The 144,179-nt window shown below is 36.7% G+C and overlaps 1 protein-coding gene across 1 annotated transcript; it reads right to left on the bottom strand.

The window, feature by feature from the left end:
- Positions 1-60,331: 60,331 nt before the first annotated feature.
- Positions 60,332-132,543, bottom strand: LOC140159689 (solute carrier family 12 member 1-like). Its single transcript, XM_072183184.1, has 25 exons — positions 132,434-132,543; positions 131,708-131,712; positions 130,897-131,528; positions 98,310-98,417; positions 96,886-96,961; positions 95,909-96,004; positions 93,148-93,287; positions 92,240-92,350; positions 91,644-91,755; positions 84,551-84,675; positions 83,274-83,471; positions 82,345-82,452; positions 81,531-81,654; positions 80,721-80,822; positions 80,203-80,358; positions 78,732-78,943; positions 74,872-75,006; positions 74,435-74,541; positions 73,011-73,108; positions 71,824-71,997; positions 71,289-71,400; positions 67,897-67,983; positions 66,992-67,109; positions 62,769-62,836; positions 60,332-61,277 (listed from the first exon to the last, which is right to left on the bottom strand). The coding sequence occupies exons 1-25, from the start codon at positions 132,541-132,543 to the stop codon at positions 61,142-61,144; spliced, it is 3,450 nt and encodes a 1,149-aa protein (XP_072039285.1). The 3' UTR covers positions 60,332-61,141.
- Positions 132,544-144,179: the final 11,636 nt, after the last annotated feature.

Genomic DNA, 144,179 nt, shown 5'->3' with positions numbered 1-144,179 from the left:
GTCAGTGGTCTGGTTACTGCACTCACTATGGTTATTACACGAGTTAATCAATTCATATTGATACTGACTGTGTGGCAGTGGATCACTCAGCATTAGTCAGTGGTCTGGTTACTGCACTCACTATGGTCATTACACGAGTTAATCAATTCATATTGATACTGACTGTGTGGCAGTGGATCACTCAGCATTAGTCAGTGGTCTGGTTACTGCACTCGCTATGGTCATTACGAGTTAATCAATTCATATTGATACTGACTGTGTGGCAGTGGATCACTCAGCATTAGTCAGTGGTCTGGTTACTGCACTCACTATGGTCATTACACAAGTTAAGCAATTCATATTGATACTGACTGTGTGGCAGTGGATCACTCAGCATTAGTCAGTGGTCTGGTTACTGCACTCACTATGGTTATTACACGAGTTAATCAATTCATATTGATACTGACTGTGTGGCAGTGGATCACTCAGCATTAGTCAGTGGTCTGGTTACTGCACTCACTATGGTCATTACACGAGTTAATCAATTCATATTGATACTGACTGTGTGGCAGTGGATCACTCAGCATTAGTCAGTGGTCTGGTTACTGCACTCACTATGGTCATTACACGAGTTAATCAATTCATATTGATACTGACTGTGTGGCAGTGGATCACTCAGCATTAGTCAGTGGTCTGGTTACTGCACTCACTATGGTCATTACACGAGTTAATCAATTCATATTGATACTGACTGTGTGGCAGTGGATCACTCAGCATTAGTCAGTGGTCTGGTTACTGCACTCACTATGGTCATTACATGAGTTAATCAATTCATATTGATACTGACTGTGTGGCAGTGGATCACTCAGCATTAGTCAGTGGTCTGGTTACTGCACTCACTATGGTCATTACACGAGTTAATCAATTCATATTGATACTGACTGTGTGGCAGTGGATCACTCAGCATTAGTCAGTGGTCTGGTTACTGCACTCACTATGGTCATTACACGAGTTAATCAATTCATATTGATACTGACTGTGTGGCAGTGGATCACTCAGCATTAGTCAGTGGTCTGGTTACTGCACTCACTATGGTCATTACGAGTTAATCAATTCATATTGATACTGACTGTGTGGCAGTGGATCACTCAGCATTAGTCAGTGGTCTGGTTACTGCACTCACTATGGTCATTACACGAGTTAATCAATTCATATTGATACTGACTGTGTGGCAGTGGATCACTCAGCATTAGTCAGTGGTCTGGTTACTGCACTCACTATGGTCATTACGAGTTAATCAATTCATATTGATACTGACTGTGTGGCAGTGGATCACTCAGCATTAGTCAGTGGTCTGGTTACTGCACTCACTATGGTTATTACACGAGTTAATCAATTCATATTGATACTGACTGTGTGGCAGTGGATCACTCAGCATTAGTCAGTGGTCTGGTTACTGCACTCACTATGGTCATTACGAGTTAATCAATTCATCTTGATAAATTCTGTTTGATTGCCTGTTAAATACTCACATGTCAAACCCAAGTAGCATATTGTTGGTCGCAATAAAAATGGCATACGTGCAAGAAACATGCACCTTTGAAGGATATGCTATTAATAACATAGAGAGTACTTCTCAGCTATTGGGCTAATACATTTAAAATCCACACTACCCCTGTGGAAGATTTTGGAAATATGTTTCACAGGGGGAGTATGAAACTCACCCTTCCTCTGTGGAAGGTTGAATCTTTATCAGAGGGTGTATGAAATTCAAATGGAGCTGCCTAGTGTGCTAATTCCATTTGAAATTCACACTCCCCCTGTATATTTCCAAAATCTTCTATTAGTATTCGGGGTAGTGTGGATTTTAAATGGAATAGCCCAATAGCTGAGAAGTACTGTCTATGTTATTAATAGCATATCCTTCAAATGCGTATGCGCCCTGCACGTACGCCAATATATATTTATTTTTCAATAGACCGATTCCATTTGAAATTGCAAGTTTAAGGCTTAAACCATTAAACTGTAATGTTAATAGTTAAAATGGAATAAACATTAGGATATATCTACTTCTAAACCTCTACCTCAGTATGTGAAAAGATTTTGGGGTTTTGGCATGTTTTTGAAGCTTATGTAGCACATACATACTACTGTATAAGTGGTAATTTTCGCGATTTGCAGTGGAGACACATTTTCGCTAATGTTATTTTCGCGATTGCCCAGTCCTTCCCTATACTTGTAATACGTTATTGCATATATTCGTGAGGTGTTAATTTCGCGGTTGAAGCTCTAATAGCGAAATTCACGAAAATAAAATCTGTGCGAAAATTACCACTTATACAGTATTTGAAGTGGAGCATATCGGACTTCCAGTGTATTTTGTACCATACCCCACTTCATCCGTCAGGACATAGGCGTAGATCCTGGGGGGATGGGGGGGATAAATCCCCCAATATTTTGCCAGGGGGATGGTCCATACAATCATTCCCCAATGTTGACACCTGTATGTGGGTTTCTGACCAAATTAACTTCATATTTGGCCATTTTAGCCCCCAAAGTGCTTTTTTTTTGCACCATATTTCAACGTTTTAGCTTCAAAACGGCAAAAAAATTTCACTTGCTTCGCGCGCATTTGTACCATAGACTTATTATGTTGCCAAAAGGTGCTGAATTCACTATACTTCAAGATTTTTTCATAGCCCCATCCCCCCCAATGTGAAAAAGAAATCTACGCCACTGCGTCAGGATGTGAAATGGAAGATTTTGAGTTTTCTACCATTTCATTGACGGATGATGCTGATCTTGTGCCTAAAGAATCGCTAAGATTCAACCCAATAGTATAAAGTTAGACAGTTGAATACATACACCACATGACCAAGAGCAGACTTGGGTTGCTAGAGAAGCAAGGAGGGGGGCACAGAATCGATCACTTTATGTATGGCCAAACTTAAAGCAATCAATTCAGTGGCTAGCGTTGTGAGTAGGGTTTAATTCCAATGGTAGTGTCAGCGATTCTAAAATTGCTCCAAACACCTCAGCTTAAATGGATACTGTGTGGAATAAGCGCCATAATTAAATGGGTAGAGTAACAAAATGCAATTAATGATGCCACTACAAGACAAGGAAACAACTTGTGCTCCAAGGGAACTGGTTGCTGACAGAATGTCAATTATGCGTGATGACATCATCTACTGTAGGTACCCGGTTATTTTCGCATACAGAATTTTTTGCAATTTTGGGATTTTTGGAAATTGTGTGATTTATTCATTTACCGGAATTTATATAAGTGTAGAGTAACTTTAAATAACAACTGTATTTTCGCATGTTGTTGTTTTAGTGCCAGCACATCCACTTGCAAAATTAAAACCCTCACAAAAATAACAGTGTGTAGAGTATTTACATTTACTTGTTACTATTACCTGACAGGTATTTTCATCTCGGCATACAGCAATGCCGTGAAGGTCAAGGCCTCCCTAGAGGGTAATCCTTACCTTGCCCTTGCTCAAATATTGCATATTTATAACATTGTTATTCCTATCAATTCACAAGACTTATAATTATGAGTCTTGATACAGTACACTGTAATTCCTTCACTCATCGTTGTATTATGCTTTTGTTGTTTATTGATAAGTAATATTTGTTGTATCATGAAATGAGTAGAACTAGAGTTACGTGGTTCGTAATTAAGGTGGCCCCCACAAAACTATACACCACATGAGGCCACCATATACTATCACAATACCAAGTTTGAAGTTGATCGGTGATGATTGCGTTTATGCTGGAGAGTGGATTAATGGAAATGAAGGCAAAATATGCAAATGAGCTCATTAATATTCATAAATATGCAAATAAAATGACACAAAACTATTCAGCACATCAGGCCACCATATCCTATCACTGTGCCAAGTTTGAAGTTGATCGGTGATTGCGTTTAAGCTGGCAAAAATTAAAATATAGCAACTTTTTTTTAGTTCAGCCTTGGTCTAAATTATAATATTTTCTGAGTTGTTCCCCAAAAATTATCAAATCTCATGATCAATCATGCAACAAGCTGTTAGAAAAACAGCCAAATAAAATCTAGGACATGACAGTAATTGGTACTTGAGGTACAGATAGATGGCAGTCAGGTGTTTGTTTTTTGTGTGTGTTTGTTTGTTTGCGTGGGTGTCTACCATAATAAGTTTATCATCAACATCAAAATGAATAGCAGGTAACCTCAACATCAATATCAGCAGGAAATGACTGCTTCTTAAGGGATCTAGAATGAGCGTTTATTGCATTTCGACAGTATTTTTTGTGGGACATGAGAGCACCTCAGACCTATCGAATCGCATTCTGAATACGAAGCATGTCTTTCTGATATCAAATAATTTTCATTTTTGAAAATCACAATATAATACAAATTTTATGACAAATTATAAAAATTTGATATTTTTCAAATTTTTGATATATAACAGTCCTCGAAGTAAATTATATATATCTAATGATATATTTTAAAGTGTATGTAGCTGGGAGGAAAAGCCGACGGTCAAATGAAAATTTTGACATTTCATATTGAAGATATGGATTTTTTCCCAAAAAGACCTAATTTTTTTGGTGTTTTTGGAAAAAAATCCATATGTTCAATACTTAAAGGTCAAAATTTTCAATTGATCGTCGGCTTTTCATCCCACCTACATACACTTTAAGTATAAATCATCAGATTTATAAAGTTTACTTGAGTACTGTTAAATATCAAAATATCAATTTTAATGATTTGCCATAAAATGTGTATTAAATTGCGAATTTCAAAAATCAAAATTATTTGATATCAGAAGGACATTCTTCGTATTCAGAATGCAATTCGATGTCTGATGTGCTCTAATGTCCCAAAATAAATACTGTCCAAACGTTCATACCCCACCCCTTAAATATACCTTTATTCAGAGAAGATCTATAGCTACTTTATCAATACAAATACCAGCAGGAGTACTTCAGCCATGGCAATATCAGAAGTGACTACTTCATCAATACCAATATCAGTAGTAGATAGCAACTTCAGCAATGCCAATGTCAACAGAAGATAGCTACTCCACCAGTGCCAATATCAGCATAAATACCATAGAATTCCATATACTAGCATAAAATACAGTAGATAGCTAGATCTACAGTAGATGGCAACTTCATCGATGCCAATATCAGCAGTAGATAGAAACTCCATCAATATCAATATTTGTACTAGATAGCTACATCATCAATGCCAATATATCAGCAGTAGATAGAAATGCCATCAATGCCAATATCAGCAGTACAGTAGATAGCTACTTCATCAATGCCAATATCAGCAGTAGATGGCAACTTCATCGATGCCAATATCAGCTGTAGATAGAAACTCCATCAATACCAATATCAGCAGTAGATAGCAAGTTCATCAATGCCAATATCAGCAGTAGATAGCTACTTCATCAATGCCAATATCAGCAGTAGATAGAAACGCCATCAATGCCAATATCAGCAGTAGATAGAAACTCCATCAATGCCAATATCAGCAGTAGATTATAGCAACTTCATCAATGCCAATATCAGCAGTAGATAGCTACTCCATCAATGCCAATATCAGCAGTAGATTATAGCAACTTCATCAATGCCAATATCAGCAGTAGAAGGCAACTTCAGCAATGCCAATATCAACAATACACAGCAACTTCATCAATGCCAATATCAGCAGTAGATTATAGCAACTTCATCAATGCCAATATCAGCAGGAGATAGCTACTTCATCAATGCCAATATCAGCAGTAGATGGCAACTTCATCAATATCAATATCAGTAGTAGATAGCTACTTCATCAATGCCAATATCAGCTGTAGATAGAAACTCCATCAATGCCAATATCAGCAGTAGATAGCAACTTCATCGATGCCAATATCAGCAGTAGATGGCAACTTCGTCAATGCCAATATCAACAGTAGATAGAAACATCATCAATACCAATATCAGCAGTAGATAGCTACTTCATCAATACCAATATCAGCAGTAGATAGCTACTTCATCAATGCCAATATTAGCAGTATATAGCTACTTCATCAATGCCAATATCAGCAGTATATAGCTACTTCATCAATGCCAATATCAGCAGTAGATAGCTACTTCATCAATGCCAATATCAGCAGTAGATAGCTACTTCATCAATGCCAATATTAGCAGTATATAACTACTTCATCAATGCCAATATCAGCAGTACATGGCAACTTCATCAATGCCAATATCAGCAGTAGATAGCTACTTCATCAATGCCAATATCAGCTGTAGATAGCTACTTCATCAATGCCAATATTAGCAGTATATAGCTACTTCATCAATGCCAATATCAGCAGTATATAGCTACTTCATCAATGCCAATATCAGCAGTAGATAGCTACTTCATCAATGCCAATTATCAGCAGTAGATAGCTACTTCATCAATGCCAATATCAGCAGTAGATAGAAATTTCATCAATACCAATATCAGTAGTAGATAGCTACTTCATCAATGCCAATATCAGCAGTAGATAGAAACGCCATCAATGCCAATATCAGCAGTCACTTCATCAATGCCAATATCAGCAGTAGATAGCTACATCATCAATGCCAATATATCAGCAGTAGATAGAAACGCCATCAATGCCAATATCAGCAGTAGATTATAGCAACTTGATCAATGCCAATATCAGCAGTAGATAGAAATTTCATCAATACCAATATCAGTAGTAGATAGCTACTTCATCAATGCCAATATCAGCAGTAGATAGAAACGCCATCAATGCCAATATCAGCAGTAGATAGCTACTTCATCAATGCCAATATCAGCAGTAGATAGAAACGCCATCAATGCCAATATATCAGCAGTAGATAGAAACGCCATCAATGCCAATATCAGCAGTAGATTATAGCAACTTGATCAATGCCATTATTATGTCTTCAGAATCTTGCATCCTATACCTTTGTACATAACCCAGCTGTCTGATAAATTTGTGTATCGGTCACCTGGAGCTACAGGGTTTTTTCATATCTGTAGCCTCTTCATAGAGTGCATAGTTCATATACTTTATGTGTAAAAGTCTCTGTTGGTGTGATTTTGTTGTTGTTAATGTGACAAGCCATGACCAAAAATCACATTTTTGACCAAAAAACAAATTTTGACCAAAAATCACTTTTTGACCAAAAATCACATTTTTGACCAAAAATCACATTTTTGACCAAAAATCACATTTTGACCAAAAATCACGTTTTTGACGAAAAAATAAATTTTTGACCAAAAATCACATTTTTGACAAAAAATAACATTTTGACCAAAAAATACATTTTTGACCTAAAATCACATTTTTAACCAAAAATCATGTCAAAAATCATTTTTGACCAAGAGTCGCATTTTTGACCAAAAATCATGTTTTTGACCAAAAAAAGATTCTGAAGACATAATAATGATAAAATTGACGGATAATTTAAGATGATACCTGAATTTATCAGTCTAGCTAGAGTTTTCAAATATCACGCTCGACTTCGTCTCGCATGATATTTGAAAACTCTAGCTCGACCGATAAATTCAGGTATCTTACTATAAATAGGGGAATGTTGTATCTATGTATGTATCTATGTATCTATGTATCATGGAAAGGCTCCGTCAGTTTCGATCCAAATGTCGCCAAATTCATACGGAGATCGATGAATATACGGGAACGTGTTTAAACTTTATTTGGTTGAAAACGGTCAAGAATTGGCCTCAAAATCAGTGAAAATGTGGTACGTTGCTATGCTGGGTAAACAAAAAGGGAGTCAGTTGTCAAGCTAGCCCGTGCGCGTGCCGTCGGGCGTATCTAATGCCAAGCAGCTCAGTAAAGCACAGCGATAAGCCAGCTGGTAACGCAAGCACTACACGCCATGTCGCACGTAAACGACGCACAGTCGCTGAATGAATGATAATACGGGTGAACGACCGACCGTAGGCGTAATAAATACGGGAAAAGATGTGTGTTAAAAAGTACAAACAACATGAAGAGGTAGGCCTACTGTAATTAAAAAAGAAAACAAAATGAGGACAAACAGGTAGGCCTACGAGTATGTGGGTTAGCCTATAGTTAGTCACAGTAAGAAAATGAAAACGGAAACAAAATAGGCTAAAGAAGGAAAGAATAATAAAATCTAATAAAATTAGATGATTTAAATAAAAAAAGCTATTAAACTGAGGACAGAACTAAATAAATAACATGAAAACGGGAAATCACAAGCTAAGCAGCAAATAAAAAATGAAATCAACAGGGAAATGTAAGAAAGGAAAGATTTAGAAAATAATGGGAACGGGATTGAGTAAATAAAAAACATGGTAACGGAAATTTGCAAGCTTAGCAGCAAAATGTTTTTAAAAAATGGAACAAAATTGGCCCATGTAGAAGAAACTAAAAAGAAAGAAAGAAGCTAAAATGGAAACTTAGGCTTAACGAGGGTCAGACTCAGATAAATGAAATTTACCTTTTCAATGATTATACCTGTTCAGTAATTCCTCCCGCTTTAGCGAACGCTCCCATTTACTCACCTAGCGGGGACCCGCCCAATCCGTCCAATTTTATATCAATATCAGCAGTACATGGCAACTTCATCAATGCCAATATCAGCTGTAGATAGAAACTCCATCAATGCCAATATCAGCAGTAGATAGCTACTCCATCAATGCCAATATCAGCAGTAGATAGCTACTTCATCAATGCCAATATCAGCAGTAGATGGCAACTTCAGTAATGCCAATATCAGCTGTAGATAGAAACTCCATCAATGCCAATATCAGCAGTAGATAGCTACTTCATCAATGCCAATATCAACAGTAGATAGAAACTTCATCAATACCAATATCAGCAGTAGATAGCTACTTCATCAATGCCAATATCAGCAGTAGATAGCTACTTCATCAATACCAATATCAACAGTAGATAAAACTTCATCAATACCAATAGCAACAGTTGATAACTACTTCATCAGTGCCAACATCAACCATCAGCAGTTACATAGCTACTTCATCAATGCCAATAGCAACAGTTGATAGCTACTTCAAGCTACTTGATGGCTAACACGCAGAGCATTAAAGGTCTATGACTTGCAAGGAAATTTAAATTAAGATATTAAAATATTTATTTTAGGTTTCATTATGGCCAGAAATCATTAATGTCCTATTTTACCTACATAATCAGAGGAAGCAAGCTTCGGAAATATTTCGGAAGTCCATTTACTCCATCAACAGTTTAATTACCAGACTTATTTGATTTATTGACAAATGATTCAACTGATGTGTAGTGACAGTGGAAGGATGCTCACTCATATTATGTGATGTGAGTCGTTTGTACAGGCAATAACAGAATTCAACATCCTTTGTATTTTATTGTTATGAGCAATACTAAACACTATATCTCTGGAACCGCAAGTCCAATGGTGATGGGGTTTTCCTCTAAATAAGCATATGGCACATATATTGAACTGAAATGTGAATTTTGATTCTGCCTGACAAATGACAATTTTGATTGATCACATCACATATAATATATGAGACACTCAATGCTCATGTTGCTACACAATTCCAACTATTCCTCTATTTTGGGCAAAAATTGCCAAATTGTTGGGGGCAAGGCAACTTTCAAGGGGGAAAACTAAAATGTACAAAAAAAGGCTTCATCCCACAGGGTGGGGGTGGGTGGGGCAAGACATTTCACTGCCCCCTTGCCACCCCACCCCTACGCCACTGCACTGTACAGGAAGTCATCTCATCTCCAAAACCAGCTCCACATCATTACTTGCCAAAGGTTTTTGACTTACATGGAAATTTGATTTCATTTTAAGTTTCATTATGGCAGGAAATCAGTAGGGTTTAATTTGGATGTCCATTAATAGTTAATACTCTGCATGCTAGCCATAGGCTTCAACGTAAAAAGTCCTAGTTTTGAGATATTTTCTCAAAATATCAAGAGCTATCTTAAGAACCACTGCACCAATACTAGGCTTGTTTGTACTCATTTTAATGCATTTTTCATGCTGATCCAAAATATGGTCATGAAAATGTACAATTCTGAGATTTTTGAATTTTTTTAAAAATTGTCTTCTGCAGTTGACACCCACCGGTGGGGTACATTCTAGCGGTACCTCTTTTCTTATCATAAAAAACGCACCACTTGTCTTGAGCCACTGAAATTCCAGTGTAGTAACTGATTCCTTGCCCCTATACATAACTTTTGTTAGCAGTGTGTAGTTATTTTTGGAGAAAAATGCAAACTTAGTCACAAATTTATCAAGGGGTGTAGTACCACCTTAAACTTATTCCGCAATGCTTCCTTTAATATACTATCCCATAATTTTTAGAACAGGATGTTAAATAGTTCTGGGTCATCTCCAGGATGCTGTATTAATGGATCTGATACTACGTTATCTTTTTTCTGTTTCAGATTCCTAACTTTGTTATGAATTACTCGGATGCATTCATTGATCAGTTCCTTTTCTGCTCAGTGGATTATATTTTTGCCCTCTTCCATGTTAATCGGACATCTTAACTGTAGACTCGACTGTGTTATCTCTTTGTCTTTATATCGGTGGGTAAACGTCAAGTGTTGTTGGTAACAGACTACACTGTAAAAAAAATCTTGTAAATTTTACAGTAAAAGTGTGTGCAGCCAATCTGCCAACAAAACCCTGTAAAATTTACATTATCCTGTAAAAATGAATACACTCAAAATGCTGTAAAATAGGTATATTTGGCGAGTTATTTTAGAGCTTGAGAATGTGTTTAGGATAAAAAATGCTGACTGACTTCAAAAGTCCACCCTTCCCATAGAACAGTGTTTTTACATCGCCTAACTGTAAAATTTAGTTTCCTGTCAGAAAATACAGTTGAAACCTGTAAAATTCATCTTTTTTACAGGATACTGTAAATTTTACAGGTTTTGGTTGGCAGATTGGCTGCACACATTTTTACTGTAAAATTTAGTCACGTGATATTTAGTACTTAATTGTATAAGTGACCATTCTTACAGTGTAGTGATGATATTGATATTGCTTAAACGTTGAATTATAACTCCAATTTTAATTTCAGCTTTGATAGGCCTAGACAATTTAAACTAAAAAATACAGTATTTGCCTGTTTTTATCAATTACAGCCAAATACTGTAAATAATTAGCCTTTTTTACAGTATTTTACTGTAAATTTCACTGTTATTTTTTACAGTGTATTTTATGGTCGGTACACTCTAGATCATGTATACCTGTCACTGCGTGTTGACCGTAATGACTTTTTAACTCATGAAATACAGTGGCAACTCGTTAACACAAACCCTCTTAACATGAAGTTCCTGATAACAAGAAGTATGTTTTACATACCCAAGCATACATTTCACATGTTAGAACTGGAACACGAACTCCTGATAACAAGAAGTAAAATTTGAATTCCGCACAACTCCGCCGTGTTAATGAGTTTCCACTGTAGATGCATTTGTAGGATTGTAGAAATTAAACTTGATTCGATTTTTTGATTGTCAAATCCAAAATACTCACTAGTTTTAGACTTTCGCCATCTTGGCTTCTTCAGAATGACCATTGGGATCCACTTTTCCCACGGGATTGGCCGCTGCATCTGGCGATTTTCGCATCCCTCAATGGCTTAGTCTTATTAGTGGATCGTATACATGGTCTAGAGTTACTCTTATTTAAACTTATTCACCTATGCTTCCTTTAATATACCATCCCATAATCAGAACAGGATGTTAAGTAGTTCTGGGTCATCTCCAGGATGTTGTATAAATGGATCTGATACTACGACATTTTGAAAAAGCCCTAGGGTATTGGCATTATGTTATCTGTCACATTGAAGATGAACAATGAGAAATACAAATGACGAGATCAGGTACAAAACATGTGCTGCCTTGTTACATTCAGTGAATGAAATTATGAAATGAAAGTAATATGACGGGGAATCAACACATACTTGTACATTCATAATGGGCTATTCCGGTTGAAATCCATACACCCTATGACAGACACAATCTTAAGGGTAGACGAGGTATAGTTGGTCGAAGCAGCAAAAAAAAAAATTGATTTTCATTATCTAAATCAATATATTATTGAACAATAACACTTTGATGTTTTGTAAAAGTTTATTCTACAAATCATATACTTTGAAAACTTGCTTGATTTATTGTTGTGAAAGAGTTATTTATGTTTTACAAAAGTGTTGTTGTTTCCAGCCCTCTTTACAACATAACTCAAGAACCACAAGACCTATAAAAGTATATCTGTGATATTTGGTTTCTTCTACACACTCTATATAAAATGATTTCATTTCATTTCATTTCAATTTTATTTATACACGGAAAAGCCCAATTCAGCCCTTGAGCTGGTCTTCCCTGGGGCCGTGTTGCTACATAAATTTACATGTTACATGACATCATTAATCAAGGATATTAAAAGTAAATGGAAATACAAAACAAGTATAAAAACTATATATGACAAAGTGAGAAAATATAAATTAAACATACAAAGCAAGTACAATTGACAAAATAATACGGTAACCAAAAGCAAACATTTAGGCAAAGTTCAATTCATAATTACAGTAAAGCAATCTCCTGAACGCAGCAGATCTATCGCACAACTGTGCTTCAGCTGAGAGATCGTTCCATAGATGAGCACCCCTGTACGAAAGACTGTGTTTCTTAAAGTTATTTGAAGGAAAAGGAACATCCGGGGGAACATCAACATTATTTGGATTACGCCTGAGATTATAATTATATTCCTTTTTTCAAATAACATGCAAATATTATCAGGAAGTATGTTGTTTGTAACCCTGAACATGAACTCTGCCAAATGGATGTTTCTTATTTCAGCAAGTGTCAACCAGCTGAGTTGATTAAGAACTTCAGACCCTGATGTGTCCCAAGGAACATTGCAAATATATCTAGCAGCTCTTGCCTGCATTCGTTGCAACTTAATTGAATCTGTTTTGGTACAATTACCCCAAATTATGATAAGGATAATGAACTGAGTGCAATGCATTCGTCAAGATAATCGCACGCGCCGTGGAGTTATTGCATTTAGCTCAAGAGCCGATAGGCTCAAGAGCTAAATGCAATAACTCCATGGCAAGTGCAATTATCTTGACGAATGTATTTGCACGATACATTATCCGTCATACACTTTGAGTGTAGGCCTATTAAAACAATAGGCAATATTAATTGCTGCATTCATTATATTAGTTTTAATATTAGGAAAATATCTTACATTTTAAAAACACCGTCAGGACATTGACCAGCTACGTAGCATTTAACTGGTAAAGAAAATCAATCCCGTATAAGTTAGCTATCAATGGTATCGATTGCGCCATACGTCATACTTTTATAGTAACTTATTCACGCATGGTTTGTAAACCAATTGACTTTATGTTGTGATCATTTAATATCGTGGTTTCGAACACAGAGAGCACTGAACCAGTTGGAAACGATCGATTTAGATGTCCGACTAGTACTACGGTGAATATCAACTGGACTTTATAGCTCTATAATTTGAACTTTAAAATCTAATTATATTAAAACACACGACATTGGGATTTAACAATTTGTTCAGTATTATCATAGGCCTTCAAACACATGTGTTTGAAGGCCTATGGTATTATAAAGCATGATCATGATATTATGCGCTAGTGTGTGTTTCCCGGGCCCGGCTATGTTATTTTAGATATAGGCCTACACGTATTTCATTTGTAAAATGCTGAATATTTTGCAATGGTGTCATCTATAATTATGATCCACCTGTTTTTGGCCCTTTTAATTAATAGAAGCTCGATTATTCTCATTTGATGTTTGATTTATTTGAGGTCATTAATCATAATTTATGACAATGATCTGCCCTTTGCACGAGCGATTGCCAAATAGGGTGCAACTCTACTAGTCTTATTACAAGACTGCCCTACCCCAACCCTAAACCCTAACCCTAAACTCCGTAAACGAGGACTGGACTCAAGTCTAACGAGTTGCACCCTATTCGGTAATTGTACCCTATTATAGAACACCGTTTGTAACTATACCATTTTAACACCACAGAATGTATATTCGTACTTTTTTGTTGTTATATATATCGAACAGACAATTATATAGTTATGTGACCTCTGTGTCGAAAGCGTCACCTAACTCTACTATATGGTTATGTGAAAGTAGTATTTCTAGTATTTGAGCGTGCACGTATTATCTAGAATCTATTGTTTAGCGTGCAGGTTTTAGATAATGCATTGTTTAGCGTGCAGGTTTATATAATTTGGGCTGTGAAGGGTAGTTCGCGAAAATAATGCACGGGAGAAGAATACATAACGATGAATAGAAACGGGCACTAGAAGTGTATATCACAATAATTGAAATGTGGTGCAACAATAGAGTTGTATATAAGCTTGAGAGCACTCATGGGAACTAATGACTTAGCCCTCCTAATCATAGAAATACTCCTGGCAGACTTCTTCAACAAATAATCAATATGATCATGCCAATTTAAATTACTATCAATTATTATACCCAAGTGGGTGCAAGAGAAAACTCTTTCAATAATATCACCATTAATATGAACATTCAAAACATCATCATTAATTTTAGCCAATCTTTGTGGTGTTCCAAGCATAATAAATTTAGTCTTATTTACATTCAAACTTAGCTTATTATTGTCAAGCCACTGTTTCATTGAAGAAAGGTCATTATTAAGGTTATGTACAATATCAGCTGGGTTTTTGCCAGCACAGTAAATAATGGTATCATCAGCATACATGCTGATCTTAGTAAATTTAAGACAGTTTGGTAAATCATTAATGAAAACAATAAAAAGGAGATAGGTCCAAGTATTGAACCTTGAGGCACTCCGTAACTAATAAGATCAAAATCAGAAAGAGAACCATTAACAGATGTAGCTTGGGTTCTGTTTGAAAGATAACTACTGAACCAATCAATACTGTATTTGCTGATTCCATAACACTGCAATTTGTTGATCAAAATGGCATGGTTTACAGTATCAAATGCCTTTTTTAAATCAATCATTGATACACCAATAACATTACCATCATTTATATTGTCAAACCAATCTTCAGTTATTAAGGCAAGCGAAGTTGAAGTAGAATGTGAAGGCGAAAACCAGATTGGTAAGGAGAGATCAAATTGTTAGAGTCTAAATAACTATAGAGTTGATCAAAAATAGCCCTTTCAATAATTTTCGATATAACTGGTAAAATAGAGATAGGCCTGTGATCAATGCAATTTTGCCAAAGCTCACTACCATCCGCAAGATGCTGTAAACTACCAAATCGCAACAGTTTAAAATAGTTGCTTGACCTTAATTTCATACACAGGGAGTGTGAATTTCAAATGTGGATACCTGCATATGGGTGACTCCATTTGAAATCTACACTCCCTGTGTGTATGAAATTAAGGTCATGTCTTCCATTGGGGTGTATGGATTTCAACTGAATAGCCAAATATAGTGTACACATTTTGTGTATGCAGTTGAAATTATCATAATCCTTTAAAACTGGAAGGTTTAGAAAAAATGACATTTTAATTCAATTGATCTAGTTTAGTTGTACATGTGCATTGAAAAGGGGTCACTTAGGGGTCACTTAGAGAGTAATCACTGTAGAAGGTGGGGTTGCTTATTAGGGAGGGCACCCTTTAAGGGGTACTACACCTGTGGTAAATTTGTGACTATTTTTGCATTTTTCTCAAAAATAATAACACACTGGTAACAAAAGTTATGTATATTATTGGGGCAAGAAACCAATTACTACACTGGAATTTCAGTGACCCAAGACAAGCGGTTTGTTATTTATGATCAGAAATAAGGTACCGCTAGGATGTACCTCGTTTCCTATCATATATACTGAACCGCTTGTCTCGAGTCACTGAAATTTAAGTGTGAAGTAATTGGATTCCTTGCCCCAATAATATATGTAACTTTTGTTACCAGTGTGTAATTATTTTTTGTGAAAAATGCAAAACAGTCACAAATTTACCACATGGGTGTAGTACCCCCTTAATAATAAGGTTGAATACCATAGATGAATAAATAAACAGATAGGAATTTTCCATGCCTGTGCCCCCTAGGCGTATTAGAATTCAGCTGACGCCGGTACAGCGTTCAGACTGGGCGACATCGCTTATCTTACACGCGAAATTTCTATTGTGTACGCTCATGCTGTTTGCGCTGTTTTTGAGTTTGCTCATGCGGTACTTGGCTTAGTGTCGATCCCCACGGGCAACATGTCATGTTTCTGCGGTATGTTGAATACAGTAGTGTCAATCCCCACGGGCAACATGTCATGTTTTAGCGGTATGTTGAATACAGTACAAAGGTTCCAGGAGTAATCACCATACAGACAGGCGCGTAGCAACCATTGTCAGTCCGGGGGAGGGGGATACGTTAGTATCATCCCTATTTCCCTCTCCTTCCCTTTCTTGCTCTCTTTTCTCCCCTTCTTCTCGTCACCATTCTCCACTTCACCATCACCATTTTAGGTGTCCGTGGGCAGTCTCCCCCCTGGCTACGCTACTGCATACAGAGATGTGCCGTAAACGTTGCCACATACGCAATAATGGCTGCATTTTCGGCCATTTGGTATATATATCAATGACCCTGTTTTCTACTATGCCAATTTTGGTTCATGGATGGGTCATTTTGTCAACATTTTCTCCTCCCCATAACAAACATTTGGCTAATTGTAGCCATAACTTTCAAACCTATGCAACAAATTGTGGGTAAAGGTAAAGACTTAAACAATTTGCATTAAATTTGGGCAAAGATTTCGACTTTTTGTATAATGATGGTCAAAATTTATTGGAAAATTTGAATTATGGATGGGTCCAATTTCAAATTCTCAACAACACAAATCCCCCTACCACCCCCACCCCCATACGGACATAAAGGTAGATAAGACCAAAGGCCAAAAAGGTCCACTTTGTGAGCGTTGCGGGTGAAAATGCAGATGTGTAAATTTTTATGCTTTTTCAGTCAATAAAGATCAGAAATTTGCCCGTTATAATAATAAAATACTAGGCAGCCATTGGATATTAGAAATAGCATCTGAACCTTCAAATATTGACGCAACTAAATGAAAGTTTGTACAGATAGGAAATACAAGCAGGCCTGTAATCAAACTAACGCCTCAAATTACAACAGATTCACCTTCTTTATTTATTTGTACAGATAGCCCTGTAACCAAACTACCATCTCAAATTACTACAAAATCAACTTTTTCATTTTTATTTTCTGAAAAACAAAACAACGAAACCCGACATAATAACATATAAGTGTCATCCTAGATCATTTTTGTACGTAAGTAGAAATGCAAAAATACGGAAAGTGGTCTCAAATTATACAAAAATGTAGAACATTCGATGTTACAAGTAGTGAACACAAGTTAAAACAACACATTTGTGCAGCTATTATGACCAAATTTAGTTGCAATTGGATTGCAAAAATCACGGACCTTATGTATAAACTAGAATTACACGGTTCGTAATTAAGGTGGCCCCCACACAAAGGTGTGTAAATAACAAAGGTTTGTAAATATACAAATAATATGCAACATGCAAATAAGCTCATTAATATTCATAAATATGCAAATAACATGACACAAAACTATACAGCACATCAGGCCACCATATACTATCACCATACCAAGTTTGAAGTTGATTGGTTATTGTGTTTAGGCTGCAGAGTGGATTAATGAAAATGTAGGCAAAATATGCAAATAAGCTATGGTAATTTTGGGCTTTTTTGTTTTTGTACACTATCCAGAAAGGTTGCATCAGTAACCAACCTTAAGGTGGTTATGGAGGCATTATAAAAGTGCTCTAAGCATGTTTTAAACAGATTAATTTAGTAGAGCAAAGTACACTGATCAATATGCCTTTTGTTTGGAGTCAATCGGACATACGGTTTTCAAAATATATCAATTTATATTTTCTTTGTATCTTATTGTTTTTATCAATAATCAATAAAGTTAATGAGCTAAAATGACTGGAGAAGCTCATTAACATAGAATTTTTGCTAATATTTTGCTAAAAATCCATGCATAAATGTTCAGGGTACTTTTATTTTGCATACTTTTGCCCTGAAACTTGGTCAAAGTGTTTCTAATATGTTCTAATGTATTATATAGTGAAGCCGCCCCTAATTTGCATATTTGCATAATTAATTAGCATATATGCAAATTTTACCCTACTCAATTAATCTGTTTAAAACATGCTCAAGGCATTTTCTAATTTCTAGAAAATGCATCCAATACCACCTTAATAGTATATACTATCCAAGAGAGGTTGCATTATAGCTCAACCAATAAATATGGGCTCAATCGATCCAATTTTATATCAATGTTGGGAAGGTAACGTATAACAGACTCACTGTGGAGGAGGTGTAGCAATCCCCTCACAGCAACATTATATGGAGGAGTTTAGCTCAATTGTCCCTTATACCTTTACCTATTTAGGCCATATAATACAATAGGAGAAATGTCAAAAACATAGATCCTGGATCATGGAAAGGACATGCCAAAATTGATGGACTTGCAGGAAGTGACATGTCAAGAGGGATGTCAATATCATCATGATTTACAGGAAGTGTAATAAAAAGTCATGAAGTCAAAGTTCACATTAATAATAGTAATGTTGCATGGCTGGCAAAGATGATCCCAACAAAATACAAACTCAATTACTGTATACGTGGTAATTTTCGCGAGGGTTTTATTTTTGCGAATTTCGCGATTAGAGCTCCAACCGCCAAAATAACACCTCGCGAATGTATGCAATAATGTATTACAAGTATAGGGAAGGACTGGGCAATCACGAAAATAACATTCGCGAAAATGTGTCTCTCACTCCAAATCGCGAAAATAACTGTACGCGAAAATTACCACTTATACAGTAGTCAAATGATGTAGGAGAAAACAATAAGTAGGAGAAAACATCAAAATCAGAATGGACAAAAAACAAACAAACTGATGGCATGGTACATGGAAGCAGCCCGGGGTACTCAAGTTTGGTTTTGGTAGGGACGTGCATTGAGATTTTGGAAGTAGACCCATAAATATACCAATTTTTCAAGAAATTTGGACCCATTGATATACCAAAAGTCAAAATTTTCGGCCGAATTTACCCAAAATTTTCTTAGTTTTTACGAATTTTCCCAAAATTTTGGGAAAATTTTGAAAATTTCGGCTAGATTAAGGAAAAATTGGGCTGTTTTCCGAAAAAATTGAGAAAATTTTGAAAAAAGGACCCATTCATATACCAAAATAGGCTTTGAAAAAGGGGTCATTGATATACCAGAAGGCTGAAAATGCTACCCATGTTTGCGGCACGTCCCTGTATGGTCATTTGTACTGAGTTCCCCCCCCCCCCCCGGGGAAGCAGCTTGGTTGCAAGCAAATGAGCTAAAAAACACTCAATGCACACAAATGTATTTGTGACATGATCAAGAGGAATAAATCAGATGGATGTCGGCAATATTGATTTTGAGTTACAGGCTTAGAGAGGTGACAAATTCTTATGTTTTACGTTGTTTTGAACTTCCACAAATTGCTCATATCTCCGCAGCCAGATGTCCGATTGAGATGGGAATTGATTCAAAATATAGCATTTTAAATGGACAAATGATTTATATTGAAAAACCAAAATTTAATATTGCCAACATGTGAATTATTCCCCTTGATCACATTTATGCACAAGTTCAGTGCTGTACGGTGCAAAACCTGATAGAGGAGCCAATGGCTCCTAACTTTATAAATTTAGGCGCCCACATTTTGCTCCCAGGTAAAAAATCTGAGGTGCCAACTGAACAGCCATGTGCGTTGAATGTTCATAGCTGCTGTACTCAATCTACATATTCCCATTGAACGCTACATACTCCATACAGCATGTAGCCTACAGTGTAGGCCTATATGTTTTCCAGGAAGTCCCCATTGAGACATGATAAATGCATATATTCATACTTCATAGCATACATTCATACTCTTGAATGCTACATTACATACATGTTTTGTATTTGCTGGTGATTAAAAGCTTCAATAGTTAGTTGCCATTGGCGCCAGGGATTGAATATTTAGTCGCCATTAGAAAAAATCTAGTCGCCAATGCGCCTAAAATGGTCGCACCGTACAGCACAAAGTTGCTTTAGTTATTAAAACAAAATTGGGTGTAAATTGCTTAAAAGCGAAGGATAAGTTAGAGTCCAAAGTTTACCATTTTCTAAAATCCATTTTCCGTGTTGTAATCCGTGTTGTAAAATTTGTAAATCCATGTTTTATGAATAAAGCTTAAAATGTATAAACAATGATTATGAATGATATTAATGTCACAATAAAGTGTTCAATATCGCGATCAATATGCTCTGATTGGAATATTCTCACTATAAAAAAGCCGACTGTTACGATGTTTGGATGGATAGGGGGTTCATGCCTTGGTAATATACCTTTATTTCGGCATTATTAAACAGTGTTTTTATCATAAAAATTGACACACCCAACTCAAGATTGTTTTTAACAATTTATTTCTCTTATCTTTTAACAATTTTGTCACGTTATAAAAATGTTATTTTCCGTGTTGTATCAAATTATATCAAATTAAAATTGTGATGTTCGAGAGTATGGTTTGTAGATTAATTAAAATGTTAATTTTATTGCTTGTAGGTTTTATATCATGAAATTTGAATTACGTCACTCGCAAATCAAAATATATTTGATATGCATTATATTCTACATTGTCAGCATTATAAATAACCATCATAATGATTGGCCGGAGCACCAACATATGGATATCCACCTCCAATTCAAAATGTACATGACTGAAAAGGCAAGTGATTGGATGGAAATCTAGTTTTCGGACACCAGCAACCAATGAAATCATGTGTTACATCAAAACGCATCGCCATACCATGTGTAGGATATTCCATAGCGAATTTCTGATTTGAAGATTAACAAAGCCATTGAAGTTAGCAATCGATTTTCGCTTCGTTTGCATAGCTTTTCCTGAAGTATGGTTTTTCACTCTTTTCCTTGCATGGCTATAAGATTTTATGATATAGATTTAAAATTCTGCTATCATTGGGATAAATGGTCTAGTGGTAAGATACGCGGGAGCTACCGTGTTCAAAAACTGGTGTAGGAACACTTTTTCTCCTATACGTTTTAACCGAAAGTTGGTTATTTTGATGAGAATTTTTACATATTGCACTGGGAAACACATAATGTGTATTTATTTTCTGGATTATAGTGTGCTATTTAATCGCATGGGAGCAAATAAGAGCTCAAAATGCACCTTGTGGGAAAACAATTGCATTTTCCCTCAAATGTACCAGCTCTGGCAGATTTTTTCATAGTTCCTGGAGTGTTCCCTAATACAACTACATTCCCAGTGGAGGTGCCACGTGGGCATGGGCAAATTCCCTCAGTAAGAAGTCTTGCCCTGCCAGAAAAAACAAAAATTATAAAATTTTCACTTATTACAGCAATTTTGCCCCCCCTCTGAAATTCACTTTGTCCCACATGCCCCTGAAAAAAATGCATGGCGCTGCCACTGTGCATTCCACTTGTGCCAGTTTGGCCAGGGTTTTTTTGCAGACCTTGTTTTGCTATTTATTTATAGGTGATTTCATGTATCCAACAGCTTTATATCTTTTCATTTTTTACACATTGTTTTATTTCCATTTTAACCAAAATATTCAAAATGTCAAACTGGATATAGTGTTTGTTTTCATGCAATGTTTATGTTCAATATCACAGGATGAAATTCAACCCTGGGTGCTACAATCTGTCAACATAATACATGTTATACATACAAAATACATATATAGCCTTGTTATATCAAGATCAAAACACAGGTACGGATTCAGGTTTTTGAAAGGTGAGGGCTGCTCAAAATATTTTTGGCACACCTCGCTTGCTCAAATTGATCAACCCAATACTACTTTTTCATGGTACATGTAGGCCACTCTGAGAGGAGCTAAGGGTGGTGGGGATGGGGATTGGCCCCTTGTTGAAAATGTTGCGTATAAGGAGGTCAAAATTGCCTGTTTTCATTGTATCTGAACAGGCTTCCTGTGTGCATAACCCCCCCTTTTAAAGGGGGGGCTAAGTCCCTTGCCTCCCCTGCATCCACCCCTGCACCAAAATTAGAACATGCCAAGTTCTGAAAGGTTTTATTCTTGTCATGGAGACATATTCTACATGTTTTGGTCAAATTAAAATCAAACAAACCAAAAATCATGGATCATAATAAAGGTGGGGGATATAAGTTGGTTGTATTTTTAACGCAAATTGAGGTCAATCGCCCAAACATTCTCATTCCACATTTTGAGTTAAATTGCTCCAGCGGTAGCAGTTTGGTAATAACAATGGCCCATACATGTAGCACATGGCTTTTGGGCATGATACATGACTAGTGGCGGCACCAGGGGGGAATTCCCCAGTCAGAACTCTTGCCCCCCTGTTGCCCCCCAGAAAGAACCCAAAATTACGAAAATTTCTGCTTTTTATGGTAATTTTGGGCAAAATTTGATTTTGCCCCCTGAAATTCACTTTGCCCCCTAATTCCCCGAAAAAAAATATTTCTGGCGCCACCACTGTACATGACCAACCAAACTACCATGTTGAAGTAAAATTAAACTGTTACTCAAACTACCATGTGTTTGCTCATTAAAATGAAACATATTTAGGGCTTGAATTTCATTGGGATTATGAGAAAAATATTGGCTTCCAATCTAATACAAAATGTGTATTTTGATAGGGCAAAGTGAGGGGGGGGGGTGATTGGAGGAGGTTGTCATTATAGAAGGAAGAAAGAATGTGGCAGGCAAGATAGAGAGAGCTGCAGAAATGAAGATCAATTTTGTTGGCTCCAAAGCTTTTGCTGATAAAAATTCCCTTTAAAAGGGAAAGCCAGCCTCAATGTAGAAGAGGTCTTGTAATTAGTTTTGGTCAATGTGAAAGGCATTTTTAGGATCACGGCTTACTACATGACAGTCCACCAAACCATCAACGGTGAGAACATGTACACTGAAACTGCAGAAAACATTAACTCCTAATCTCATGTCAACTCTTTAATTCATTATTGTTCATTATTATTAATTCATTATTGTTCTCTAAATTGTTCTGTTCTTTTTCTTTTTTTTTTGTCTTTTCAGCTTTTTACCCACGATATCTCAATTTCCAATTTTTAATACCATAACTTACGAACTCAATATCTTCGCTTAGGAATGTCCGATTTTATTGGGGAAAACGGCGTTGTGGAGCAAAATAGCTCTTTATGTGAAAGCCTCCAAATTTATATAAGCTGTCAAAAGATGTCTGTTTTTGACATGATACGCCACATTTCTTAAAGACCCATTCAGTGATCCCAGCGCAAGAGTACAAAAATTAAAATTGCTTAAAAGAGAAGGATAGGCCTAAGTCATTCAAATTGTCATTTGGTATTTTTGAAATGCCAAATTTGGCAAAAAACGAAGAAAACAGCAGTACTGACGAAGTTCAAGCCCGCCATTCAAATACATGTAGCTAATTTTAGATACTGTCAGTATCTAAAAATACAGATTCGTGTATAATCCCTTATTTTGTCTTAAATAGGCCTACACGGCTTTCGGCTGAACCATTTGCAGACTTAGCACATCTATGTAATAACAAAGGTACGGTACCAAAATTTTGTTGATTTTTACGATCGTCCGGATGAGCAAATCACTGAATGGGCCTTTAATATTAATAATAGATAAGCTGCCTTTAAAAATATTATTGACAATGTTGAGAGTAGGAATTACCTTGAAAAATGTCTCAAAAATACAAGATGCCAGTTTTATTCCGGTCTGAAACGATCAGACAATATTTTAAACATTAATAACATCATAAACCCAAATTGTGAAAAAATCACCCCGGGTAGATTTTTGGCTATTTCTCCATTTACGATCCTGCCCAAAAGTGTCTGCTTTCGATATACCACGTCACAAATACTACACTGCACTGACTGCAGGTTTTAGTTAAAAGGGCATTTCGTGATCCACAGCATCATCCCCCAACTTTTCTCAAAAAAAGTTGAGATTTTTATATCACTGGAAACCTCTGGCTACATAATGTTTATGTACAAAATATTTCTTGCAGATTAATTCGTTTAGCAAAGGAATCGTGAAATTTGAATTTCGTTCTGGTATACCAGAACGAAATTACAACACATTGTCTACACATAATCATGCATAACTCGTAAAGGCAAAATCGGAATCAACTGAAATTTTTTAGAATAAGCTTTTTTTGTGGATATCTACTGAAAAATGTCATAAAAAGAGGATGCTAGGATCACGAAATACTCCTTTAATTCGCCATATAACATAATATAAACTCACCTTACATGTACATTTTATTTTAAAATAATTTGATATTATTTCGCAATGTATAGTTTACTATATGATAGATGGTGGCAAGCACATTTATAAAGGACTGATTACTCACTGCAATCTTCACTCTTGTGTGTTTTGACTGTAAGTTTATGAATCAAATAAAAAAGATAGAAAGTAGCTTCACTTACGTTATGTGTCATTTTATTTATAACATAGAAGTTATTAAATTAATAAAGTAAGACAATTTATTTATCTATAAGTGCATGTCAAATGGGTACATTGTTCAATACTATAGGCCTACATGCATAAATTATGCCCACATGCATAAATTATGCCCATATTATAGCTAGGCCCTAAAAACTTTATTTTGCATCGGATTTTCCCGTTGAAAAGACAAAACTGATGTTTATGATAGCAACTATTTCATCAATATCATTTTGAGTTATTTTTATCCATAAAACGACACAGGATAGGATAGATAATTACTTTGACATCAATATGGTCCATATGATGAAGATTTTGATTCTTAGATCTGTTATCAACATGATATCACGCTGTTCAGTGGTCAAGGACCCTGGATCATAGGTGATGTAATTTTCTTCTGCTGACCATATGATGCTGTATATTAACTTTTATTGTTACATTTTAGGCCTATACCTAAAACTTTTAAAGTCATATTAATTCAAACATAACTTTGGTAATACTCACTCCTTTTCATTCGTTGAAACGGCAAAACATACTTACTTTTCCTGACAAATCGAATTACAATAATTTTTAAAAATTCCACCGCAAAAAAAAAAAAAAAAAGTCATTCCAATACCAATAAAAGTTAATCTCTTGAGCAAACAGACCCGATCCCAGAAATATATACCAGCCCGCGAATGGGCTGGCGAAAAGTCCGTAATATAACAAAAACATAAAATATGTGATCTGTTCATGTACTGATGTGAACAGTGAAAGTTCTGATTTTTGCATCATGATTATAATTTTTATTCAGCTTGTAAGTGTGGGCATACTCCCACATAGTGGTTAGCGACAACCTGTAAAGTGTGCTGAGGCTTGTGGATCAATGTCTAGACACTGTGCATGTACGTAGCACACTATAAATCACTGCACTTTTTTATGTGAAAGCCACATAATACAGGAACATAAGGATTTGAAAGGTAAAAATCTCGATTTCAACAACTTTGATGATATTGCCTTTAGAGGCAAAAATTGCACCACCGCTATTTCAAAACAGGCTATACCTGAACCAAAAGTACAAGAACATAAGAACCTACAGTACATGTACCTTGAATAACCTTTCACATACATCGAGGGTTGAGAGCCAGAAAGCCTCAACTCACAAAGGATTCTCTTGTGAGTTAAGGCTTTCTGGTTCTCAGCCTTCGACAGTTACATTCAAGCTCATTCAGTTAGAAAAAGAAAACAGTCATGCTAGTGATGATACATAGTTAAAGTTAAGGTTCATTAACCAGCATGCATGACCTTTCACCTCAACTATTATGCCAAACACAATCAATTATACAAAGAAAACAAGATTGAACTGTCACACAAAACTAGACCTAAGTGCAATGTCATGATTTCTTTTTACATATAATAATAGGCAGAACAGGTAATGTATGTTGTTGTGGTTATCGTGGTTGTTATATAAGACATGATCAAGGGAATGAGTCGCATGTCGGCAATTTTCAATTAGCATTTTTTTGCATCATTTTCTGGCAGTTTATGAATGCTACATTTTGATGCAAACCCCATCAAAATCTGATATCTGCTTACCGAGTTATGAGCAATTTATCAATGGCTGAAACAAAATAAAACAAAGGAATTTGAACACTGTTTTTGCCAATCTCAGAAACAGAGCAACATCCGACTCAATCCCCTTGATCATGTCTATGGTTGGGATATTTATACACAAGAGATTATTATTGGCATTCCCGGATATGCGTAACCAAGAATTTTTAATGGGTGCGGAATTTGCAACTTAAATGTGGACATTTTTCCAAAATAATTCACTTGCATCCAAAAAGTGGACGATCACTCAGGTTTTCTTTTTTTTTTTTTTGAAGTTGGATCTTCTTGGGTACATTTGTTACCTGAAACTGGACTTTGTGTTGATTTTGGGGGATATGCATTAAGTCTTTGTAGATTAATTCAAATAAATGTTTGCAATAAATTGGAAAGTGTCATATTTGGCTCATGCTATTAAGGGGGAATAATACCCTGATTTTCATCAGTACCCCTCTTCTTTTTTTTCTTGCAAATTTATAAAGTACATAAATATGTTCATCACCTCATGTCATGAACTTATAAAATACATCTACATACAAAGTGTTTTTAAACCATTTTAGTAAGTCATTTTAGCCCTATATATTTTTTGTTTACTGTATCCTAGTAACTGAGATGTGTGTTTCATAACAAACCATAATTTATTCTATTGAACATTCCCAAGTAGAATACATGAATAGAATACATTAAATCCTTTGTTATACTATCTATAGAAATGTACTCACTGATTATAACACTGAATAAATTAAATACGCCTAATCTCTTCCACATAGGCAATTTAATACTACACCATGTATGTATCTTCTATAATTTGTTGTTAGGAAAAGAGATTAAAAAAGGCTATAAGGTCATCAAAGGTCAGGTTATAGGTCAATTGGTTCAGGTCAAATTCAGGCATCAATTTTGAATACATGTGATAGTCTGTGATATCATACATGTCATAATGAGGCATCCATTTTGATATTTTGTCTGTTACTGGATATATAATGGAAATGTGTGAGGTGGATATACTAAAATACCTTGGGATGTAAATGGTGAGTACAATTTATATTGCCTAGTTGAGATGGATTGGGCAAATAAATATAAAATAGTTACCAAAATCACAAAAATGAAGCTTACGGAAAACTACCTAATATGGTGGTATAGGTGACAAAAATACAATCTTTTTCAACATTGCTGTAGTGTGGTTGTGGTAACCTGTTATCTATGGCTTAATTAAGTTTCAGTGAAATAGTGTCGCAAGTTCAAAATACAAAATATAGCTCAACATTGAAAATAGAAGCATTTTAACTGGTTCGTTTTTTGATAGTTGTGGAGCACCAAGTTCATGAAGTCATAAAAGAAATCAGGGACACTAATTCCCATTTTACATATCAACATTATTTCCCTAATGTGTTAGCAACACATATCCAAAATTTTAACGAAATCCGTTGATAGTAAGCTTTCCAAAATGAAGTGAATTTAAAACATCAGTGATGTACCACTTTTGGCTTATACCATTAGAAGTATGTACGCGTCATTGATACTGATGCCACCAATTGAACGAGAAGATTTGCCCCTTCATTTTGCATACCACTTTGTCCAATTTCTTTTTCTAATTTCTTCACAAAATGCAAAAAAATGCAAAAAAAAAAATGCAATGGGTGTAGTACCCCCTTAAAGAAAAGAAGAAATAAAAAAGTCCCAAAAGGTGTACCCAAAAATGATGTATGATTTGGCACACATAATGTATGTCATGACATCATCACCCAGCATCATCATTGTTCCCTACCCCTGCCCCAAACCCCTCTTCAAGGGCACCACATCCACTATATACTGTCATACCAATTACCAAATGATACTGATCACAGACTAATTATTGCTGATGACACACAAGTGCACTTTTTAAAAAACAATTCTGATGTAGGAATACATCTTTTGTTTGATCAAAAGTTTTAACTGACATCATTGTCCAATGTAGGACTTCCAAGTCTTCCATTCAAATGCTTATGTCAGGTTGACGCTGACCCTGCTTATGGCAAAAGCCCAGGCCATATCAGTGTACAATTAAGGGACAAAGTTTATGCTATCTACAGTAGATAGCAATGCATCAAATTTCTTCCATGGAGAAACAGAACCATTTTTATAGGCCCTTAGTTCTTAAATGTGACAAAACTCGGAACAAAACTACAGAGGAATGGTGATTTTTAAAATCAAATTGTGCCCTCTTTGCTCCCCCCTATGCTCCGGGCCTATGCTAGGAGTTGTGCAACCATATAACCCCCCGCCCAGTATTATGCCAATCATTTTTTGTTAATATGCAAAATTTGCACTTACACCACCACATGGCCGGCCAGACAATTTAAGGTTTATAGTTTCCCAGAATCTGGCATGTCACGCATGGATTTATATTGTGCCAAATGGGGGGTAGTTCACTACGTAAACTTGTATGGCTCAAAATTTGGACCGCTCGCCATTAAGTTTACTGACATAGTGTATTTCCAGGCGGTTGATGTTTTTTTCATACTCACATACAGTCCACAGGTGTTCCAGAGAAAGTCATTAATATATCCTGCTACTTCACAAAATAAAACGAATTCTCATTACGGAGAAATTTCAGTGAAAAATACGTGCCCATATGACTCTACGGCACTAGACCAATCACCATTCTAACTTCCGAGCAGTTTTGGGACACTTTGACCTCTGACATATCGGAAAAATTGACGTAATTATTATTAATTTTCTTAATATTGTCATAATGTTGATCATTAAAAATACTAAATAATTCATTTATACAATACTATTGTAAACCATTTTAGATTATATTTTGTACGTACAAAAACCCAATATTTCTGAATTCAGGTCATCTACGTCCATGACGTCATTGATTGAAAGTGCAACGCTTTTGATGTTTTGATGTTTTGGGAGACTGGGAGGGATCATAATACAAAAATGACGGTGCCTATTCTTGACTGTGTAATATTCCTTCAACCAGCTGCCGTGCGGTAACAGTCTTATACGATGGACAAATAGTATCAGTTTGTGAATGAGGACATCGTATAAGTTCCTTGTACTAGGGGGGGGGAACCAGCAATTTGGTAGAATTTACACATGCCCCACCCCATAAATTTTTACACAGATCCTGGCATTCCCCTGCCCTAACCATGGCTACAACTATATTATAGAATTAGAATATCATTGCGGCATTTAAGTTAGTAAGCTTACCTGCTCACACTACTACTGCATGCAGAGTACACATGACATGTCACTGTCAGGGAAGTGAGACTCCGTCAGCTCGAATCCTGCAAGCTCCTGCAGCTCGAATCTCTTGTGTTCAAAATCCGTCAGGTGTCCGTACGTACAGTTACAATGCTCTGAACTTGCTAACTAATATCTAAACTGAGTTAACAATATAATTCTTTATAGTCATGCGACGTGACACACAGATAGCTGCACTGACAGTTCACGCATATAAAATATCACGCAGCTTGGCAGAATCTTTGGCAGCAATGCACCACATGAATGTGTTGTTGATGTTTTGTCGATCGCTCAATCATATTTACCCACGTGTCAGTTTTAATAGACTTTCCCAAGTCTCGGCTGGCTGCTGTTGGGTCTTAGCTGGTCTTGTGCATGGTGTACATCATAGGCTTAAGAACAGGGGGGGGGGGAGCTCAGCCCCCTCAATAATTTTGGTGCGGGGCTGGAATACCTTTCAGAACCCCCCGCGGGCACCCCCACCAGGGTGGCCCACCAATTAGTTTCAGCCCCCCATGTTGAAAATCTTCCAAAGCCAATGTACATTTTTGCACTTTCCTGAAAGTTAAAAACTAGGGGACTGTTCACAAACACTTGTAACGGGGGGAGGGGGGGGGGGGAGCTAAAGCAAAAAAGGGGCCCTGAAATTTTTATCCCTCTGAAGGGGGGGGCTTTAAAAATATCACCTTTATTTTTCTCGTAGAACATAATTTCTATGGGGTTGACGTTCATTTTTATGGCCAAAAAGAGGGAGTGGGGCCTGAAAATAATTTTAGGTCCGAACGGGAGGCCCTGAAAAAAATATGTGTTTCGTATTGTATCAGTGTTTGTGAACGGTGCCTAGATGTAGGGCGGGGGAGAGGGGACTGGGGCAAGCAATTGGTAGAAACTCATGCCGAGTGGCCGGGGGCAAGGAATTTTGGCGGGTCGAAAAAGGGGGGGAGATATTTTAGCAGATCAAAAGGGGACAAGGGATTAATTTTTGGCACACATTCATGGGGTACTTTTTAAAAACTTCTCATACTTATGCAAACGTTCTTGCTCGCATCATCTCAGTCGGGGGGGCAAAGATTTTTAGCAATGCTGAATGTATGGGGTTGGCATATGGGGGGGTGGCACACCGAGGCAAGCATAATGGCATGATTTATACAGGGATTTATGAATTTGGCCTCTCCCACCCGGCAGATAGCACATGATACAGTCATAGGATTCCGCTTTAAGGAGCCTGGGGTATAGGCGAACTTGAAGTACAGGTATCTGGAGAGGGGAAGCAGTCAAATCCGCACAAATTCACCTGAAATTCACTTCAATATTGTATAGCACTGACTGGCACGGTAAGCGCGTGGGTTGATCCCGAGGCTTAGCTATTTATGTATAGTTCCTGGTTGCGTCACTGATTACGTCACAATCTGTAATTACTTTTTCTAAACGATTTCTATACAATTTTAATTTGGTTAGTCCTTGCAGCAACTGTCAGGAAAGGTTTCCTCATTTTTGTGTTAAAATAGTCCTAGGTGGCATGATAATATAAGCTAAGGTAGGCCTAGTGTGAAATGAAGTAATGGTCATATAGGCGTAGACCCCCAATATTTTGCCAGGCGAGGCGGCGATGGTCCATACAATCCTCCTACCCCCACACCCACCCCCAATGATGCCGTCTGTGTGTGTGTTTCTCACCAAATTAACCTCATATTTGGCCATTTTAGCCAAAGTGCTAATTTTTTCGCGCGAATTTATTTTGCACCATCACCAGTTTAGCTTCAAAGAATTTTCGCGCGCTTCGCGCGCATTTGTATCAAAAACTAATTTGGTCGCCAAAATGTGCTGGATTCACTATAATTTTCCAACCTCATCCACCCCCCCCCCCATGTCAAAAAGAAATCTACGCCACTGGCAATGATGAAAAAAGAAAACTCACTACTATTATATACCGATTGGATCGTGCGACAAGGACTGGAACTCAGGCCACAGTGAATTGTCCGCAGCAATACGGGGTTTTCCCAATGAAAACACAAGGTGTGTCGTGAGGTAAAAGTCGTGAGGAGTGTCGTTGGTCGCAAGGAGGTTAGAGATAGAAAGGAGCGGCAATAGATTACGTAATGCTTTGTTCCTTTTGATGCCGATTTGATTTTCCGACAGGCTATACATAAAGGTGGTACCATAGAAATAGCGGCGTTCCCAAAGGGGGTTGGGGAGGGTTTAAGATTCACCCCTGTGAGAGCTCTTGAAAGAAAGAAAGAAAGAAAGAAAGAAAGAAAGAAAGAAAGAAAGAAAGAAAGAAAGAAAGAAAGAAAGAAAGAAAGAAAGAAAGAAAGAAAGAAAGAAAGAAAGAAAGAAAGAAAGAAAGAAAGAAAGAAAGAAAGAAAGAAAGAAAGAAAGAAAGAAAGAAAGAAAGAAAAAGAAAGAAAGAAAGAAAGAAAGAAAGAAAGAAAGAAAGAAAGAAAGAAAAAGAAAGAAAGAAAGAAAGAAAGAAAGAAAAAAGAAAGAAAAAAGAAAGAAAAAAGAAAGAAAGAAAGAAAAGAAAGAAAGAAAGAAAGAAAGAAAGAGGGAAGAAGGGAAGAGAGGAGAGCGAGGGAGTAATACAGTTAGTGTAGGCCTAGGAACGAATAAGTACAGAGAAAGAAAAGAAAGTAAAATAAATGTAATAATAATTATTATAGAAACTAAACACATAACAGCACTAAGCAGGCATTCGATGACATCAATGCCGTTATGCATTACGCAATTAAAATGCCCAGTCAGATAGATGTTCGGCTATTTCACCTGTTTTGTTATAGGCTACGGTTGTATTAAGCATAGGTGTAGATCCCGGGAAGTGGCGTAGCTGCCGGGGGCAAGGGGGGGGCAATTGCCTATTTGGGCCCCGCCCCCTAGCGCTATTTGGGCCCCGCCCCTAGGCCCTAGCGCAAGGAAAAAAGAGGAAAAAGGGGGAGAGAGGGAGAGAGGAGGGGGAGAGAGGGAGAGGAGGGGAAAAGAGATGGGGAAGCCATACGATATGCAATACCATACGATTATTATCAATAAGCCTGGCAAAATTTGGGCCCCCCCCCTAGTGCAGGGAAAAAGAGAGAGGAGGGGGAGGGAGAGAGAAAAAAGATGGAGAGAGAAGGGAAAGAGAAAGAGGGAATCCATAGGCATGATAGGCCTACGATATGCAGTGCCATACGATTATTATCAATATACTCGACAATATACTTGACTTCTTGAAGACAAAGATATAGAAATCTTTTGAAATGCTAATTGCACAAAAGCACCTATAGGAGCAGTATATTGACTAAAACAAATAAAACATTAAAAGGGCCAACCCAATAAGAAAAGGCGAAAAAGGTGGTCAAGAAGGCTGTGTCCGACATGTTTCTTGTATTGCATGCCCCAACCGAAGTTTCAGTATCGACACAAAATTGGCCGATTTAGTCATTTACCATTGAGCTATTTCAAACTTAGTGTCGGATTTACCATTAGACCAGATGGGTACGGGTCCAGACCCCTAAAATAGCCTAAGGTATGTTCCCCAAAACACCATGTTTTGAACCGAAATATGGTAACATTGCAAAATTGTGCTCGCTTGCGCGCACTGGCCTTTACGTAAAATGTACCTTCATCATGTTCATTTTGGGCTAAAATTGTCTGAAATTGGACATTTTTACCAGGAAATTAGCAAGAATTATGGCCAAAATTCATTTCTATTAAGACCAAATTAGTAATAAAAAAGCAAATTTTTCTCGTGGAGCGCACAATTGAAAAAGTAATAATCCAGTTTACCATTGTCCCTCTTGGGCCACTGTATTGCCAAATTTAAACTTATTTCCTTTGTTTTATATTTTTCTTTGATATATTTGAAAGTGTACTTTTCTTTGAAAGTACAATTTCTTTTCGATGGGGGTGCGTCACACCACCCGCACCTACCCCCATTTTTGTTGGGTGAATTTGGGCCCCCGCCCCATACAGGCTTGCCCCCCTGGAAAAAATCCCAGCTACGCCACTGTCCCGGGGTGGGGGATAAATCCCCAATATTTTGCCAGGGGGATGGTCCATACAATCATCCCCCTATGTTGATGCCTGAATATGGGTTTCTGACCAAATCAACCTCGTATTTGCCCATTTTAGCCCCCAAAGTGCACATTTTTGTGCACTTCGTGTGTATTTATTCCACTTTTGCACCATATTTCATCAGTTTAGCTTCAAAATAGCAAATTTTTTCATGCGCTTTGCGTGCATTTGTACCATAAACTTATTCTGTCGCCAAAAGGTGCTGGATTCACTATACTTCAAGAATTTTTTCTGACCCCATCGCCCCCAATGTCAAAAATAAATCTATACCACTAGCGTTAAGGGAAGGGGTATGAACATTTGGACAGTATTTATTGTGGGACATTAGAGCATATCAGACATATCGAATTACATTCTGAATACGAAGAATGTCCTTCTGATATCAAATAATTTTGATTTTTTGAAATTCGCAATGTAATACACATTTTATGGCAAATCATTAAAATTGATATTTTTGATATTTAACAGTACTTGAAGTAAACTTTATAAATCTGATGATTTATGCTTAAAGTGTATGTAGGTGGGATGAAAAACCGACGATCAATTGAAAATTTTGACCTTTCGTATTGAAGATATGGATTTTTCCCAAAACACACACACAAAAAAAGGTCTTTTTGGGAAAAAATCCATATCTTCAATAAAAAAGGTCAAAATTTTCAATTGATCGTCGGCTTTTCCTCCCAGCTAAATACATTTTAAGAATATATCATTAGATTTATAAAATTTATTTCGAGGACTGTTATATATCAAAATGTGAAAAATATCAAATTTTAATAATTTGTCATAAAATTTGTATTATATCGTGAATTTCAAAAATGAAAATTATTTGATATCAGAAAGACATGCTTCAGATTCAGAATGCAATTCGACACGCCTGAGGTGCTCTCATGTCCCACAAAAATACTGTCGAAACGCCATAAACGCTCATTCTAGATCCCTTAAGAGCGCTTACAAATTGATATGTCCCTCTGTTCTTCCATATGGCCTAACAGCTAGTCGTCTGAAATCAGTCTAGCCACCTACTCTCTATAACATCCACAAAACATGTTCTAAAAAGCATGGACATTATCATTGTCTTCAATGAAAAAAGCTGCCTGAACAGCGCAAATTACAGTGGTATTTAATGAAATATGTGAATACATCTGTTCCAAACATTTTTTGGTATCCCTACAAAGGCTGAGGTTATAACAATGCTGGTTTTTTTGTGTTTTAGCTATTTTTGTGTGTGTTTCTGTTGAACCAAATAATGGCATTGCACTATTACATGGTAAAAAGTACACTGATTCCTACAAAATTCTAGAAATTCTGCAATCATTTTGCTGTCCAAAAAATTTGCACAGGATAGCACAATTGCATTAAATCATAAACCTGGGGAAATTATGCAATACATATGACACAAACCCATAAAAAAGCAATAAAATTAAATACTAGTAGTTGTAAATATGAACATGCACATCGGGTCACTGAATATTAAAATTTGCATTACGTACATTTCACAAGACCCCATATTTTTTTAATTACCTAAATCACATTAAAATGCCATTTATTAATTCCATAACATTGCCTGATTAAAACACAAGGCATCTCAAAACTCATATCACAAATTGACTTCCAATATTGGTTTCATTTAGTTATTCCATCTAACAAGAATTTAGGATACAGAGCTGATAATGGGCTATTCCATTTTAAATCCACACTAATGGAAATCCGGGGGGGGGGGGGTCACTCAAGTTTGATTTTGGTAGGGTGTGCCGCTGAGAATTTGAAAGTGGACCCATAAATGTACCAATTTTTCAAGAAATTTGGACCCATTGATATACCAAAGTCAAATTTTGTGACCAAATTTAAACCAAATTGTCTTAGTGTTTATAAATTTTCCCAAAATTTTGTAGAAAATTTCGACATTTTGGCTTAATAGATTGAGGCAAAATTGGACTATTTTTCGAAAAAATTGAAATTTCTTGAAAAAAGGACCCATTCATATACCACTGAAAATTGGCTTAGAAAAAGGGGTCATTGATATACCAAAAGGCCAAAAATGCTACCCATATTTGCGGCACGTCCCCGTTTGTCATTTGTACTAAGTACCTCCCCCCGGGTGGAAATCATCCACAGGTGGAGTATGAATTTCAAATTGAATAAAGACATTAGGCAGCTCCATTTGAATTTCATACACCCTATGAGAAAGATTCAACCTGAATCTTCCACTGTGGGAGGATGTGTTTCAATGGAGCTGCTAATGTGCAATATTCCATTTGAAATTCATACTCCCCTTGTGGATGATATATCTAAAATCTTCCACAGGGGTAGTGTGGATCGAAAATGGAATAGCCCTTATTTGCTGACAGCAAAAGCAATTTTGTGCTTAGGCCATCTTAATTAAATCCTGTGTCTCAAAGCTTGTAGGAAATTGAAAACCTAATGCGGAATGCGTTTTTTTTTGTATTTTCTTTTATGTTAATCTTTTTTATGTGTCAGTTCAGGATTTCGGACAAGAATTTTATGCAAAAATTATCCAATGTTGAAAATGTTGTAATAGTAGACAAATACAGTCAATGCTACAAACTATTATTCTTCTCTTTTATTATTTTCGTGTCCAAAATTTGCAAAAAAATCTGAAACTTATGATCAAATATGAATTTTGGGTTTTATTTTTGCCTTTTTGTTTAAAAAAATTAAAAAGACATAATTTTTATTTTTTTTGATTTTCAAAGAGGACTACACACACGATTTTACTAGCACGCGCGGCAGCTTTGAGACACAGGATTTATTTAAGATAGCCTTTTCTGCTTTTGTATCAAGGTGATAAGATTGAAAAATGTCACTCAAGTTGGCCAAAACAATATCACAGTGGCAGGGCAGTGGCATGCCAGTAGCTCAATTGATTAAAATAAATGGAGCATAATACTCCTGATTCCAGAAAAATACAGCACTAATTTTTTGGAATTAAAAAAAAAGCTATCTTGTTTTGCCAAATGAAACATAACATAATCCTTTAGTTAAATAGTTCTAACTGGCAATTAAGTAAAATCTTAATATTTTTGCAATTTGAGAAATAATGAGCCATATTTTTTAACAGAGATGAATCGATCATTATGCATTCAGCCAAACTCATAACAATATAAAATTGGTCTACTTTTGTAGAGCAGTTCAGCACAATATTTTGTTGAGGAAAAATACAGTTAGAAAAAAGGAAAGTTGACATGATAAACGACAAAATGACACCTTCAATGATTTAATGCAACTAACATATTCGCTGTCGAAGTGACATAATATCATTATATCAGATTAACTACCATAGCAATAGGTTAAAACAATTTTTAAATATATCGCACTGCACTAGTACGTTCACACGGTACCTCTCCATTGAACCATAGATGTCAAAGAGCAGGGATAAGGACCTGCATTCTATAGAATATTGATCACTCGCACCTGTAAGATTAGTATCTTTAAAAAGAGCGGTATTGTATTCAATCTATGATTGCAGACATACACAGGTGATGAGTGCAACCTGCTTGTAGCACGATATTTAAAAATTGTTTTCACCTATTGCTATGGTAGTTAATCCGATTATTACATCACTTCGAGACATGAGTGAATAAGACCCCCCGGGATAAGACCAGTGTCTCATCCATGCCCACCCTACCTGTCCACATGTCATTCACCCATCCACATGGACAGGCAGATTGCTCTATATGGGGATAGGCAATTAATCATGACTTTGACAGGTGTTAAATTATAATTGAAGCTGTAAAAAATTTGATTGAACTTAGAGGATCAAATTTATACATGAAGGCCACAAAAACATATTAGTCCACACTACAAAATATAAACCGATGGTGCCACATATGGTTGTTTTTGATAAGAAATATATAGGACTGTCAAGTTTTAAAAAAAAAAGGAAATAATGTCAGAATTATCCTCCATTTTGATATCAGTCATATTTAGTATAATAGTAGTGTTTATCATGCAAGCACACCAAAGAAGAGGGACATTTGGTGGATTTGTAATCATTTGTTTGAATATCTAGGTTGATTTGTAAGGGACACATACATGCTTAGGTCCCCGGGTTAGGTTCATGGGGAAATCCATGGTCGAGACCTATGCAAAATCAGAGAAGATGAGAATAACATCTTCTCTGGCAAAATGCACAAGCCAGGCCAGCTATAGCCTATAAAAAGCATGCTATCTCATGTAGTTAAATACAGTATGTAAACATCTGCTGTTGACCTGCGTCATAAAAGACGAGGGAATTCCCCCATCTTTTATGTGAACCACTGAAGGCCAGCCATAAAAAATGCTGTATAATGCTCTGTGTGCTAGCCATAGCTTTCAACGTGAAGTTTTGAAATTATTTTCTGAAAATATCTAGAGCTATTTCTTGAAATTTCTTGAACCAATACTAGGCTTGTTTGTACTCATTTTAATGCATTTTTCATGCTGATTCCAAATATGGTTATGAAAATGTGCAATTCGAAATTTTTGAATTTTTGAAATTTTTGGGAAAAAATTGAAACTTGTCGCCTGCAGACACCAGCGTGAAGAAAGTTAATCTATTGTTTCCTCCTAGTCGTAATTTAGTTGCTAAATTCAACCACCATATAGCCGTCTATAAGAATGGAAGAACTACTGAAGGCAAAACAACATTTTGTTGTACACAATCTACTGGACTACATATTTTGTATGTGATCCCACATATTTGAATACAGGCTGATGAAGCCTGCATAATGTTTGTGCAGTAAAATTTAGGATGGACAATATGAACCAAAGTAATTCCTAGCTAATAAGACACTGGGTACCACTGTCCGTCTCATTCACATCTAAATGGCGTGATTGGGGCTCGAGCAAACTGGCATATGAAAATATTGAGAGAGAAAAAATCAGGACTCAGCGGGGATTGAACCCCGGTCGCTGGATTACCGGTCCAGAGCTTTACCAAAATATAAAACTTAATAATTCATTCATCTAATAAATAAAATAAAAAGCAAGGCTTGATACACACAGCGACATACACATGTATGGTATTTATACTTTCTTGTTCTTTTCACCATGTCCCACATAAGATCAAAAAAGCCAGACTTGTATGCAGGATTTTTTTTCAATGGGGTGTGGAATTTCCAAAATGTGGCCCTTCCCCCAAAACACATGCAAAACATGGATTGGACCATCCTTGGACAATTCTACCCTGTTTATACATTGGAAAATGAGCATTTTTATGGGCATACTGGCCTGGCCCTGAACACAGCATTTTAGATGTTATAGACTATGCATTTACTCCACTGTGATTGGGCTGGGATTTCAACTGGAATAACCCATACTTGGTTCTATACACCAATCCGAGAAGCATTTACTATATTTGGCCCTCTATTGACAGAACCACAGATGTACCAGTGCGGGAGATTTAATTTGTTCAATCAATTCATGATCGTGTATTGAAACTCACTGTTGTATAAAATTCTGTATAGCACACTAACAAGTAAGTGATGGAACCCCCGATCTTGGGACACCGCAGTTTTAAGTCGGGGACACCGCAGTAATGGCCTAGTTGGATTGGTGTATAGTTCTTTAGAAGCAAGCATTCCTGCACCAGACATCAAAGTCATAAAAACAAATGCTGCAGTATTTTTGCCACACATTTCTTGTAACAGACAACTTGTGCGAGTATAAAGTACACTGCAATGTGAGAGTTATCAAGAATTCACACACTAAGATCTTCCTTTCTTCCCAAATTTTATCTATTTCATTTGCAATCCCCAACCCTAGTGGAAACGATGTGGGAGATTATTTTTCTAAACAAATTTTTCCCATACAAATTTGGTAACATTCATCACATATTTGGCTTTTGCCAAGCAGGCCAGCTCAAAAATTGGCAAAAATTGCCTGCGCACCATCTTTTTGGTGCGTTTAACACTACAATTTCTTCATGAGAAAAATTACAGACTGTGCTGTGGCCGGAACTCACATCACCACACATCAATGGGCTATTCGATTTCAAATCCACACTACCCCTGTGGAAGATTTTGGAAATATCTGCCACAGGGGGAGTATGAATTTCAAATGGAATTAGCACATTAGGCTGCTCCATTAATTCATACACCCTCTGAGAAAGATTCAACTTGAATCTTCTCCTGAGGGAGTAAATTTAAAATGGAGCTGCTAATGTGTTCATTCCATTTGAAATTCATACTCTCCCTGTGGCAGATATTTCCACAGGGGTAGTGTGGATTTTCAATGGAATAGCCCAATGCACCGGAGTCAAACACTGTACCAAATGAGCTAGTTTAATTTGACTGCTATAATGAAAATTGATTCAACATTTTGTCCCTTTAATCTGTCTCAACTTGGCATGTAGCTATTTCAGTTAAAATCCACACACCCCCTATGGAAGACATGACCTTAATCTCCCACACAGGGGTGTAGATTTAAAATGGAGTCACCCATTCAGGTAATCTCATTTGAAATCTACAACCCCTATGTACAAGATTAAGGTAATGTCTTCCATAGGGGGTGTATGGATTTCACCTGGAATAACCTAATTATGATTCAAATGGAGTCACTCATTCAGGTAATCCCATTTGCAATTCACACTCCCTGTGTGGAAGATTAAGGTCACATCTTCCATAGGGGGTGTATGGATTTCATCTGGAATAACCTAATTATGGTTCAAATGGAATCACTCATTCAGGTAATCCCATTTGAAATTCACACCCCTGTGTGGAAGATTACAGTCACATCTTCCATAGGGGGTGTATGGGTTTCATCTGGAATAACCTAATTATGGTTCAAATGGAGTCACCCATTCAGGTAATCCCATTTGAAATTCACACTCCCTGTGTGGAAGATGATAGTTATGTCTTCCATAGGGGGTGTATGGATTTCATCTGGAATAACCTAATTATGATTCAAATTGAGTCACTCATTCAGGTAATCCCATTTGAAATTCTCACTCCCTGTGTACAAGATTACGGTAATGTCTTCCATAGGGGGTGTATGGATTTCACCTGGAATAACCTAATTATGGTTCAAATGGAGTCACTCATTCAGGTAATCCCATTTGCAATTCACACTCCCTGTATGGGAGATTATGGTCACATCTTCCATAGGGGGTGTATGGATTTCATCTGGAATAACCTAATTATGATTCAAATTGAGTCACTCATTCAGGTAATCCCATTTGAAATTCTCACTCCCTGTGTACAAGATTACGGTAATGTCTTCCATAGGGGTGTATGGATTTCACCTGGAATAACCTAATTATGGTTCAAATGGAGTCACTCATTCAGGTAATCCCATTTGCAATTCACACTCCCTGTATGGGAGATTATGGTCACATCTTCCATAGGGGGTGTATGGATTTCATCTGGAATAACCTAATTATGATTCAAATTGAGTCACTCATTCAGGTAATCCCATTTGAAATTCTCACTCCCTGTGTACAAGATTACGGTAATGTCTTCCATAGGGGGTGTATGGATTTCATCTGGAATAACCTAATTATGATTCAAATGGAGTCACTCATTCAGGTAATCCCATTTGAAATTCACACTCCCTGTGTGGAAGATTATGGTCACATCTTCCATAGGGGGTGTATGGATATCAAGTGTAATAGCCCAAATCAATGATCTTTATCACCTGCCAACTATTTTTAGACAAAAGATCAAAATATTCATAAATAACCATAGCATACAATATGAACCTAATATGCTTGTCAACTTGAGATCGGTAGCGATGTTTAAAATGCGCCTCTAGATGTGAGAGAACTTTACACACAAGTATGCATCTTAAAAATAAGCTGAGATAACCTTAAAATAAGCTAGCAATCACGAGGTGGCAAACAGTAGTTGGTTATAATTCACTTGAATTGGCCCAGAGGCTGATTTCTCTGCTTAAATCACCTTGAGGTTTGTCAATCATTTAGTGATGTCTATAAATTTAAGGTTTTGGAAACTTTGACTGAGCGATTTCATTCAGGGTGTCTGACCATGTGATGTCACAAGTTTAATGCCCTGATACATATTTGAGCAAGGATACCCTAAATTGGTGGAGTGGAGACACATGCAAAATTTCACTTGAGGTTTCGGCTTGGCAGATATCAGAACACTTTACGCGGATTTAGTGTTTCTTTAGCGGAAGTCAATTTTTGCCAAAATTCCTCTGTACAATGCAATAGGTATACTCACTCACTATTGACTATTAACAAATGAGTTTTCTGTGTTTTTTGTTAGGCAATACGCCTATTGAATTGTAGGGAGGAATTTTGGCATAGATTGATTTCCGGTAGAGAAACCCTAAATACGCATATTGCCATAACATTGAAACAGAAATCACATACGACCATTCAAGCAGTGGGGTTTTTTTGTGGGAAGTGAATTGGGGGAGGGGCAAATTCTACAAATTTGCATATAAGGCCCATGAAAATCAATTCCGAGTTTATCGTCACTTTTTTTTTCCAGGTTGGTGAGGCGACATTTCCATTTTTCATTATTTCATCAGATGTTTGCAAAATGGAAATAAATGCGACGAATAAATTTTCATGAAAGGTAGGAACTATAAAGTTAGAAAAGAGCCTGGTTTTGCTTCCAAGTTATGAATTTATGTTTTACAAAAAAACTATATGTTTCCAATTGCTAAAACTGGTCAAAACACTGATACTTTGAAAATAATGAATTATTTTGGCATTTTTGAAAATTTGTGGTTTCCAAAAAGTGACGCGGACGGTAAACTCGGAATCGACTTTCACGCACCTAATTGCAAATTTTTGTAATTTTGGGCCTTTAAGGCTGAAAGTGGGGGAGGAAGCAAGAAAAATATGGGGGGTGCCACCACTGCATTCAAGGTCTTGACAGATCAACATGTCTTTTTCCCATATAAACTCTCTGGGCAATGCACACTGCGCAGGTGAATTGAGGAAGTTTTGGTGACAATATCATAGATTAGGTACAACTTAGGGTGTAGGGTACTTAATTTTGAAACCTTAAGGTGGTACTACACCCCAGAAAAATGTTGTGACTAATTTTGCATTTTTCTCAAAAAATAACTACACACTGGTAACAAAAAGTCAAGTGGTTCATTATATAGGTTAAGGAATGAGGTACATTCCAGCGGTACCTCTTTTCTTATCATAAATAACGTACCGCTTGTCTTGAGCCTCTGAAATTCCAGTGTAGTAACTGGATTCCTTGACCCTATACATTACTTTTGTTACCAGTGTGTAATTAGTTTTTGAGGAAAATGGAAAAATAGTCACAAATTCATCAAGGAGTGTAGTTCAAAACCTAAAATGTTTTTTCCCATCTGAACACATCCATATATGGAAGGTGAACAAAAGTGCATCTTCACTGGATTTAAAATAGAAACTTTCTACACCATAGTTTCTTGTTCATTCTTGTCTTTAAATACTGAACTCCTATGTACACGGAATGGTATTATAATGCTTCAACATACATGACAATCTTTTCAAAATATCTTGCATATATGAACTTTTTTTATATGCGGATGCATAGGTGGTCTTTTACAACTTTATAAAAGTGGATATACAGCTATTTACAAAGTTGGATTTACAAATTTTTTTAATACATTATTGAAATAAAATTTGTACAGTATTTGAAGTATTTACATACAGTGAAAATACCATCACCAAGTTCTAAGGAACATCTTACACTTATAACAAAAAAATTAATCTTGCAAATATTAGCTAATTAACTTCAGCAGAAAAGGGAATCGCACCCATACTCATATATTATATATGTTAATCAATTTGAAAATTATATGCTTCTTTTAAGATTGATTATTTTCGATACATTATCACTTAAAAACTACAAAATGTGTTTAGTCATGTCAAATCAATGCAGATGTATAGCCTGTATTTATGACATGGCACCTATAATTTACCATGATAATTAAAAAATAATCTTGGTAGTTATTTTTGTTATAAACAAAATGTAATCATTACATATATGATATCATTTGAACGAAATCAAATTCTATTCACGCCAATAATTCATCTTTTCTGGATACAAATGCACCATTTTTATGCATTGTACACAATTTGAAATTCTTGCACTCTTGACCTTTGACTTTAGAAAGTCAAAGGTCACAGACACTCCATAATGATACTTTTATGACGGACTAATGTAAGCAAGATAATTTTGGGCACAGAGAATTTGAATTTCAAAATACCAGAAAACATGTTTTTTTAAGTATATGTTTTCTCATGAATGGGTTATTCCATATTAAATCCATACACCATCCATGAAAAACATGACCTTAATTTTCCACGTACGGAGTATAAATTTCAAATTGGGTTACCTGAATGGATGAATCCATTTGAAATTTCACCCCCTGTGTCGGACATTACGGTCATGTCTTTCACAGGGAGTGTATGGATTTCATCTGGAATAGCCCAATTCTATTCGCTGCAGTAGTGCACGTTAGTAACCATTGGTTACTGGTTCAAGCCTGGGCTTATACACCTGTTCCGAATTATGATATGCATTTGTGTTTGTGATCATTTTGATCAGTGGTTCGTAACAAAGAAAGCATGAGCCAGTTGACCTAGCAACGGTCAAATTCTAACGTGCACTACGCCAGCGAATCCAAAAATTTCATCTACACATCCACATAGTAACTGACATTATTATGAGAGAAATATTTTTTATATATCTATATTTTTTTCATGAAGTTAGAACAAATCTTTGGTTGACAAATATTGTCACTACACTTTTTTTTAAGCTGAACCTATTCTCAGTCATTTTCACAAAATAACAACTTTGACTCGTGTTCTTCACGTGCTACCAATATGGAAGTTGCTCATTTCGTCTGCGATTGTTTTTGGTTGAAAACATCCAACACCGTTCATTATCTGAGTCTTTGTTACTAATTTTGTCTGTAATTGCCTTTGGTTAAAGACATTCAAGATTGATCGTTATCCAAATGTGGAATGTTGCTAATTTTGTCTGTAATTGCTTTTGGTTGAAAACATTCAACACCAGTCATTATCTGAGTAACGATTGTTACTCTTCGCCTGTAATTGCTTTTGGTTGAAAACATTCAATAGTTATTTGCAAATGAATGTTCTGCTTTACCACATTAATGAACTTCTGACCAATCACTACCTTCCAGCTGAATCTATTTTCTGCAAGTTAATCCTACCGATTATCAATTGGCAATAGTGGAATAATCACCAATGGTATTACTAGAAAACTTGAACCCATGGGGTTATCAATTACCGTATTTTGTCAAATAAACGCCCCAGGGGCGTTACATTTTCCCAAGGGGGGATTTAGAATGATAATTCCCGTTAAAATCATTAAAATCATTAGGTAAATTTAAAACTCGCGCTAAAATGACGAACTATGAACTACAAACACGGACTTCTGGTTCACTTCCGGGTTTCCAATCCAGATTTTCGCCAATTATTGACGCTATTATCGACCATGTGGGCAACTTGGTAAGCTTACTACACAAGATAGCATGGAAATATCAGCATTTTCGAAACATCTTGGTTGAAAAAAAGTGGTGGGGGCATTTATTTGAGAGGGGGGCAACTATTTGACGAAATACGGTATTTGCTTAAAGGCCACAGAGGGCTAAAATCATTTCACAGATTTCTGGGTCAATTACATCTTGTTTTGCTAAGTGAAAAATGCTGAAAATGCTAAAAAAAAAAGCTAAAATAGCATGAAATTGAAGTAAAGTAGCTCAAATTGGGCTGATAATAAAAGAAAAAAATATAAATTTGAGCAACAAAAAATCTGAAATCTGCCGAAAAGTCTGATATTTATTGTTTATTTCAGACCTGTTCGCAGGCCGATCACAATTCTCGCTATTCACAATAAGGGCGCCGCCAGCGGTTTGCGATGTAATCGTGATGTATCAAGGGAAAAAACTCAAAAATAGTTCAAATAGCATGAGCACACACAAAAGAGAGTTTGCGGGTAAGTGCTGACAAGTTGAGTGCTCCGTGTACGCTTAGATGAGCGATGTTGCCAGTTCCGAACACTGTACTGGCATCAAGTACACTTAGAGGGCACAGCCATGGTACATTCCAATCTATGGGTTTATTTATCTATGCGATAATAAATCTGAATCAGATCTGGTGTGAATTTATTGATTTTGCAAAAAGAGACAAGTTGTTTTTTTGCAAATATTACGGAGCATAAGTTCAACTTTACAGTATTATTGCTTGATATACATACATATCGCAGGCAGAGGGCAAGACCATCAAAAGTGCAGTAGGATGTATTAGCTGCCTTATAAAAAGTACCTATTATTTGCAGCACAGCTCCCTCATTGTTAATGGTTGATGTTCTGTACTACTTTCCTGATGGCTTCTAAACTAACCCACGATTATCACCTTTTACATGTAGTTGGGGTTCTTCATGTGTTATTGATCCGACGTAAGAAAACTTTGCAAATGGCAGCTATTAGATTCTACTGCACTTATGATAATCTTGCACTCTGCACACAATATATGGAGAGTTGAATAACTTAAATTGCAAACCAGCCAACATCCATTTTAGCTGCCTTTAGTATTTTCAGCTTCTTCCAATGATTTGCTATTGCTAGACAAATGTCTGCTAGATTTATTTATACAATTAAAGTGTGACGTAACGTCATACCATGTAGGTCGCCACCTTGTTTGTCAGTTTTTGATTCCTCCACTAGCATAGCCTGAATCCTTGAGGCCATTGTGGCAGCACTTTTTACCCATAATCCTTTACGTTATTATTATAGAATATGCATTCATCCTTTTTTCATTTTGGAGGAAGAATTTTTATCCGCAAGGTTGTTTAAATGCTGACAGGGCCGTTCCTAGGGATTTTGCCGCCCTAGGCAAAACCTCTCCCTGCCGCCCCACCAAAGCACACCAAAAAATTGTTAAGGGGGTTACCCCTTGAGAACTCATCAGTTTTGACCTATTCGTATACTGCCCATTTTTTCTCTCCTTTTCTTTCTCCATTCCCGTTTTTTTTTTTTTTTTTTTGTTCCCCTCTGTGTTTGCCGCTCTAGTCGACCGCCTAACCTGGCCTAATGGTCGGAACGGCCCTGAATACTGAGACATCAATTTGCATTGTTAATCAGCTGGCAATACCTAGCAATACAATTACAATGAACTGAGTTTGCACTATTGCTCTTCAGGTTTCACTTGGTTATATTAAAATGAATATAAATGTTTATTAATATTAATTAACATTTACAATATTCACAAGTACAATATAGGGGTAGCAACTCAGGGGTTTGTTAATAGAATTGAGGGCATAATCAATTGTTTATGCCTGAGGCAGAGCTGAGGGCATAAACTATGACCATGCCCTCGATTCTATTAATAGAATTGAGGGCATAATCAATTGTTTATGCCTGAGGCACAGCTGAGGGCATAAACTATGACCATGCCCTCAATTCTATTAATAGAATTGAGGGCATAATAAATTGTTTGTGCCTGAGGCAGAGCTGAGGGCATAAACTATGACCATGCCCTCAATTCTATTAATAGAATTGAGGGCACAATCAATTGTTTATGCCTGAGGCAGAGCTGAGGGCATAAACTATCAAAATGACCATGCCCTCAATTCTATTAATGAACCTCATTATTACATTCCGCCACCATTTGGGGTTTGAATTTCATCACATTATAACCATAAAAATATAATTCCTAAAAATGCCACTTTCCTGCATTTTTTCGATACTTAAATCATCACGCTAAAGCAGCCATTATGCCCAGCTTTTGGCCAATCATGCACGCTATTACATGTAGATAACGCACATGTATGAACTGTTGATGTTGATTAAAATCACTTACGGCAGCTAATAGGTGTAAGCTGTTTTGCAATTAGCATACATATCATAGGCACACCTGGTTGGTAGGATACAATGGAAGAAGAAAAATGACATTGTGCACTTTTAATAAAATCTACATATAAATTATTTTAATATTTTTTTAGATTAAATTTAAAATATATAAATATTTACATTTAAAATACGTTTTATTAACTCAATTTTATTGACTGAATATGGTCAAAACATCCATTAATATTACATAGCAGCTGCTATTAAAAGACACTGATACGTTAAGTTGAATTCAGCTGTGTGGGATCACTGGTCCTTGTATACTTGGATATAGATAAACCATGACCAAACATGTTTGGTAAATCTATTAATTCCTTGCGGTTAGTCCCCAGATGTCGTCATTTGACGTCACGCCGATGAGCACATCAAATATCGAACATTGTTACTGCACATTGCAAGTCGGTGTGACACCAAATGACAGCATCTCAGGGTTAGACCCCAGATTTTGTCATCTGACGTCACACTGATGCGCATAACAAATATCGGACATCGTTACTGCGCATTGCAAGTTGGTGTGACACCAAATGACAACAACTCAGGTTAAACACAGTGAATTATGGGATTTACCGAAAAGGTCAATCCCATGGGAACAATTGGCCCATCTATCAGCCTCTAAGAACTATTATGATTGGCTACAAAGAGGACTATATTATGTATTGAGCCAATCAGAGATATGGTAAGAATAAATAGTCAGTAGGGCTGAAGGAGATTAAGCTGAATCAGGAGGTGCTCACAAGGGTTAAGGCATAGATAAATCTGCCTGAAACAGACAAAAACAACATCCATAATGGTCAATTACGGGATCATGAAAAACATTAATTTACCAATTTACCATTTTGTCAGATCCTAGTCCTAAGGCAAATAGCAAGGTTTGGGTAATCTTTGAGACCCATGAAGACAGACAATATGTAACCCCATGGACACTACCAGCCAAATGGCCTCTAAGAGCTATTCTGATTGGTTATAAAGAGGGGTATATCATGCAATGACCCAATCAGAGGTATGTTAAGAAAAAATTAATAGGGCTAAAGAAGATAAAGCTTAAAATTGTTAAGAGATCTAAACGCCACATTTTGATTGGTTACTCAAATGATTATATCATGTAATCAACCAATTAGAGACTCTGTAAGAAATGCAGCAGTGCCCATGGGGTTAACATAAAATCACACACAATGACACCATCATTTTGACCACTTGAAAGAAATTGAAATAAATAAATATGATTTTTAGGCAGAATTTACAAGGCAGACGGTAAAAAATATAAGTTTGTAATATCCCAAGAACATTGTTTATATTCACAAATCATACTCAAATTACATTGTATCCTTTTCAACTCAAAATATCATTTCAAACTTATCATAAACATAAGCACTTTCAGAACATATTATTATAGTAACACAATACATTATTGATGTTACAATTTATGCATCGTATGATATGATTACACACAAGGCCCCAGAGCTGACAGTACTTTATGGGCTGTTCCATTTGAAATTCATCTACCCCTATGGGAAACTTGACCTTAAATCTTTCACATAGAGAGTATGTATTTTAAATCGAGTTATTGAGTGGTTAATCCATTTGAAATTCCTACTCACTGTGGGAAATTAAAATCATGTCTTAAATGGGGCAGTGTCATCGCCATGGTAGGTTGAATCCACAGCCACGCATGGCCATTTTGTTCTGACCTGTTTAATAGTTTTAAGATGCATAATGGGCCGAGGAACATCCGACTAAGGCTACTGACAATAGCCCGGTGACTGACCTCTCTGTGTGTGAGGGAGCATGTACTACATGGTATGTGCCATGAGGTCATCTGCTTTAGACTGCTCCACGAGTGGCCTACGCTGCGCTATAGTTCGGCACATATAAAATCAGAATTTTTGTCAGTTTTTGAGCTCAATATGCACGGTTCTTTTGCAATATGCAAGCTAACGACTATCATATCCTTTCAACACATATATTCAAGTGCAAGGAAAAAATATGGCTTCTTTAGAATAAAAAAATTACGGGAGATATTCAACATTTTCTACCCCGGTATCCACAGGTTTATCGTCTGAATATCAAATCGTGCATAGCACATTCACGTGTATCGATCCGGGGTGTTGATTTTAGTGTCTCTGCTGTACCAAGTAATTATTAACCAGGCGATGTCGGTGTGTGGGGGTGCATGGATTTCAACTGGAATAGCCCCAATGAGAAAAGGCAATAAACTATCAACAACCTATGCATATCATGACTACTGTCTGCTTATGATCATACTGTTAATTGATATGATAATAAACAGAATAATCATAATTATAATGATGGTGCTATTGAACTCATCATGTTGAACGGTCTATTCCATCTTAAATCCATACACCCTCTGTAGAAGACATGACCTTAACCTTGATTTCAAATGGAGTCACCCATTCAGGTAACCCCAATTGAAATTCACACTCCCTGCGTGGGAGATTAAGATCATGTCTTCTACAGGGGGTGTATGTATTTCAACTTGAATAGCCCAATTTTTACCCAATGAATTCAATGGATAATATATGCATACTGGAATTCAAGTCATTTGGTCTAACAGATATGTTTGCCAGTTTGATGATGGTATATGATACCAGCATACTCAACAAATTACAATTTATTGAAATGCCATAAAGTTATACTGTTAAAAAGTGCTACACTGGTGAGTATATGACCCTTATGAACTGCTCAACAATAGTGCATTAGTAACTCAATATTACAATGGTTATACCAAAACAGCTCCCCAAATTACCTAGGTGGAGTCAGGCAACTAAGTTTCTCCATTAAAGCAACAAACCCCAAATAAGGTAAATATCTAGGTCACGCTTGATTCAAGGGGACATTCAAAGCACACACTTTATCATATAAAGGATGAAGTCCTATAGTGAACTATTGCCTCTTACATTGAGACCAGCCATTAAAACAATGTTTTAAGGTTATATGGGTCTAATTTCAAATGTGCATTCAATAGAATGCATAAACCGATTAAATATTTCACTGAAATTTATCATTACTTGCCTTTAAATAAATAAATAAAATAAATGTAGACATTTATATAGCACTTTATACCGTAAACAACCTCAAAGCGCTTTTACATTTATTCCGCTGTCATTAGAATATGTCGGAACCATGTTTGCAGCCTACAAGTGGCGCAGGGTCCATCAGTACAACGACTGTGACTACTCCTAACAGCTTCCCATTGCACCTGGGTGGGGTGAGGCAAGCGAGGCAAAGCGCCTTGTCCAGGGCGCAACACGGTGGTGGGACGGGAATCGAACCCACGCACGCCGAGCAAGCTCTCAGATTATGAGTCCAAGGCCGTAACCACTGAGCCACCATGCCCTCATAGGGGTTATATATTTATAGTTTCATGATTGTTTTTAGGCTACATCGACAATTTCGCGATGTGAATCACGCATGTTTGATTCAGTGTTTCTAGATAGAAACATTTTTTTCAGTGTTTTTAATGACTTCTAAGAGTGGATAAATATTTATGGTAATTTTTATAAAACGGAAAACAACACAGAATTTAGCATAAACGGAGACTTTCAGTCTATAATGTAATCCCAAAATATCCATGACTAATACAAGAATAGATAGTACACACACACTTTTTTCTTTATTGCAAATGAAGTAAATGCGGCAACTTGCAAGGCTCTCTCTCCGCATCAGCCATCATGTTTTAAAAAAACCACAGTGTTGATATAATTAATGTAAATGCAGGAGCATGCAAAGTCATGCATCATTTATAAGGCACATGCAATAGTCCTTGTAAATATGCAGGAAACAGATTTGCCTCATCTGCATATCTGTATTCAGAACTGGAACAAACGTATTCACTATTACCATACTGACTCAAGTATAGTCACACCCCATTTTTAGTTAACATATGTCAAAATTGAGGGGTGGGACTATACTCGAATTTAGTTTTGGGCGTGTCCCTGGATTTAGAGCTAAATGCCGGGATCATTCATGGTTCACTTAACAAATGAAATGATTTCAAAATTATTCAAAATGCATTTAATTTGTATCCATTTTGAAATCATTAATAGACACAAATTATAACTTTGCATATGAAAAACACAATTTTTTACAATTTCTGGAATTGTTCAAAAAATTGATGGTGGGACTTTACATGCGTCAGTTCAGTATTTTGCGGGATTAGCTAAAGTTTCCTCCGAGATAGCAAATTTTTCATCTCATCTTTAATCCAAATCCCAAAATTTCCCTTGAATGAGCTGTACTGTACCAAAGTTGGTGTTTGTACAACTTTTACTAGTTGAAGCTGCTGACTCAACCATATCCAGATACTGATACTGCCTGGATTCCACATGAGGCCCATCAGGCCTGTCTGTATTATGATAATAAATAGCTTTATGATGCACAAAACATATTGCAAACAATAAATCACCTCTCAAATCAGCGATATTGCTGCAACATATGCTTTTGGATCTCTTGTCTCAAGTTACAATTAGGTTTATACTCATAGTTCCTCAACTTTGGTTTTTTGGTTCCCTAACTCTGGTTAGGATTAGTATATGGTTCCTAATGGTTCCCTAACTCTGGTTAGGATTAGTTTATGGTTCCCTAACTCTTGTTAGGATTAATTTATGGTTCCTTATGGTTCCCTAACTCTGGTTAGGGTTAGTTTATGGCTCCTTATGGTTCCCTAACTCTGGTTAGGATTAGTTTATGGTTCCCTAACTCTGGTTAGGATTAGTTTATGGTTCCCTAACTCTTGTTAGGATTAGTTTATGGTTCCTTATGGTTCCCTAACTCTGGTTAGGGTTAGTTTATGGTTCCTTATGGTTCCCTAACTCTGGTTAGGATTAGTTTATGGTTCCTTATGGTTCTCTAACTCTGGTTAGGATTAGTATATGGTTCCTAATGGTTCCCTAACTCTGGTTAGGATTAGTTTATGGTTCCCTAACTCTTGTTAGGATTAATTTATGGTTCCTTATGGTTCCCTAACTCTGGTTAGGGTTAGTTTATGGCTCCTTATGGTTCCCTAACTCTGGTTAGGATTAGTTTATGGTTCCCTAACTCTGGTTAGGATTAGTTTATGGTTCCCTAACTCTTGTTAGGATTAGTTTATGGTTCCTTATGGTTCCCTAACTCTGGTTAGGGTTAGTTTATGGTTCCTTATGGTTCCCTAACTCTGGTTAGGATTAGTTTATGGTTCCTTATGGTTCTCTAACTCTGGTTAGGATTAGTTTATGGTTCCCTAACTCTTGTTAGGATTAGTTTATGGTTCCTTATGGTTCCCTAACTCTTGTTAGGATTAGTTTATGGTTCCTAATGGTTCCCTAACTCTGGTTAGGATTAGTTTATGGTTCCCTAACTCTTGTTAGGATTAGTTTATGGTTCCTTATGGTTCCCTAACTCTGGTTAGGATTAGTTTATGGTTCCCTAGCTCTGCTTAGGATTAGTTTATGGTTCCCTAACTCTTGTTAGGATTAGTTTATGGTTCCCCAACTCTAGTTACGATTAGGTTTTTTGGTTCCCTAACTCTGGTTAGGATTAATTTATGGTTCCCTATGGGTTATGATTACATTTATGGTTCTAACTTAGTTAGGATTTAGGGTTCACAGATTGGATTAGGATTAGATCTATAGAGTTCCCTAACTCCAAGGGTTAGGGTAGGATCACATTCCACTGTGGCCCATACACGATCAATTTGATTGATCAATATTGGGAACCCTAGATGCAGAAATGGATACAAAACAATATTTCTCTTCATTATTATTGAAGGGATCTAATCTAGTTTGATTTTATTGACGGTTGGACAATAAAATCACTACTATATTCGTGTATACAGTGCACAATGGTTGATTTTGTATCCACTCTTGTATCCGGTGTCTATGGGCCGCATAAGGGATAGATTCAAGACTAGAGATGGGATTAAGGGGTGGGGTATGGACGTTTGGACAGTATTTATTGTGGGACATTAGAGCACATCAGACATATCAAATTGCATTCTGAATCTGAAGAATGTCTTTCTGATATCAAATAATTTTGATTTTTGAAATTTGCAATGTAATACACATTTTATGGCAAATGAATCAAAATTGATATTTTTGATAGTTATTTAATCAGTACTCGAAGTAAACTTTATAAATCTTATGATTTATACTTAAAGTATATGTAGGTGGGATGAAAAGCCGACGATCAATTGAAAATTTTGACCTTTCGTATTGAAGATATGGAATTTTTCCCAAAACACTATAAAAAATTAGGTCTTTTTGGGAAAAAAATCCATATCTTCAATATGAACGGTCAAAATTTTCACTTGATCGTCGGCTTTTCATCCCAGCTACATACACTTCAGGAATATATAATTAGATTTATAAAATTTACTTCGAGGACTGTTATATATCAAAAATGTGAAAAAATATAATAATAATTTGTAATAAAATCGTGAATTTGAAAAAATTAAATTATTTGATATCAGAAAGACATTCTTTGTACTCAGAATGCAATTCGATATGTCTGATGTGCTCTCATGTCCCACAAAAAATACTGTCCAAACGCTCAAAACGCTCATTCCAGATCCCTTAATATGCAAGTTACTGACAATATCCCTATCATAATATTTAAAATTGACAACTTAAAATATATACACAATTTGAAAGATGGTCCCTTACTTTTCGGAAATATACTGGAAATAAATTGTTGCTATCTATGTTAACCAGTTATGATACTGGGGATATTCCAGTTGAAATCCATACACCCCCTATGAAAGACATGTCCTTAATCATCCACACAGGGAGTGTGAATTTCAAATCGGGTGACTGAATAGGTGACTCCATTTGAAATGTACACACCCTCTGTGTGTGTTTTAAAGGCTTAATGTACGATTTCCTTCAAATTTTAAATTTGTCATTATATACTCAAAATGCTGAAATAATACTAGTAATAATGATCGGGAATGGTTTCTGTCCATTTTGAGCTGAAATAACGAGGTAACGTGAAAGAAACACTGCTTGTTATTTTGGCCGTTTAACACGCAGTTCTATGGGTGGACATAAAGTCATAATTTCTTGAATTATGACTTTATGTCGAACTTTGCTCTGTTTACCTACAAACACAACAAATTTGGCTGATTCCATTTAGGTGCAAGTTGTGACATGTGTAAACATTACAAATATGCCAAAAAATCAGGTTTGAAAAAAATAACCAAATTCATATTATAAGATTGTACATTATGACTTTAATGTCATGTATTCCATATGAGGTGTACATAGATTTCAACCGGAACTGCCCAAAGTTTCATTAACTGTTGAAAATAATCTGACATCTATGATATGGTTATGTCAAGCTTATATATACATACGAGGTATCTGAAGGCTACAAAATAAATGCTAGAATCAAAAAAGTATGAAATATTTGATGAGAAACAAGGCAAAAAGAACATAAATATGAAAAAAGCATGTATACCTCTGGTATGATAGAAATTCAGTAATATTTTTGTCATTCTTTTGTTTTTTTATAAAAACTAGTAGCAGCTGGTTGTGAAATGGGCTAATCTGTTTTAAATTCATACACCCCAGATGGAAGACTTGACCTTTCACACAGGAAATATGTATTTCAAATTGAGTTACCTAAGATTAAGGTCATGTCTTCCATAGGGGGTATGGATTTCAAATTGAATAGTCCAATACACTTTCAGTTTTAGACAAATTATAGTCTGCTTAAAACAATTGCAGATTATTCCAATACTGCACTCAAACACTGATATACAGTCTCTCTCAGAATAAATCCATATGCTAGTGAACAATAATCTTAAAGGAGGATTTCGTGATCCTAGCATCCTCTTTTTATGACATTTTTCAGTAGATATCCACGAAAAAAGCTTATTTCCAAAATTTCAGTTGATTCCGATTTTGCGTTATGCGAGTTATGCATGATTATGTGTATTACACTGCTCCATAGACAATGTAGTTGTAATTTCGTTCTGGTGCACCAGAACGAAATTCAAATTTGGCGATATTTTTGCTAAAACGAATTAATCTGCAAGAAATATTTGGTACATAAACATTATGTAGCCAGAGGTATCCAGTGGTGTAAAAATCTCAACTTTTTTGGGAAAAGTGGGGATGAGGCTGTGGATCACGAAATGCCCCTTTAAAGGAGTATTTCGTGATCCTAGCATCCTCTTTTTATGACATTTTTCAGTACATATCCACGAAAAAAGCATATTCCCAAAATTTCAGTTGATTCCGATATTATGCTTATGAGTTATGCATGATTATGTGTATTACACTGCTCCATAGACAATACGTTGTAATTTCGCTCTGGTGCACCAGAACAAAATTCAAATTTCACGATATCATGGCTAAACGAATTAATCTGCAAGAGATATTTTGTACATAAACATTATGTAGCCAGAGGTTTCCAGTGATATAAAAATCTCAACTTTTTTTGAGAAAAGTGGGGGGATGAGGCTGTGGATCACGAAATGCCCCTTTAAGTAATGTCACGACTTTAAGTATGTTTGTTTGGTTCTGTAAATACCTTGCACAGAAAAGTGAACAAGGTTGTGCAAAACTAAAAAGTGGACTTTGCAAAATGCTAAAATCTCCCATTTGCAGCATCTTTTAGAGGAAGCTCCGCCAGAGCAGTTCTTCTGGGGTAAACCAAACCTGCCTGGTGACCTCTGAATTTGACAGGTGCTAATTAACATTTGAATGTAATTGCATCAATTAGCATCTGTCAAATTCAGGGATAACCTTGTCACTGATTAATTTGATAACCAGGCAGGCTTGGTTCACCCCAGAAGAATTGCTCTAGCAGGGCGTCCTCTTTAAAGGCTGCTTTAATTTCCCTGCATATCACAGACCAATCCCAGAATGTATACACAGAGATGAGGTGAACAGTGTTTGTAAACAAAGGTTAGGAACCAGGGGGTATACTGACATGCTTACTGTAAAAAGCACATACCCACTTCACAGTTCTTGTAATGCATCCAAATTTAAATTGGCACAAGTTCTAAGAAGAACACAGGCTCTCAAAGTTGCTTGTCAATTGTTGGGTGTTTGATTCAATTTTGATTGAGTTGGTAATTGATATGTGCTGTGAAGATTCTCGAAAGTAGGGTCTAATTAGGAACTGATTTGTTCCTAATTGGTCCTCAAAGCTGAAACATCACCAAATTAAGTGCAAATAGAAAAACAATTTGAAGAAAATGCAAAATATAGGGCATAAGAACTGAAGCTACATGTATCTGAAAACAGGGGTCCTACCTCCTCTAGGAGTAGAAGGAGCCTAAAAGGGGGATAGTCACTGCTGCATATACCCATAATACCAGACAATGCCCACCCCCTGGGTTTGACCCTACAAATCACCTCACCTATACAGAAAAAGACAAAATTGCCTCATGTCACCTCCATGTTATTGCACTTTGCTATACTGTACATACACTGTATCTAGTTACTTAAAATAAAATCTACATTTTTAACATTGTCTGATATAACAACACCCTTAACCAACTCTTCCTCAAATAACCCAATAAATAAAAAAACATGTTAACACAAATGCAAGATTTTTTAAACATATCTACATGAAATATTTTAAAATATACTAGATTTAAATTTGTTTAGGTTACACATGATACAGTTGTTGCAAATAATACTAGAAATTCACACACCAAATTCTTGCTATGATCCATCTGTAACCATGGTAACATAAAAAAAATGAATAAATTACACTTAAGCATCATGCAAAGGTATAATTTTACTTGTGCGTAATTTATGGTCATGTACAACCTAAAAAGACACAACCAACTGTAGTCTGTATGCTTTCCTCTCGAGGCAGTTATGTAAAATGAAATTTTGTGATTTGCTCAAAAACTGCTCAATTTTTGCACGAATCTGCCATGTTAGTTAGATCATTTGCATCTTTTCCTTTCAGAAAATGTATACTTTTATTTATTTATCATCATTATGTTTTAAGATACAATAAAAAAACGATATCTAAATTACTGTCGAGGAAGGCATACGTATACGGACTACCAATTTTCCACCACTTAGTCGCTAACAGTGTGTTTTTTATACAATGTGCATAGACAAATCATTTGGTTTACAGCTTATCAACAGGCTTGGCAGTGAGACTTGGAATGTGCTATTCCAGTTGAAGTCCATACACCTCCTGTGGAAGACATGACTTTATCTCCCACACAGGGGGTGTAGATTTCAAATGGAGTCACACGTTCAGGTAACTCCATTTGAAATTCACACTCCCTGTGTGGAAGATTAAGGTCATGTCTTCCATAGGGGTATGGATTTCAACTGGAATAGCTGAATAACATGGATCTTGCCCATCTCCCCAGTGGTGTAGCCAGGGGCATGGCATCTGCCTCCCTCGCTTTGGCCGCCATAATATTTTTCGATTTGAAAACCTTTTTTGCCCATTCCCCCTTGAAAGTGGTCTTGTCTTCATCTGAAAAAAAAACCATCTCCCCTAGAATTGGCTATCTATTCCGTACACATGACTATTCCAGATGAAATCCATATCCCCTATGGAAGACATGACCTTAATCATCTACACAGTGGGTATAGATATCAAAAGGAGTCACCCATTCAGGTAACCCCATCTGAATTTCACACTCCTGTGTAGAAGATTAAGGTCATGTTTTCCACAGGGGGTGTATGGATTTCAACTGAAATATTCCAATACATTCCATGGGAGGGTCAAGATCCAAGCTACTATGAGACACTTTGTTACACAAGTTTTAGAGACCTAAATTTGCAGCATTTCCTTAGTTTCTCAAGATATGAAGAAATCAGATGGCAAACACGATATAAGCCATCCACTGCTTTGTGTTTACTTCTTAAAGGACATTGTTATTAATAGGGTTATTTTATGTACATACTTTCTTGGAATAAATAATGAAATTTTTATAACAATGCATTCACCATCCATACTGTCCTTCTCCTACTTATAGTAGTTTTGCCCCTGGGCGGGCCAGTGCGCAGCTCCAAATCATGATCAGCTGGCGTACAAGACACTAGATAGAAATGCTAAAAATACCTGCCTCAATGTGTCAATGTCACTGACATTAAAAACACTACAAGGCCTAAAAAAGAAGTTCTATTGTCCTCTCAGTCTCAAAATATTTATGGTCGGTAGGTCAGCAATTTTTTTATTTTTTGAATTTTTTTCTGGACCATTATTCATTGTGAACACTTAAATTGAGAGCTTAATACATGCGTATGACTATAAAGGAAGCCCCACCAAAGCAGTTCTTCTGGAGTGAACCAAACCTGCCTGGTTATCAAATTAATCAGTGACAAGGTTATCTCTGAATGTAACAGGTGCTAATTGATGCAATAACATTAAAACATCAATTACACCTGTCATATTCAGAGATAACCTTGTTACTGATTAATTTGATAACTAGGCAGGTTTGGTTTACCCCAGCACCAGCAGAACTGCTCTGGCGGGGCATCCTCTTTAAACTAATGTTTTGAGTCGTGAAGAAGTGTCAATTTATGTATATGAATCAATGAATATTAACAAGTTAAAAATTAACTTCAGATTAAATTAAAATCTCACAAATCAAAACATTTGGATAGGTATTCTTTTGTACAGTAAAAACTTTCACAATTGGGATCGGTCTGGAGAGGGCAATATAAACTTGTTTTATTTGACCTAATGATAATGACGGTATCTCATTGCATAGAATAGTATCAGCATCAGCCTTTGGATACATCAACTGCTCAGTTCCAGAAGTGGGTAAGTACAATAGCTGCCATGTGTAGCTGTCATGGGTAGTACAATATACTGTGTGCAAATTGTTCACAGGGCAGCTATTGCACTTACCCACTTCTGGCACTGAGCAGTCAACATCGCCTTTCCTATCTGAAGTCTTCATATCATATTTTCTTGGAATAAGTAATGAGCTTTCATAACATTTGCATTCCCCATCCTTATAATGTCTTCCTCTATAGACTATATGTGACGTGTCATGTCAAAATGAGACACATTTGGGCAGGTTATCAATTTTGAGGTTTTAACATATCTTAAATATACAGATATTTTGCTCCACAACGCCGTTTTCCCCAATGAAATCGGACATTCCTAAGCAAAGATATTGAGTTCTTAAGTTATGGTATTATAAAATTGGATATTGAGATATCGGCCTTTAAAAATATTATTGACAATGTTGAGAGTAAGAATTACCTTGAAAATTGTCTCAAAAAATACAAGATGCCAGTTATATTCCGGTCTGAAACTATCAGACAACATTTTAAACATTAATAACATCACAAATTCGCAACAAACGCAAATTGTGAAAAAAATCACCCCGGGCAGATTTTTGGGCTATTTCTCCATTTACGATCCTGCCCAAAAGTGTCTCCTTTTGACATGACACGTCACATATAGTATTATTACCCTGCCAGGTCAGTGAAGTTAGTGCGCATATTGCGTTGGGCACAGCTTCAAATTGTAGGCATTCGCACAAAGAGATGGTGTACATGTGCACTTGTTCTAAGACGCCACATGGATACAGCTGCCTTGATGTACTGACATCACTGACTCGCCGAGAATAAAAATACGATATTGATCATACAGGTATCTTACTGCATACAGTCAGTGATGCCAACGCCGCGCCTTAGGCGCACAATTGGGCTACTTGGCGATCACTTCCCGCTACTCAAAAAAGCATGCCGCTACTTGTCTAAAATTGGGCTACTTTTGCCAGTCTCAGGCATGCACTAATTTGATGTATTTTCCTTTCAATTTAGCCGATTTATAAAGGTTTTGAGTCTTTGAAGCTCCAAATTGAAATTACAATGGGTTTTGTGACCATTTATTGATCGGTCAGTAACTTCCCAGTAAGTACCGGAAGTTTCAAAGTCAAGTGCTTTTCCGCCCAATTGGGTGTTTTTGCTCTAAATTAGGGAAATCCGCCCAAATATCCGGTATTGGGCTTTTTGGAAGCTTAAAAATTGGGCTACTTGAGATTCCTTTACCGCGGCCTGGCGAGTCAATGCGCCACGCCTTGACGCTGAAAAGTTTTGGCAACACTGCATACAGTAAGATGTCAGTCCACCGTTGATGAATATATCGCATTTCTCATAAGAACTCTTCATATCTTTTTTGATATTTTTGCATCTCATACCAACAAAGATATTTGCTTCTCGTTAACATTGGTACAGGATGCAGAGTTTTAAAATGGATCTTACACAATAATAAATGGATCTTACATAATAATAACGATCCTTTCAAAAGTTTGTGACCTTCTTGGGTTAAAACCCAAAATTTAGAAAACGTTACAGATGTACGCCTTTTAGGCTGAGTCAATTCACACATGAAATTTTAAGCCAGGACAAATAATACATCAGACCATGTGTGATATAACTGGCTTGTACTTCTGATCCGAGGGAGGTATGATGTGACATATGATGTAATGCCAATTATATACCACGATGGAGTATGTAGGTCCATGCATTCCAATGGGTGGCGATGGCCTTATAGTTTAGCACATGATGTATGCCAATCATATACCATAGTGGTGTATGTAGGTCCACGTAATGGGTGGTGACGGGCGTACCATCTTAACTTCCCGACTCATTTTCTCCAGCACTTGTTTGTTAGTGGTGTGGTGTCGTAAAGTCATCAACACAGTAGAAACATGACTCTTTCTTCATGTAGGCATACACAAAATTAGCCTATTATCAAGACTTCATTGAGGGTTTACACAGCTTAATTGCAAAAAGCTGCATAATCTCTGTCTTGATACTAGGCTAACTGTGTATGCTTACATGAAGGTAATACCTAGAAACACTGCCTGCTTTTCAATCCCAACATTGTTCACAGGTGGTGTGGTGTTGTAGGTAGATTATGAGTAATAGGTAAGCACACTGGTTTGGTTGCCTCTCATTAGCATCATAGGAGGTAGATCCTTAGATAACATCTCTAACCAACACATGTACATGTAAGGTGACACAGTGCCGACACGAGGCATTGGTAGTGTGCTGAAACAAGATGGAGTATAGAATTAAACATTATGCAATCCTTACTGAACATTTTCATCAGGACTGTTGTTGAAACATAAATGAAGAGATTTCATATTTTTAGTCCAATAAATCAGTACTCACTGTGGACGTTTCAAATTCTAGCAGACTTCTTTCTCAACACTATTGTTGTTGTTACGATCTTCTGTTTACCGCTGATGATACTGGTTGGCGTGTTGTGTGTTATTTTTAAATAATTAAAATTATTTAACAACATCCAAAATTAAATATATGCTCAACATCTGAATCTACATCACTAATGATAGGAAGCAATTTTAGACTTCTACGCTACTCAATTTTAGTACACTCACCGGAGCGCTTTCAGCGGGTCAACCGCATCTTCAGCGGATGTTATTGCTCTGAAGATTTGTTGTTGCTACATCTATGACGTCATCGGAGGTGTTCCAACAACATCACTAGCAACAACAAATCTTCAGCGGATGTTATTGCTCTGAAGATTTGTTGTTGCTACATCTATGACGTCATCGGAGGTGTTCCAACAACATCACTAGCAACAACAAATCTTCAGAGCAATAACATCCGCTGAAGACGCCGGTTGACCCGGTGAAAGCGCTCCGGTGAGTGTACTAAAATTGAGTAGCGTAGAAGTCTAAAATTGCTTCCTATTTACGTTTACCGCTACGTATGAATATACATCATTATATCACTAATGATGTTCTTATTCTTTATTCTCAAGTTTATATAGATAGAAGATGCTTATTTATCCAGTAGTTTAAAACAGTTTTGAAATTAATCTGAAACTGGAACTACAATCAGAGTTAAAAGTAGTTGGAGCACTTGTGTAAAACAGGGTTCCTGCACCTTGAAGCCTTTAAAATTCAAGGATTTTTCAAGGACTTTCAAGGTCCAAAAGCATGATTTTCAAGGACTTACCACAACACAAAAATCATGATTCGGCTCTCCATGCGGCACGTATTAACAAAAGTAACAGCTCCTCTCCACTCCCTAAATTTGGTCAAAATTATTCTTTAGGTAAAATTCCAATTTTCAAGGACTTTCAAGGACCTTGTGCAAATTTCCAGGACTTTCAAGGACAAAGGTTTTCAAATTCAAGGACTTTCAAGGACCCTGGTAAAAGTAAGACTGTTTTGCACCAAATTTGACATTCTAAAATTGAGCTTTCCTTGGTGTGCAGTCCTATCACTACAACCCTCCCCCTTCCCCACCAATCTCGAGGGGGAATCAACAGGTTGCAACATGGGAACAGGGAAAGGGGTCAAATTGTTCAACAATTTTGTGAGGGATTGTAGATTTATAACTCACTTTATTACATTTTCTCACCACCATTAATCAGAAGACTGGTGGCGTCCGATGGTATCAAACGTAACTAAGCAAAGTGAGTTGCAAATCTAAATCCAATTACAGATTAATTTGACAAATAATACTCTCAAGTTTAATTAAACGGATGCATTAACCAATGCTACTACTTACATAACAATAAGATTGGCACTTTCTGAATGATGATGCAGAAGATCCCAAACACGTAGATGTCGCCTTGTCTGTGATAGAAATCAAATCAAAAAGTAAGATCATTAATGTAAGATCAATGACACTACATACGATATGAATAAATACCAAAAAGAATAAACCCAAAGGGTCATGACTCCGCCATGTTTATTTACGGAGGACAACATAGTGTACCTCCAGCATGAACCTGGTTGTGCTAATTACGAACCCGAGGTCCTGGGTTCCATTTCCGGGTGGGATCACTTTTTCTGCTTGTCTCCTTTATTATTTGCGACGGCAAACCTGCTGAAAAATTATGTTTATTTATGTAATTCCCGTCGATCGTGCCACTGTTTTTCCATGCAAAGTGCAAAATACACAAACCTCTGTAACACTTGAGCTTAAGGCACACATTTTTCGTTTGTGGAGCTTTTGGATTTCTCCAGTTTTTTACTGTTTGATTGTTGTTCGAGAGCCATACAGTTAGCCACTTTGAAAGTGACTCTTTGTCACTATTTGGGTTTCCCTGCCAGGGTTCTATTGTTTTTAGTCCTCTTTTGTTGCTTTGTTTTGCTGCAGTTCCACCCACCCTCCTGGGAGTTTGTGCTATCTGTCCAACACTCCAGGCTGCTCAATTCCCACATGCTGTTACTGTAGTTATAAATGGGTTTTTTTTAATATCTGAATGTTGGTTTTTTTGTTTTTGTTTTTTATGTACATGTAGTACTTTTGAATGTGTAATATGCACATTTTTAAATGCTAGCTGGCAAATAAAATGAAGTGAAATGAAAAAAAAAAACACCTCAATTTATGGTATGATTCAATTATAGATATCCATGAAAAAAGCTCACTTACAAAATTTCAGTTCATTTAGACATTGCATTTGAAACTGATAAATTCACTTCGTTATGTGTTTAGAAGGGAATTGTTATCTCTTCGTAAGTGTGAGATTGATCAGTTAGTGTTATGCAAATGGGGTAGTGATGCGAGAAGTTTTTGTGTTGGGGTAATTTGGGTGTATCAGTCATTCGCGGTCACCACGCCACACGATTCATTTCATTCATTCGGTTCTCCATACATTTTCCGTTTGAATTTTGATATAAACGCTTTCAATATTTCTTCAATGGAAGAAGATAGCTCTATTTCGGACCAAGGCAGTGCTGGTGTCCCACTTCCCCCAACTGGGAACTTGGATATCAATCAGATATCGGCTATCCTTGATAACAAACTATCCAAATTAAAGAGGGAGATCACAGAAGAGTCGGCATTCCAATTGACTTCAGTTGTGAAAAAAGCTAGACTGAATCCTGTACAGTTTAAGAAACAGGGGTGCCAGCATCAGTATCAGCACAATGAACAAGTGAAGGAGAAACTAGAAGAGGCAACCATATAAGCATCGATGCAGGCAAATTTCAAAAGGCTAAAGAAGTTTTGGCAGAAGATGTACTAGACAGTGGAGTTTGGAGTGAGTTTTCATCTGATACTAACATTAGCAACAACGAATATCTCTCTGGTTTAATTTCGTCTCTTCAAGACACTGCGTTGGCTTCAAAAGCCGGGTCTACTACGGACAAATATCGCGGAGGCTGGAAGCGGTGGAAGTCTTTTGCACTTCAGTTTAATCTGCAAGTTTTTCCCGTCAAAGCTACTGAGTTAGCTCTATATATTGAGCATTTTAAGGCTTCGGCATCTTCTGTAGCTCCAATTGATACGGCTGTTTACAGTATAAGGTGGGCACACAATTTGGCAGGTGTACCATCTCCCACAGATGATAATTTTGTTAAATTGATCGTAGAAGGAAGTAGGCGTCAGCTTGCAAAATGTAAATCACCAAAAGAGCCTATATCTTCTGAGGTTCTAGCAAAATTGGTAGCTGATAAAGGCGATTTGAATGCCTCATTGTTTGATCTTCGTTTACTATTTATATGTCTCGTGTCTTTTGCCAGCATGCTAAGATGTGAAGAGATTATATCTTTACGTGTATGTGATATTACATTTTTATCCGATCATATGTCTATATTTATACCAAAGAGGAAAAATGACCAATTAAGGCAAGGGCATTCAGTTTTCATCGCCAGATCAGGCAATCCTACTTGCCCAGTTGCTATGGCGGAGTGTTTTATCGAAATGTTGGGAATCGCTGATAAGGCGTCGCATCCGGTAGTTTGCGGATTTCGTCGTTCAAAAAGTCAAGGTTTGAAACCCACATCAAAAGCGATTTCATATACTACTGCGAGAGAGTTGATCTTAGCTGGTTTATCTCCTTACGTCAGCGATCCTACCACTCTGGGTACTCATAGTTTAAGAGCAGGGGGAGCCACCGAAGCCGCCTCTACGGGTTCGGTAAACGAAAGATGTATTACTAGGCAAGGAGGATGGAAATCTTCGATATCTAAGGACATGTACATTAAGGACTCAATGTCAAGTAAATTATCTGTGTCACGCGCGATGAAGCTTTAAGTGTCATATTTCATGATTGTTAAATTTTAGGCGTAAATTGGCGAATTTTTGTAAGTCTATCCCGTTTTAACACCCCTTTCCGAACTTTTTTGCTCGCGAGATAGCTTGCGTGTGTGGCCGCACCTATACCATGATTAAAACATGTGTAACTTTAATGAACAAAACAAGAATTATTTAGACTGGTGTGTTTTATTGGTTTTCGGGTGGGTATGTATGCATTCGGGCTAAGATGAGATTGATAAATTCACTTCGTTCTACGTGTTTAGAAGGAATTGTTATCTCTTCGCAAGTGTGAGATCGATCAGTTAGTGTTATGCAAATGGGGTAGTGATGCGAGAAGTTTTTGAGTTGGGGTAATTTGGGTGTATCAGTCATTCGCGGTCACCACGCCACACGATTCATTTTTTCCCGGGGTCCTATATATATACATGTATATCATGCAGTTCATAATTTGTACTATTATTAGATTATGTGATAGATTTTGCTCTTGTTCGCTCGTTATTGTCAAAAATATTGATTTTTCTAAATTAGTGATTGACCTTGGAGCATTCTAAAAAATTTTGTCGTTCTGTTACCGCTTGGTCGCCATCGGGGCGGATAGGAATTTCAGAGTATTTTCCCTGATTTGGTCAGGTTTTCTCTCTGTTTTCGCCTATCCCAAGGTCTTTTGGGTTTTGCCATTGGTTTCATTGCATGTATTATGATGCCATTATCATTCGTATCTTTTGATGATTGAAAATCTGAATATTTCATTCCACCAATTTCAGCTTATATTGTTCTCTTCAATCATTTTTCTCGTGCCTATACTTCTAAGTTTATATATTTGTCAAAAGGGCACTCTCGGATCACAAAGTCAGCCATTTATTGATTTCCAATGTTTATGTGATAAAGTTATTATTTAATTGTGTAGCTAATGGTAGATTAAGGTCATTATCTTCATGATAAACTCGTGGTTAATATAACCAGTTTCGTGTTTTATGTCCTTGGACAGTTCCACTTCAGTGTCAGTTGATATGCGTTGAATCGCAGTTATTCGATCACGAAATGATCAAAAACCATGACGGTTTTCGTTTGAATATGAATCAGCAGTGGAAAGTGGAAAGTATTTAATATTTTGAATATCAAAAATTCACGATTTGTTTAATTCATTTATTAATTTTTTAATACGCGCACTTGCAGCAATTATGTCAGGCAAAAGGATTTGTTAAAGTGAGTGCATTATTTAACAGTTTATGCGCCAGAATTTCAACAATGTCAATGTCAATGATAATGTTAATAATAAGAATAATTATAATAATTGTATTGTATTGTATAGTAGATATTATTATGAGGTAGAGCGCGAGATAGCTTGCGTGTGTGGCCGCACCTATACCATGATTAAAACATGTGTAACTTTAATGAACAAAACAAGAATTATTTAGACTGGTGTGTTTTATTGGTTTTCGGGTGGGTATGTATGCATTCAGGGCTAAGATGAGATATTATGTAGTTTGAATGAAATAAAAAAAAAATTTTGAAAGAGGGAAATGAGGCTGTAGATCAGTGGCGTAGTGTGGGTCATCATATTGGGAGGGCACCAACCATGATGGGGGGGGGGCACCGGTTCTGATTGGGGGCACAAACCATTTTTCGGCCATTTTTCTATGGGATTTTTAAAAATCTGAGATCGATTGGGGGCACATGCCCCCCCCGTGCCCCTATGGCGCTACGCCACTGCTGTAGATCATGAAGTGCCCCTTTACACGTACCTTCTCCTTATTTAATTCAATTTCTTCTGGTGTCACTTTCCATGGGAATTTCTCATGCGTTTCTCCATTCTCTGTATCAAGTTTCCATGGTTCTAGTAATTCTTCAAATTGCCTCATTCTATAAAATGTATAACAGCATAATATTAGATTAATAATATACAATTAAACTTCACCAATTAGGCGATAAAAACAGGTTCATATCCTGTACGCTATGTGCATTTCATGAATGACAAGCAATATGAAATCATTGAATCCTATGAAAATCAATTCTAATTTCCATAAAACTAACCTATTCTGCACTGATTTGACAATAAATATTAGCTAAATAATGAAGGAGGTGGTAGCCATGGGGGCGATGCAATATTTTTAAAGCTTTCAACGATGTGCCTACGATGTATAGCATTCAATATGGCGACTGAAATTATTTCCCAGAAATGCATCGCACGACCCGAAAGTGATAAATTCAACATGGCGACTTACATACATATGGTGGGATTGCATGTTTCAAAGCAAAACTGAACTTATTTGACAGTATATCCAAGTAAATTTGTTAGAATCTGAAATAAAATTTGTGTAAAGCATAGTTTTATGTCCTACCGTAAGTAATTTCATTGCGATAGTCTCAAAATTGAGCGCTTTTAGAAGGTCAAGTTTTCTGTGCTCAAGTTGTTTTGAAACTTAGAGGAAGCTCAAACAAAATTGAGATACAGCCGATATCGCAATTTGTTTTTGGCCACGATACGCGATATGGAAAACACTAGCAGGGTGTAAGACAATGTGAGACATAAATAATATATGCGAGGAGCGGAAATTGACGATGCAAGCCCGAGAAAATAATTTAAGTCCATAACTTTAAATGAATGTTTGTATGAGATTGCAAAATTGAATGAGTTCAATGTACTTACGTATCACTCTGCGGTTTCTTGTTCAGGTCTTCTAAGATTTCTACTTCGTCGGTGGGAATACGAAACTTGGACAACATCTGTGCTAATCTGGGATAAGAAAATATCAGCATCAGGCTGCGATCACATAGAAGTATACTATTCGGGTATACGGTGCACGTTTTGCAGGTGCACGCGTATAGCTTAAATCGAGCAAAGCAATTTCATAGTACCGGGTCACATAAGGCTACGATCACATAGAAGTATACTATTCGGTTATCTGTTGCACGTTTTGCAGGTGCACGCGTATAGCTTAAATCGAAACAAAGCAATTTCATAGTACCGGGTCACATAAGGCTACGATCGCATAGAAGTATACTTTTGGTATCGATGCACGCTTTTGCAGGTGTACGCGTATAGCTTAAATCGAGCAAGGTAATTTCATAGTACCGGGTCACATAAGAGCTATTCGAAAAGGCCGTATACCTGCGTACATATAGTATAGTGGGAATCGTGCGTGTTCGATTTTAGTGCAGCGTATACCGTCCTAATTTTAAAAACCTAAACCATATGTGGGTAAATTCATTTTTTTAATAGATGCACTATCTAATTCTGCACATTATGACACCTCATTGAATGCAATGTGACGTCAAGAAGTAAGGTTACAAGCATTTGATAAGACGAAGAAAATGGGTAATCTATATGAACTCAGCCTGATCGAATGAGCATATTTCGTATAGCGAATACCGTATACTTCTATGTGAACTCAGCCTCAGGGGTGAATGTATTGCATATCGTTTCATTATATTATCAGTTAAGCACAATAGGCTATTCCATTTAAAATTCACACTACCCCTGTGGAAGATTTTGGAAATATCTTCCATAGGGGGAGTATGACGGAATTAACATATTAGCAGCTCCACTTGAAGCTCACCCTCCCTCAGGGGACGATTCAGGTTGAATCTTTCTCAGAGGGTGTATAAATTCAAATGGAGCACCTTAATATGCTCATTCCATTTGAAATTCATACCCCCTGTGGCAGATATGTCCAAAATCTTCCACAGAGAATAGTGTGGATTTTAAATGGAATAGCCCAATAGGGATGTGTGACTATGTTTAATTCATGTAATGTATGAATTCTCTTGAATTAAAGGGCGGGATCAGGGAATAAATATAGATTGGGAAGTGTCACTCTATATAAAAAGTAATACAACTATGGAAGCTGCCATTACCTTGCTTTGCCTTTGAAGTAATGAAAATGACCCGTAAAATCGCGGCTGGCAGGGCCGGATTTACCATAGGGCAAGATGGGCCCGGGCCCAAGGCCCCCAAATTTTGCGCGCTTCGCACGCACTGGCCTGTGATATATCAACATTCACCTTCAATTTGGACTAAAACAGTCTAAAATTGACATTTATTTCCTGCTTCGCGTGCAAACATCCTAGTAGAATCTCAAAACTTGGCCACTTTAGTGCATAATGCCTTCTACACGATGCGTTTGGGGCCTCCAAATTTTGGCCTGGCCCAGGGCCCAAAAAAAGGTAAATCCGGCCCTGGCGGCTGGCTGCATCCACGGTTAGACCTTTTCAAGCCTGCTACAGTGCATTTTTTTCAAATGTTGAACAGCTATTTTAAATACTTTAATGATATTTTTAGCGCATCCATGAACAAATTTTTATTGATTACATCCAATCGACCAACAATCCCGCTATCCTGGCCAAGATATGAAGAGTTTATTTCCAAACCGTGTTAAGTCCACCCACCTTCAAAATTGAGATTTTGATGAAAATGGGTAGTGAGTAACTAGGGCTATCCAGCAATGTGTGTGTTTTTTCAACAAAAAAGTCAAGTTCGAAATATTGACACACAAAGTATCGATTTTTTCCAAAACATGTTAAGTCCAATCCAGTTTGGTAGCAAACTGTGTTAAGTCCACGAACACTGCCCTTGTGGGCAGCTTGTAGGCAAGTAGCACGGCATAGGGCTTCCAATAGTTGAACACTGCCTTGCTTTGCGTCTCCGTTCTTGTTTGGTCCTGAGACTAGTATACCTGAATTTGGTCTACATAAAAAGTTTTGTTGTTGTTTTTTGTTTTTGTTTTATATTAGTAGGCCTAGTTTCTATGGGATTTCTTAAATATTTGATAGATACCTCCAGAAAGACATGAACAGGGTAGGAAGGGGGAGAGGGAGAGGTTGTGATTAATGTTAGAGGATGGTGGTCGAGTTAGTTTTTGATATTATTATTTTGTATGATTATCAAAATGTGCTACTAAATTCAAGGTATAATTTTAAAGTTAAAGTTATAAAAAAAACTTAGGACTTAAAGACTTAAAAGCTTACGACTGTCAATATGAGATTAGGGTGGCAGCATGGGGGAGGGGGAAATTGTGATAATGTGATAAAACAAGTGGATATTTCAGGTCATCACTTATTGTCAGTTTATTCAATTCTGAGAAATGCAATTCAACTAAGTTTTGAATTTTGAACTATTTTAAACGTCAAATTGTGGTAAAAATGGGCGGGAGGAGGGGGTTCGAGATACAAGGTGTTTTGTGGCAAACTTGTGTTTTATAGTAGAGAGAATCACATTTTGTATGTTTTTAATAAATGTGTTATCTTTTAAGACTAGTTTGAGAAAAATATGGTTAGTTCTGTGTTACAGATACTATGTTTTGTGTCAAAATGTGTTAAGTCCATGCCAGAAATTGCGTTTTGTGTCAAAACGTGTTAAGTCCATGCTATTTTTAAAACAAATTAATTCATTAAAAAAAATCAAAAGTCTCTAGATTTTAACTTAACATGTTTTTATGGTCCTATATTATGTCACCTTCACTTCACTGTAATTTTATAGAAATCGACCTTTTTTTCATTGCCATAAAGAAAATTCCTGATTTTCTTCAAAGTGAATCTTGTGGACTTAACACGGTTTGGAAATAAGCTCTTCATATACAAGAAAATACTGTTTCAAACACGCCTACACGTAAGACTTGACAATAGTCTATTTAGATCATCGTTGTCAAGCTCGAGGTTATTGACCCCCGATGATTGACAGTTGGGAACGTGTAACTGTACGCGTAGCCATGGTAGCGGGGGTGCTAACGGACGCACTCGTTAGCACCCCGGCGCGCTGTTAGCACCCCATGGCGGCCCCCATACGTGTGTCAAATTTTGTGGTTCTCTGCAACTTCTGTACAGCATACCGTAGCGTGCAAATTTGGCGAATCCGTGTTTCACTGTCAACCCCCTGGCGGGATCACACAGCAGAGCGCCACACAGTAGAGAGCCAAGAGGGCAGAATAGCAATTACTTAATGGTGATTCAGCATGATACGTGAACAAAGAGGATACCATACAAGGCTTGTTAATGGTACATGAAGACCCAACATTTCCCTCATTATGTCAAATAGAAACTTACTCTACTTTCTCCCTTCCTAGATCATCTTGAGAACCACCTGCAAACACTCTCAGTTGGCATTTTTCCCAGATGGATTTATGGGTCAGAAGATGAGGGACCAGAAGCGTTAAACCTGACGACAAAGAAGAGATGAATACAAGATTATTACAAACTGTTATGCATGTGTATGTGTGCAATAGGGGTGTGCGGGGAATGTGTGTGTGTTAGCTAGATCCAAGTTAATCAGTCCTCGCTTGCCTGTAGGTGTGTGTGTGCATACATGCATGCGTTTGTTTTTACAAGCAATCAAGGATTATATTCCCTCCAACCGAGGACCTCCGACAATCATGGATGACTCTAGTTGGAATTTAATTGGCTATGATGCTGTGTGTCTGAAGATGATAAAAATTAAGAATTTGTTCAAAAAACTGCCAGTTAGTTGATAAGGCATGTAAACTGTGTGTTGTGTGTCGTTGTATGTCCCGCTTGGCAGTTCCAGGAGGGGGGATGTGGGATGGGAAGAGTATGCATGTCAATACATGTTTTTGTGTCTTACCGCCATCATCTTGCAGCCACCATACATCAATAGTTCCTTTAGGCATCTTAGATTGGAATTTACTCATAGACTTAATGACATTGTCAATTTGCATGTTTCGCAGTACTTTGGTACTGTCCCCCATTAAAGGCTTGACTGGATCTTGTACATCAGGCGCATTTTTTCCTGGTTCATCTGAAATGAGCAAAAACAAAGAAATATATAGTGTTTTTAATTATTTTTAGCAATTTAAAGCACATGCTTGGACAGAAAAACCTCACGAGGTACTTTAATAGTGAAAGGCTATACAAAGAACATCTCTCATAACAACAAAAATTTAAAAATTTAAGTCAACAGGAAAAAGACATGGATACCTATATAACAAAAAAGTTTTATTAGCAAATATTGGGAACTCTGAACGAGGAACACCCAATAGAGCAAAGCAAGTGGAGCGACTAATGGATGTGGTTCATTCAGGAGCTTGCCTTAGGGTCCTTGTGGGGCTCAGGGGCAATACACCAGTTGGGGTCCAGGAGGCAGCCTTAGGGTCCCATGCGGGACTCAGGGGCAATACCCCAGTTGGGGTTCAGGAGCCTGCCTTAGGATTCCATGTGGGGCTCAGGGGCAATACACCAGTTGGGGTTCATGAGCTTGCCTTAGGGTCCCTTGTGGGGCTCAGGGGCAATACCCCAGATGGGATTCAGGAGCCTTCCTTAGGATTCCATGTGGGGCTCAGGGGCAATACCCCAGTTGGGGTTCATGAGCTTGCCTTAGGGTCCCATGTGGGACTCAGGGGCAATACCCCAGTTGGGGTTCAGAAGCCTGCCTTAGGGTCCCATGTGGGGCTCAGGGGCAATACCCCAGTTGGGATTCAGGAGGCAGCACCCAGGTACATTATTGTGGTCTCCATGCATGACAAAACAAATATGGTAGATTTACCATAGCATAACAGGATTCCTTTCTCTTTGGGTCGAATTTCTTTGATATTATCAAATATGATTAGGCTATTCCATTGGAAATCCATATACCCCTAATGGAAGACATGATAAATGGATAAATAACATGACTTTAATCTTTCACACAGGGAGTGTGAATTTCAAATGGGGTTACCTAAATAGGTGACTATACTTAGGATCTACATCCCCTGTGTGGGAGATTAAGATCACATCTTCCATAGGGGGTGCATGGAGTCCATTTTGACACCATACCTTTATCAGGTTGTGATCCAGAAGATAAGGCACTTGAAACATCAAATCGCTCAGCAATACGTAGAATACATAGACCATACTCTATGTCAAAGGTGTCGCTGAAATACAAGTATTTTGAGTTCATAATTTACATCATCATTTATCATCCTGCAGGTAATGAGAGGAACATAGACTCATTATCTCATACCAAAACTCAAGGAAACAATACTCAATTTAAAATACTTTTAAATTAAATTTTTTTAAATCTACTGCTTATAGTAACTCATTTTCTGTGGGCTATAAGAATCTGGTGTTACCAGGTAACTCAGAAATCTAGTTTTAACTCAGATATCATTGGCAGCCCCAGTCACAATACATTTAGAGTGAGATAGCTTCATATTTCTATTTAACCAAATTTAATTGAACACCACTCCTTCTGACCTCCTAGCCAGGTTCAGAAAATAAAGGTATAGTTTTTAGCCTCAATCATCTCATATAAAACACAAAAACATTTTTTTCTGGTGCTGTCCACCTACAATACATCTCATTTAGCGTGTTTCTATCGAGCCCCTTGCATTTTATCGCTAAAACTATTCGCTGTTTCTATTGCGCATTGCTTACTGGTAAATAATCAAGTACCGGCATTGATCAAGCATTCTCCGCTAAATGCTGCCACTATTTTCCTTCTTTACAAAGGAAAATGTTACCGCTAAACTCTCATCGATATTCAAGGAAAGGTCAGTTTCTATTGAGCAGAATAACCTCTTATACATATTTTTTATGGTAAATGGTCCCAATAGAAATACGCTTATCTTCAATATGTTTTTATTTATACTATGATGATCAGCTTGAAATGGGCGAGAATATTCGTTTTTTGTTACTGGGCGAGTCAATAAAGTCAGAACTTACGCCTGCCCATGACAGCAAAAGCGCAAGTCAGTCACGCAATAAGTAAAGTGCAGTTCACGTAAGCGCTGCGCATAGCTGTGTGTACGCATTCTATATCAATCCAAGATGCTATGAGTCCCCCCTATTACGAGCTAATAAAATGTTTACATAGTAACTATGTAAATGAATATAAATCCTAGCTTATGTCCAAATTTGAATTCACCTTTTTGGTAAATCCTGTAGGCCTTTGCATATTTACCCCCGATGACATGCCATCACTGAACACATATTTACTGCGCACTTTTATCATTGATGAATTATGCAATATAGATGTGCACATCAGGGGTAAATACGCAACAGCTTATGGGATTTACCAAAACGGTGAATTGGTCGATCCCATTGTCAGCGTGTGAATCTGATTGGTTTGAGCAGCCTTGGGATGCATTTAAGTGCAGCTTTGTTAAATTGTCCATGTATCAGGGACAGGCACCAATGAAATTGCAGAAAGATTTGCAAGTGTTTTAATTTATGTTCAGTATATTTGGTAGTAAACTCACTGTATAATGCCCACATAGTCATCAACCGCTTCATGCGAGTCCTCTTGCCAATTGTTCTTATAGCCCATTATTACAGTGTTCGGCCGAATCTTACCAACTCCTCCAAGCTGAAACATATAATAGATTTTTTTCTTCTACAAAGTAATTACAAATATTTTTTTAATAATGTTTAAATCCAGCATAATGTAAGCAATCATTGAAGCCATAATGTGCAATTTATTTATTATTATTTTATTTCATTCATCTGGCAATCAACAACAAAATGAAAAAAAAACCAACAAAACCGTTGAGCTGCCGAGAAGCACTGAAAGCCCAAAAGAGCACTGTCCCAACAAGGTGCAGTGCTCCTAATTCAGTTAAACTCCACAGACACAAAGCATTAAACATATACATCAATTACCCCCATCCCCCTGGCCAAATTCAAAGAGTTTCCTTACCTGTAGTAAGGATTGCACTCCTTTTCTTAGTGTTGGTGCTGTAACACTCCCTGGGAAGGCTTTGATTTTCTGGGTTGCCAGCCAATCTTCTTGTGCACTGCTGAGTATTTGTTCTGCATGATCAGGAGCTTCACCCTACACAAAGATGGAGAGCAAAAAAACTTGAAATATATCTTTTTTCTTATCCTAATTTGGGAAATCAAATTGTTGTATTTTTGCATGACGGATAGAATGACTGAAAGTGACCTTAGGGACTGTTCAATATTTACACCGGGGGAGTGGGAGTTTTGACAACAACAACAAAATCGCATTTCCCCTCGCGTCCACTTAAAAATTTTCGGATTCCCCCATATTTTCCCCTTTTTCTCCATTTAAATCTTAATATTCCCCCTTCATGGTTCAAATAAAAAATCAGATTCCCCCCTCAAGACCCCAAAAAATATTTAGATTCCCCTTAAAACTCCCACTCCCCTGGCGTAAGTATTGAACGGTCCCTTATAAGGATGAAACTTGAGTCAATATTGGATGTCTGTCTGTACCAAGAGGTAGAATCAGAGAGCATTGACTATGGCATGTTTGTGTGTCGTTCATGGAGGCTACTTAATATGTACCACGGATATATGCCTCTATGCGCCTGACAAACTCTGATTCAAATTAAGAGGGTGTTTGCATTCTGCGTGTAACATCATTCATTCATTTATGGTTTATTAAAACAATGCATTGTAGCCCACAGGCTAAATTACAGCAAAGTTTACATTAAAAGACATATATAATATACACAATAAAGAATTATGACAAAATGCAAGTGAACAACAAAATAAATAAACAAAATATTGCAGCAAACCCTATAGCACAAACCATACGAAAGCAAAACAAGTTAATAATCCACCCCAAGAAATCCAACCCAGACTACTCACAAGCACACAACATTTGCACAGCACAATCCACTTACAGCACATTGGAAGGGCACATAACCACTCACAACAGTTGCTCACACACACCACTCAGCATGACACTGGACACATCCTGAATTATACCACAATCAGAGTCCTCACACCAACAAAACTCACATATCAAAGTCTATTCTCCCACCCCACCCCCTATACTTTCAATACAACAATACAATAAGATAATATCAAGAATTTGAAAAAAAAATAAACACATCAATATAAAAACAGTTAACATGTGCCAAAAACGTATGTAAATGCTCAAGCTAAAGACACAAATGAATACCTGAGAGGAAGACGGACCCAACATTCTGCTAGTTTTGAAATTTAATATCTATAAAAATCGTGTGAAACAGTATAAGCCCTCTTTTGTTTATGGCAAGGATTTAGAAATGTTTTTCCTTCATGAAAGGTTTATATACAATATTGACATGGACAAAAGAAATTTAATATTCATGGGCACAAATGGAAGTCTATTTTTGACAAATGAACTGTTCATGATTGTATCTTACTTAATAATATCTGTAAGACCATCCACAATTTATTACTTTATAGTGTTTGTATGTTGTCAAGTCATTGTGATGTACATGTATATTTATTATTGTAAGTTCAAATTGACTGATGTGGAAAAAATATGGAAAATAAAATTTGAATAATAAAAAAAGAAGAAGGGCCCAACTCCATCAAAACTGTTTTTGAGATATGAAGAAAAAACTTAATATTTGGAAAAGTTTCATAGACAGAATGTTTTCATCTTCAAGGGACCTTTATACATGAACATACGGTATTACATACATTTGAATTTATATATGTTTCCATGGCAATGGTACAGGTCTTAATCGAGCTGCAAGATACTGCAAGTGTCAGTACGGTAAGCAGATGTGTTATACATTGTAAATAGCTACAGAAATTTGGTAATTATCCATTAATTGCACAAGTAGAAGCATGTGATATGTTAACAAGAAAGTTTATTGCAGTGACCCAATATTTGGGGAAGAAGGTCCCAACTCCATGGATGTTGGCCTTTCTTCCAGGAAATCCATGATTAAGTGTACATGAGTCCACACCACCAAATCACACCACCAAGGTAAATGGCCGATAAAAAAATCAGTGTTTTTATTGTGAGAACCACACCAGGGTTGATTTAATGGTAAAAAAAAGTTAGAAAGAAGGCTGATGTGCCTATTTTTTGTGATAGCTGTACTTTGTGGATGGTTTTCTTATTATCTAAGTATAAAAAGATTACATTTGTCACAATTCTGAAATTTGAGGCACATTTTTTGTTCTTCTTCGCCAGATGACGTCACTACATAGAATCAGTGTGCTGTAAGATTGACAGGATGTACGTAGTTTTCGACGCGTCACTGCGAAAAATCAAGCCGCTTACCTACCCAATATTTGTTGGTTTTATGGTAGAAAATATCATAAACAATAGGTAAAATGGTGTTTTGAATGAACCAGGGAGGTTTAACAATGAGAAAACGACCAATTCCTCCATACCTTTTAACACATAAATGAATAGGAACTCTATTTGGTGGTGTGGAACCTGTAGAGTCCACACCACCAAATCACACCACCAAGGTAAATGGCCGATAAAAAAATCAGTGTTTTTATTGTGAGAACCACACCAGGGTTGATTTAATGGGAAAAAAAAGTTAGAAAGAAGGCTGATGTGCCTATTTTTTTGTGATAGCTGTACTTTGTGGATGGTTTTCTTATTATCTAAGTATAAAAAGATTACATTTGTCACAATTCTGAAATTTGAGGCACGTTTTTTGTTCTTCTTCGCCAGATGACGTCACTACATAGAATCAGTGTGCTGTAAGATTGACAGGATGTACGTAGTTTTCGACGCGTCACTGCGAAAAAAATCAAGCCGCTTACCTACCCAATATTTGTTGGTTTTATGGTAGAAAATATCATAAACAATAGGTAAAATGGTGTTTTGAATGAACCAGGGAGGTTTAACAATGAGAAAACGACCAATTCCTCCATACCTTTTAACACATAAATGAATAGGAACTCTATTTGGTGGTGTGGAACCACATGGAAGACTATTTAGAGAGTGGCCGATTTTGGCTTATCTTTAACACACAAGGAAGAACAGTCTGCTGGCAATAAATTGCTGGGTCTAACTCATTTTTTGATATAAAATTGGGAGTTTGGCCCTTCTTCCAAATAGGTATTCAAATTATTTTTCAATTTTGGGCCCTTGCCGATATAAGTGGCCTCCATGAGCGACAAACCAAGACGGTAGATTTACCATAGCATTACGCATGGTGCCATTTTGAATCGGTAATCTTTGGTCTGCACACAAAGTCAACCAACTAAAGCCATAACATAATCCCAACACAACTACCCATTTGATTGGCGCATCCCCATATGCCGCATATATGTGCATCATCAGGCTTTTCTGCTTTTAGTACATCCTCCAATCTTTGTTTGTTGACATTTTGACATGTATGCTTTTTAATTATGGAAAATAAATCGATATGATGATGATGAATGTCCTAAGGTTAAAGTTCGCATTAGGATTAGGGTTATTATGCTGGTTTCATACTTTTTGCCGCTAGCCGCATGATGAAGTGTACTTTTCTGCAAGCGGAGCGGCACACCTCTGAGTGGTAGCGGCATGACTCTGAAAGCCACTCTTGCCGCTCAGCACCGCTCCAAAATCGTATTTTGTTCTCATACGTCAGAGCGGCACCGCTCCGAGTTGATTTAAATTCAACTCCTAGCGGTGCTGCCGCCGCGGCAAAGCGGTGGAGTGATCGATATATCGGCTTGCCACTGGTCACCACTAGCGTTTCTGGTGCGACTGCGGAGTGAAGTAAAATCATCTTCAGAGCGGCAAGCGGCAGGAAAGTATGAAACCAGCATTAGAGGTAATGTTAGCCTGATGGCATCACTTACTATGATGACATTTCCACATAGCAGTAAACTGGCACTCCTTGTGAGATGTGAGCAGAAATGAACCAATGCTGGTCTGCATTCTGGTAAGCCACTTAACACAAGCACTTGAGGTCTAAATGTCTTCACATGAGCTGGGATATTGTTCAGCTTATGTGTTGCAGATAAAGCTTGTTTGTAGATGTAGGCCTGAGTTGATGAACCCCAATTAATTTCTACAAAAAACAAAAAACAGATGTATATAATAGCTGACCACTTCTAGTCATACCTTAGCATCAATCATAGATTGAATACACTACAATCTTACAGGTGCGAGTGATCAGCATGATGTGAACATTCTACAGAATTACGATGCAGGCCTTTATCCATGTTCTTTGATAACCTATGTGCATTACAATGCAGTGAATGGGCAATACATTCAAAAATAGTGCAAACCCATTGCAATGGTAATTAATCCTGTTCCATCACTACTTCTACAGACAAATAGCCCACTTTTTTTGCTTATTCAAACTGTGAAATTAATCTGCAAAAAAACCCACAAAAACACTCACACAATTCTGGTGGATCCATAATAGTGATACTACCCTATAATCTGAATGTAGCGAAACTACAATTCTCCCGACAAATATTTCTACATATTACTTTTTTCCAGATCTATCTTATCAGGTTTAGTATATCTGCCATACATATACGAGGGTTATTATTCAAGGCTGCCACCTTACCAGGTTTAGCATATTTGACATACACACTTACCAGGTTTAGTATGTTTGACATACATATACAATGATGTGACAAGCGCTATGGTATCCAAGGCTGCCACCTTACCAGGTTTAGCATATTTGACATACACACTTACCAGGTTTAGTATGTTTGACATACATATACAATGATGTGACAAGCGCTATGGTAACCAAGGCTGCCACCTTACCAGGTTTAGCATATTTGACATACACACTTACCAGGTTTAGTATGTTTGACATACATATACAATGATGTGACAAGTGCTATGGTAACCAAGGCTGCCACCTTACCAGGTTTAGCATATTTGACATACACACTTACCAGGTTTAGTATGTTTGACATACATATACAATGATGTGACAAGCGCTATGGTATCCAAGGCTGCCACCTTACCAGGTTTAGCATATTTGACATACACACTTACCAGGTTTAGTATGTTTGACATACATATACAATGATGTGACAAGCGCTATGGTAACCAAGGCTGCCACCTTACCAGGTTTAGCATATTTGACATACACACTTACCAGGTTTAGTATGTTTGACATACATATACAATGATGTGACAAGCGCTATGGTAACCAAGGCTGCCACCTTACCAGGTTTAGCATATTTGACATACACACTTACCAGGTTTAGTATGTTTGACATACATATACAATGATGTGACAAGCGCTATGGTAACCAAGGCTGCCACCTTACCAGGTTTAGCATATTTGACATACACACTTACCAGGTTTAGTATGTTTGACATACATATACAATGATGTGACAAGCGCTATGGTAACCACGGCTGCCCACCAATTGATTAGAAACATAACACCAACACACATTGTAGCAGACACAAGAGCTACCCACATGTTGTAGTATTTGAAGGCAGGTCGCCAACCTGAAGACAGAGAGAAAAAAAGGAAGAAAATTAATGGATTTTAAGAGTTTTGACAACAGGTTAGAAGGCATTTCTTTTTTCTGTGCCATATCTGCCTTATAGCATGTTATGTTTCCAGTGCATTAATGTTCAAAATATTTTTTATTCCCCTTGTACATTGATATATGAATTACACATAAGCATCATTTACTTTATCTTGTGAGCTAGTGGGTAATATTTATATGGTTTGATGTACAACTTTATGATGCGTGTACCTTTTTTCAAACATTAAAAAAAAAAAAAAAAAAAAATTATAAAAAAAAAACATTCCCAATCCCACCACTCCCTACCCTACTCTTTCCAACATTGCAAAATAGCTTTACCTGGCGATTTTGCAAGTGACGCTGAGAAACAAGAGAAGTTGATGAGTGCGTAGGACATCAGGAAGAAGTTGGATATGAGTGGTGCAATGGCATTCAGCTCACCTGAAAAATAGATAACAAAAGTCAAATTAGATCACTATTAAGCAACTGAGAAAAAATGGCAGAAACATAAATATTTGAACAAGTTCATGTGGAAGGTTAGAAAAAAACATTTTTTTTTTACAATTCCAATTTCTTTTTGTACAATTCCAAGAAAAATGTAGTGATGTTTCACCCTTTACGACGGTTCCTGTTGCCAATCAAAGAAAACAATCAGATGTGATGGGTTGCCAGTCTGATGAAACCACTAATGTAGTGGTGAATCCTCACTTAAAATGTGAGTTTATCATCTTCATTTTTATTGGAATTGTACAAAAAGAACTATGTTAACAACAGAAACATCACTATTCAAGAAAGTAGCACATAAACCACTTTGGAATGCATTTCCCCCTCCCTCATAATAAGTTTTTAACCCTTACTGAACCAGATATCACTGAATCTCACTATGAAAACCACTGCTCGTGCACGCATTGCATGTGACTTGATGACGCAATCAGCCTAAGTCATATATACCCGGGGCAACGTCACCTGTGTGGCTACATGCTGGGGATCTTCTGCGTGGCATGCGAGGGGTCCGAGGTTCGAATCCCGGGGTTGCCAAGTGACTTCTTTCTTCATCTTCTCTCCTTTTTCGTTTCTTCTTTCCCTTCCGATAGCATAAACACCTTGTGTTCAGTTAGGGTTAATTCATGAACATGGTAGTCTACTTACCAATTGCAATGAATGCTACAGCAATAACAAACGCTAACACAAAGGCTCGTTTTGGATCATCGGAAGGACCAACTCCTTTTGCAAAGAATTCTGTTTTAGGGAAGATCTTATCCTTGCACAGTGCCTAGATTTATCAGGAAAAAAAACCAAGAGTAATGTTGTTACATTTTTAAACATAGAAACCAATCTTGTAATGAAATGTTGATACATCTAATGCACTCCCTCTTACGGGGCTTGTGCATTAGACGCATCAACATCACAGTATGTGTGCATTATTTTGTACAATTTTACACTCAACAAGAGATACTAATTTATTAACCTATAATTAAGCTCAGAGATAAAACACAATCTTGCATTTCTCGCCGTTAATCTTGCTTTTTAGTGCTTTTCTGGCACATCCAACCAACATTACAAGTAATATTCTTTATTTACTACACAAGTCATTCAGTATATTGACCTTTTAAGCTGATTTATGAAGAAATATTTGTGTATTTCCGGCCCCTCCTGCATCAGGTCTGCTCATGCAATGCAATGGCTAAATTGAGTCATTAGAGGGCTTTTTTTTAAATTAATTTTTTTTTTCCGTCAATTTTGGGGCATAAATCTCACATTTTCTCGCAATTTGCAGTTGAAATCTCCAATTTTTTGTAAAAAAATGTATTTTTTCTGCTAGCCTACCTATAATTAAGGACCAGGTAAAGAATTCATAGACAAACACCAGAGCTAAATCAGTTAAAATCATGCTTCAGAGCTAATTCAGTTAAAATAATGCTTTCTAAAATCCCTCTTTCTATACTTTCTACACACGACTTACCTGAAATACTTTTGGAGCACTAACAAGACTAGCCAAGGCAGATGAGAGTGTAGCAGCAAATATACCTGCATATACTATAGGTCCATACGCTGATATCAACTCAGCAACCTGTAACAATATCAACATATTGGGTTAGTCCAGTAGAAATCTATACACCCTGTATGGAAGACATTATCTTAATCTTCCACACAGGGGGTGTAGACTTTAAATGGAATCACCCATTCAGGTAACACAATTTGAAATACATACTCCCTGTGTGAAAGAATAATAAGTCTTTAATTCAATGGGGGTGGTGGATTTCAATTCGCTGGCGTAGTGCACGTTAGAATATGACCGTCGCTAGGTCAACTGGCTCACGCTTTCTTTGTTACAAACCACTGATTGAAATGATCACAACACAAAGCCTATGGCATATCATAATTTGCAGCAGATGTATTAGCTTGGAGCAGTAGTCAATGGTTACTAACATGCACTACAACACCGAATTGGAAAAGCCTATTCTGTTATTAAGATGTCTGAAGGATATGCATAATTCACAGGTCTTCATTTAAAGGAGCATGATCGTTCCATCACTCCTACAGGATACCAAAACACAAAATCAGGAATTTTGAGTGCTTCAAAAATTTCAGAATTCAAATCAAAATCCAATAGAAATTTAATTTGTAGACTTGCATCTACAAGAAAAAAAAATCCTAGGAGCATTATCAGCCTCTAAACCTCTTTTGTTTGGTTACAAAGAGAGCTATGTATTGAGCCAATCAGAGCTGTGGTAAGAATAATTGGTAGAGCTGAAGAGAATTAAGCTTAAAATTGCCAAGAGATCTAAAAGCTCCATTCTGAATGGCTACTCCGATGATGATATAATGTAATTAACCAATTAGAGACACTGTAAGAAAGGCAGTAGAGTCCATGGGGTTAAATAAACTTACCCCAAAGTCATTTAGAAGCCCATATTCACATGTTACGTCTTTGCATGCTGAAGTTAAGTTGCCAGCAAGTAGATCATCAAGACTCCCTGTCGTTTCTCTTGTTAAACAAGCTCCAATCAGAATAGCTAACCCTGCATACACTGCTGATGTTATGGCAATAGCTAACAGAGTACCTTTGGGGATAGCTTCTTGTGCATCCTGCATAAAGCAAATTGATAATATATGCAAATTATTACATTAATATTCATTATTACAAAAATATTTATGGCCTACAACAATACTGACAACGTATGTAACTTATCTCATTAATATTCATTAATATACAGATACTCTGATACAAAAGTAAATAGTATCAAAACTTGAATTTTCTTTGAATTAACAAAAGAAATTAGAACCAAGAGTACTGACTCCGCCACGTTTGTGTGTCACTCACAGAGGGCAAAATTACTTCGCCATGTGCATGATAAACTTTGATTTGAAGTTGTGCTTCTTTGCATTGCGTGAGTAGTGCATTGTGCCGATAATGCGCGCTAAGTGTTACGAGCGCAAATCTTAGTAATGCTCAAGCTTAAAAACACAAATTTTCAATGGATATCTTGCTTTTGCAGGTAACTGCCATAGGTATAATAGTTTGGTATCCATGCATGACAAACCAATAGGTGGATTAACCATAGCATTCTGAATTGGCTCTCTTTGGATAGTAGTCAGTTTCAGACCTGTACTCAACTGGGAAATTGTGTCAACTTTATATTTGATACTGATTTTAGCTTACATGGGTCAAGTGAACTTGTTAGAAAATGAAAATTAACAATATAAATGTGCCCAAAAGGTCCCCGAGGGTCACAGGGGTAATGGTATAATTTTTAAATGCTCAAAATTAATTCAAAAGTATCTCAAAATGTTCCTCCTGATACAAGGACAAAAAAAGTCAATCATTTCATTACTCTGAAATGTTTAATTTTGGAGATACGAACAAGTCAAAGGTCAACAACCTTTTGCACGGGGTCAAATTTTTCAACATCCGCCAATCGGGTCAAAATACATATCAAATTCTTCCTCTCGATGGAAAGATTCATTACTAACATCTTCACCTGACCCATACAAGCTAAAATCAATATCAAATACAAAGTGGACACCATTTCCCACTTGAGTACAGGTCTGACTCTGACTGTGGTGAGGCTTGTGGATCAACGTCTAGGCGTTGTGCCTGTGCATAGCGCACTATAAATCACTGCGCTTTAAAAAAAAAATCTGTAATCTCTTTTGAAATTACCTACTTTTAAATCTCCTGAGATATTTGCTCCTGCTAAGATACCAGTTGCTGCTGGGAAGAAGATGGAAAAACACGAGAAAAACGTTTCTCCTCTGAAGTCTGGTCCAATGTTTGTAACAAAAGTTGGTCCTGTAATAAGACATATTGTAACAATCATCTCTCTGCAATTTAGATTTGGTGGGTTTTTTGAAGACTATAATGTCAATGCAAAGCTTACAAGTTCTTAGTACAGTATTCGTTCCATTAAATGCCCTTGCCCTATTCAGTGCCCATCTGGTGACTTATCAAATTGCAACACAGTCATGATATCATTCGGCTATTTCAGTTGAAATCCATACACCCCCTATGGAAGACATTACCTTAATCATCCACGCAGGGGGTATGGTCTTTAAATGGAGTCACCCATTCATATTTGAAATCTACAACCCCCTGTTTGGACGATTTAAGGTAATGTCTTCCATAGGGGGTGTATGGATTTCAACTGGAATTGCCTAATGGTATAGTTTGATATTTAATGTAAACAAGGGAAAAAATTAGTGTCCACCATGAATAACTTATTTAAGTGCACTGGGCACTAAATGAAATTAATAGTCATGAACATTGATTTGGCTAACCACTGCACACAAACTTGTTTAAAAACTATAACTAATTAGATGAACTGTATAATGAAATTGTCAAATCACCTCAAAAAGAACAGGGTGTTAATGATGAATTCTTAGTAAGAACATTTTGCGCATTAGAATTTTTTTTCTTTTACAAAGAAAAAAAACCCAAAACCGGAAAAAAAAAATCGCAAAACATAATATGAAACAGTACTGGAGTAAACATTTACACATCACACAACAAACAAGCGCAATGAAAAACTACTGGAGAAAACATCACATATTTTTTTTAATCTGCAGGTTGAAAGGGGATCATAAATATTCTTGAATATGAAGAAATACAATTTTTTTTGTGTGTCAGAGGTGTTTTTTTTCTTTTTGAAGACATGGATTATAAAAAAAAAATGAAAATAAAAAACCACATTTCGCATTTGACTTTTTGACCTGCTACAAGAAACAAACATGTTTTGTCTGGCCTAAGTTTTTAGTACCATATTCGTTCCATTAAATGCCCTTGCCCAATCATTAGGCTTCAGGTAACCACAACTGAAATCTACAACCCCCTGTGTGGACGATTATATCTTCCATTGGGGGTGTATGGATTTCAACTGGAATTGCCTATTTATGGTGCAGTTTGATATAGAATGTAAACAATGGAAAAAATAAGTGCCCACCACTTATTTAAGTGCACTGGGCACTAAATGGAATGAATACAGTCACATTGATTTGGCTAAACACTGCACACAAACTTGTTTAAAAACTACAACTAATTAGATGAACTGTATAATGAAATTGTCAAATCACCTCAAAAACAACAGGGTGTTAATGATGAACTCATAGTAATAACATTTAGTGCAAAACAAACCAGCCTTTTTGTCTACTCCCTATTCCAGAAACCTGCAGCACTAATTTTCGGGTTAAAAAACATTATCCTGTATTGATGTTTATCCTTAGTTCTAACTGGCAATAAAAGTAAAAATTGTATATGTATCTAATTTTTGGTAATAAAGGCCAAAAACATGCATATTTAGGGTGGTTTTTTTGTATGCTGTGACAATCAAGCAACAGACTTGTACGAAGACTAATTACAGGTTATGCATTCTAATTCTTGGAAACATATTTTCTAATATCTTTTATAACCAATTATTAAAATTGTGAGCAAACTCATAGCCTATATTCAAAATTTTAAAAGCTTAGACTTGTTCTAAGTCTTTGAATGTTGTGACTGCAATTGTAAGAAAACATGAAAAATTACCCTCTAATTGCACAAATATTACAATTAGACTTTTATTGCCAGTATCATCTTCTTCTTCTTAAGTACGTCAACAGGGCGGCTTTATTATTATGCCACATTTCGTCAACCTAGTGTTTAGTATCTAACTTAGAACTAACTAAAGGATTAGGATTTAACTATGTATCATTTAGCAAAATGGGAAAATGGTTTTTTTAATGCAACAAAATTAGTGCTCTTTTTTCTGGAATAGGGAGTAGATCAATTTTTTTTCCTAATTTGTTCTTGTCACCAGTACCCGGTAATTAAATTTCTATGCAACAGTTAAATACCTAGATTCTGGTTTTTTTTACCGGAAGTCAGTTTGACCAAAATTCCGACCCACAATACAATATGCGTATTGAATAACAAAGCTGTATTTATTGTTATGCAATATGCCTATTACCAGTCGGAGGGCCATCATGCGCGTTTTCCGTTAAAGGTCAAATTATTAACGGACGCGACCTTGGCAAAAATGACCGTCGCACTCTTGGGTATGCTTTTGTGCCTTTCCCGCGGAAAATTGCGATTTGAAATGTATCGTATTATGTGTAGCCAATCATCTTGGGCAATTAACAAATAAGTTTTATTAGAAAATATCTTCACAATTCTCTACTTGATTTCCATTTTGTCTACTTTTGTCGTTAGAATTCGTGATTTTTGCGTTTGCCTTTCCTTTCAAATTTATTGTCGGTGCGAAGGACTTCTAACCCGGATATTTTCTGTCTTAACGCTTTAATCATTCTAATTTTTAGCCAGACAAGTAATTTCAACCTTTATCTATCGATTAGTCTTTGTCCCAAATTTTGAACTTAAAATTCTAAATTGTTATAATAGTTTAAATTGGTTACCCAGATTAGGCCCATCGACGAAAATTAAGTAAACAACTTCATAACAATACCAAGCGTGACTTGACACCATGAACGAGTACACGCTGCGTGACTTTGTTATGCGCCTAAGCGCCCATTCATCTGCTGCGTCAGTGAAATACGCCAAGCACTTAACACTGCTCGCATGAACCTTCTCAATGCTGTTGTCGCATGGCCTACTGTTTACTGGTATTTTTCCGCCTTGTAAAATACCCTTTTCATCCCGGCAGGTTTTTGTCTTAACCAACCAAAATCTTGATTTTTTAATCTGAGGATAATAAGCCATGTTTCTAATCATATGCAAATTCCTGATTTATGAACTCGCACCATTTTTAAAATAACGCAGTTTTTCTTACTCTTTTATCTCAATTCATGACAAAAATTTGTGTTTATGTGCCCATATCATATTCCTCGCAGTTACGGTATTTTTTGTGAACATATATGGAATGTTGAAAGCCTTTCTTGTAGTTATATATAAAATATATAGCTATTAGGAGTTGTAGAGAGAAATTTGGAAGCTTTTAAAACTGCAACCCAAATCAAGCAAATTTAAATTTTCGTTGTGTGCGTATTCATAGCGTACAGTTTAATAATAGCGCGTCAAAGTTGAATGGCCCTCCAACTGTTACCATGTGAGAAGGATTTGTGGTCAAACTGACTTGCAGTAGAGAAACCCAGCATCCACGTATTGTGAATCAACTATTTCAACATACCACTAAAACACAAAAACCGCTTTTGTAAAGCAATAAATAGCGTAAATTAAATTTTTGCACAACAATCAATTCAAATGTACAGACACACATGTGAAGGATCAGAGGATGGTTTAAGCACTTCTCAAAATTTAGGGATTCAACCATGTTTCCAAAGAAATGATACAAGTATACAGTAAGCCAAAGAATTAAGGTACCAGTTATGTTCACCCCCTGTATATCTTAAACAAAGATAGATATGTCATAATTGGAATCAGCAGCCAATAGCTGCATCTTTTAGCTCGAATTAAAGACCGCATTTGTTGAAATTGTTCAAGAAATAAAGACACAAGAGAACTAGTGCGGTGCTTCCATTGATTAGCACGTTAAAACTAGCGTTGTGCTTTCATTGATTAGAACACGAAAGTGCAACTTTTGATTTCGTTTCTTCATTAGGTTTTAGATCACCATTTCTTTAATTCTCAACCAAATTCAACAAATAAGGTCTTAAATTTTAATTTTTGTTTTAATTTTGATATATTTGTTTTTACTTAGGATATACAAGGGTGAACACAACTGGTACCTTAATTATTTGGCTTACTGTATAGTATAAAACAAGGAGAGACTACAAGAAAACCATACTTAGTCATACTTTGGATCACCTCAAGTTCAGTAGCAATGTCAATGCTATTTCATTGCAATTGCATTGTATGTATGCTTGTATGCTCTACACAATTAACTTAAGGGATGGGGTATGAACGTTTGGACAGTATTTATTTTGGGACATTAGAGCATCAGACATATCGAATTGCATTCTGAATACGAAGAATGTCATTCTGATATCAAATAATTTTGATTTTTGAAATTCGCAATTTAATACACATTTTATGGCAAATCATTAAAATTGATATTTTTGATATTTAACAGTACTTGAAGTAAACTTTATAAATCTGATGATTTATACTTCAAGTGTATGTAGGTGGGATGAAAAACCGACGATCAATTGAAAATTTTGACCTTTCGTATTGAAGATATGGATTTTTTCCCAAAACACCAAACAAAATTAAGTCTTTTTGGGAAAAAAATCCATATCTTCGCTATGAAAGGTCAAAATTTTCAATTGATCGTCGGCTTTTCCTCCTAGCTACATACACTTTAAGAATATATCATTAGATTTATATAATTTACTTTAGGACTGTTATATATCAAAAATTTGAAAAATATCAAATTTTTATAATTTGTCATAAAATTTGTATTATATTGTGATTTTAAAAAATGAAAATTATTTGATATCAGAAAGACATGCTTCAGATTCAGAATGCAATTCGATAGGTCTGATGTGCTCTCATGTCCCACAAAAATACTGTCAAAACGCTCATTCCAGTTCCCTTAACACACACAATTTGTATATTGCAACCAGTGGCATACCCAGGTGGCATACGCACCTAATTCACTACCAAACTTGAAGTGAACCAAACTATAAAAGTGAAAAGGAAGATACGAAGGTTGACTGGTACAAAAAGGACAAAAACAAACCAAACAAGACAAGACATGACAAAACATTTTGACCACAGGACAAACATTTAAGTAGCAAATGCAGAAACCGAAGAAACCATGGGGTGAGCAGGAAACATGGTGCCAGAGTTTCAGGGATGAAAGAAAAAGAAGAGTACAAAACTTGAGGTGAACACATCAACATATAATAATTCTAATATGTAATAATACTATCACCATTCATATCATGAAAAATGAAATGATTTATGATGACTTTACCTTCATTCATGTAGCCTTACGTAGCATACATACAAAATTTGAATGAGGAAAAGGAATGCAGATAAAAAAAAGAAGAAAATTATTATAAAAGCATTTAGTATCCATCTAATGCTGCAATTTAAAAATGTACACTTGAAGAATAAATTATGATCATGGTCACATTTCTTTAACAGTTTATAACTTTATATGTTTTGGAAAATGTCTAAATATATAGTGAGCTTCTCAAAAGATACAGATATCACGCTTCTAAGAAGAAGATGATCAGCTCACATCTAGTAGTTATTGTTGGTTTTTTTTTGCACTAAGGCTAAGGCGCAATAGGTCATTCCCCTAATGGTAACAAAAAGAAAGTATTTTTAAATGGTATTTTTAAAAACCCCAATTAAAATGGGGGGGGCACGGTGGTGCAGCAGTCTAAGACTTTGAATCATAATTACAAGGTAGCTTGAGGTAGTGGGTTCCAATCCCCACAGCATCAACAAGTTGAGTACCTAGGCAATGCTTTCACCCATATTGCCTCTCTCCACCCAGGTCTACAAATGGGTACCGGCTATATGCAATGCCGGGAAAGTAACACACTCCCTTTGGAGGAGATGTAGCAAACCTCTTGCAGCAATCATTACATGGAGGAGTCTAGCCCAATCGCTGCAAAAGAGAGATGGGCGTCCGGCCTGTGAACACAGGTTCATCCTCTTTACCGCTTTTAAACTATATAGGGCTATACTCTGCTGAATTGATATTGAACCTGATATTATGAAATATATTCTCCTCAATTTGGCTTATTAATTTCATCATATAGTTCTGAGTGTTTTATAATTCTTCAGTTTTGTTGTTGCATCAAATGCAATTGTGCCGCATCATTTTAAAAATCGAAACAGAGAACTGAAACTTATTGAGCAATTACATTTGAAACTCATACAGCCCCTATAGAAGAAATGACCATAATCTCTTACAGAGGGAGTGTAGATTTCAAATGGACTCACCCATTCAGATAAGCACATTTGTGACCATACACGGCGAAACCAATGGAAAGTCACAATATTGAGTTTCCTAGATTACCGTAAAATTCCGTCTACAAGCATATATATGCCTCTAAACGAGGTTTTTTTGACACAAGAGACAAGAGGCAGACACTCTCAACAAAAACGTTATTTGGAGTTTGACCAACTATATTACTGATAAAGGCGGCTGTACAAACATGTATATTTGTAAGACCAATCTATTGCAATGTTTTTGAGAAGGGTATTGGCCTTTCATATCTTTCGTTAAAAAAAAACCCTCATTTAGAGGCATATATGCTTCTAGACGGAATTCTACGGTATATAACAGTGGAAATCTCCATAATACAAACTTTGAATTGCTTAGGAAATAGGAGCTCAAAAGCCCAATTTTCCTCTTGAAATTCATTTGTTTTCTTTTGATTCACCGTATTTCGTCGAATAAATGCCCCCGGGGGCGTTACATTTTCCCAAGGGGGGGCGTTTATTAGAGGTCATTTTTAGCACGACAATTCCCGTTAAAATCATTAAAAGCTTAAAAGTCACGCTAAAATGACGAACTATGACCTTTTGACACTGACTTTTGGTTCACTTCCGGGTTCGGATGCAGATTTTCGCCATTTATTGCTGCTATTATTGACCATGTGAGCAACTTGGTAAGCTTACTACACAAGATAGCATGGAAATATCGGAATTTTTTTAACATCTTGGTTTATTTGAGGGGGGCGACTATTCAACGAAATACGGTATATAAGTTTTGTTGATCAATATCTTTACACTGGGTTCGTGGTGGATGGTCACATTTGAAATTCACACTCCCTGTGTAGAAGATTAAAGTCATGTCTTCCATAGGGGGGAATGAATTTCAACTGGAATAGCCCATTATTAACACTCACCTTCAAATCCCACAAATCCCTGTGCTTCCTGTGCATTTGATGGTGGTATCAACATACCTATGATCATGTTGGCCATAGAAATGAGGAGAATGACTAGTAAACCTATCTGGGCCTGTCATGGCAAAATAAAACAGAAATCACTATGATGTAATAGCATGGAATCTCGAAGATAACTTAATTGAATGTTTTGAACACAGGGTTTGCAGGTTTTTGCTGCAGGTGAAAAAAAAACATGGTTTTGACAGCATTTTTTTCCACTTCCCAAGTTCTTGCAGACAAATGTTACCTTAAATTAATAATACCCCTACCCCTATCATACTAGATACTGGCTGCCAACAATACTACTAATACCACCCAAATTAAGAGGTTGTTGAGCTCTATCATTTGATACTAAGTTTGTCCTTGTGCCACATGTAGTTTTTGAGTTGCGGACAATTTTTCTAGGTCACGCTGCCCCCGACCCGCCGTAACGAGCAAACTTTGTGCTGCAACTGAATAACGCCATTAAGGGTACGATTTTGAGATGCTTGGACGGGTATGGGCAGCACTTCTGTATGGGAGAAACTCCCCACCCCTTTGGGTTATTGTCAACTCACCTTGGCCTCCCATGACATCCCCACTAATGTTACACCTAGCAATAAAACCACTGTAATTTCACCAATGATTCGGACATCATTACTTGGATCCACCATTGATACACCATGATCCTGTTCAGAATATAAAATATGTTCATTATAATTATGATACAAAGTTAGCAATGAATAAAACAGAGTAAAAAAACAAGTATGTTGGTTTACACAGTTAGTGATGCAAGGTGTACGTACACTGGCTTGTTCGGTTAGTGTTGCAAGAGGAATTCTGGATTGTACTGTATGTGTAGTTCACCCTCTATGGAAGACATGACTTTAATCTCCCCACACACAGGGATGTAGAATTGTAGATTTCCAAATAATGGTGTCATCCATTCTGGTAACCCATTTGAAATTCACACTCCCTGTGTAGTAGATTATGGTCATGTCTTCCATAGGGGGTGTATGGATTTAAACTGGAATAGCCAAATGGTCTCATCTCCATTTGCAGTTAACTAATCTCCATCACACAATCAAAGTGACCTCAACTTGTAAAGTATGAGTTTGTACCACAGCAGCTGATAGGTGTATCCCATCATGCTCTGCAGTACCAAAGTAGAACTACACATGCCATAGAAAGTGTACACAAAATTCTTCACTTCAACTTTCAATTACTCACTTATATCAGAGGAGCTTAGGCTTTTGTTTGAAAAAATATGATCTCTAAAGTATTGTGAAACTATCCATAGCTCTCAATATCTAAGCGGCTCTTGTTTATATTTTGTATGTATTTGCTATGGAGCAAGCAGATAGACTGCAATGCATGATGGGATACTCCCTTCAGCTGCTGTGAGTTTGTACCCAAAGGTCATTGTGTACTTGAGGCTATATAACTGCACCTTGATTGATGAGCATGTTCAGTATGATATTCTTACCACCATAATGTCCCTGACAGTTTCAGCAAAACCAACCACGTACATAGCCACTGCTATTGCATTAGCAAGGGAGAATATCAGACCAATAGATCCACCAAATTCAGGACCAAGACTACGAGAAATCATGTAATATGCTCCGCCTGAAGAAGAATAAAACATATTTAAAAGAAAAATTAGATTGTTTGTAGCTTGCCATGCAGACTACTTATACACTAGATCTCTAACCACCCATCCCTGACCATAGCATTAGGTGAAGCCACATATCCATGTTGATTTTGACAGGCTGACAGGGTGTTGCTATATGTGGAGATATAGAAGGCCATGAATGCATACATGTATATACAACAAGTGCATGATTTTTGCGCCATAAGTACCCGCATTAAACAAGTTGTTTAAAAGTGTGTGTAGATGCCTAATGTCTGAAAAGAGGACACACTTATTTGATTTAGTTGCTAAAACAACCACATTCCGGACTGGTCACAATCATCAATGGACAAAACTCAAATCACTTCTCTTGTTGGCAGAATTCAAATTGGCGACAGAGTATTCCAAGCTGCTGCACCGGCACTGTGGAACTGCCTCCCACGTAACATCAGGGAGGCACGCTCAATCACAAGCTTCAAGAAACTCTTAAAATCTCATTACCGTACTGACGCGAGTATAGTCCCACCTTCGAGTAAAGTCCCACCCCCAAATTTTTGAAAAAAATAATTTTTTTTTTAAAGTTATTTATTTTTTCGGCTTTGGAGTGTCCCAGGACCTAAACCTAATCATCCATGGTTGACCTAAAAAAAAAATTTTTTTTTAAATTTCAAGATGTTTTGTATTTTTAATATGAAAATTGATACTTTGTATTCATGTCATACTCTATTAATGATTTCAAAATGCATTCAAATTCAATGCATTTTGAAATCATTAATAGACTATGACATGAATACAAATTATCAATTTTCATATTAAAAATACAAAACATCTTGAATTTTTTTTTTTTTTAGGTCAACCATGAATGATCCTAGCATTTAGGTCTAGGTCCAGGGACACTACAAAACCGAAAAAATAAAAAACTTTTTTTTTTGAAATTGAGTATAGTCCCACCCCCAATTTTGAAAAATGTTCACCCAAAACGGGTGGGACTATACTCACCAGTCACGGATATTATGCTTATTAATTTTGTGCTTTGTTTATTATTCTGTATGTTCTTGACATTCACTGATATGCACCTTGATCTTTATGTAAAAGGCGCTATATAAATCTTGTATTAATGTATAATGCATGGGTCTTTTTCAAAATTGTTGCTATGCAGTATTGACTTCACTATGTGCAACGAAATTGATGGTTTAAATACTAATATCTATGATATCTTTACTAAATTCTTAAAATATAATTTACACATTTGTTTAAAACTATTCTTTTCAGTATTTTTTTAAAATATTTTTGATGTTATTGAATGTGACTGAAATTTACAATCAAATCTAATCTTAAACAACTAGAATAATTTTAGCAATCTGGTTGGCTTATCCTTGTATCTGAGCTGTGTGCTATCAGGCAACAGAAATGAATTGACCAAAACTGGTCCAGCAATTGAGTCTTTTCACAACAAAACGCAAAATACCATGCAGGAACATTCCTGTTGTGTAACGTGCTACGCCCTGGATGTAGTGGCAATCACATGATTTGTCATGTTTAATGGATTCACTAAGTTTGTGATTTGTACAAAACAAATTGAACTTTGAAAATTGTCATAAAAAAGAGGATGTTAATAACATCCAAACATGATTTTAATATAATCTGTGTAATTACAACAAAGTATTGTTTCTCATCTATCACAGGAGATAGAATTGTTTTAAGTGAAAGTTGTTCCATTTAAAATAATAGAATCTCCCATGTGCTATCAGGTGAAAGACATACAACTGGGCTTTTATTAAAATTAAAATTAAAAAATATTATTGGTTGAAACCACATATATTTCAAAGAAATAAAGAAAACCAAGGTCTCCTTAAAGGAAACAAATAATTATAATTATATTTCCTGCAGAGCTCACCATTTACCTATACATATAATATGAAAAAAATACAGTTTTAACAGAAACTTGCATAACTACAGTGACCTTGTTTTCTCCCATTTGTTGCACTTTCAATTATATCTTGTAATAACTTCCTATAGTGTCTGTTAATAGTTCAATAGAATAGCTAGCTCTAAGGTCACACTTAGTTCAGCAGTCCTGTCTTGCCAACATTTTTAGCATGTTCTTGAAAAAAATAGAACATTTTCAAAATAAAAATGGTCAGACGTGCATTGAGTAAAGACTACATGTCTCGGCCTAAATGAAGAAGCATACAGATATTCTCGCAGGCTGCATCATTAACATTTTCATGAGGCGATGAATTTGCAGAACTTTGTAGATTTTTATTCTTACTTAGTGGGTGTGGTTCAGCTTTTAAGCTCTAACTTTCAGAGGGAAATTTAATGCATTTTTGTCAAAGAATAAATGTTTTGCATGATTTAGTAATATTTGGTGCTGTTTTTCTTACCTACGGTTTCATTTCATAGTACGCAATTTATGGTTTGATTTACTACAAACCAGCAACAAGCAGACTATATAGCAGACGACTTCATCACTTCAGCAAGCAGGGCACTATATCCTTATTATTCATTGGGTTTGATACCTCAACATCCCTCTCACTCATGAGGAACTGGTGGACATATTGAGGGGATAGATAATAACTTGAGTTAACAGTCAGTATAAACCAGTTTTACTTACCACCTTTGACCTCCCCATTGGTACAGATAGCTGACATTGAAAGCGATGTGAGTGTTGTAACAACCGTTGACATCAATACAATGACTACAGTGTAGACTGTAAATAAAACACAAGAAATTATTCTGAGACTTGCAATGTCTATTCTATATTATATTACTTTATGAAGAAACGAAATACCATAAAATTTGAATTAAGAACATCCCAAGAATTTGACAAGAAAATCGTAATGTTTAAATGTCTGACTTGCTGTGGCTGACCAGGTTCAATATGTTTGCATTGTAAAAAACAACAGATTATGGGGTTGCTTCCTATTTGTTGAGATGTCTTAAGTGGTAACAATTTTGGGCTATTCTATTTAAAATCCACACACCCACTGTGGAAGATTACACTGCCATCTCAATTCCAATAAAAATAAATAAAATAAATAAATAAAATAAATAAATTTCAGCTTTTATATATAGTAATTTTGCTGCCATTATCACAATCAGATCGCATCAATTAGGCATTGTGCTGCTGAACTGGCACAAACCTATCCGCACCTAGATTGTAACAACCACCAATTATCTGGGCAGCTCAACAAATTCCATTGGGTGAAAGAAGTTTTTGATAACCAAACAACTAATCACTGATTTTTGAAAGCAGGAGGAAACTGGAGATCCCCTACAAAACCTGCGAGAGCGAGCATGGAATCAGGATAAACCACATGTACACAAGTCTTTGGGTCATGCCGGGGCTTGAACCCGGGACCTCAGTGGTGCAAGGCGAGGGAACAACCACTGTGCCAACTCGCTCTCCTGATTACACCATATGTTCAAATCAGCTGGAAATGTTTGCTAGTAATTTTATTAAATTCATGTTTTTATCAAATCCTGTCTGATTTTACACAATTTGGCCACATATTGCTGCTGCCTTTTAAAAAGGCTGCAGAGTATGGAAGAAATGATCTTCTGTGGATCAGTTAGATAGTTAGTGCTTACCTATTCCTGCTTGTCCTACAATCCATGTTAGTCGTAGAAACAGCATCACACCCCAGATATTTAGTAAACAACGCACCTGTCAAGGGAAGAGATAATAAGAAAGGCTCATAATGATCTTACATTTCGTCACCCTCATAACCAAACTGCCTAAGTCATTATTACATGTTCTTATTTGCAAATTTGAATTTTCAGCCGCATTCTTCATTAACTTGTGGAATACATCTCTTTTGATGTATTCCACAAGTTAATGAAGAATGCAGATGGAAATTCGATTAATTATGGGTTTATTACTCAGAAAATCAAAATTGCAAATGAGAAACATGTAATAATGACTTAGGCAGTTTGGTTATGAGGGAGACGATTTGTGAAGATTATCATTAAACCAGGTAGTATTAAGTACATGAGACTAGTATAAATTACTATACTATGAACTTATTAAACTATGTAATCAGATCTTCCCTGAATAACATGTTATGACGATCTCATTATATAAGGAATATTCCTGACACTATCATAGATTCCAATTGGTTTCATTGTGTTTGAGAAAGGTCCGAGGGTTTTGGACCTCAACCATGCAAGTTATAACATGGATGTTATAACATGGATGTTACTTGCTCTTTAGTCTAGAAGAAATTTGAGCCCTGTATTTAAAGTGAAATCTCTTTTAATCAAAACTTGCATTCATTTAGTAACAACAGATGAAGATCAGAGTTGGGCGACTAGTCTAAGTCGCCAATAGTCGTTAGTCGCGACTATCTACGACTATTGAAAACCAAAAGTCGTCAAACGCAAATAAATTAAAATGTTACAAAATCATGTTAGATATCCGCATCAAAACCAACCAAATACTTACATATAAACTGTGAAAATGTGATAAAAACGTTAGTCATTGTCTTACCAATAGTAACACTATACAAACAAGTAATCAAAAAGTTCGTAAATCATCATTAAAATGGTCTTGTTGACTTGTTATTGTAAATTTGCTCCAAACTTTCACCCGATTTTTTGGTCCAATTCTGACCACAGATAGTCGCGACTATAGTCGTAGTCGTGACTATTTGCTGCCGACTAGTCGACTAGGAAAAAAGTGATAGTCGCCCAACTCTAATGAAGATCACAGGCCACAAAATTGAAAACTATCTACATCAAATCTGTAAACATGGAGGAGAATCTGTTGCCCTAAAAAGATTGGGAACCACACAAATGAGACTAACCCCACCTTCAATCAGGACAAGGGCCAAGAACTTTCCAAGATTTATTAATCTGTTCACTAACAATTGCAGCACCATCATCAGCAGTAAACAGAGATGATTATCAATTGTCATTCCATCTCAAACCATTGAGAACAAAGTAGTTACTAGAACCAAATTTAGTGAGTGCTGATGAGGACTTGTTGTTAACCTTGCTTTACGCATGTTTCTTACCAGTACACCTTTGATCCATCCAAATTTCTCTACTTCAACTGCATCTTTCTTCTCACCAGCTTCCACGTCCACATCCACCTCATTTTCAAGCGTCTCATGTTGAATTTCCTAAAGGTAAACACAATAGAGACAATTAGATCTAGAAACACTGAAAAAAGGGTTTTTTTATTATTTTTATGGATTACAATGTGACACTTACACAAACGGCTTTTAATTTTGAAGGAAATCATCTCAAGATATCTTTAATGCCCATATCACATGCACTTGCAGAGTATGGTTACAAAATCGCTAGTAATCAAATGCTGGTAGCGTTTTCACAATAGCTACCAACGTTCAATCATGGCTTGTGAGGTAGCGACAATGTTGACCATTTAAGTCAACTGGTTGTAATTTGACACTAGGGTATGCTAGTGACTTATCGACCATATATCGGCAATCGGTTTTTCGATAAGCAATGGAAGTTACATCACAATTGCTTATACTAGCAATTTCAATTGAATGAACACAGCTTTCAACAGCTGTACATGTACACGAACATCGCATATTTCAAACTACAATGCGAACACCCGACCTTGGATACATACTAACCCAATCACGAGTGTGTTGGCGCGATAGCATGGTTGGATTCACTTCCATGTTACACACGCACACTCGCACAGTCACACACACCGGCGTACATCACGCAGTGTACACACAAAAATTGTCACCCTATGTCAGGCTGTGTTCATTCATTTGAAATTTTGAAGTACTGTAGTATGATATGGCCTGTAGAATGGGCTATTCCAGTTAAAATCCACACTCCCCCTGTGGAAGATTTTGGAAATATATTCCACAAGGGGAGTGTGTTTTTCAAATATAATTGGTCAAGGTTATTCATTATGAAACCCATACTCCCCCATATTATGGCTTTACCTATATCTTTCACAACAGGAGTAAGTATTTCAAATGGAAGTTATGCAATTGTCTATTCCATTCAAAACTCATATGCCCTCTGTGGAAGACATTAGCTAAATCTTCCACAGGGGTAGTGTGGATTTTAAATGGAATAGCCCAATACTGTGATAGTGGACATTTTTGTGTGATTTATTTTGCACATGTTACACAACTGTCGTCAAATTTGTGATTTTAAGCTTCCTTACAAAGACTGATATGCAAAAAAGGATATAGACACTCATGCATTGCTATTTTTGCAGGAACTCAGCTAGCTTTGAGCAGGACAAAAATATGCAAATTTCAATTTTACACAACCCTACCATTAACCATTTTAACATTCATAGAATCAGAACTGTACACATGTGTATTCATCGTACTTTACATGTCCCAACTGAAGACCTATATGGTATTGTGATACAGTATTGGAAAGAATTTTCTCATTTTTATTGTCTGTTGTTTGTGTATGTTTGCCTGTCAGCCGGGGCACTTTGTATCTAAGTACACAAGTGGCAAGGGATTTTGGAAATTTTGCCCTTTGAAACTTCACTGACACAAAATTGCTTTTACATGCAGACAGCAGAAGCACGATCAAAGAAAACACAACAAAATGGTACTCAGTATTATAATACATTATGCTGTTGTTGGGTTCATACAGATTGGGAAGAACTGAAAAATGCTACTGCGGAGTGACAACTGACAGAAAACACACAGTCAATTTATACTAGATTTACTTTCAAATAATCACAATTTAAACTTACAATTGAAGCTAATTGCAATGCTTGACTACTGCATGCAAATCACAGCAACATACTATAATGTACATTTTAATAATATGTAAGTAGGGACATAACATAATATGTAATAAACCTTCAATGATACTATCATTTAAATCATGTACATGTATAACAATTCTTGTGATTGTTCTTCTACTGTAAAGTTCTTCTGCTATTTAAAACATCCACTCCCTACCCGACACTAATAAACCCACACGGTAGCAAAGAATACTTCCCAATCATTCTTCTAGGCATTAACCCTAACACTACCCGTGTTTTTTTTGCTATCGGAAGGGAAAGAAGAAACGAAAAAGGAGAGAAGATGAGGAGAAAAGTCACTTGGCACCCCCGGGATTCGAGCCTGGGACCCCTCGCATGCCACGCAGAAGATCCCAGCATGTAGCCACACAGGTGACGTTGGCCCGGCCAACGATTCCCTGGGTATATATGACTTTGGCTGATTGTGTCATCAAGTCATGTGGAATGCATGTACACAGAGTGGTTTTAATACTGATAGTGAGCCCTAGTTGGGTTAGGGTTAACCAATTATACACTGGTAAATAAGTAATTTAAAATGTATATCTTTGATATCATGGGAAAACATTCACACAGTGGCCTAACACTGAGAGGGATAGGGGACCACACCCACTTTTGTCCACCGTCATAGGCAATTAAATTAATTTTGAAGGATTTCAGGGTTTGTTCATAGACCCTATAGGGGTCTGTTCCTGAGTGTTTTAAACACTCATGGATTGTTCCTGAGTGTTTTAAACGCCAGTTTGGCTAAAGTAAGGGCAATCAAGACTTTGGCCACTCACCATTCCTGCAATTATTATCTACTTTTAAATAAATTTGTTTACAATGAATGAATTTGAGAAATCTAGTTTTAGAAATCAACATGTTTCTATTTTTTCCATTTGAAAGGGCAAGCTGTGTCAACACATAGAAGCACTTAATCAATTTCCTTTTTTTATATCTACTACTACTACAACTATCAATTTCCTCCTGTCACTAGTGAGTTCCTACTGGCTTGTCAATGGTCAAAACTCATAAACTACAAGTGAAGGATTTCACAGCTTTTAGGCAACACTCCACTTTTTTTCTGCATTCCCAGTTTTGTCCAACTAAATGATACATATTAAAGCCATAATGTGTGATTTGCTCCACAGCAATGCCCAAATACTTTTTGCATGATTGTAATGCCCATTGGTGTACTCAAATACCATGTGAAAGATTAAGCCTTAAGTGCTTTAATTATAGTAAAATTTAAGTTTTTATATGTATATTAAATCCGGAAATCTCTGGTTTAGAGTTCACTGATTGAGTGATGGCTAAATACATCGCGTGCCTGTGTATTAGTGATTCAGTGACATATAAACTGAGTGTATATTGTTATTCGTCTTATGTCTTGACATATAAACTGTGTGCATATCGCTATTCATTTTACATCTTGTTTGTACATCCCAGCTGTGTGAAGCTCCGCCAATAATCATGATAATAATATGATCGGAGAACTAACACCAACTATAGGCGTTGGAATGAAATAGCAATTTTCTTCATTTTTACCTATTTATTTGGCTCGAAATTAAAAGGGGACAATGTGATCAGTGAATAGGAATCTATTCTAAAGCATATCACACAATTTATATTGCTTTAAGCAAAAACCAATTTTTTTCAAGGGAGTGTTTTGAATGGTCTACTTGGTCAAATTAATTCCATAATTTTCTGGAGCTGAAGTATGCCACAGATACATAAATGTAATTTGGCTTCAAGGGCTTGCTTACATTTACCTGAATCCATTTATGTAAGTACTTATAAATTTGGAACACCTTTATCTATGGGAATTGATAGAGTATAGAGAAGGAGACCTTTATGAAGATTTCCCACAAAGGTCTGTACAAACCTGTGTTATGCTACAAAAAAGACTGTGAACATTAAATTTAAGTTTTAATAGTAGTGTTTATAGAAAATTGAATTTATGCACACAAGTTGGTCAAACTCAACAAGTTTGCAGATTCCCTTTCTTTGTCCTGTCATTTGCAGCTGCATACAAAGGGGCAGTGGCTTTATAACTACTTACTGTAGCCTATTCTGGGGTCAGGCTTGGGTGGGGTGCACTGGATAGCACTGACACTTGTAGCCCATTCTTTCAACTGGGGACCAGGCTTGGGTGGGGTGCACTGGATAGCACTGACACTTGTAGTCCATTCTTTCAACTGGGGACCAGGCTTGGGTGGGGTGCACTGGATAGCACTGACACTTGTAGCCCTTTCTTTCAACTGGGGACCAGGCTTGGGTGGGGTGCACTGGATAGCACTGACACTTGTAGTCCATTCTTTCAACTGGGGACCAGGCTTGGGTGGGGTGCACTGGATAGCACTGACACTTGTAGCCCTTTCTTTCAACTGGGGACCAGGGTTGGGTGGGGTGCACTGGATAGCACTGACACTTGTAGCCCATTCTTTCAACTGGGGACCAGGCTTGGGTGGGGTGCACTGGATAGCACTGACACTTGTAGTCCATTCTTTCAACTGGGGACCAGGCTTGGGTGGGGTGCACTGGATAGCACTGACACTTGTAGCCCTTTCTTTCAACTGGGGACCAGGCTTGGGTGGGGTGCACTGGATAGCACTGACACTTGTAGCCCATTCTTTCAACTGGGGACCAGGCTTGGGTGGGGTGCACTGGATAGCACTGACACTTGTAGTCCATTCTTTCAACTGGGGACCAGGCTTGGGTGGGGTGCACTGGATAGCACTGACACTTGTAGCCCATTCTTTCAACTGGGGACCAGGCTTGGGTGGGGTGCACTGGATAGCACTGACACCTGTACATGTAGCCCATTCTTTCAACTGGGGGCCAGGCTTGGGTGGGGTGCACTGGATAGCACTGACACTTGTAGCCCATTCTTTCAACTGGGGACCAGGCTTGGGTGGGGTGCACTGGATAGCACTGACACTTGTAGTCCATTCTTTCAACTGGGGACCAGGCTTGGGTGGGGTGCACTGGATAGCACTGACACTTGTAGCCCTTTCTTTCAACTGGGGACCAGGCTTGGGTGGGGTGCACTGGATAGCACTGACACTTGTAGCCCATTCTTTCAACTGGGGACCAGGCTTGGGTGGGGTGCACTGGATAGCACTGACACTTGTAGCCCATTCTTTCAACTGGGGACCAGGCTTGGGTGGGGTGCACTGGATAGCACTGACACTTGTAGTCCATTCTTTCAACTGGGGACCAGGCTTGGGTGGGGTGCACTGGATAGCACTGACACTTGTAGCCCTTTCTTTCAACTGGGGACCAGGCTTGGGTGGGGTGCACTGGATAGCCCTGACACTTGTAGCCCGTTCTTTCAACTGGGGACCAGGCTTGGGTGGGGTGCACTGGATAGCACTGACACTTGTAGCCCATTCTTTCAACTGGGGACCAGGCTTGGGTGGGGTGCACTGGATAGCACTGACACTTGTAGCCCATTCTTTCAACTGGGGACCAGGGTTGGGTGGGGTGCACTGGATAGCACTGAAACTTGTAGCCTATTCTTTCAACTGGGAGTCAGGCTTGGGTGGGGTGCAGGGTTCCCGTTAAGGGTTTTAAAATGTGCGTCATGTGTGACGCAAGTTTGCTGACAAGATTGAAAAAACTTGCGTCCAGACAGATTTTTGTGCGTCCGTCTGAAATTCACGATCAATCATACCGGGAAACGCAACGGCAACCCCTCGTTGCTAACACACGGCCCGGTCTACCTCATCAAATGTTGATTGTTAAAATAAAATTTTCGCCGTGATATTCCACCTCCAGTCGCAATGATAATTTTTCTCATTTCTGCATCAGTTTTTGTCCGAAACATGGTCAGAAACAGCTGCAAAAACATGCGCAAAGTCTGTCAATCTTTAGCAAATTTTCGTACTTTTACTTCCGGGTTTTACTTTTACTTGATCCACGTGTTGTTGATGATGCTATAAAAGCTAAAACACGCGCTGCCACAAATAATACAAAAAAAGGTTATCATTTAGATTTTGTCTTTAAAATTGCTTTTATTCATCGTAACAAAATTACTAATAAAGGAAACGTAGATTATTTATGAAAAAATAAACTTAAAATGTTAAAAACTGAATATTGTCAGGTTGTGATAAATAACTAAATAAACATTAACTGCACGTCGTCAGTTCAGCATGCTTTGTAAACAAACTATTGCATCAATTGGGACTTTCCCCATCAAGCGATCGCGACGGAAAGCATGCAAAAAGTGCACGATTTCCTGACGTTGCATTTACAAATATTGCAGAATTTACTTCAATTCTTAGCAGGTTGGTCAAAATTTTGGGGCTTTTATTATCGTAAAAATAAAACAATTTCTTATTTTATCATCAATTAATGATTAAATTTCAGTGTTTTGTCTGCGTCCACATGGACGCAAAATACTTGATTAGCCATGTGAACTTGCGTCCAAATTTGTAAAATACGCGTCTGGACGCAATGACGCACACTAACGGGAAGCCTGGTGGGGTGCACTGGATAGCACTGATACCTGTATCATATTCTTTCAACTGGGAGTCAGGCTTGGGTGGGGTGCACTGGATAGCACTGATACCTGTATCATATTCTTTCAACTGGGAGTCAGGCTTGGGTGGGGTGCACTGGATAGCACTGATACCTGTATCATATTCTTTCAACTGGGGCCAGGGTTGGGTGGGGTGAACTGGATAGCACTGACACCTCCCGGGGGGGCCACTGGTCATTGACAAGGGGGTATCATGCGTGGCCACGAAGTTTTGAATAGCACCCAAAACAAGTATTTACGAGGTCTGAAAATGCACCCCTAAACAAGCATGACAAGTGCAATTTCATACCCTAAATAAGTATTGACATTATTTTTGCCCCCATTAGAAGCAAGTAAATCAGTCATATTTTGACTCTAAAACCCTTCATGATAACTGGGAAAACACAAATTCAAAAGTTCATAATTTTTACCCCTAAATTACATACTACATTTGTCTCAAAGGACCCTAAACACTGATTTATTGTACAAGATATACCCTTTTTCTCAAATTTCCATGTTTTAGATACCCTATTCACGATACTTAAGTACAGTGCCTGATCATGAAAAAAGACCCTTTTTACTTGAATCTTTGGCCACGCATGATACCCCCTGGTCTATGACCAGTGGCCCCCTTGGGTGACACCTATAGCATATTCTTTCTCCTGGGGGCCAGGGTTGGGTGGGGTGAACTGGATAGCACCGACACCTGTTACTCTGTGAAGCCAAGCACCAGTATTTTGAAATCTTGGACATGCACACTGTAATCATATGCAAAAATGTTGGGACACCTCATGTATTGCACACATCCCCGCTCCCCTTCAACAATGTTGAGTGCTGACCAGAGTGGCACATGATTGTGCTATCATACATGTATACTTGTATGTCTGCCCCAACATTGTATAGAGATGGCGGGAGGGGGAGGAGAGAAGAACAAAACATAGTATTATTTCTCAGTTTGCTCACACCCTCCCCACTCTCCAAAAGTGTACTTTTCACAAAATAAACCATTCACACATTATTCAGGGACGTAGGTGCAGAACCCTATCCATCCTACATCTAGAGAATAACCATCACAGCCAGTATTAGCTCCCAGTGTTCTTGTACGGGTAACTGAGACAACAGTTAGTAACTAGTTCCTTGTCCAGGGGAATTTCTAGTTAGCACAGTTATCCAATGTGAATAAACAGGGACTGCGCCTGGAGTGGATCTCGCATCGCTAACACCAATGCATCCGGAGTACAACACCTTACCAATTGAGCTAACTAGACTGCTTACATGCCTGATGAATTTCATACAACTTACACATACTTTTAGCGTGTTTCTATTGAGTCCCTTGCATTTTACCGGTAAAACTGTTCACCGTCAAATAGCGGGGAAATACGGGTAACTGTCACTTGTCAATTGTCTACTTGACACTATCTGCATAGCTGATGTGATGGGAATCATATCTAGTGCACTATCAATGAGATAATAGATATGTACTTGCTATGCAAATACTGTGTGAGAGCATATAATATTATGAATGAGTTTGTATATTTGAAGTATTTCTATTTTTCTGCACATGATTTCCCCTGAGGAGGGCACTCACTAAAAATGGGCGACAGGAATGTGCGGCCACAATGACCCCCATTTTCCAACTCCTTCTCACCCAATGACCCCCATTTTTGTTTGACTGAACCTGAGATGAATATAACTAAAGACCCCCTTTTTGTTTTTCTGTCACCAACAGACCCCCTTTTTTCAAGAATTTTGGACAAATTTATGATAATTTCTCACCAAATGACTCCATTTTTCATTAGTTTTCTTCATATTTTTCAAACAATTTCAAAATTTGATGACTTTTTGAAAATATTGTATCATCTTTTATATTTTGACCCAAAATTTTTCCCAATCTCACGGAAAGGCCCCCCCCCCCCTTTTTGGTAAGATTTTCCCCAGTCTCATGGAAAGACTCCCTTTTTGAGAGCCTTCTCACCAAAACACCCCCTTTTTTTGGTGTCTAGGCTCTCACCAAAAGACCCTTAATTTTGAACTGCTGTCGGCACATCCCCATCACTTCCAAAGTCGAGTGCACCCAGGGTGATTGCCTATAGGTAAAACATTCTACATAATAATAAATCATGGGTGCTTGCAGGGTGGGTTAACAGCAGTACCACTACAGGGACAACTGCACAAAATATTGACAACACTTTCATCCATGACTATAACACTAACACATCAAACATGCTCTCACTTAAAAAAGCAAAAATTTACCATGATTTCTCTGTGAGTCATTGTCGGAGTCAATGATATACTAATTAGGTCGTACTATATCAATGATATCCATGACAAAAACAAAAAAGACATGTTAAATATCATGTTTACAATACAATAATGTTAGAATTATACACTAAATATATGATGATACAAAAGTGGTTGATTAGTCCACACCCAGTCACCTACCTGGACAACCGATTCTTTAGAAATGCTTAGTCGCGCTAAAAGTTGATCGATACATGTTAAAATCAGCACAATTCAGAGATACACCTTTTTGCTATGAAATTAATTTTCTCGGTCAAATATAAAGCAATATTTTTTTTTCTTCAGTAATGTCAGTTAAAAACTTGGTGCTTGGATATACATTTTTTAAAAATCCTGGTGTTAAAATTAACCATCATATTGTATCTTTTAGTGTGATATTTTTGATTTTTATAGGCCTTGAGTTCGCCTGCGAGCTTTTTACGGAATTGATTTTTTAGCGTCTCAAACTAATATAGTTTGCTAAAGAAAGATATTTCCCACCTCTGTAAAGCACATCGTGTGGGTCTATATATTATAGTTTTGTCAGAATTTCCGTTTTATTTTACCCTTTTTCCCCTTCATGCTCTGAAAATGTCAAACTCGGTGCTTTTATCGCGTGCGCAACCAGCAGAAATAGTCGATATTTTCATTGTTGTCATCCAGGGCAATTTTCCATTGAAAAGCAAAGATCATGAAGATTGCCCGACTAGCGATTTGGTAGCCCAAATCCCCAATTGGTAAATGAGGTGAATTTTAAAAATTTGCTCCCGTGATAGCCTACAATTTCAATTTATATGCATTCCATGATTATGAAAACCATTTTGTCTGTCTGTGTGTTTGTTTACCTAGGTTAGTCCGTATTAAGAGACGCACGCTTGAGGTTCATGAAAATCCACGGTCCAAACCTAGAAAAATTAGCGTGTTATTATAGGGGATTTTAATCTTCTGTCCCTCCTTTCTCCATGTGAATTTTGTATGACCTACCCCCCCATCGCTGGTTGCCATTTTCATTACACCCTTCAGACTTGTGTTCGGGTTTCTGTAGAGATTCATCAGTGTTCGGGTTTGTTTTTAATTTGACATGTAGGCCTATATATAGGCCTAACCATATTTGTCATAATTAAGCGCTATACCTAAATGTATAGCTATGCTATATATTATTATGTAATATCATGTACGTGTAGGCCTATAGGGTGGGGTGGGTGCAGAGGTGTGTAAGGTGGGTAGTGGGGTGTATGTAGGGAAACTTTGGTGTGGTAATCAACACACTTTAACCATGACTTTCAATGCAAGGCTTATTGTTGCCACAAATGTTTGTTTTTTTCCTTACGGTTATTTAATAAGTTTTTATAAACTTCCATGTTTAACCTGGTATTGTTTTGGCTGCTTCATCAGGGCCTATGACTTTCGGTGGGTTTCCAAAAGCAGTTTCAAACAAACACAAACAAGAGGCACCATACCCAGTCACCTTCATGACAATTGAAACACTACGTCAAGTATTAACATCCAAGTTATTCTGTTTTTAGGCAAGCAATTTTAAATAATTGCTTGAACAGGTTTTTTTTAAAAACAAAAACCTGTTTAAGTTAACAATGAAAATGAATGGTTCTTATAAGGCACAATCTCTGATGAGGAACTCAAAGCGCGTAAAGCACGAAATTTACAAACAAACATAAAACAATCAATTTATAAAGATATTTAAAAACAAAAACCTGTTTAAGTTAACAATGATAATGAACGGTTCTTATAAGCCACAATCTCTGATGGTTCTTTATATAAGGACAATCTATTTCTGGCGTTTAAATAACGAAAGTCTGGGCGTTACGCTTGGGCGTTACGCCCGAGGCGTTCTGAAGGTTATTTCTTTGGAAGTGTGTTCCAAACAGTTTGTTGATCATAAAACATACAGCGTAATATAATGTTTTGTAAAAGAAAGTTTTGTTTAAAATATTGCCCAATTGCATGTAAGCCTTCGGGCAAAGTTGTTTTGAGGAGAAGCAAATTTCAACACATTGGTCCGAATCACTCACGTGATGATGAAATATCCTCATCGTGCTATAAACATGATCAGTATAGGAGCGCTATTAGGCCTGGGAATTTCGTTGCTATATTGAAGTTCTGGCAACACTGTATCATGCCGTAATTCCTATTAAACCCAGGGATATCGATCCACAATGCTAGTATTATTAGCCTTATATTTCACGCGTTGATTTTGAAAAAAATTCAGCCGGTGAAAAAATGGTGAAATCAAAACGTAAATTCTGACAAAACTATGATATATCGCTCACGGTGATGTGCGTTAGAAAGTTGGGAAAAATTCTTCATTAGCGTACTATATTACTTTGAAAAGCTAAAAGGTTGATCCAAGAAAAGGCTCATGGGCAGAGTTTAAGCCTATCAAAATCGAAAATCTTACACCTAAATGACTGAATTTCACGCCTAAGTTTAACACTAGGATTTGAAAAAAAATAAGTATCAAGCACTACAATTTGACCTGACATTTACTGAAAAAATGAAAATGATTGCATTTCATTTGGCCGAGAAAATTAATTTTACATTGAAAAGGTGTAACTCAAAATTTAGCTTGTTTCAACACCAAATTCGATCGTTTGAGCCTTGCTAAACAAAAGAATCGGTTGTCCAGGCTGCTAACTGCACCAGGCCTCAAATTTTAGTGTTTTTTTTGGGGGGGGCACCCATTTTCAAGGCCACTAGGTAAAGACAAAGAAGGGCACCAAGTATATGATGAAGAATACCTTGAAGTTAACAAAGATCTGGGGCACCAAGGCCAAAACTGAAATTGGGCATGCAATGGCCTTGGTGGCCTCCCTAAAATTTGAGCCCTGGTTCAAAGAACCCTTGCATTTTACTATAGATGTTAAATCAGCCATATTGGATTATCACCAATGGGCACAAAAATAGTATACCTCCGGCATATTCAGGAGAGGCCCAAATTAAACTGCAATTGATATTTTTATACTTTTAAGACATTAAAAAGATTTGTGCTTGGCTTACTATTTTAAACACAACACATTACAAATCAGAATGCAAAGAAATTTACACACTTTAAATGACACGTCAAATATATGTTTATAAAAATGTTAGAATTTAAAACTATGGATTTGTGACGGATGATGCGAAAGAGGTGAACTTGATTAGTCCACACTCAAAATAAAAGACCCGCAAAATTTTAGGTCTTTTGAGAAACTTCATGTATATCTTCAACATGTATGAAAGGTCAAAATTTTTATATGATGGTCGGCTTTTCCTCCCAGCTTCATACATTTTATCATTAGATTCAAGATTATTTGATATCAGAAGGACATTCCTCGTATTTAGAATGAAAGTTGGTGTGTCTGATGTGCTCTCAGGTCCCACAAAAAATACTGTGCAAAGATGGCTGACCAAGAACTTGAATCAATTAACTTTTAGCTATTTAAAAGAAGCTGAATTACATGCCAAAATGTTGAGTCCAAGAAGCAGATTCCTGAATGGGCAATCAATGTTGGCATTTAGAGGCAAATTTAGATACATTTTGGGGGGAATGTGGTTTCCCTAAATATACTCTATTAAGAAATAATCAGAAATTGTGAAAAATATTGCTACATTTGAAGGAAATTTGACTTTTCTAGACCTAAATACAGCATTGATATTAAAAATCACAATATTGGCATACTATTTCCCACTATTACATAAAACATTCTGTAAAACACACTGAAGGCTTACTTTTACAGAGTATCCCTTCATGGGGCCTTGTGATTTTTACAGCCGATTAAATTCTTCAATGTCAAGGGTATTGTCCTTTCTACCCAGCCAGGATCGCTTGACATTAGACAATGATTTGACTTTTCCAGCCAGGATCGCTTGACATTAGACAATGATTTGACTTTTCCAGCCAGGATCACTTGACATTATACAATGATTTGACTTTTAAAGCAATTCCTGGCAATTGTACAGATAAATTATATGCTGACATTGTGCATGTATTTTTAACTGAAGAAATCTTTACCAAAAAAAAGGTTACTGGTTCAGTTTAGATAGACCTGCGAGTTTCAAGCCGTGAAATCGGCGATCACATTTTACCAGTGTTTTGTCAAAAATACATGAATAATTTTATACCCTTTCAAAAAAACCAACATTTATAGTAATAGATTTCATGGTGATCAGTGTTGTGTCCTTTTAAAACTGTTTATAGTCACATTGAGCTAATGGTATTGAACATTACAGATCAGCAGGAATCTATACCATATCTTGGCGCCTGTTGGAAACACCTGCCAATATCGTATTTTCATCACATTTAACATTTTCCATAGACATGTTCTTTTGAATGCAAAATGGCATATAAAATCAACAATTTAAATTTCACCTGTCTTTGCTGTTCTTACTCTATGAACAAATAAGGGATTATTAGCGACTTGTAGAACAAGAATACCGTACATTTCATAAAAATTCAGATTTTTGGAGCAAGCATAAGACCCCCATGTTTTCAACTCCCTCTCAACCCTTTCAATCATCCTCTTAAAGTGAAAGCCCCACTTTTGGTTCAAGTTCCTTGAGGAATTAGTCAAGGTTAAAATTTATCCATGTACATTCTGCTCTGTCTGTCATCAAAGTAACAGGTGTATTGTCAGTTCTTCTGTGGAGAACTGGCCAAGCTGTTTAAAGAGGAAGCCATGTGAGAGCAGTTTTTCTGGGGTGAACCAAACCTACCTTGTTATCAAATTAATCAGTGACAAGGTTATCTCTGAATTAAACAGTAGGTAGTTGATGTTTTAATGTTATTGCATCAATTAGCACCTGTCAAATTCAGAGATATCCTTGTCACTGATTAATTTGATAACCAGGCAGGTTTGGTTCACCCCAGAAGAACTGCTCTGACGGGGCTTCCTCTTTAAATCCATATCATGGCTCCCAGAACAAACACAGGTAAGTTCAGCTTCTTCCAGCGCACTATACTGAACTGGAATTCTTTACCCTCATCATTACTGGATTGCAACAAACTGGAATCATTTACAGCTGATCTTTAAAAACAAAAGTATTAATCAGTTGCACAGATCTTTTTGCAGCTTTAAAGTGTAAATTTATTACTTGTCTGTTTTTGAGCCGTGTCTGATAACCAGGCGTCAGTATTGTTTTCTCAGTCAGATATTGCCTTTTAGCAACTTTACTGAGTATCCTGGTAGATAGATGTGACGTGTCATGTCAAAAGAAGACACTTTTGGGCAGGATCGTAAATGGAGAAATAGCCAAAAATCTGCCGGGTGATTTTTTTCACAATTTGTTGCTAATTTGTGATGTTATTAATGTTAAAAATATTGTCTGATAGTTTCAGACCGAAATATAACTAGCATCTTGTATTTTTTGAGACATTTTCAACTCAAGGTAATTCCTACTCTCAACATTGTCAATAATATTTTTAAAGGTCGATATATATCTCAATTTCCAATTTTATAATACCATAAATTACAAACTCAATATCTTCGCTTAGGAATGTCCGATTTCATTGGGGAAAACGGCGTTGTGGAGCAAAATATCTCTATATTTAAGATATGTAAAAACCTCAAAATTGATAACCTGCCCCAAAGTGTCTCCTTTTGACATGACACATCACATATACAATTCAAAATGATCCTTAGTTTTCTTATGACCTCTTATTGAAATAAAAACTTTTAAAATGTTACCCATAGGGATAACAAATTTATACCCAACATACATGTATATAGAGAAATTAGCTCCAAATACAGGCTTCTACATGGCCACAGGCTGTTAGATTTTGACATTTTAACCTGTAACATAACCATGATAACATGGTCCTATTAAAAACCATGGATAAAAGATTCCTTTTGAATTTGATGAATGAATCTTGCTCAGTATGCTGCTCACCATGGGATCATAGTCTGTATGTTTTATGCATGTTTTATTCATAGGTTTAAACAGGAAATGTCAAACGACGATTTTCAAGGGATAACCATTTCAAAGTGTAACTGATATTTTGAACCAGACAGATTTTTTTCACTCTCAATTTTAAAAGGAGCACTGTAGAACTGCCATCATGTCATATAGAACATAGAGAGATTTTGCCCCGGCCCTTCCAAGGCAGACAATGATCACACATGTTTAATTATTTTCTAAGGTCTATGCTTATGTACTGTGTATTGTTTTTGTGCTGCTGAGAAAAAAAACACAGGTTCAAATATATGAATCTAAAAACAAAATCAATATAAATTCACATAATATTGACAAAATACATCTGGTTTTTATAATGCATCATATTATGTACAAATTTTTTGCCAAATTTGAGATGTATACAGATCACACTGTGTTGTATTACTTTATTTATAAGTAGTTATTTTCATGTACAGATATTTTTAAAGACTTGTGTGTGTGTGTTCATAAAATTCATGCACTAATTTGAAAATTCCATTTTTTTTTTTCGAAGCTGAATGTAAGTTTTAATTATTGTTGCTAACTTGCTTCTATTGAACAGCCAGGGATAGTGGATGTATACATTGAATTAGCATATAAAGTAGCTGTTTTTAGTTTTGGGGGAAATCATAGGTTTTTTTGCATTTTTTGGACACTTGAGGTACGTTTTTTCCAAAATCATGTTTTCCTCCTGTGCTTACGATATAACCTCTTTATGATATACCCTCGCGAAAGAAACCACTGCACTTTCATCTATACAGTATATCCACATCTCTGTGAATATTGAACACCGTTTTTATAGTTTGGTATAAAAGCATAGTATAATAGCTACTATCTACTTTAGTAATTTATGCTAAAAGTGGAAAATGAAACAACAGAAATATCTGAAATCTAATTTTAAAATGCAGAACAAAACCGTAAATTGTAACTTCCTGAAATTGAAGCTTTAATTTGTATATAACATAAACAGTGAAGCAGGTGCTGCTTGCAATCACTTCTTGGTATCAAGTTCCCGTTTTTACACTCTAAAATAAATTTACTCAACATTGATTAAATAGGGATCTACTTGTTCTGTCAAATAATGCAAACCTTTTAGGTACGATTTCTCGAAGCTTGGCTAGTAGTCAGGATTCCTATGCCAGCAGGCTAGTCTTACTAATGTGCATCAATTTTGTTGATTTATCTTTTATCAGCTGATTTAGTTTCATTTGGCAAAACAGGATAATATTTTTAATCACAAAATAGTGGGATATTATTTTGGAATCGGGACTTGCGAGTAGGGTTGTGTTTCTGTTATATGACCGAAGTTTTACTCAGAGCTCTACAAGGTTCCATCAATATGATATTGGTTCCCTTCTTCAACATTTAGAAAACATTGATATTTAGAGTGTAGCAAATTTGCAACAGTTCCAATCATGTGGCCTGTATCAATATCAATATCAATATCTTAGTAATATTGACACCCATGATGAAAACTACTGGAACAGTTCAAGTCTCAGGTGTCTGAGATGTTGAAAGCTTTTTGCAGTTTCAGAAGGAAGGCTTTATATGCCTCGTGGTAAATCCACTCATGGGGTAATTCATACGGGAAAGGAGATCAGCATTGATGTGCACCAACGTGGATTGTATTGCGTTTAAGCTACAGTCCCCATCAAAATAGCTGGAACTCTTCGATTTGGGTTTAAATATAACCCCCATTCAATGTTGCAACCGGGGGACTCAGTACAAATGACCATACGGGACGTGCATAAACATGGGTAGCATTTTCAGCCTTCTGGTATATCAATGACCCCTTTTCAAAGCCTATTTTGGTATATGAATGGGTCCTTTTTTCAAAATTTTCTCAATTTTTTCGGAAAACAGCCCAATTTTTCCTTAAAGGCCCATTCAGTGATTTGCTCATCCGGACGATCGTAAAAATCATCAAAATTCAGATTGTGGTACCTTTGTAATTGGCATAGATGTGCTAACATAGCCTGCTAGTGGTTCGGTCGAAAGCCGTGTATTTTAGACCAAATCAAGCATTTGCATGATTCTGGACTTTTGATACTGACAGTACAAAAAGTCCGACTCGAGATCGAAAGAAGCTCACTCTCCACGTACCAACACGCGTTGCGTATTGTTTCTACTACTTATTACATCAGTAACTACTATTTTAAACAAAATACACAATTTTAACTGTTTTTCATATTTGAATTGACCGTTAGTTTGCCTCGGTGATCTTTAATTGCTTATTTTGTTTTCTACTACAAAATTGTAGCTTAAAGGCGTCTGTTTTAAATCAATTTAGACTCTACTTCCCCCGTGTTAGAAACACTGGACTAGGACGTTTTTCCAGTCGATTGGTGGCGCACTGTACGAAAATCTCGATTTTCTCAGAGTTGAAGTAGAAAACCTTTCTAAAACTTCTGTTTTTTGACTAATTTGTCGATGTATTCAGGGGAAAAGTGGTTTAATGAAATTCTGTAGACTTATTCTTTATTTCTAAGCAACTCTGACAAATTTCCATTTTTTTATAATGTTCCTGTGAAATCACTGAAAGGGCCTTTAATCTAGCCAAAATTTTCCCAAAATTTTGGGAAAATTTGTAAAAACTAAGACAATTTTGGGTAAATTCGCCAAAATTTTGACTTTTGGTATATCAATGGGTCCAAATTTCTTGAAAAATTGGTATATTTATGGGTCTACTTCCAAAATCTCAGCGGCACGTCCCTACCAAAACTAAATTTGAGTACCCCCCCCCCCCGGGTTGCAACCTGTTGATTTGGTGAATACTCCACTAGAGACCCCAAAATTGATTGGTGGGGAAGAGGGTGGTAGCACAAAATAGTTCAAGTTCCGACTTCTCACCAACAAACATGCCTGGAAAATATATATTTCCCAGCAAGAGAGATAAATTTCCCTCCAACTTAGCAGGATTTTCAACCATTTCTTATGTATTTCTTTATCCAGAAAAGCAAAATTTCCCTCCAAAGGACTAAATTTCTTGGCAAGGTGATTGCCAAATTGCCATTTTTTCCCAGACTTCTCCGTAGTCCACTTGCCAATTGTGCACTACTCTGGCTATTACATTTAAGCTTAAAACTCTGATTTAATTAATGAGTGCACAATTGATAGATTTTCACAACTGATCTTTTCAGTCACCGTCGCCCTCTGTTTGTTAGCTTCCCAAGTGGACTACTGACTTTGCCTTGAGAGTTAGTCCAATTTCTGGCCTAACTAAAATTGGTGATGATGTAATGCATCTTTAAAAATGAATCTGGCTTGTGATTGGTCGCCCAGATCTCGTTATTGTTTAAATCCTCCCGACGCGTACTGGTACCATTATAACTATACATGGTACACAGCTATCTAGGGAATGCGGCGCTTTGGTGCTGGTGGATGAATGTATGCATCTAGCGCGTATTGTACCACCATGCTTAGTCTTGTGGTTAGATTTTATTGATAAACAAGTATGATTGACAGTGTGTGAGTCCCGGGGTAAAGTTCTGCTTAAAAGTGAAAGTCCATAGTCGGTTTTTCGGATAATAAACTGGCAGATTCTAAAATTAGAATTGTTCAGTATTGAAGTGTCATTATAATTATGCCATTATGATATGTTGCATTCAATAATATAAGCCTACGTAGGGCCTATACTTTACTTTTTGTGGCGCCCTCTACGGAGGGGCCACATATAGGCATGTACTTTGTGAATAGCTTCTAATTTCACTCTTGCTAGATTTACTCCTTAATTGTTTTGCTAAAATTATGCCCAGCTCAGAAATAAAACCACAATATGCTAGGATTTTATTTTATTATTGTTTTCTGATATGCACGGGATAAAATGATGTGTGTATATTCTTTGTTTAAAATACAAAATTAATGGACTTATAAAAACACCAAATAACCCGTGACCTTTGTATGGTTTAAACCAGTTTACCGCCTCTTAGAACCCGATGACGGTGACATTTGACCATTCTAATTATGTATGTTTTGAACATGTTTGCACATGAACTAGTTGTTTACAGTGTGAAGAATCTACAACATGCTCATCTATCAGGGCACAGTTCTTTAACCCCAATACATGTGTGCATTCATTGAATGACCTTTGAAAATGTGAGTACAAAAACTCATACTTTGCAATTTAAGGTCAAATTTTGCACTATGATTGTTTAATTGAGGTTATTGATAATATGCCACTGGATGAGGCCATTGTGGTCCATAGTGATTGCACGCGGTGCACCTAATCCTTAAACCAACACCAATTAATTATAGTTGACCAACACAACCACTGACCAATCATGAAATCACTAATTGGTTTATGACTTTATGTGCTTGAATCGACTGCTAACTGATTGTGACCAAAGATATTAGAAGCTCAGTATCTTTGTGGTGACTATCTCTGATAAAAACATTAATTAACGAAAATCAGTTCTGGTCAGCAGAGAAAGGAATAAATTCGGAAGACATGACTGTGTTGAAGGTCAGAAGTGTATTTGCAAAAATAATATTCATTGTAATGCCTAACTGCTGGGAAGGGTTCCTAGCCAGGTTAAGTGAAAGAAACCCCACTGGCTATTTTGTCTGTTTAAAATAGAGTTCTATGACGTAATTTTGTTATTTATTAATTAATTTTTAGCAGAATTAATAACATAAAAATGTGCTGTGCCCGTTTCATGAAGAATAACGATCGATCTTACCCTTGATTTAACAGGCCTGTCAATTTCTTGGTATTGTTTGATATGAAAGGAGGGTATGATTGTTTTGTATTAGTTTAAGTATTTCCTAGCCTCTCTTAGCCACATGGTTGGCTACAAAAGACACAGAGTATACCTTAGGATAAACTGGCATGAGTCGCCCGACCCCAAGTTTTCAACATTTCAGGATTGTTTCTGGACGGAGGTCGGGTGAAAACGAAATTACGTTTACATGACTTTGTCGAAATTAGGTGCGTGTGACAAGAATGAGTGTATAGATGACTAGGGGAAGCTTACTTATTTGTGTCTTCTAGTTATCCATCATATACCCTAGGCCCTGCATAACGAAATTCAACAATATTCAATATCCAAAGCAATATCCTCACTACAATAGGCTCCCAAAACAGAACTCCGACCCCACATAATCGCAAATTGACACAAAAGCTTCATTCCATGAAGCATTTCTCTCGTATTTGATCATCTTCTACTCTTCGCTAAAAAAATCATTATAATACCAAATCACCATGGAATTCACCATATCCCGTCCAGCTCACATTGGGCGCCACATTCCTTTTTTAAAGGAATTTTTATTAATACTGTCACAAATATAATTATATGTGACCCCTCGCACAACTGAGCCCTGAAGTCGCCAATCATCATTTTTGAGATATTCAACTAAAATATTCTGCTTGAAATTAGCTTTAAAATGATGTATATCATGTCTATAGTACTTGACATTTAAGTAGTGAAAAATCAATAAAACAGTCAATAAATCCTTTGTTTCCTATTGTTTATTGTTAAGTTCGATGGAGCATATCTCAATAGTGGCACTGGCGACATCCGGGCTCAGTTGTGCCGAGGGGTCACATATAGCCTAAACTTTTTCATAACCATTTTATACTAGTATTTTGATGTAGGCCTACTAAATATCAGTATAATTTCGAGTTCAACTGAATGCGTTCATCATGATTAATAACATTTTTATTTATCAAAAATCGAATATGGCATAGTCTAATTTTTTCCAGGCCTGACAAAAGCGCAATTTTAAAAAGTGAAATTAAATTTTCGGGGGCTTTTCACCCAATGACATCAAATCTCTCACTGAAAGATCCATAATTTTGAATTGATGTCCACCCCCACATCATTTCGAAAGTTGACTGTCCTCACCCCAGGAGGTCATCTAGTTCCCCAAATTAAAAGTTAGAAGTCAGTTTGTGCTATTCAATATTTTATGAATTAAAAAAAAATAAAAAGATTAACATCTTCTCTTTCATTTATAGTTGAGTGGATAAAAATCAACTTTTTTTTTCTGAACATGAAATTAAGTGAGTTGGCAGGTTTGAATATATGCTGTATGTAGTGTTTGTTTGCAGATGTGAAAAAAAAAGAAAATAGCTGGACAAATATCTGCTTCCTTATTATCCATTAAATCGAAGCTGCAATCTGCAATAGCTGCCAGGTGTCATACATGTATGTGGAAACATATACAATATAGAATGCAAAAAAATGTCAAATGTCTATAGGGCAGCTATTGCAGAGCTATATCATGGTCTTTTTGCAAGTACTCCTCTAAATGATCTCAATTGGCTTGAGTAGGTATTTCCTGATTCAATCAGTTGAGGTATCATTTAGAAGTGGGTGTGTTTTCTTTTTGGATATTTTCATTAAAAAATTTGCCAAATTTTGTATTTTAGCACTGTTATAGGCCCAAAACTGACTAAGTCTCACTAAATGACCAGTGGGGGAGGGGGGAAATGAATTTCAGAGTTCCGACTAGGGGGCATTTTCCCCCTCCTTCCCCGCCACTGCAAATGACGGTCAATGGCCCCCAGTTTTAGGGGCTTCTCACCCCCTTTTTTGCATCAAATCTCTCACTGAAAGACCCCTGGTTTTGAATTGCTGCCGTCCACCCATCTAGTTCCGCAAAAAAAAAAAATACAAAGATTAATATCTTCTCTTTCATTAGTTGAGTGGAAAAAATCAAGTTTTTTTCTGAAAGTGAAATTAAGTGGGTTGGCAGGTTTGAATGTAGTTTGCAGACTGCAGGCATGAGAATGGCTTTTTTGAAAACTGCCTGAAAAGGCGCATGAATTTGGTCTTAAAAGGCCCAAAACAGGCTGGAAAAAATGTGTAAATTTGGAAAACAAAATCATGAAAATTCTCATGCCTGAGACTGTGATCTTTCAATGTGAAAAAAAATGATGAAATAGCGGGACAAATAATTGCTTCCTTATTATCTATTAATCGAAGCTGCAAACTGCAATAGCTGCCAGGTGTCATATGTTGAAATGTATACAATGTAGAATACAAAAAATTGTACAATGCCTATAGGGCAGCTATTGTGGATCTATAGTCTTTTTGCACATAGTTTACTCCTTGAAATGACCTCAATTGACTTGAGTAGGTATTTCCTGATTCAATCAGTTGAGGTGTCATTTAGAAGTAGGTGTGTTTGCTGTGGACAAAATTGAAATCCAAATGGTGAGACACTTGGTTAATGTAAAGGACTGACGCCAGGTCTTTTACAGTGTTGCCAACTTCGTAGTTAAACCACCCAATTAGGCTATGTTGTGTACTTGAAGATAATTTGCAATGGATCGGACAATAGTCCCGCATCTTTTATTGCTTAAAATTGGGCTACTTTTTTTATTTCTGATGTACAAGTATTTTCCATTCATTTAGCCAATCTTTAAAGTGGTTTGATTCTCTGAAGTTTTGATGAAAATGTATTTTATGAGTAATAGCAATTTATTCATTCAAATGCTCTTTTGCCCTATTGGGTGATTTTTATTGCTTGGTTAAATAGTAAAATGTTCAAATATACAGTTTTGGGTACATTTTTTGACACATTACAAATTGGGACTACTTGAGTTTAATAATCATTAAGATTCACCTAATTCACCAAAATTTTAAAGGGCCCTCCCGTAAAAATCCCTCCAGCAAATAAGGGCATGGGACCCCCCAGAATGGACCCTAAATTCTTGTTGGGATTTTCAGAGGACGGAGCTTGGAGCTCTCTAGTTATACGTGAAATATTCCCTAAGGCAAATGAGCCCAAGTGCACCATTAGGCGAATCTTTATGGCATTTGCCTGGTACATAGGTAGCAGGTCAATTTATCTTGCTCTGGAAGTGATGGAGACCTTTGGAAATACTGTCTATCTATTTAAATGTACAATTGTATGTAATAGCAGATAGGCTGAATAAATTGAATTGTAAGCATACATTGTACTACAGAGGCCATTCAAAGGTTGATTGATGGAGTAAATATATCATGGTTACAATGTATACATTGTATATAGGAAGAAACAGAAGTGACTGATAATATCGTTTTCATCACTCAATAAATGTCCAAAGAATTAAAGGTTTAGTCACTTTATTTAGCGAATGATACACTATGGACGACAATGGCCTCATCCCAATGCCATAGTTCAATAACCTCAATTACACAATCATATTGCAAAATTTGACCTCAAGTTGCAGAGCATGAGTTTGTGTACCCAAATTTTCAAAGGTCATTTAATGAACGTGCAACTGTATTGGGGTTAAAGAAATGTACCCTGATAGATGAGCATGTTGTGGATCCTAGTGATACTGCTAGTGTGTTTGTGTGTTTTGACAATCACATACCATATATTGTCCGAATGATAGTGACACATTGAACCCAACTTCAACTTATTATTATTATACTTCATGACCGTCACCTTGCATTTCTTTCCATACATTATACCACAGCTTCCCTGCGGAAGCTTTCTTTAACTTTCCTGAGATATACCACAGCTTCCATTTTTGTTCGGGTCAAATTGAGATCAAAATTTGATATTTAGGAGTCTACAGGTAGTAGCTGTATTTTAATTGGTCGCTCAGACGATTATAGCATGTAATTAACCAATCAGTGACTCTGTAAAAAGGCACAAGTAAGAGGGGGACACAGTTGATACTCCATATCGCTCATTCTTGCTAAGACCCAGTGACATTATGTACACTACATGTATAATCTAGTGCTCACTAGTTGGTAGTTATGTTTTCCAATTTTGGTGCATATTTGTATTTTGGCCGCCCCACATTTTGATGGCCGCCCCACAACCTTACTACGGCCCTGTTATTTGGGACTGATTTTGTTGCATTTCTGACTCACCAAAACTGTCATAATACAGGAACAGTTAATCCTCCACCATTAATGCTGACATACTGCCTTGTTTTCCTTCATTGAATCCCAGGCATAAAGCCAACCATAACACTCGCATTAAGGGATGGGTTTATATGTGTGTAAATGGAGGAGAAATGGGAGGATTTTGGCATGTTTGCTGTGATTGTTTGCCTAGCAATATTGATCACAAGTACACAATTGATGGTGCATATCAAGGACCAAACTCTATAGTTTTATATTTGAGCACGATCACTTCTGTAAGGTCATGGGAAATTATGTAAATCGGCTTTTATATTTGATGTTGCATATCGGCTCACGCACTTTTTTTTGGTACCCAGTATTTCACAAAGTCCCTGTACTCTGATGACCCTATGACTTTTTGCTGGTATGTTGAGCACTTTAAACAATTAATTATAGTACTTACCTCCTACTTTAGGAACATGCATATGCCTTAATGTATGTCGACCATGTCAACAACCCAGTGTAGTTTTACATGGTTGGAAAAGTCTATTTCCTTTAAGCTATTTTGCCAATCATAATTCATAAATTGTCCAACTTTTTGACAAAAAGAGTTTTGCAACTATTCCGCCAGCAAGGAAACACAAATTTATGTGTATCCAGTGCGTCCTTTACGTTTAAATAGTTCAGTTTATTGTCAAGTTGTGCCTCTATCGCCATATTTACGGAATTGATGATACGAGCTGATACGGAATTTTTGAACCCAAATTTCTTGAAATATACATTACCTTTTAACTTCTCGCCACGAAATTGGATTCATAAGAAGGTCAAATACAAGCCTTCCATTATGGCTGGTATCATCATCTCGATTGGTGTCTTGTGTTAGTATTATTCCATATTTTGCTGGTAGAAGTTCAATGAAACCCTCCATAATTCACGACTACTGTCACTTGTGTTATAAACTCGATGTGTTTACTATATTGTCGCTCGGGTCCGCGACTAATCGCAGAGACCGGTCTATCATTAGCTATTCTATACACTTTTCAATAGCCTTATTGTGATGTGTGGGAGTTTTAAAAGCCGAGCCATGAACAAAATATAATCACGAGCACCCAGGGGGCATCAACTTTAGAGGTTACGGTATGTGCCTGTCAATATATGCCCCTCTTTTGAAGCCGACTATACCCGATGACCAGGCACCTTCAGTTTTCAAAATATTATACCCAATGACCCCTTTTTTATTTTGATTGTACATAATGACCCTTTTTTTTATTATAAAAAAAAACCTAACGTTTTGTGCTTATATTCGCCTACTTCGCGCTTGTTAGGCACATATAGGCCTACCCATCAATTCTAAAGTTGAGAGCCCGGAGGCGAATCATACTGCGGCCAATGAACAATGAGATAGTGGCTTTTCTGATATAGCTTTGAGGAACTGTTGAAGTATAAATCAATAGCAGTAGGTGTGTCCAAATTGCACATCTTGAATTGAGACCAAGACATGCTGTTATTTCAATTGTTATACCGTTCGGTTGGTTTATTACCTACCATTGCCTACGAGATGCAGTTCTAAGGTGACAGAGGGACAGGTCTGCAATTCGATTCCACAACCATTTATACCTTTCATCTGTTTTATTGTATTATCGTCTGCGAATTGCTCCGTGGTACCTTACGGGTACCTGAATTTTATTTGAATGAAGGTGACTCTGTCATGCTCGACGTCATATTGCATAATTTCTATACAGTATATGCAATAAACCAACCAGAACAGTATAACAATTGGAATAATAGGCAGTTCTAAGATAGGTTAAGAAGAATATAACGTCACAATTCTGTATTATTATTCAAGGTTGTAACGTGTGTCTATGCTGTCATGTAGGCCTACCTGGCAACAGACCGCCCCGGTACAAACAGATGAAATTTGTAGAAAAGCGTGATTATGACAAAAACATTAAAAATGATACTTTGAGGTATTGTTTTTTTAATTTTTGTATGGCAGATCATACATACACATGTGCTGAGGTCAAAAAGGTAAAAATTTTGTTTTTGACCCCTGACTCACCTGTCATTCCAAACAACCCCTTAAGCACTGTTATTACCACATAGAATCATTCTATATTTTCTTTGATGTTTCATATGGAAAAAGGTCGTTTGGGTAACCATAGGTGTGTGAATTGCATGTAAATTGAAGACTCTATGTGATGAGCAGTGGCAGTGGGAACATAGCTTGAATCATTTGATTGGATGAGGCCCGGGGGGGGGCATTCAACTTAAATTTTGGTAGGGGTGTGCGGCGCGGAGCGCCGAACTTTGGGAACTGAGAACTGATTTTCGGGCAAAATAGGGGCTTGAAGAACTGAAATTTGGGCCAAATTACAGGCTGTTGAGTTAAAAATTTCCAAATTTTTTCCAAATTTGAGCTTAAAGAGCTACAATTGTCAGAGTTTGAGGCTCAAAGAACTGGATTAGATTCAAATGTGGGGCTTAAGGAACTGCCGGAGAGCCTGAAAAAGGGACCCTTGACCGCCGCACATACCCGTACCACCTTAACATGTGAGTGCCCCCCCGGGGGATGAGGGCATCGAGGCTGAAATAAGGGGCACCAAGTTTGATCGAGGGGCCACCGGCCAGTTTGTTGGGTTTTTTTTCTCGAAAGAGGGGTGTTTCTTAGTGTTCACTGGTTCACTTCCAGGTTTGCTTTGTCATTTTTCAGCAATTACCGATCGCGTGCGGACCGTGGTAAGCTTACTTCTACAAGATAGCATGGAAATTTGAGCATTGGTTTAAAAAAATATTGGGGACATTTATTTGGGGGAGGATTTCGAATCAATGCATCCCCTATGGAAGACATAACCTTTTAATCTCACAAACAGGGGGGGGGTGTTAGTAATTTCCAGTGAAGTCACCCATTTAGGTAACACCATTTCAAATTCACACTCCCTGTGTGGAAGATTAAGGTAATCTTTTCCATAGGGGGTACCATTTACTCTATTAGTTGCGCAATAGCCCAATTGGCCCAACTTGGATGCATAGAATCTTCCGTTCTCGACATTGGCTTTTTGTGAATTGCAGTCACTGATACACAACGATTCCCCGGAATCTCAGCAGGGATTTTGGTATTCAGCATACAAGGTTACCTATGTACACACTATTCCAGACATTTTCACAGCAATTTGAGCTGCTACTGACAATGATCTCCATATCCTTGTTGAACTTAGCCTCCAGGTGTGATATTCTTAGAATTCAATAACTTCTCTTATAAACTCCCTATGGTGCAAGCAGGTATACTTACATCAGAATAGTAGAGGGAATTGATTTCACATTCTGCTACTCATTGAAACTACAAAATTATACAATGTATATTAGGGATGTGCCATTTGACTTCCAGCGGGTGGACTGGAAGTTTTTGAAAAAAAAAAACTTACCCCACTATCACTAAATATAAAAAAAACCTTTCCCCAGCAACACTTAACTTTGTCACCTTCGGCGGCAAAAACAACAATTTTTTCCTGAATTCAACTTCCAGCTCCCTCCAGGGATGCACCAGTCAAATGGTGCATCCCTTATATTAGTAATATTATTTCAGTTGTAGCCAAAAATAGATCACCAGGGTGGAAATATCTCAAACAATAATTGGGCACACCTTCCATCATAAAAAGAGGCATGGTATTGACCATATTGCTAAGGCCAAATTCCAAATTTTATAAGGGATACCTTCACAACTCAACCACCAGTGTGCTGGCAGAACCAGCAATTGAGCCTGGGTTCTTTTATTCTGAACAATACAATGCACAGTTAAACTATTCTGGACAATTTCACAGCAATTTGAGCTGTTATTGACAATGATCTCCTTATTTTTGTTGAACTTAGCCTACAGGTAGGATGTTCTTAGAATTTATACAACTTCACTTGTACACTCCCTACGGTGCATGCAGGTACACTTACATCGGGATAGTAGACAGAATTGATTTCACATTCTGCTACCATACTCATTGAAGCATAGACCATCGATGGTCCATGGTTGAAGCTATAAAATTATTAGGGACGGACCAGTTTTTGGGAAAAAAACTTCCCCCACTATCACTAAAATCTAGCCTTTGGCGCCCGCTTTGGCAGTGAAAAAAGAAACCAACTTTGCCACCTTCCACATCAAAAACAAATATTTCGTCATGAACTCAACTTCCAGCTCCCCCCCACCACCACGGAAGTAAAATGGTGCATCTGTTGAATATTATTTCAGTTGTAGCCAAAAATAGATCACCAGGGTGGAAATATCTCAAACAATAATTGGGCACACCTTCCATCATAAAAAGAGGCATGGTATTGACCATATTGCTAAGGCCAAATTCCAAATTTTATAAGGGATACCTTCACAACTCAACCACCAGTGTCCTGGCAGAACCAGCAATTGAGCCCGGGTTCTATTATTCTGAATATTAAAGGGGGACTCCGGCAATCATAACATTATATGTTAGAAAAATAATTATCAAGCACGAATCATATGGTTTTATTTAAAATAAACTCATATTGACCATAAAAACTAATAAAAACAGTCGGCTCTCAACACGCGATATTCAAAATTCGTTTTTATGGTCACTATGAGTTTGTTTTAAGGGGTATAGTCCACACAAGATCCCGTCCAACAATTTTACTTAAACTTCGTACCAATTAACTTTCATCGATATACTTCGAATATCTAAAATAAAAAAGAGGGGTCACCGAGCTCGTTTTTGAGAAATAACCATTTTAAAAAGGCTGTTTTTGGGAAAAATTAGTACAGGCGTCTATGGAAAAATGGAAAGTTTAGACATTTTTTGATTATAACAAAATTCTACCCCAACAATTTTGCTGATTTTTTGATATAATATGCGCACTGATAGGATGTTTCATTAAAGCTAATAAAAAATGGGGGTCACCGAGTTACTTTTTTCACAATTTGAGTAGAAATGGCATATTTTTTGGTTCAAAATACTAGTGCGATTTCATAGCGGCGTCACTCATGAATTCTTGTCGCAGCTCATACAGCGCTAAATTGTCCAGCGTATGTAGGTGATATCGCAAACACCTGCAACATGACAGTGGGGTGATTTTCTTCGGTTTTATTAACCCTCTTGATTCCAAAGTATCCATTAGGTTATATAGTTTCACTCAATATGAAGTTCTTTAAAAATCGAAAACCAAAAGTGGTTAAGCCAACAAACAAAATGAGATATTTTACATGAATCTGTAATTTCAAATTGACTTGAATTTGAACTTTGTCAATACTGCCGTTTTTTCCTCGTAGTTTTGCATGTAGCAAAAATACTTGTAGGCCTACCTATATGACAACTTTGTAAATAATGTTAATTTTTTGCAGGCTATCACTGAATAGGCCTTTAATTATTAACTTAAATATTAGCGGATCCCGTTATTTATCATGTTTAGAATGATATTAATATTACTTAAATATCATCTCATTTTAGGCATGCACCCAGCAAACACAAAACATTTTCGACATCATTACGCAAAGGTTAGAAAAGGTTGCAAGCGTTTAAGTGTCGGGTTATTTAAAGGGTTATAAAGGGTATAAAAGCGTTTTCAAAACACTCAAAAGCGTTATACTGCAAACATTCTAACATAATGTTATGTCAGTGTTGACAAAATATTAGGCAAAAACTAATTGCAAAACATATTTTTACAATAACACTTTGAAAACATTTTAGAAATATTATTGCAGTGTGTTTTCATACAAAACGTATAAAAACGTTTTCATAACCTTTATATAACCCGACATTTAATTTACTTAATCAAAACCCAAATGTTTAAAAGCGTTTTAACGTTTTTTGTTGTTTTTGGGACAACTTGGTTCGATCTACTTTATCATTCTCGTTTTATCATTAAAATATAAAGTCAGTTACACGCAGCGAAGTAAGTCAGATCAGGAAAGTTGAAAAGACTTTTTCAACTTTCCTGGTCAGAATAATGAAAATAGACATTTTATTAATTGACTTCATGTGATATATATTTCAAATTACAGAATCTTACCTTAAAATACCATTGAAATAATTTCATTATATTAATAATCAGTAAAATAAGAAACTACTATAATAAATAAGTTATATAATACTAGTTAATAAGACAAATAAAAAAGGCCGTTTGATTTCACGGTTCACCCATTTTATATATTTTTTTTTTGGGCCTATACTGTGCCTGTTTAAATGGACGGTATGCCTAAGAAACAAAATATAGACCTAGTTTTATAATAAATATATATTATAAACACTTTATATAGGTAACCAAATGAGAGATGTGTAACGCTATTTAATTACATCATAATTTTCTTTTCCATGAAATAATACATTTTTTGGATTTCTGAAATGGGCTCGCCCTAGTCTAATTAGGCATAGGTCTATATATTTTGTTATTTCTGTTATTATTTTATCTTTCTTTTCCCTCATTATTTCATTCTGTCTTCCTTCTTTCTTACCTTTCCTTCTTCTGTCTTTGTTTTGTTTTCGTTTCCTTTCTTCTTTTTTTATTCTTTCTCACATCTTTCTGTCGTTGTTATTTATTTGATTGATTATCCCCATTAATTTTTTCAGTTTCCTTTCATAGTATTCTTAAATTTTCTGTTATTTCACTTTGTCTTTCTTTATTTATCTACCTTTTATTCCTTCTCTTTTCTTTCTTTCTTCCTTTTATTAGTTTTCTTTCTTTCTTTCTTTCTTTCTTTCATTCTTTCCTTCTTTCTTTCTTTCACTCCTGAACTTTTTCTTTCTTTCTTTATTTCTTTAGTTATTTCTTTCCTTCTTTTATTCTTTCTTTATCTTTCTTTCTTTTACATGATCATTGGTAAATGGCGATGAAAACACGGTACTCTCGCGTAGCTGAACTTCTTACCAGCGGCTGGCGCTTTACACTCCACGCAGTTTTTAGTTTGACGCGGCGTGGCGGCAAGAACTTCTTGTGGACAAGATTTCACAGAAATTTCAGTTAGAAACGAGTGCGTACTAGACGCGTGGATTATACCCCTTAATTAAAACTATGTGATTCATGCTTGATAATTATTTTTCTTTCATATAAGGCATAATGTTGTGATTGCCGGAGACTTCCTTTAAATACAACACATATTCCGGAGATTTTAACAGCAATTTGAGCTATGTTATTGACAATGATCTCCTTATTTTTGTTGAACTTAGCCTGCAGGTGCATGATGTTGTAAGAATTCAATAACCTCCTTTGTATAATCCCAGCGGTATTCATATACATCAGGATAGTAGAATTGATTTCACATTATTTTTCTACTGGCTGAAGCTACAAAATTGAGTTTGTGCACGAATATCATACAAAACATTATGCAGAAAATCAGTGACTGCCTTTTGAATGAAGCGAGAGCAATTGCTCCTCTATAGCTCATCTTTAAGTTGCATCTTCAAGAGCAATTTATAGCTCCTCTTGGTGGCTCCTTAAATTCTTTAGGACCCTTTAATGGCAACAGGTGCAAACAGCTCTTCTAAAAAAAACCCTTCTCTTGAAAAGATAAGAAGAGCATTCTACAACTCTGTTTGTTTGTTTGTTTGTTTGTTTACCCAGGTTGGTCCGTGAGGGACACATGCTAATCCATGGGAAATCCATGGACCATTCCAAGCTCATACTATAAAACAGCACTCTTAAACTCATTTTCAAAAGACAGTCCCTGGAAAATGATATTATTTCAGTTGTAACCACAATTGATCACCAGGGTGGAATCTTCAGCAATAATTGGACACATCATATTGCAAAAGCCAAATGTCACAAGGGATGCCTACAAAACCCAACTGCCAGCACCCCAGAAAAACCAGCGATCCGAACAATACAAACCACTTGTGTGAAAACTATTCTGGAAATTTTCACAGCAATTTGAGCTGCTATTGACAATGATCTCCTTATCTTTGTTGAACTTAGCCTGCAGGTGTGATATTCTTAGAATTCAATAACTTCTCTTATGCACTCCCAGCGGTGCAAGCAGGTATACTTACATCAGAATAGTAGACAGAATTGAATACCTGAGTGGAAGAAGGGCCCAACTCCATCAACACTTTATTTTCAGATATTATCAAAAAACACAATATTTGGACTAGTTTTAAGAGACAGACTGTTTTCATCTTGAGGGACCTTTAGTACTTGTACATGAACATACATTATAACATACATGTGAAATGATGTTGCAATGGCAATGGTACAACGTCTTTTAAAATATGATAAACTCATTTTTGTAAAATGGAGGTGGGCCCTTTTTCCACTCAGGTATTCAATTGATTTCACATTATTCAGCTACTGGCTGAAGCTACAAAATTGAGTTTGTACTCAAACACTGTCTCAACAGAAGCCAAGAATGATATGCAATTTAACATTACGCAGAATTTTTTTTCCCCAAGACAAACTGTGGTGAAATGTCAAAACAATTTGTAAACTCTAGAAATCAAGAGCCTAACACTATCAGACAATCTTTGGCACTGATTTCATGATCCAGGGTGTACTAAAGTGACAGGTTGTCAACAACAGAATATCACATTGACTCATCTCTTATGGACCCAAATCTCTTTTCAAACAGATGCCATAACACCTATTCCACATCCCACAATGCACTATTCCAGAAAACCACATACATGTATGTGTACTCGAAGTTGAATATAATGTATGGCAAACATGACACATGAATATGCCACCAGCACAAAAACACCAAATGCATTGTGGTATATTATTAAAATAGTGACGGTAGGTCCTAGATGTTCGTCCGAAGATATGAGACAAGTTTTTCTTTTTTCATTTTCAGCCTATTTTACAAGTTGACCTCAAAAGACCTCTGACCTTAGTGTGTGACCCTGAACACAACTATTACATGAAAGTTCCTATAGTGTAGCTATAGCTAAAATTTGGTTGAAATAGGATTTAAACGGTTCATATAAGACCAAATTGTAACCAAAAGTCTTACATAATGCTAGTTTACGAGTTGACCTCAAATTACCTTTGACCTTTGCAAATTTTATATTTGGCATAAAGCATCCAATTTTATCATTATTATGTTTTGGATCCAATATTTGTTTTCACACACTTGGATTCGTCAAAACATAATAATGGTTGTAATAGGATTTGAACTGTTCATATGAGACTAAATGTTATTACCAAAATTGTTCATGAGACCAAATTTTAACCAAAATTGTTGACGGACAAACACACACACTGACTGACACACACCCCAACACACATGACTTTTTTTGTGATGCCATAAGGTCTTTTCCTTCAGATGACCTAAAAATGTTTTGAGTTATTCTAAAATGTTTCATCAGGAGGAATGTTTTTAGAAGAACATAGAACTTGTGAACTATACTAACCTTAGGTGCATGAAGTTCCCTCAAGGTTGGTCTCTGTCTCGCCATTGCTGATTTAGTCTCTTGGTTTCTGTAATAAGCCAACTTTGGTAGAGCTTCCACTGTCATTTGATTTTTTGCAGCTTGATCAAAACTTGCCTCAAAGTCCAAACCTGGACTCATCTCTCCATTTTCCACGGAGGAGACTCGGCTTGGTCTGTGCGGTTTCTCTCTCAATGTCTTCACATGGAATCTCCCTTTCATAGGAGTACTAACTTTTCTCATGGCTTTTTTAAGAGGAGAAGACGACCCATCCTCTGATTCTTTACCACTCTCTGCACCGGAGGACGCTGTATGATCTGTATCACTAGGTTCTGCAATCTTCACGCTAAATCTTCCCTTCTTTTTGGTAGAACGTTTCTTCTTTGTGAAGGAAATTTTTCGAGATGTTTCTGATGCTGACTCTGCTGAAGCATCTTTGTCTTCTTTTTTAAGAGCAGGAGTAGTTTCTTGTGGTTCTGGTTCCTCTAGAATTGTCTCCGGAGGAGACGGTTCCTCTGGAATCGTCTCCGGAGGTGATGGTTCCTCTGGAATAGTCTCCGGAGGGGACAAATCTCCTCCCCCCTCCTCCTTTTTCTGTCTTTTCCATGTCTTCACTACCAATGGATTAGGTGCTTGATAAGAGTTTCAATCCGTCGCCACTACTGTTCCATAGAGCTGCCAAACTAGACATGATGGAAAAAAAATTTGTTGACACTTATATAGTAAACCTATCAATTCCCATGGGGGTATAGCCTAAGTTCCGCTGCCCTCGTTCTTTTACATCATTTCTCACAGGATCTGTAAACAGGAAAGTGAATAGGAAAATCAGATTATTCAATTATTTACCAAAAGTACATAAAAATCAATTTGAAAATGTCGCAGATATAAACCATACTGTTATATCTTTATAAGCATGTTTGTTGACATGAAGCAAAAGTGAAAACACTGTTTTCATGCGAGTCATTGTAAATATAAAAACATTAGTAGACCTAGGATTTAGATATAGAACATGTTTCTAGTTAGATTAAATGTTGGCTTTTCAGGCTATTTTCAGACTATTATTCTTCTGGGGGGAGGACATATACAATTTGATGAAAATTGGCAACAAAGGCCTAAAACTCATAAAATCATGTCAGCTAAAAAGAAAGAGTTTGACAACACAGAAAAAAGGTCTACGAACAAAATACTAAAATTTTGTTAATGACATTAATCATTGAGATAACCAGGCACCTCAAGATGACGGACCAACTACCACCCCACTGGACTATTACGTGCAACTGTGATAAAGACTTGAATCATTGTACTAATACGTTAAAGATGTTAAACCATGATACTTCATCTTCGGAGCCCTAAAATGTAAGTTTTTATCTGAAGCCATCTCAGGAAAACCAGACTGGGGAGCCTTCAAAAAGGCCTAGAAAAGGCTCCACCCCCTGGGCTTCATCCCAGCACCCCACCAGGGGCCCTAAGGCAGCCCCCTGGACCCCACCCATTTTGGGTTTCATGCCAAAGTACTTACGATGCATTTTGACAATCACACTCATCATTCACAAAATAGCACTCCTCAAAAGTGTGAGGTGTGCTATTTATCACACACCTCAAAGCCTGCATTGCTCCTCCAAGAGACATTTTTGCTTTCGTTGTCGTAAATTGCTATGTAATTTCCATCAATTTACTTACGAAACTTGGTGATCTTTGCAAATTCAACCATAAAGTCATCATTGTTGATTCTTAATCTACTGTAAAATCAAGCGCGTTTGTCAATATTGATGAAAACCAAGCTAAGAATGACGATAGTTTTCATTGTTTACATGATTTACTTGATGTAGACGGCCCGGAAAGTCTGCGTCATTCTTTGGCCTTTGGTTTTAATGAAACAAATTTCTGTCGTCAGAAGCTCCAGAAATCGTCCATGATGCAATGACGCAGGTTAGCGTGACCCTTGAACTGGGGGAGAGGGGTGGCAATTTACATTTAGTATGCCCGAGTGTGCCAACATTAATTTCCTTGATTGTAGCTCTAAGTAAATTGTATGTGTGGTCTTGTTTAAGTAAGAAGGAACTAAGCTGGAACCTCTCATATGAGGTCATCTGGAACAAATGTACCGGAAGCAAAGGTTGGTGCCCTATGTGATGTATGACATTGGTTTTCAAGGGGGGGGGGGCAAGTTATGACTGAAATGCTCTTGAAGAGCTGCAGAGTAATCAATTGAGTTCAGACTGATTAATACATACATGTACACGTATGACATGTAGTACTTACATTGTAATTTATCATCTACTAACTCCAAAAGTTGGACATATGATATAAATATTTTTTAGTTTCCGAGTAGCAACCCCACAAAGTATGGTTCTATTCTGTACAAACATTAATTAAGCACTCTACTGAGAAAACCACTTAATGAAAAACATAAAGCACAAAAATTTAATTCAAAGCAGTTAAAATGAAATTTTTATCCAGGGTACAGGTTACAACTTCGTTTAGAAGGAAGATATGCTTTGACACCCCTTGGTCTGTTGGCATGACCCTTAAGGGATCTGGAATGAGCGTTTGGAGCGTTTCGACAGTATTTTTTGTGAGACATGAGAGCACATTAGACATATCAAATTGCATTCTGAATACGAAGAATGTTTTTGAAATTCATGATATAATACAAATTTTATGACAAATTATTAAAATTTGGTATTTTTCACATTTTTGATATATAACAGTCCTTGAAGTAAATTTTATCTAATGATATATTCTTTTAAAAAGTGTATGTAGCTGGGAGGAAAAGCCGACGATAAATTGACAATTTTGACCTTTCATATTGAAGATATGGACTTTTTCCCAAAAAGACCTAATTTTTTTTGGTGTTTTGGGAAAAAATCCATATCTTCAATACTGAAAGGTCAACATTTTCAATTGATCTTGACTTTTCATCCCACCTACATACACTTTAAGTATGAATCATCAGATTTATAAAGTTTACTTGAGTACTGTTAAATATCAAAAATATCAATTTTAATCATTTGCCATAAAATGTGTATTACATTGCGAATTTCAAAAATCAAAATTATTTGATATCAGAAGGACATTCTTCGTATTCAGAATGCAATTGATATGTCTGATGTACTCAATGTCCCACAATAAATACTGTCCAAACGTTCATACCCCATCCCTTAAGATAGACCAGGAAATGAAATATCAGGAAAGAAAAAATTGATGTAAGATGTAATTGTACATGTATTCAGTTTACTATCCCATGTATGTATGAAATAGGTCAAAAGTCATTTGAAAATTTCTGGTAAAAAACACAAAAATGTGACATGTAAAGAGCGTGGTGCGCACTGCAAGTACAAATCGTGCAGCAGTTGGCGCGCCAAAGAAGCATTTACACACGCATTGCACTGAAGTAATTATTCTCATACCTCCCGTTTCCGAGGTCTATTTACTTTGGACTTGTATGTAGACAGACTGTACGGGGGGGTTGCAAGGAGGGCATTTGCCATACTTTTCTTGTCCCCCTGTCCCCCCCCACCTTTAGGAAAAAACCCAAATTTACATAAATTTCCACTTTTTGGAAAACTTTCCACTTCCCCGAAATTAACTTTGCCCCCCACCCCGAAAAAAATTCCCCATATTATGATTCTGCCCAGGGATTCACCTGCACCCTTCCACAAATACAACTCATCTTCATTCTAATAGTGAAAATGCTACTTTCTAATGGTATGAGCTTTTGAACCTAGGAGGATCTTTATGAAAGGCAGAGTATTATCATTAGGGCTCATATTGAAATACCCTACCACGTTTTCACACAGAAAGAAGGCAGGATACCCCTCGCTAAGCGCGCGCCTTAGGAAAGCTCGGTCATAAAACGGATGGATTATATGCATCAGGGTCAGTCCATATGATATCAAGGAGGTCCCCACCTGACCCCCTCAGATTTGCTTTATATTTTAGTCATATGTTGTACCTGTAAAAATATTAAAACCTGCAAATTTGAGGTCTGTAGCTCTTCTGGATTTTCTGTGGTAGCCATTTAAAGTTGGCGTATGGGGTCTAAATTTGGACTCAAAAGTTGCCCTTTAAATAAATGTCAGCTTTGGGAGTCTGTGACTTCTTTACAAAAAGAGAGAGAAGTCTGAAACCTTGTATACACACTAACTGCATGCCTAATTTGTCAAAAAGTAAAAAAAAAAAAAAAATCTGTAATTGCGCGATGTGTCACGGGGTCATTAAATATGCAAGAAAAAATGTAATGTTTTGTAAACTTTGAAGGTGGACCACATCGACTTTGGACCCCCTGAAAATGTTGAATTTGCAATAAATTTCATCTTCGTGAGGGCGCTGTTCGAAATGTAAATGAGTTGTGACCTCCATTTTTGGATATGTATTGTATTTAACCTATATTTAGCATCAGTGACAACATAAAATAATTAATATGACAAAAAATGTGAATTTAGGGGGGCTAAACTTGCCAGTTTACAAAACATTACATCAGTGATACACCCTGCATTTTGAAGTGGTCCATGACGAATGGGAAGAAAACAAACTGACTATGGCTCATCGCTTTGGCCAGGAAAGCGCTCCCTAATTTAAGTGGCTAATTTAAGTGTTATAATCACACAGGATTTTAACAAAAGAAGGCTAGCACAGGAAAGCTGCAGGATGGTGCACACCTTCCTGTGTAAGGGAATTTCAATATGAGCCCTTAGGATTTAGGATTTCCAACATGCTCATGTGTAAAAGGACACAGTAAAACCCTGCTCCCTAATCCAAAAAATATAGTCCCCTGCTACCTGTTTTGAGGCCGCTTCAATTTTTTTTAAAATTCAGTTAGCCCAATACAAAATAAAGCACATACTACTCAAAGTTTTGCAAATCATCTGTCTGGAGTAATCTCCTTTTTATTTATAATCAAGTTTTCATGGAATTCCGAACCTCTTTTCCCCGTAAGTTACTGGGCCCTCTCCCGGGAATTTCCCGAGCCCAAAATTTAGCTTCAATTGAAGTCTAACCTCATGAACATCTTATTAACCCATAAGTTACTAACTGGGCCACTGCCGGGAATTTCCAGAGCCCTTTCCTAAAATTACTCCCCGAAAGTTACGGGCCACTCCCTGGAATTTCCCGAGCCCTTTAAAAAATATATTTATCGGAAATTTGATCAGCATCACTGCGCTCCAGGCAAATCCTATTGACTGTCGCAGACAATAGGCCTTGACGCTAATTGGTTCTTTAAGAATGCTGCACCTACATGTAAGCATTGAAACCCAATTGGCCTAAACCATTCGCAGGGGGTAAATCTGTTTATTCATTGTGCATTGGCCAATAAACTTTATTGTAACTTTTGAAAAAAGATGTTGAGATACTTTTTATAACCTTGCTAAATATACAAGAAACACTTCTAAAGGTTCTGTGATCATTAGAGACTGGCCTATCTACCAGAATATAAAATATAAAGGCCTCCTTTTTTTTCTCAGGCAATATTTTATATGCTAGAAATGCAGGGCCAAATATAGGTATTTACACCTATTTTTCGAATTAAAAAAATAAAAGGCCCCTCGCCTTCCTTTTTTTTAAATTTAAACCTGGACAAGAAACATGTTTTTTACTCCACCTATATAGTTAAAATTTAATATAGTAAGTGTTGTGCATAAAAATCATACTCCATGACATCACCCCAAGGGTCGAAGTTTGAGCTGTGAATCAGTGTTAATTGGAGGTTATTGACATGTGCCACTTGAAATGAGACCACTTTGACTCTGTGTAGTAATATCCATCAAAAACCAACAACTATATGTTGTCATTGACAATTATATAAGTTAGAACACACTGTGGTCTGTGGTTGTGTCGCTTACAAGCTTGCTTCCTTCCTCACAATTACCATAATTATCAAATTATTACGATGAACGACCTGAGCGTGCACTTTCAAAACAATATCTTCTTCACAAGAAGCTTATTGGGCAATGTTAAAGGGAATCCAGGGGAAAGGGGTTCTTGGTGAAAATGAGGGTATGGGAATATGCGGCAGATTCGGGGTGCATTTTCAGCCATTTAGGTTAGACTCAAGGTGCATTTTTTAGCCATTTTGGTTTATTGATGGCCCTCAATTTCATGAAAATTTGGTTTAAGAAAGCAAAAATTTGGTTTAAGAAAGCTAAAATTTGGTTTAAGAACTTAGTGTTTTTTCTCTAAATGTTTTTGATAAAGTGCCAATTTATCACAGTTTTTTAGTAAAACGTATCCCATGGATCCGCATTGCATATAATTTAAGAAAGGAGGTGTACAATGTAGTTCTTTATTTGTGTGAGTGCGATTGATGAAGCAATCAGTTATAAATAGTTAATAAGGTATGTTAATTAAACTTCTCTAAATCAGAGAAACATTTTCAAATTAAAAAAAAAACACCTAAAATTTGGTTTAAGAAAGTGTGTTTTTTCTCAAAATTTTTTGATAAAGTGCCAATTCATCACAGTTTTTTAGTAAAATTTGCGAACATTTTCTAAAAATTGGTATAATTAAGGGTCTGTTAATTTTGTCAAATTTGGTGTAAAACATATTTTTTGGCAAACATATTTTCACAAATTTTCAGTTAAAATCAATCAATATTGGCCCTAAAATGGCTGATTTTAACAAAAACGTAAAATCTGGGTCAGTCAGGCCCATAAAACGGGTGAAGTTCGCTATTCTGAAGGTTCACTATTCCGAAGGTTCGCTATTCCGAAGGTTCACTATTCCAAAAATGAAAAAGGTTCTCTATTGCAAAGGTTCTCTATCCGGAAACAGGAAAGGTTCTCTATTCCGAATATGAAAAATGATTCTCCATTCCGAAATCTAAAAAAGGTTCTTTATTCCAAAATAAGTCCCTAGTAGATAGCAATAACTTCACAGAGCAATCAGCTAAACCCACTATATAGCATTAACTTTACATAGCCATTAGCTATCTTCAGTAGATAGCAATTGCTTCACATAGATATCACCTATCTCCAGCAGATAGCAAAGACTACACAAAGCCACCCACTAATATCTGTAGGTAGCACTGACCTCACATAGCCATCAGCTATCTTCACCAATTAGCAATGAGAACCTTTATTTGTTTTCGGAATAGAGAACCCATTTCTTCATATTCGGAATAGAGAACCTTTTTGTTTTTGGAATAGAGAACCTGTTTGTGTTCTGAGAATTTTCAGAATAGAGAACTTTCGGATTAGAGAACCTTTAATAACAATCGGAATAGCGAATGGTAAAATTGCACGTTCGGAAAAGTGAACCTTCGGAATAGCGAACCTTCGGAATGGCTGACCTTCGGAATAGCGAGAGGACCCCCATAAAACAGGGGGTATTCTGTCGCCTAAATGAACAATGAATCATCCTCTTGAAATAAATGGCTCTGCCAAATTTTAACTTTGTTTTTACAAAAGACGTTATTATTGTTATTGAAGAGTATATTGCATCATGCCGCATTCCACACAACATACCTGATCTGAAATAATCAATTTAAAACATTCAACAACCAATGGCTGTAATCTATACTGTCTCTGCATGTACCAGAGGGGTTAGTGCATGTAAGGTCCCAACAGTAATACATGTAGCTTCCAGGTGTCATTATGTACAACATAGGGACATAATGTCAAATGCCTATACTGATGAATGAAAGGAACCAACTGTCATTTGAGCAAAATAATGAGCTATTACCTAAGGGTGTTTACAGGTAAGGCCAAAAAAAAAAGGGTTGTCTCAAAGCTTGCTAGCGCATTTGTAAAATCGTGCGATTTGACAAAAAAGAAATGCTTGAATTTTTTTATTTCAACAACAACAAAAAACTGCCGAAAATCAGACTTTTTTCTCAAAATACCATGAAAAAAGTCGGGAATAAAAAATTTAAAAAATCGCATTTCGCATTTGTTTTTCAATTTCTCGTGAGCTTTGAGACAAACTTTTTTTTTTTGGCCTAACGAAATTTATATCTTAGGTGCCCAAGCAAACCAGTGTCTCACCGAGAACCAGAAAAATACCCCACTCAAAATGGGGCATCCTGTACTTAGTCTATGGAGACTGGTCATAGTTTTTGCTCATTATCTCATGTCAGTTGGTTCCTTTAATTTTGTTGTGGTAGGAGGGACTGTCTTTTGGAATTTGCACGAGAGCATTAAATAGCTCTTCTGGAGCCTTCAAGGAGAGTTGTTAGAACATTTACTACATGTATAGACTGTAAGGAGAGGATGGTCAACTAATTAAGGATAGCTAAAAATCACTCCTATTTTAGATTTAAAGGAGAGCAATAGAGAGCGATTGCTCTTGCTCTCCTCAAACTGCAGTGCCTGGGTGGGACAGTATAGGGCAGGTATTGTAGATAGGGCCTTCTTGTACTGACGGCTCACCACATACATTGTAACGTATACATTTCATGTGTACGATCTTTAGAGAACAGCTGATGCACTGCGCATTTAGGTTCTTCTGTCTTTTTTTTTTCTCAAGCTTAATTGATGTACCTACAAATGTATCCCATGGATCCGCATTGCATATAATTTAAGAAAGGAGGTGTACAATGTAGTTCTTTATTTGTGTGAGTGCGATTGATGAAGCAATCAGTTATAAATAGTTAATAAGGTATGTTAATTAAACTTCTCTAAATCAGAGAAACATTTTCACATTTTAAAAAACCACCTACATTTTAATCTAAAGTAAAATTCACTTAAATTCTCAAGCACTGTCCATAAATTTGCAATTTGCATCTTGTCTTTTAGTTTTTATCCTTCAACATGTCCAATGAGTCTATTTCTGTGTAAATTATGATGTTTATATTTAATCATTATGGAAAAGGTTATCATCAGGTTTTGCCGGCCTCTTCATTCATACTATTTGTATTTGATGCCAAGTGAATTTGATGTTTTTTTGATGTACACTTTTACAGAAATAGAATGAATGAATAAATGAATGAATGACTGTATGAATAAATGAATTAATGAATGAACAAATGATTACTTTTTTATCAGTACTTTGGGTTCAGTCCAGTTCAAATTTCATGAAATTTTATAATCTTTAGTACAGAATATGAATTGTTCAAATGTAGTGGCTTGCTTGAGATTTCACACATCCACTAGAACTGCTGTCTGCTAAAGCCTAGGGCATTGACCCATTGTGGTGGATCTGTAGTGCAGTGACTGAACTTAGTCATTTAAAGGGACATAATTTTGGCTGTGAACAACTCAAATTGTAAGACTCTTATCTATTCTGTTCCCTATGACTTTGATCTGTTCTTATTAAGGGTATACGATGTATTGTTGGTCGAAGCAGCAAAAAAAATGTAGTATACCCTTAAGCTCCCCCTCCAGTTCAGCAACTTCAATCTGACAGTTTCTGATCTATTCCTATGACCCTTAATCGCAGTCTCTGATCTGATCCCTTTTAAAGGGGTATTTAGAATCCTCTTTTTTGGTATCTGGTTCAATATTACATGTAATAATCCATAATTTTCCAAAATTTTAGTTGATTCGGACAACAGCCCGAAAATACAGTTCTTTGTCAAACCATAGATCATTTACTTGGATGATCTACATGTATGGTCAAACATTCAAATCTGAAGGTTTCTGATGGTATAAAAATCTCAACATTTCCTGAGTAAGTTAGGGAGGGATGAGGCGGTGGATCACGAAGTGGCCCGTTAAGGGTGCTGTCAAGACTCAGAAATGCAATAGTGCCATAAATGGAAGGAAAAGATACATACGTAAGGAATACAAATAGAATTAGAGAGCACAGATTTTGTGCAAAAGCAACCATCATTTTCTTTCAAAAATATATCTCGGGCCCTTCTCTTGTACATGTATGTCAAGAAGTTATAGCAAAAATCTGAATTTGGATCTGCAAAGCATATGTAATCCTTATATAATCATCGGTTTAAAAATCAGTGCCACGCCCACACCCTTATCTTTTTTCAAGGTGAGGCCCCCCCCTGATAACGGACTCTCTAATCCAACCTTTTTTATACACAGGTTTTATGTACGACATAATAGTCTCATCTGCAATGACTCAGTTCATTTTTTAAAATCCACATCAATTTTGACCTTCCCTTGTGGAGTAGACATGTGTCCTGGGAGTTTCATGTTTGCACGCTAGTGTTTGTTACACAGGACAATAATGTATTTCATATTGTGTTACAAGAGATGAATATTTGTGAGATTTTAGGGAATTTTGTTACACATGACCAGGCCTGGAAAATATTGGCAATCTCCTTGTCAGGAAATTTGGTCATTTGGAGGGAAGTTTTGCTTTTCTGGATAAAGAAATACATAAGAAACGGTGGAAAATCCTGCTAAGTTGGAGGGAAATTTATCTCTCTTGCTGGGAAATAACATATTTTCCAGGCCTGCACATGACAAAGACATAAAGACTGCACAAAAAGTAACGCGGCCATTATAACTTCAGAACTAACAAGACAGCAGTGTTTTGAAAGAAAAATACCCGAATCTAAAAGTTGCAGCTATTTGCATTGATTTGCAGTTAGCGCGGCGACGATAAAAGCGGGCTTTACTGCACTACAATGCTTGCATAATAACCATTGATCGCTGCAAACTGCAATTTTTTAATTAGGATATTTTTCTTTAACAGCACTACTGTGTTGTTAATATTGAACGACATTGGACAAATGGGGTATCAAAATGCACATACATGTATATCATTCGTTCTATGTCAAAACATTGTGAATAAAATACTTCTGAAGCTATAGGCGTATTTATAATGGCTGCATTACTTTTGGTGCAGTCGTCACAATATGATTCAGCAAGTTCAATTCAGATTGAACTCCCTTGAATGTATGCCAATAATAATAAGCAACCATGTCACATAAATATCATAGAATTACTCAAATCTAGGCCAAGCAGCAGAAGGACATGAATCATGAAACATAGGGATACAAGCCATTATCAATGCACAGCACATATAGGTTACCATCGGAGAAGATATCCCACAATGCATTTCTCTCATTTCAATTTTCTGTACTGATTTGCTATCTAGTGCAACATTAGTCGATATGTGATACCTCAATGAACAGAGCACGTCCAGATCTTGCAAAATATGTATGTCTATTTCTTGACTATCAACCATGATTTAGCCAGTCTATTTTGTACATAAGGAAACCTGTACAAAGTAATAGGAGTGCCATTTGCTGTAACTAGTTGACGCACAATGTTGCAAAGGATTCTGGGAAGGGTAAGATATCTTCTCTGGGTTGCCATGGTTACTACTAGAACAATAAATATTGTAATTTGCAAAACTAGGACACAGTTTTTTATAGATTTAATGCTTATTTTAGTCCTGCAACCCTTGCAAATTTAAAAACAAAATATAAACATCACAGCAAAACAATTCTGTTCTGCATAATACAAAGTTGATATCCCACATGGCATTAGCATCAGTGAGGCTTTGAATGAAAAAACAAGATGTTTAAACTTCTTTTCAAGATGCATCAACATGAGTGCAATTGTTGTTGCCATGTTGGCTTTTGAAACAAATAAGGTACCAAAATGTGCAGAATGTTAGGCATCCTTTAGTTGGTACGTTGGCAGGGCTCGAAATACGGAGGAAATCAATGAGGGCCCGCAAAAAATATATCCGACGGGCCCACATGGCCCGCAAAATTTGTGGCAATTTTTATCACTTACGGTAGTAAGCTTACTGCAGAATTCAGCAGTCATGCAACACTAACAATCACCCGACTATATTGCATTCTAAATTCACATTTCCGCAGAATTGAAACATATTCAAGGACAAAAACATTGTTATTTACTTAAATCTTAAATGATATTTGACAGTTATGATGTTAAAGTAGGTGCAGCTGTTTTATCACAAAAAATTGGCAATATTGTGTGTTTCCGAGATTGCACAGTACACCACCATGTTAATTCAGGCCCACAAAAATTTGTGAGGGCCCTCAAACATTTAAGATCAAGGGCCCAAATGGCCCTCAGAAATTCTAGCGTATGTACGGTGGCATTGCATTTTACTACACATCTAGCCAAATTACTATGCAACAACAAAATGCCATAATATGACAATTTTGTGACGTGAATAAATATGATACACTACATGTATAGTGTGTTGACACTAAATTATGTCCTGGTTAGGCTTCCTTTTTGCAATAAGTTTCATGCACAAATGCTTAAAACTGCCATTAAGGCACTTTAAATAGCGTGTTGTTTCCTGTAACCTTTTTAAAATTTTAGCCTTAATGTAAATGTATACATGTATTGTATATTTAAGGGTGTTAGCGAGTCCGGGAATTCGAGTCCCGCCGATAATCCTATTACCCGGGTAGGGAAAAAAAAAAAAAAAAAAAATGAATTTTGCACATTGTTTTGTAATTTTAATATGAAAATTGATACATAGTTTTCATGTCATACTCTATTAATGATATCAAAATGCATTCAAATTCAATGCATTTTGATATCATTAATAGAGTATGACATGAAAACTATGTATCAATTTTCATATTAAAATTACAAAACAATGTGCAAAATTCAATTTTTTTTTTTTAGGTCAACCATGATCCTAGCATTTAGGTCTAGGTCCAGAGACACTTACAAAACCGAAAAAAAACTTTGAAAAAAAAATGTAAATTTTTTTTTTTTTCAATTTCGGGTATTACCCGCCCGAAAAATGCGCCGGGTACCCGGGCACAAAATTACCCGAAAATCACACCCCTAATTGTATAGTATATTAATACCATAAAAATATTCAGACAGTGTTTATTGTTCCACGACCTATGATTTTTTTTTGTTTTCCTCAAAATCTTTTTTTTTCCCTACCTATCAAGTTCAACTCTTCTTTTTTTTTCAGCATGTTACAGGAAACAAAACATGATTTTTGTTAGGCCTAATTACAAAACACCAGAAAATGTGCAACCTTAAGGTGGTACTACACCCCCTGATAAATTTTGTCGGATGACGATCATCAATTTTAGCACAAAAATTCAATTAGATTATTCAGCATTTAAATGTGGTCTACCCATCAGTTTCATCTGGATAGGTTACATTAATGTTGCCTGTACAGTAGGTGGTACTACACCCCTTTGATAAATTTGTGACTATTTTTGCATTTTTCTCAAAAAATAACTACACACTGCCACTGGTAACAAAAGTTATGTATATAGGGCAAGGAATCCAATTACTTCACTGAAATTTCGGTGATTCAAGTGAGAAAAAAATGAGAGAGAGAGTAATCTGAAATACATGAAGTGTACTTACTGTAATAATTCAGCTATCCCGTGAGTAATTTGATTCATA

This window comes from Amphiura filiformis, chromosome 8, assembly GCF_039555335.1.
Source record: "Amphiura filiformis chromosome 8, Afil_fr2py, whole genome shotgun sequence".
In the NCBI taxonomy this organism is placed as follows: Eukaryota; Metazoa; Echinodermata; class Ophiuroidea; order Amphilepidida; family Amphiuridae; genus Amphiura; species Amphiura filiformis.
Note: the sequence above shows the minus strand (reverse complement) of the source record. Positions and strands in the feature narration are given on the sequence as shown.

Excerpts from the sequence above, each read along its gene's own strand:
- LOC140159689 (XM_072183184.1), bottom strand. The coding sequence starts at position 132,543 with ATGTCTCTTGGAGGAGCAATGCAGGCTTTGAGGTGTGTGATAAATAGC. Across the intron at positions 75,007-78,731 it reads TATGTGGAAATGTCATCATA|GGTGAAGCTCCTGATCATGC; the intron begins GTAAGTGATGCC and ends ATCTTTGTGTAG. Across the intron at positions 74,542-74,871 it reads GAGTGCAATCCTTACTACAG|CTTGGAGGAGTTGGTAAGAT; the intron begins GTAAGGAAACTC and ends TATATGTTTCAG.